The sequence below is a fragment of the Hydra vulgaris genome, chromosome 11, assembly GCF_038396675.1.
Source record: "Hydra vulgaris chromosome 11, alternate assembly HydraT2T_AEP".
In the NCBI taxonomy this organism is placed as follows: domain Eukaryota; kingdom Metazoa; phylum Cnidaria; class Hydrozoa; order Anthoathecata; family Hydridae; genus Hydra; species Hydra vulgaris.
Window position 1 is genome coordinate 45,933,177 of NC_088930.1, and position 144,179 is coordinate 46,077,355.

General features: G+C 28.8%; 5 protein-coding genes across 5 annotated transcripts in view; 1 reads left to right on the top strand and 4 right to left on the bottom strand.

Annotated features, from left to right (window-relative positions):
• The window catches only part of LOC101239179 (mucin-2), a 59,828-nt gene extending 57,634 nt beyond the window's left edge, over nucleotides 1–2,194 (top strand). Inside the window, exons 26-28 of the mRNA XM_065808982.1 lie at nucleotides 707–897; nucleotides 1,178–1,328; nucleotides 1,566–2,194. Coding sequence (XP_065665054.1) covers nucleotides 707–897; nucleotides 1,178–1,328; nucleotides 1,566–1,963 — 740 coding nt within the window. The 3' untranslated portion in view covers nucleotides 1,964–2,194. The remainder of the gene's footprint in view (nucleotides 1–706; nucleotides 898–1,177; nucleotides 1,329–1,565) is intronic.
• Nucleotides 2,195–36,545: 34,351 nt separating this feature from the next.
• Nucleotides 36,546–50,412, bottom strand: LOC100213582 (uncharacterized). The gene is made up of 3 exons (XM_065808983.1): nucleotides 50,218–50,412; nucleotides 50,004–50,076; nucleotides 36,546–37,562 (listed from the first exon to the last, which is right to left on the bottom strand). Exons 2-3 carry the CDS (start codon nucleotides 50,074–50,076, stop codon nucleotides 36,646–36,648), a joined length of 990 nt encoding a protein of 329 aa, XP_065665055.1. The 5' UTR covers nucleotides 50,218–50,412; the 3' UTR covers nucleotides 36,546–36,645.
• Nucleotides 50,413–50,637: 225 nt separating this feature from the next.
• Nucleotides 50,638–82,254, bottom strand: LOC100210064 (charged multivesicular body protein 5). The gene is made up of 8 exons (XM_065808984.1): nucleotides 82,105–82,254; nucleotides 81,727–81,831; nucleotides 67,743–67,789; nucleotides 66,632–66,725; nucleotides 55,147–55,218; nucleotides 54,973–55,081; nucleotides 51,226–51,350; nucleotides 50,638–50,959 (listed from the first exon to the last, which is right to left on the bottom strand). The coding sequence occupies exons 1-8, from the start codon at nucleotides 82,171–82,173 to the stop codon at nucleotides 50,912–50,914; spliced, it is 669 nt and encodes a 222-aa protein (XP_065665056.1). The 5' UTR covers nucleotides 82,174–82,254; the 3' UTR covers nucleotides 50,638–50,911.
• Nucleotides 82,255–107,557: 25,303 nt separating this feature from the next.
• On the bottom strand, nucleotides 107,558–108,596 carry LOC136086701 (uncharacterized). The gene is made up of 3 exons (XM_065808985.1): nucleotides 108,212–108,596; nucleotides 107,937–108,135; nucleotides 107,558–107,787 (listed from the first exon to the last, which is right to left on the bottom strand). Exons 1-3 carry the CDS (start codon nucleotides 108,527–108,529, stop codon nucleotides 107,711–107,713), a joined length of 594 nt encoding a protein of 197 aa, XP_065665057.1. The 5' UTR covers nucleotides 108,530–108,596; the 3' UTR covers nucleotides 107,558–107,710.
• Nucleotides 108,597–134,824: 26,228 nt separating this feature from the next.
• On the bottom strand, nucleotides 134,825–139,589 carry LOC136086702 (heat shock protein HSP 90-alpha-like). The gene is made up of 8 exons (XM_065808987.1): nucleotides 139,060–139,589; nucleotides 138,689–138,985; nucleotides 138,229–138,459; nucleotides 137,926–138,069; nucleotides 137,484–137,799; nucleotides 135,796–136,355; nucleotides 135,290–135,680; nucleotides 134,825–135,173 (listed from the first exon to the last, which is right to left on the bottom strand). The coding sequence occupies exons 1-8, from the start codon at nucleotides 139,189–139,191 to the stop codon at nucleotides 135,082–135,084; spliced, it is 2,163 nt and encodes a 720-aa protein (XP_065665059.1). The 5' UTR covers nucleotides 139,192–139,589; the 3' UTR covers nucleotides 134,825–135,081.
• Nucleotides 139,590–144,179: the final 4,590 nt, after the last annotated feature.

A 144,179-nucleotide genomic window follows, 5' to 3' on the forward strand; every position in this document is an offset into this window, starting at 1 on the left:
ACAGAAATGTTTTTCTATTCATTCTTGCATTTTAAAGAGAAATGTTTCTCAGTTCATTCTAGCAATTTAAAAACAAATGTCATTCTGGCATTTTAAACAAAAATGCAACAAAAAGTATTCTGTTTAGAAAACTCACAGAAAAAACCATTTAAAATAAGGCTATAAGAAATTACACGGAGAAGCATCTAATAAGCAGACAACTGCCAAAAAAAATAATGTCATAAGTCTAAAAAATAAATGTCATAAATCTAATCTCTAAGACAGAATTTAGGCAAGCAAAACAAAAAATGCAAAATATTTTTAAAAAGTTCATAAATCAGATGATGCAAAAAACACTACAAATAATTGTATTGTTTTCTTGTAGCGATGTTAATTTGATGTTATAGACCAAAAACAGTTTTTATGGTTTCTTAAGATAATTTTTTACAAAATTTATAGATCAAAACACAAGTTCAACGACATGGAACTAATTGTATATCACGAATACTAATATATATTGTATATATATTATTATATATATTGCATTTTGTCTATATTGTATGTTGTATATAAGTAAAACTGGTTAGAAATACAAACCTAGAGTTTGTATTTATAGACAATAGGAGCATATTTATCTGTGTATTTAGTAATTTATAGTTAGAACGCATTATTTTGTTTGCGGCAGTTTTTTGTTTAACTTTTACCCATATAAGGTATTTTGGTTTAGTTTGTCGAAGTGATCAAGTTGTTTCTGGGTGTGCATGTCCAACAACATGTGAACAGCAGGTGAATAAAACATGCGATGTGTCTAACTGTCAAAAGGGATGTGTTTGTCCAATAGGACAACATGATAATGGAACGCATTGCATTCCGGCAGAAAAATGTAATTGTCTTGACAACCAGAACAAAGTTTATAAAGTAAAAGTTTTTTATTTTTCTCTAGATGTTTAAAAAATCTTCTTTTGTTATTTAGTCTTGATTCATTTTATTATACATTATTATATATAATTAATATTATATATTTTATGTTGTACACTGTGTGTGTGTGTATATGTATATATATATATATATATATATATATATATATATATATATATATATATATATATATATATATATATATATATATATATATATATATATATATATATATATATATATAACATATTATTTGTTTTGCATTTCTTATAAATCTTAGGCAAACATGACCTGGGAGCATGGAGAATGCGAGATTTGCAAGTGCGCTAACGGAAAAATTTCTTGTGGAAAGATATGCAAGTTCACTGCATGTCCAATTGGGTTTGAGCTATTAACAATGCCTAATAGCTGCTGTGAATGTGTTGCAAAAAGTAACTCTTGACTTTTATTATTATTATTATTATTATTATTATTATTATATATATATATATATATATATATATATATATATATATATATATATATATATATATATATATATATATATATATATATATATATAATGTTTGTGCATGTATGTTATATTTAATTTATTTTGGTTTCGAGATGTCTCTCTTTTAGATTAAAGGTTACTAGTGTTATGCATTTAAAACTCATTATTTTTATAGCTTCTAAATCTCCCACAACGTCACTCCCACCTACTGTTTCAAATACTTTTACTACCGTTTCAAATTCTTTTTCTTCTACTTTGACAACAAAGCATCCAACAAATGTTTGCAATATGATTGACTTTAAGGAGCTTTATACCGACGCAGAAAAATGTTCGTCAGAAATTATCCGAAGTACTTGTCACGGAGCTTGCGAAGTTTCAGTTATAAGTGACTTTATTAATGGTCCCATAATGAAAGATTGCTCGTGTTGTAAACCAACTGCTCTTTATAATACCACGATCACCTTAAATTGCCTCGACGGACGAAAGAAAAGTTTCATGTATATTATGTTTAAAGACTGTTCATGCCTTCCATGTGATTCATCTCCATTTCGAGATGTACCTCTCTCGAACTGATACATTAGCTCTGAGTTTAAAGCTTATTTATTTTATTTGTGTTTTTAATTCTTTATTCTTTTTTTTTAATTTTGTGTTTGTTTTTAATTCTTTATTCTTTTTTTTAAACTTTGTTTTTGAAGACAACATGACTCAAGTTCAGTCGCAAATATTTTTTCTTTATTTTAAATTAATGTATAAAAACGAGTTATATATTCGTTTCTTTTTTTTTTAAAAAAACATTTGTTAAAAGATTATTTATTTTTAGATATAATACATAAATATATATATATATAAATATAAAGATAATTGACTAATATTAAAATAAATTGACCCAGGTTTAGCCACAGACATTTTACATATGCATTTAATATATTGACTTTTGTAAGAAAACTATTTTGTTATCTGGTATACTATATAAAATGCAAGTATTTACATAATGTAACACACAATATCATTTTTAAACACAATATTGTTAATTACATGCTGATTATGTTTTTGTCAAGCATTATTTATTACTCGTATATTTATTTAATACGCGTATATTTATTTATTACGCGTACATCATTGAATACATCACAAAAGTTTCTCTGGTTGAGTGAAACCAGTTTTAACTTTTGTAGAAAGACGAAAAAACAAACAAAGAAGAAGAGCATTAATGAAAATGTTGGCTATGTTTCACCAATGGGTTACATCCAGGAATCGTTTAGATGATATGGTTGTCGTATCACAAATGCTCCTTTTTACGCTTGTTTGGAAAGTGTGTTTGAGTAACGTTTAATTTTGATTCGCATTCCACCTGTATTAGATGCTGGGATTGTGGAAAAACAAATGCAATGGTTAGAAAAAATTGTTACTATGGCGAAAAATACGGTAATGGGAGGTGATTGTGCACCAGGGCATCCCGTACTTTCAAAAACAATTTTTTAATAATAAATACTTGGTCCTTGGTATTTTTTTGCTTGAAGGTGTATAAATTTAGGATCTGTTAAAATAAAGCTGCTATTAATAAGTCTTCATTTGAAAAAATTATTTATTGCTCTATTTTATTGACCTGAAAATTAACTTGAAGCTTAAATTAATTTCATAAATACATTTTAATGCGGAAATAATAAAAAGCTGAACAAACTTCTTGATAAAATTAAACTTTTCGCATTTCACAACAATTTTTCATGGGAAATTTTTAAACAAAATTTTTTTTAAAGTTCGATACTTTTTATATTATATTTTTCGTATTTCACTTTTGTATTTTTATTTATTTCAACCCACCAATATTATGTAGCCAAAGTAAAGAGATAACTTACAATGAGTGGTGTAAAAACGAGAAAAAGACAAGCGCAGCAAGGTCTGATTTATACAATTTTTGAGAATTATAAAATTTTATTAATATAATATTATTTTAATACCATTATGAATATTAAGTCATGAATAATACATTTTCTTGTAAAAAATTTGATCAACAATAATAATGACAGATAATATTTTTTAAATATTATAATCTAATATATCTAAAATTAATATTATTTGTTTGCTATTAATCTTATATCTTAATATAAAATCGATATAATGTTATCGATATAATGTTATCGATATCGATAAATATCGATATAATGTTAATATATAACAATAATAGTAATAATAATAATTCAAGAAAATAAAACCAAGGAAAAGAAAGAGACTTCCATCTGAGCTACCAACTCTTGGTGCTGTTCTTCATAAAGCTATATTAATTTAAGAGTTGTTAGAAAAAAAAGTATACCCATTAGATCATTTAATTAGGGAAACAAGATTGGAAGTTGGAACAATGGAAAAAAGAACACTCAAACTTTTCATCTCTAATTATTTTTACTGATAAGTTTGTTTACAGAAAGATCAAAAAGGTTTTTAATGATGCTCAGAATATTTATTTTTTCAAAAATATTTTTTATTCACAAAGGTTTATAATGATGCACAGAATATTTGCAGAAAAAGATAAACAAAAAAAAAAAGAAATTGACAAGATAATGAAGTCTGTGTCACAACTGTTTGGTATAACTAACTGCAAGTGTGCAATTTTATTCTGCAATAAATCAAGTTGTCTGGGATGTGAAAAAAAAGTTCATAGCAACTGTAAATGTGAAAAGTCACTAAGGATTCCTATAATAGAGTTAGAATTTATTGACTCGCAGAGGGAAAGCAATCTCAAATTATGATGGGATCAAAAGACTACATAAAGATTAAAAGGAAGCAAAAGGCATTTGAGCAATTTAGTAAGAAAAAACAGAATTTGAAAAAGTTCAAAGAAAAGTAGATGATAAATAGTAGCCGTTTGAAAAGAACCTCGTGATGAAGTTTTGGAAAAAAATAATGGTGAAGAAGAGTGCTTTAAAAGTTAGCTCGAATGTTCTAGAAACACTGAATATATTGATTTATTAAAAATGAATAATGACTTCAAAGTAGAAATTATATGAAATGAAAATTATATTTCAAAAAGCGAAATTATATGAAGATTCGAAATACTGCTATAGCTGCAATAAGATATGAAGTTTCAAACACTGCTGCAGCTGCAATTGCTTTGAGATTTTAAAAAGATTTAATAGAGGCTAAAGTTGTCCCAGAATCAGCTCTTTCTTTATTACTGGACAGTGCATAGAGCTAAAGATAAAGTTATGTCAGAGTGTCAGGCTTTTGCTGAGAATAAATTTGAGTCTGAAGATGTTTCTTGTACTCTCTTTGATGGAAGAAGTGATAGTGATTTAATGAAAATACCAAAATATTTTATTCTCTAATTAAAAAGGAAGATCTTTATACTTTAACTGATGAATATGGTAAAAATCTTAATTATTTAACTAAAAGAGAAGTATGTGAAAAATCAAAAATTAAGCCAGCTGAACATATAGCAAATAAATAATTTCAATGGTCTATTTTGCATGGTGTTGAACATAGCTTAAAGTTCATTGGTTGTTATAGCACAGCAAATACACGTCATAATGAAGGTATTATTCATTGTTTAGAGATTGAATTAGAAAGGAAATTATGATGACTAATATGTCCTTTTCACGCAAACGAACTTTGCTTTCGGCTTTTAATAGAAAAGCTTGATGGGAAGACAACCTCAAAAACAGGGTTTTCTGGATCCATTGGTAAGTTACTTTCTAAGATTATTGAAAATTACAATTACAAAGCCAATATCAATAGGTCCTGGTTTAACTGAATTTGGTGAGATAATAATAAAAAAACTGTCTTTAGATCAGAAGTATGCTTACAATATATGCCAGACAGAAATTTCGGGAGCTCTTAAACTCAAAAAGTTATTGAAAGTTATGTGAGATCATCAGCATGGAATTCTCATTCCGAAATCTTATTGTAAACATTACTTTACAGCCAAAATAAAACTGAAAAGGAATTCGCTGTTATCAAAATTTTAGAAATTAGAAAAAAATATGGGAATGGGAAATTTAGCTCGTAAAACATACAAGCTTCCTTATTTAAACCTGTATGAAACCAAATTGACTGAGTTAAAAATATATAAAGAGGCCTACAAACCCATCTTAACCTGTTAAATAAATATTAAAAGCTAAAAATAATCCTAGATTGTAAAATTAACTTTCCCTATTCTCAATAATATATTAATTGTTAAAAATGTGAAAAAAATTTTACTGTCCTAAAAATACTCTTTAAAACAAGTTATTTTTTTTTTATAGAAAACTGCAGCTTTTGAAAAAGTCTTTGATTTTGAAAGACGAGGTTGATTTATCAGTGCAGGAGCAGAAAATAGATAGATAATTTCTCGTTTCAACAGCAAGAAGGACCTTGCTCAATTAACATTCATTTTTAGTACCATTAGTAGAGCTATAAAGATTGAAAAACTAGGATTTAAAATTTTTTTTTTCATTTATTCTGCTGTTCATATAATAATAACAAAAGTTATTCCATAAAAAAAAGAAAATATATATTTATATAAACAGACAGAGGCTCAAAGAAGATATGGATGACTATGTGAACTTTAGCAAGTGCAAAAGAAAATACAATACTGCTCAAAAATTTAGCACACATTAGATTTAAGTTGCGTTTTTTTCTTTAAAAATGAAATAAAAGTAAAAAATAAGAAATTCAGGGTTTTTTAAAAAACGAAACATTTATTTGACTTTTTTAATTACATTAAGAGAAAAAAAACTAAAAAAAAACAAATGTCTGCCACTAAATATCTTTAATCAAAGTTAGTATATAAAAAAAAAGTTAAAAAAAAGCTGCTCATAAGTTTAGCACACCTGAATTTAAGTTTGCTTTGATAGCAAGATCAATAAGGGATATGTCCACCTTTGTTTTTATGCATAGTTCACATCTTCTTTTAATTGAATCAAAAAGTTTTCGGCAATAATCAGTTGATAAGCTGTCGAACGACTCTTTCAAACTTTCCCTATGATGTTCAGCTGATGTTACGGGAGCTTTAGTGAGTTTGCAGTCCAGTAAAGTCCATATATTTTCGATTGGATTAAGGTCAGGTGATCTAGCTGGTCACTGAAGTACCTTAATGTTGTTTTCTTGAAACCAAATAGTCACCGTTTTCGCCTTGTGGCAAGGAGCGTTGTCTTGTTGAAACTGCCACTCCGACTCATTGCTAAAAAAGATGTCTCTAGTCGGGATTAAATGATTTTCAAGCGTTTCTATATATTTATGTTGATCCATACGACCATCGTATAAGTAGCAGAGACCTGGGCCGTCATAAGTGATACAACCCCATATGCCTACAGAACCTCCACCACCTTGTAGTCGCGGCACAATGAAGCGACTACGAAACTTCTCATTATAGTGTCTTCGGATAATCACTCTGTTCTTTCTGTTAATAAATGTAAAGTTTTATTCGTCACTAAATATTATTCTTTTTAGTTCATAATTAGTCATTTTTAAAATAGCTCTACAAAATTTGATACGTTTTAACCGATCAATTGGTTTAAGCAGTGGTTTTTTAGCAGCAACGTAGCAACAAAGTTTTCGATCAATCAATCTTCTATTTACAGTTTGTCTTGAGATATGATTTTTTAGAGCCAAATTTACTTCTTGTGCAATCTCTTTGGCTGAGTATTTAGGGTTTTTTCTTGCAATTCTATAGATACTATTATCGTCGGTGATACTTGTTATTCTTGGTCGTCCAGATCGGTTTTTGTCTGCAGTAGTGCCAGTTTTTTTTAAATTTTTGAATTGTTCTGAGTACACATGAACGAGATACAGACTTAAAAGTTCGAGCAATTTCAGAACTGTTGAAACCACCAAGGTGTAGTCCTACAATACGCTGTTTTATTTCAGAGCTAATTGATTTTTTTCCCATCTTATTGGTCAAATTATGGACAAAATTTAAGCGAAAAATACCAAGTTTATTTCAAATGAGATAATACATGCTATGTATATCTTAAAAGTTTGATGTAAAAATTTGACGTCAAAAAGTAAAGAGCGGCAGTTAAAAGACAATAAAAGTGCAAGTGTGCTAAACTTATGAGCAGCTTTTTTACACCGCTTTAATTAGCGGTCTCTGTTTAAGTTAAAAATAGATGGTTAAATTAACGTAATTTAAGCCACTTGGGAATATATATATATATATATATATATATATATATATTATATATATATATATATATATATATATATATATATATATAAATAAAATTAAATTATATATAATAATATTTTATATACATTAACAAATTAAATGTATATAAAAAAAGTATAATAAATTAAAAATATGAACAATTTATTTTTTATTAAAAAATGTATTTATAAAAATAAATACAATAATTTTAAAATACAAATAATTTATCTACAAAAAAATATGAAATTTATCATATATATATATATATATATATATATATATATATATATATATATATATATATATATATATATATATATATATATATATATATATATATATATATATATATATATATATATAAATAAAATTAAATTATATATAATAATATTTTATATACATTAACAAATTAAATGTATATAAAAAAAGTATAATAAATTAAAAATATGAACAATTTATTTTTTATTAAAAAATGTATTTATAAAAATAAATACAATAATTTTAAAATACAAATAATTTATCTACAAAAAAATATGAAATTTATCATATATATATATATATATATATATATATATATATATATATATATATATATATATATATATATATATATATATATATATATATATATATATATATATATATATTAGGGCCCTGCGAATCACCTTTTTCAGGCGTTGATTCGCAAATCGAATCAAATTAGCATTTTGAGGAACTATGTTTTAGTTAAACTTAGATTTCTTCAAAACGCTTATTGAACTCATGATTCAATTCAATTTGCGAATCAAGACTTGCTTCAAACTGTGATTCGATTCAAAACTAAAAATAGTGATTCGCAGGGCCCTTATATATATATATATATATATATATATATATATATATATATATATATATATATATATATATATATATATATATATATATATATATATATATATATAAATGTATGTTTGTATGAATATATTAGTATATATAAGCAAAGTAAACAGGTTTAGTAAACATAGTACAAACATTCTAAGTTCTAGGTCATAACAGGTTTAAAGACAGTACAAACATTCTAAATTTTTACAATTAATACAGCAACAATTAATTAATGGAATTGTTTTTTTTTATCATCTTTCATTTTACTTGTTATTATTAGTTTGGTTCAGTATTTATTAAAAATTTATGTCATGTAACTTGTTTCAATTTAAGGAAAACCACAGACCAATGTTTGGCATGACCCACCGCAGTCTCTATCTATACTTATTAAAAGTTGCTGATATTGTCTAAAGAAATGATCGCAATTCAAAAGTGATATATTTTGTGTTACAGCAAATTTAACATATCAAATGCAAAAATTATGCTTGCAACACTTACATAATTCAACATTAAGTCAAACTCTTCATTATTTTAGTACTAAATAACTAATTTTGTGACAAAAAGATAGAAACAGAAATACTTTGCAAAATGTATGTAATAGATGGTATAAATAGAATTTTCAGTTTTGGAAAAACAGAACAGGACAGGACAGGAAAATGTGACTGTTAAACTTGTAGATTTACACAGAAATACAAATTAAGAGTGCAAGTTACTTTGCAAGTAATGCTAATGTTTGGCTATCAGAAAACTTTTGATATATATAGAAAACTTTCAATATATATATATATATATATAAATATATATATATATATATATATATATATATATATATATATGCATATATATATATATATATATATATATGCATATATATATATATATATGCATATATATATATATATATATGCATATATATATATATATATATATATATATATATATATATATATATATATATATATATATATATATATATATATATATATATATATATATATATATATATATGTATAATAACTAGTTTTAAGTTCAATAGTTGAATATGTCTATTTTCTTATTAGTGATACAAACTTGTCTTTAGTTTATATTTGTTTGATAGTTATTTTAATAAAGTTTTTTTCTCAATTTTGCGTTTCTTATTTGTGCGAGTTAGACAGTTTTTGATTATACCATTTTTTTATTTTGCTATAAAAATATTATATTAAAATATTTATTTATATTTACATATTTAACCACATGTAAATACAGGTTTTATATCTAAACTTTTCCCCTCAAATCATTAAGGACTAAGGAGCCTTGCCATGTTTAAATGCACAATTATTTTTCTCTTGTAGCAAATAAAGTATTTTTTTAAATTAAATCTATAAATGTAAATATATGATTTTTTTTTCAGTCATATAAACCTTATCTACTTACAAACATAAATATTTTCTGTCAACATACAAACTTAGATATTAAAATAAAGAAATTTTGATGTTATAGAAACGATATATTATATTTATTATTAACGTTATATAAACAACTTGTAAATGAAAAATAATTTTACACTAAGAAAGATAAAATTCTTTTTATTTTAAAATAAATTAATATACAATATAGTATATTAGTAAAAGAAAAACAATTTCCTTGTAGGATGGGTATGACCCCTGGATTTTGAAAATAATCCCAAACGTTTCTAAAAATGGATGCCCAGATGTCCTGATTTTATCAGGATTATCCTGATTTTTAGAAGCTCATCCTGATTTTTAAATTTGTCCTGATTTTGTCCTGAAATCCAAGTTTCCGTCCTAATTTATCCTGAAATTTTTTTAAATTTTAAAACAATCAAGCTTACTATCTCGAGAAAGGTTAGAGGCAGTTTTGAATTGACTATAAATTCATGAGACAACTCAAAAAATAAATGACGCGTTGAACTATTTGCTGTGTGAACCTCAATAGTGTTGTAAATCTTGTCTAATATTTGCCAGAGAATAATTAGTGGCTCCCATTACAATAACGGTTTTACAAACGTGCTCAGAATCACGTAATGACTTATGAACGTATTGATAATCACGTTTTGTAAGCCACTTGGGAATTTCATTGTGAAATGTTATATGTGACGCATCTGACCAAAACCAGTCGGATGTCACGTTATGTTATATTGAGAAAACCATCAAAACATCTTAAAAATTCAATTTTTATCATTATTTTTTTTTTTTGCATAATTGTTTACATAATTATGTAAACAATTATCTGAAGACTTTGATGGTATTAAAAAGAGTAGAAAGGGAGGTTCTTTCGCATTCTGTTCATATTGTTCATTGGATATCGATATTGGAAGTACAGGTGCCCCAGCGATTTCTAGACATTGTAGTACTAAACTTCATGATGAAAATTCAAAATCCAAGCAGTCAACAGCTCAAATCGGGAGCTTTTTTGTTAGTAAAAATACGCTAGTATCTAAAAAAATATCAGCTGCGGAAGCAGTTTTAGTGTACCACATGGTCATTCATTTGCTTTCATTCCGAAGTAATGAATTTACTAACAAACTTTTGACAACAATTTTTCCAGATTCGGAAATAACAAAAAAGTTTTTGTCATCCTACACATAGTCTTAGGCTATAATATGTAATGTTTTAGCGCCAATGTAAAGGAATTGCTCAACGAATTAGGAGATGGCTATTTTTCTATTGCTACCGAGGCTTCCAACCTCAAAGAAATAAAACATTTCCCAATTATAATTAGATATTTTTCAGTGCATGGTTTGGCTGTAAAATTGTTAGATTTTGCAAATTTACTGGGTGAAATGTCAGCCATTATATTCGAATATTTGAAAAATTGTTTACAAAACAATCTTGATCCAACAAAATTAGTAGTCTTCAGCGCAGACAATGCTAATGTGAATTTTAGTGGTGCTAATCAACAAGGGCAGAACAACGTTTTCGCCAAATTAAAAAACTTGAATTCTAAATTAATTGTTGTTGGTTGTCTAGCGCATATATGCCATAATTTGGCGAAAAAAGTATGTGATAAATTATCACTGGACGTTGAAATGATATTATTTAAAATTTTAAGCTATTTTAATGGGTCAACATTGCGTGTCAACATGAAAAGGTCAAGGAATTTTGTGAATTTGTTGAAATTAAATATGCTACTTTTCCAACACATTCGCCTACTAGGTGGCTGAACATGCTACAACTTATTGAACACATTTTGTGGGCCGCATTAAAATCACTTGCCTTAATCTCTTCCAATGTTCCAAAAGTTTTGGAAAACTTTTGGAAAACTTTGAAAACAATGATTCAAGCGAAATTTATTTTCTGTTTCTTCATAGTGTCTTGCAATTATTTTAGCAAACTGTATTGACTCTGGAAAAGGAAGATCACCAGATTAAGATTACCAAAGATTACCAGAAATGATAGACGCTGTTACTACTTTCAAAGAAAAGGTGCAAAAATGACTTCAGCAAAACTTTTTTGGTGCCATTACAGTTTCTAAACTACTAGGTTTAGATGATCCTTATTCGGCCAATCAACTTAACAGTGAATTCATTGACTTTTATACATCGGCGATTAACTATAATGATAAGTAGTTCTGCTTAGATAATTATCCTTGTTCAACCGATTGATTGATGTTAAAAGCTAATATTAAATATGATGAAGTTCAAAAGTCGGCTGAGTATTTATTACCAGATATTGCCATAAAAGATTCGTTGTTTGATGAAACAAATGAGTTAAACTCATCAATGGAAGCTTCTTCTAATAAATTAAAGAGTTTGCCGATTGATAAAAAATGGTCTACTTTGTTTCAAAGCAAAAAATTTGTTGATTTGAAAATTCTAGTAAGCGTAATATTATCGATTACTACATCAAATGCGGCTGTGGAAAAAGTATTTTCTTTGTGCAAAAAGCAGTGGACAGACGATCGAAATCGATTGAATGTTAAAACCGTGAAATGCTTGCTTCAAATTAAAATAAATCATTCTTTATCGCGTGGTGAAATGTATAAAAAGATTTTGGGTGACGAAAGTTCAGATATCGTCTAACAGTAAATACATGTGAATTTGTTGTTTTATTGTAATAGTATAGTAGTAGTTTATGGTGGTAATAAACGTTATTTTGAAAATTGCTACTTTTTTTTAAATGTCCTGATTTTGGACCAAAGGTATCTGGGCACCCTATTCTAAAAACATAATTTTTACACAAAGTGATAAAAGTAGTCAAAGCTGTATAAACAATATAAATAGTATATATAATTAATTTAATGTGCTAATTAACAGTGTCGGATTTAGATGACATTTGGCTTTAGGTATTTTTACACCCATTAAATATTGGTGAGCCATCGAAATTTTTTTTTTATCTAGAATGATTTAAGGGTTGATTCCTTACTAATCAAATTTCAAAAACGCCATTTTAAACTTTTTCTACTTTTTTTTAATTTGTTATTGGGCGAAACAAATCGAGCACTGTAAATATTGCCATAAATATAATTTTTAAATATAATATAACATCAAAAGTGTATTATGCGGGAAGTTATTTAAGTTGTTATTTTGGGGTTATAAGGCAAATCGGCATAGAAGTCCCAAGCAGTTTTCCTCACAAATGTGTTAAGATTCATCAAGTCTTTATATTTTGATTCTCCTATCGGAATTCTGGATTGATAAGTGTCAATAAGTTCAATTGACGTGTTAATGTTAAGATTTTGCGCGAGAGGTTTGTAATCTTCAGTGGAAGAGTAACTTAATTTATGAAATATTTTTGGCTCTGGAGTGTATTTCAAACATCTTATGTTTGTAACTGTTGCATCACCCTTTTTACTATCTGGTCTGATTTCTGTGCAATATTTAAAAATTAAAAAAAGAAAATTCTTTGAGAAACTTTACTTTGTAGTTTGGAAAAGAAATTTTTGCATTTTCAATAAAAGCAATGTAGTCACGAGGCTCGTGTATTGCTCAACCTCTCAAATTTCTTTTAATAGTAGCGTGTACACTGTCTCCTTCCATATGTATATGTCCTTTTTCCAAATATTTCTGTTCAATTATCAAATTATATTGAAAAAAGAATAAAAGAAGTGAAATTGCTATTGCAGTACAAAAATATGGTTCCATGTCAATTCAGTACATGGGCAATTCAGTACAGGACAATTCAGTACGTGGGCATTTCAGTAAATGGACAATTAAGTACACAAGGGCAATTCAGTACACGGGCAATCCAGTGCACGGGCGATTCAGAACATGTTTTTTTGTAACAATTTTTTCAATTGACAAAAAATTCAGGGGAAACTTATCATTTTCATATTGGGATAATTGTTAATACCCTTAAAAGTAGTAGGCCTGATAATGTGCAACCACTACCATTATTATCTGAGACACATCTAGCAAAAACAAAATATTTACAGTTATTAGATATCACCAAATTTCTTTAAATTTTTTATTTACTGACATTTCGAGTCTCCAGTTATCTGGTAACTGAGATATAACCTTATTGTCCTACCCATACATTCTGTTACACAGGCACTGCCACATTTTCTTCCAGGGAGAAATTAGTGTGGGAAATAAAAGCAATTCCTCTCCCACACTCTTTTTTTCCTGAATAAAAGGTTGCCTTCCTTTACTGCTGCTCAGGCAGTATTAAGCGTGGGAAAGAAAAGCAATTCCTCTGTCACACTCTTTACTGCCTGAATAGAAGGATGTCTTCCTTTACTCCTGCTCAGGCAGAGTTAAGCGTGGGAAAAGAAAGCATTTCCTCTCCCACACTCTTTTCTGCCTGAGCAGCAGTAAGGGAAGAGGGTAAACTTTTTTCTCCCACAATACACCTCTCCCATTTTCACAGGCAAGTGATTTTTTTCTCACATACCTTTCTTATATACTTTTCCTGTTAGTACAGTGGGGAGATGAGCTTGGTGAAACAGCCCACATTCGGCTATAAAAAAAGGACTAAAATTTTAGTCTCATTCTTAACCCGTCAAGTCTATCTAATTAAGGTCTAAAGTTTAGAATTTAAATAAAAGTGGCATTTTAATTTTCAAAGTCATAGAAGAATAAGGATGTTTTACAGCTTGATAGTCATGATTACCTGTTCCACAGGTCACATACAACTGGTGACATTAAGGTATGGCGCTGTCGAAAGTACGACACTTGTCCTTCAAGAATGTCCACATTTGGAAATCAGGTTGTAAAGCCTTCAACTGAGCACACTCATCCTGATGACCCAATACAGTCACAGGCTAGAGCTGTCATATCAAACCTGAGACAGTAAACTTTAACAGGTATCTACAAGGAATAATGTGGAGCAACATCTTCACGGACAGTCTAATGATGTTCTTGCCAGACTACCGAAACAAACTGATGTTAAGAGAAATGTTAGGCGGATTAGACAATATGCAAAAACCATTTTGTCTTTTCCAAAATCAATGAACTTTGATATTCCCCCAGAATTTAATGACATTGTTTTATATGATTCTGGAAGGGCAGATCCACAGCAAATTCTTGCTATTGGTGGCAATGACTTGATTCACTATCTTGAAGGTGACACTTGGTTTGGGGATGGCACTTTTAAAGTGGTTCCAGAAATGTTTTTACAGCTCTATTGTCTTCATGCCAAAGTTGGAAACTCATGTCCTCCCTGCATCTACTTCTTGCTGCCAAATAAAACTGGAGGAACCTATCACAGAATGATCGTAGCACTCAAAGGGCTTGTGCCAAATCTTAATTCACGCAAAATTCTTCTGGATTTTGAGCAAGCAGCTATCTCCAGCTTTCAAGATAAGTTTGCGGCAGCAAATATTTCTGTTTTTTTTTTTCACTTTTCTCAATGAATTATACGAAAGGTTGGAGAACTTAGTTTAAAGCGGGAATTTGAGACAAATGAAGACTTCAACATTTTAGTGAAATCACCAGCTTCCCTTTCTCATTTGTGCCACTTGCTGAGCTTAATGAAAGATTTAAAGAATTGGCTTTAATGTTTCTAGACAACCCCCCAACAAATGACTTACTTTCTTATTTTGAGACTATTTATGTCAGAGGTCCAAGGGTAGGTGGGGTGTTTCGGAGTTCCAGATTCCCACCTGCAATTTGGAATCATTATGCTGATGCATTAGCCTGCGCACCAAAAACGACTAACTGTTGCGAAGGATTTCATAATGTACTATTTATGTGTTTACACCCAACCATCTGGACACTTTTCAATGGACTCATCAGGGACATGGCAAATCATCGTTTAACTGCTCAGAATGCAGAAGTACTAAATCTGGAGAACCAAAGAAACAAGTATGCGCAGTCGGCAAAGAGACTGGCAGCCAAAATTGCTAGTTATTAAAATGAAGGTGACAAGCTTCGCTACCTGAGAGCAACAAGCAATATGCAAGTCAAATAGATATGAAAGCAATTAAAAAAAAAATAGCTATTCATGAATTTCATTAGAAAACATTTAAGAAAAGTAACCAATTTATGTAAAAGTATATAAAATAGTTATGTTTAAAGAGAAGATATATTAAATTGTATTGTAGCTTCAGAAGGTTTATATTAAATTATGTGTTTCATTAAACTCAAAGAAAATTAGAAATTAATGAAGGGGATACATTTAAATGGTATCTCTACAGTAGTTCATATAGGTTTGGTTCTCTTTTGCACCAACTCTGCTTGCTGTTATTGAAGTTACTTGTATATATCTTTAGGATAATATTGTAAATATGAATAATGAGATTAGTCTTCAAAAAGTAGTGGTAATTAGTGAAAAGTTTTATACTGAGAATATTCCAAGTTGTATCCTTTATGCCTAATGTATTTTGAAAAACTATAACAAAGTAGAAAAGGGTAATAAGGCTGCAAGAGGTAAAGAGGAAATTTTTTTGTACTTATATATAAATTACAGTACTTAATATCTATGTACTGAATTGCCCTGTACTGAATTTCCTGTGTACTGAACTGACCATGTACTGAATTGCCCTGTACTGAATTGCCCGTGTACTGAATTGCCCTGTCACCCAAAAATATATTATCACTTTATTTAAGCTTGGATTTTTTTCTTTATATTCTAATAAGTGATAAAATAATATCACGCAAGCACATCACTTTCCAGCCCCCCTTCGGTTTTATCTCATAAATAATTGGTTGCCTCTTTTATGTGGAGGTTATAGATAGTTTGATTATGAATTTTGATCTTCTTTTTAAAGTTCAAAGCGCCGACAGTTAAGAATGGGCATAAAATAGTTTGCTGGCAATTCATTGTTAAAACTAGTTCATTAAGGACAACGTTTTTTTTTTTTATCGAAATCTTTACTATTTTGAGCTTGTGTTTTTAAATACCAGTGACCTGTATAACTAGATGGAAGAACATAGTCAGGTGTATCTTTCTTTCTTTCACGAATTTTAACGCAAACGTCACACTGATCTTTTTTAGGTTTGTGTATAAATACGTTTTTTTGTCAAGCAACTCATAAAAAACTGTTGCATTCGAGTCTTAATTTTGTTAGCGGCTAGTTCATAATTGGTATTGATATTACCATTATTATTTAATACGTCTCTGATTACTCATTATGTCATTACTCAATGTACTGTTGTAATAATGATTTTTATTGTTACAACAGTACATTAGTAATTTAAAAAATTTGGTGCAACATTTTGAGTCCCGATCTCAAATTTCAAGTACGAATCTTAAGTACGAATTCTTTCTAAGCAAACGTCAAAATCTTTTGTCAATCGCATTATTAAAATATGTATTGTATTGAATTAAATGTAGGAAGTACTGTATCGAAAGTTAAAAATACACACACACACACAAACACACACACACACAAACATACACACGAACCCCTCCCCCCTCTCACTTTGAACATACGCATTACCAATAATCAAACCCTTTTCCTCAACGCAAAAATTTATCAAAATATTGAAAACAAAAAAAGCATTTAGTAAAAAAAAAAATTTTTAAGAGAGATAAAGAACAAAAGGTAGTCAAATCGCGTACGTACTTTAAAAAAGTTTGAGAACGACTGAATTATATAAAGTAATTAACAACTGGATAAACATTTATTTATTACCAGTTACATTAGTTAATTTCTAAAATATCAGTTAAGGTCTAGAGTGTTCATTACAACTTTTTATATTAGGACCCACAGTTTAGATTACGGAACTTAGAATAAGAAGTTCAAATAAGACGCTAAACTTGATTAAACTTTATATAAAAGAATATATTGACCACACAGCTATAAACGTTTAATCTAGGTATATTGTACCTGAATGTTTCAGCCTTAGATGTCCAGTCATCAACAAGGTAGAGTCTTTTCTCTAGGTAGTGTCTTTTCGACAGTAACGAGACTCCAATTTTTCTAACGAATCAATAAACTCATCAGCATACTGGTTAATTGAAAACTATCAACACTAGTAAATAAATCTGGTTTAGATAATTCATAAGGATTTGCTTTTTTTTTTTATTTTTTTTTTATTTTTATTTTTTTTAATATATATTCGTCATTATTAATATAAGTTTGTACAACATTTTACCGTGAAATGTATGACTGGAGCAGTTGAAGACAATTGTCTTATCATCTTGCCCCATTTTTGTCGTTGACAAAATATAACAAAATATAAACCAAATACAAATATAATAAAATATTTGTAATACATATAATTTTTTTTTTTTTAATTTTTTTTAATTTTTTAATTTTTTTTGGAAATTCTGTTAGACAAAAACGTCTTACTGTGCTATGAGATAATGCCAAAGTGTTTAAAAAAGATTACTTGCATACAGGCTGTATGGTATTTTTAACTTTAAGGTGATATGCAAACTCATTATTTCTAGAGTTTTATCGTATGGGTTAAATACTGTTCTTCTTTTAGTACCGCTTACACAAACTAACAATTTAACCATTTCAATTTTCAGATTTTTAGCAAGTAGACAGAACTCGGTTAAAATATGTTGTCTTGTCTCGTCATTAATCTCACAACACCGTTGATTTTTTTGAAAACACATAGTACTTTCACATCTTGCACTGGGTTCTTTGGCATTTTTTTTCTAACCCCATCAACTAGTTTAGTACCGATATATTCTTTACCTTGCTCGCGCAGTCTTTTGTTTACATTCACAAAAGTGCATTATTTTAATACTTTTTTAAATGCGTTAAGATCATTCCAAATATTTAATGCGTTACTAGATTTGTCAAAAATATTGGGTAGTTCAAAATTATTTTGGAGCTCAACTGTTAAAAATGTCCTTTCTCTGTTCGATAAACCATCATCATTTAGTATTTGAGTCATATTGCAATCAAAATACGTTATTTTAATAAGGTTATATGAGATTAAACTTATGAAAACCGGATGCGTTAAATACCTTGGTTGACTTTTTCTCCTCACTCTCCTTATTTTCCGTCAAATTTAATTAAACACACATTTTTCTCCATAGGTAGTGCCGTATATAGAGCCTACTCTCTCCCCCTAAAAGGCCTAAAAATGTGAAATGTTTAAAAAAACAGTCCTTAACGTTGTAAAACGACCCTTAAATTTGCAAGTGGGTTCCCAAAAATTGTTAGGACCCCCTAATTTGGAAGTGGGGCAGCCTAGTCACAGCTCTATCCATAAGTATTATTATATACCTATATAAAAAACTAGTATTTTGATGTGCCCAATGAAACTTGCTAAGGCACAAAAAATTGTTTCTACAACATTAAAGTTATATGAAAATTTTAAATTTACTCACATAATAAATAGATTAATTATTAAAGTTATATTAAAAATAGATAGCATTCATTTCCTCAAATATATATATATATATTTATATATATATATATATATATATATATATATATATATATATATTTATATATACATATGTGTGTGTGTGGGTGTGTGTGTGTGTGTGTGTGTGTGTGTGTGTGTGTGTGTGTGTGTGTGTGTGTGTGTGTGTGTGTGTGTGTGTGTGTGTGTGTGTATATATATATATATATATATATATATATATATATATATATATATATATATAAAATATATATATTAGGGATAAGGCTGAAAGTATGTTATTATTAATTTTCATTACACGTTACAATAGGAGGAAAAAATATTTAAACAGAAAACACCATAAAAATGTCAACTTCTAAAATAGGTCACAGCTCAAGGCACCTGACAATATAGTGGCTTCCATAAATCAGCAAAAATTACTAATCTCCGAAAGTATATTAACTTGGGTCTCAAAAGAAGTGCAGTTTCATATATATATATATATATATATTTTTTTTTCTTCTGTTTAACATAGTATAATAATTTTTACAATGCTCGTTTAAATATATATAAAATAAATTCAGTTACAAGAGTATACACTAGTGTTACAATAAAATAGGGTTAAAGCAGGAACTCAAAGAAGATAAGGATAACATTACGTTATCGCAATCTTTTCATAGAGTCCCTTTTTAAAAGAATAATAAATCGTAGATTTATATAATAAATAAGAAGAGTAATAAATCGTTTTAATAAATCGTAAATATACAGCATTAATATCGAGTATAATATAAATATAAAACTCATAATAAATATACTAAAGAGATTTTATTAAGAAGTATATAACACGTATAATATAAAGCTCGTATTAAGAAGCAAATAAGTAGCAAAGTTACCGGTAAAATTGTCAAAAAAACAAAAAATTAATTAGTTTAAATAAAAATAATTTTTTAATTATTGAGATCATTACATTTTAAAAATTTCTTTTTTTGCTTGAAACTTAAATGAACTTAAGGACTTCACCGTAAACTTAAAATCCTTTTGACATTCATTCCATAATTCAGGTCCTCGATAAGATATACAATATTCTGAGAGTTTGTTACATTTCCGAGGCAATTTATAGTTAATGTTTCTATTTAATCTTAGATTATACTTATCATTTAGCTTTATTTCGAACTTATCATCAAAATTTACTGGTAAAAGATTGTTGTATCTCTACATAAAAATTAGATATTTATTTATAGAAAATATGTATAGGAAAAATTAAAAAAAAAAAAGTTTGTTAAAAAGCATATTAAAAAATTTTTTAACCAGATGTCACCTCAACTGTAGTGATGATCAAACAATTTTTGTCCCATTACATTTGATAATTTTTACATATCCAAGGCTTTGAGATGTAACGATATATAAAAAAGGGTTGTAATTTTTTTACTGATACTAATTACTATGATACTATTAAAAATAGCTAAAAATGTTTTCTTAATCCAGTAGCATTCTAATTTGAACGCATACAGTTGATTTTGCGATCAGCTACACATTGATCAATTCATGATGTGTATACGCTAACTAATTAAGTTCAGAGCTGAGAATAAAGTAGATGCAGACTGTTCTTATTTTAGCTGCTAAAATGATGTTCTTAAAGTATTGTCAATTTTTTATTTGCATCAACATATATGTCATATAACTATTTAAAATAATTACTTCTAAACAAAATCAAATGTGGCACGTTAAACTTTGTGTTAAAACTTAAACAGATTTATATTTCAGGAATAGATGGAAAATAATGCAATTACTGTTTTCTTATTAACAACTTTTATCATCAGATCTGCCATTTGCAGTGAAATCACATTTAGACAAGGCGCAAAACTTCACGCAATAAAAACTTTAAACGCCCGGAGGCATATTTTGAAATCCTATTCAGGCTCAGAATAGGCAGAGATATGCGCAATCTGATTCGCTGATTTTGAAAGAGATTTTGAAAGAGATTTTAAAAGAGTTTTTGCGCGTAAGTTTGAATCAAAAACAAATGTCAAAAAACGTATCGATTAATAAAAGTGAAATTGACTAATTGCCAAATAACAACAAAAAAATATGATTTTTTTATCCAATTTTGTACAAATACTTATACTTTTACAAAACTTCACCGTTATTTTTATAATATTTTCTTCAAAATAAAGATTTAAAAAAATTAGTTTGTTTTTCTAATGGTTTTTATAACTTTAAGATATAAAAATGACGACCATTGTAACAAACTATAAACCAGATGGTAAAACTTGACTATACTTTGATTCTCCAACGATAGATTTTTTAAAACAGTTTAAAAATTTACCTAGTAATATCAATAGAATATTATTAACTTGATATAAGTTTTTTCAAATTAAATTCACATTAATCCTATCATTTAGCAAGAAAAACATTTTAAAAAAGTTTCTTTTCAGAATTTTACACATACCCCCATACATAAATTGTATACATCATTAAAAGATTTTAAGTTTGAAAATATTGCTTATTCATTAATATAGTTAGCCCAGATAATTTGCAGCACTCTCAAATTAAAAGAAATTGTAAGCAAGATAGAGTTGTTAACCGGAAGATTTCGTACAATTCCGGAAAAATAAAATCCTTTCGGAAGGATATTGAGAATCAGGAATTTTTTTTTTTGTACCGAGTTTTACGAAACAAAAAAGCCCGTCGAAGTTCATTTCGCAAATGCTACTTACGAAATGTAGCCTTTTGCAAGTTGAATTACGAAATAAAACTATTTTGCTACGAACGAAAGTTGCGCTTACGGAAGTCGCACTTGCGAAACGAGCTCTTTCGCTAAACGACGTTTTGAAGTCTATAAAAAAAATTTGTTAGTCAAACGGATATAAATTGTAAAAAATAAAATTTTTATATACCAAAATGTTTACAATAAAATTTTATATTCCGTCGTACAACATATGAACATTTTAAGGTTTTGTTTTTTAAAAAATGATAAAAAACCAAATTTCTTTCGAAACAAAACTCTTTTGCGCCGCAACTTGCGAAACTGTTCTTATCGGAAAAAAACTTACGAAACGCGGCATAATATATTTAATTACGTTTTATGAATCAAATACGTATAATTAACTAATTAATTAAAATACTAATTTTTTATATGATATTGATAAGTTTCAGTTCTAAACTTTTATAAAAAACTCAAGACTTTCATAAAATATTCTTTTTAAAATGCCATTTAATGAATAAGAATTAAATAATGAAGATAACTTGAAGAACATTAACATACGAATGCAATTGCGAAATCGGGAAACAATTCCTTTGCTGAAATCAAAAAAAGACCTGATTTATGTGATGAATGCTAAAACTTAATTGTATAATAAAATGCCTAAAAATAGCTCTTATTTGTTTTCAAATAGATTAATTTTATGTTATGTCAGTTTCAATATTTTTATTTTTGAGGTGCTCTGTTATACGCGCTTTCGCTTTACCTCAATAACAACATGTAAATTTAAAAAAATTTCAAAGACATCCTTTTCAATGATTTTTTCTAAAATGTTTTCCTTAATAAATAAAAAAAAAGTCAGGATGGGAAGTTGGGAAGGGTATTTGTTGCCCCTTGTACCGTTGGCCCTGGAAAATGCTTTAATTTTCAACATCCCAACGTTATTGGAACTATACAACTGCTGAAAGTTTTAAAGCTCTGGCTGTTTTGGAGAGCAGTAAAAAATTAGGTGCAAGATTTTTTAGCAAAAAAATTAGCACGTACAATACAACCCTTCCCCGGGTCTTTGCCCCTGGAAAAAATCTTAAAATACAAGCTCCCTAGGACTATACAAGCGCTGAAAGATTCAGAGCTGTAGCTAGTCTGAATGGTAGTGATAAATTAATTGCAAGATTTAGTAAGAACTGACAACGGCCATACACACTTAAAGTTCAATTAAACTTTGTAATGGAACCAAATATTTTATATTTTTTAAATTTTTATATATGAGAATATAAATAGTAAACATCCATTTTTGCTAGGTCAAAGGCAATAAACAACCGAAAGTTAGAAGTAAACCAAAGTTGGTACTTGATAAATATATATATATAAACACTGGCATAGAGAAATGTTGCGGAGGGAGCGTAGCTCTTTCCCTCAAAACTAAATCAAATTTTCAGTTTTATCTATTTAAATTTTAGCTGCGTCAGGCCCCCTTAATTTCTGTTTCAGCCCCCCCCCTACCCCGCAATCTAACTTTTTTAACCCTTCTAGGTCACTGTATATATATATTTACATATATATATATATAAATATATATATATATATATATATATATATATATATATATATATATATATATATATATATATATATATATATATGTATATAGCAAAAGTATATACATATATATATATATATATATATATATATATATATATATATATATATATATATGTATGTATATAGCAAAAGTATATATATATATATATATATATATATATATATATATATATATATATTATATATATATATATATATATATATATATATATATATATGTATAAAGCAAAACTTGGGTTTTCTCCAGTAACATTTCAATCCTACTTTAATGAAATCTCCCATAAATATCCAACCAAATTTTCAGTGAATAACTTTGTGGTTCTCATAAATCTTCTTAAATTAAGTTCGTACCAAATTCAATATCAGGGACCTTTAGTTTGGAAAAAATTTCTTCCAATCTTTAGTAAAAAACAAAACTCCGTTTTAAACTGCACTTTGCAAAGTTTTAAGGATGATTCAAAACGGTATTTACTGAACATGGAATTCGATATATTAGATTTCAAATACCTTTTTTGAAAACAATTTAAAGGTTTGGACTGAATCGCTTGAAAAAAATTAAATCTTTATCACTTTCTTTAGCTTTTATTAAAATGGTTTCTAACCATTAGTATAAAAGATAACAAAAATAAAATTGTCTTTTTCGTTCATATTTTTGATGATATTAAATAATCAGCCCAAATACTTATGTTTACATATATTGCTTTTTTTTTTAAATTAAACAACGCATTTTTTTTTGTGTTTTTATAACTTTCATGATTTTCTGTCGTTTTTACTTTTTTATTTTTAAAATTATTCTGCTGGAAGATTGTTAGCAACAAATTATTTTATTGCTGAAGTATTTGATTTGTTTTTGTTTTTGTATTTATACTGTCTTTTTGTCTTTTATCATTTATTGTGCATGTAAATTTTTGTGTGACGGGGCTCGGTGATAAGACAACCTGTCTTCTTCTTGCTCCGGCCAGGAATTTTCTTTTATTGTAATTTCTTTTTTGTAATATTTATCAACGGCAAAATAAATAAATAATAAATATATATATATATATATATATATATATATATATATATATATATACACATATGTATATATATATATATATATATATATATATATATATATATATATATATATATATATATATATATATATATATATATATATATATATGTATATACATGTACATATACATATATATATATATATATATATATATATATATATATATATATATATATATATATATATATATATATATATATATATATATATATATATATATGTATATACATGTACATATACATATATATATATATATATATATATATATATATATATATATATATATATATATATATATATATATATATATATATATATATATATATATATATATATATATATATATATATATATATATATTATATATATTCCAGATATATATGTATAAACTATTGAAAAATCATTTAACAACATTATTTTATTTAAATAATAAGTAAAAACACTTTTTTCTATAACAGTTTAATGAATGCTTTCGAGTCTATTCCGTTAGCGCACATTCCGAAACGCTCCTTCCGTAAGGAACTGTTTCGCAAGTATTCTTTCGAAATGATTTGCTTCGCAAGTTTCTTTTCGTAAATGGTTATTACGGAATTATTATTATTTTTTTTTTTCGTATAATGCGTTACAGAAGGTGAATTTGCGCAAGCACAACTTCCGCAAAAGCAACTTGAAATACGGAAGATAAAAATGTGAAGTTTTCGTAAGATTTTGTTTACGGCGAACAACCCTAAAGCAAGAGCTGATATAGATTGCCAAAGGCAACCTAAATCCGCAATATTTAAATTGGATACATCATTAAAACATTTTAAGTTTCAGAATATTGTTTACTGGTTGTTATAGCTACCCCATATAATTTGCAACACTCTCATATTAAAAGCAATTGTAAGCAAGAGCTGATTTAGATTGCCTTTGGTAATGTATAATAAGTAATAATACTTTTGGTAATAAAGTTTTAATATAGTGAGCTGATTACAAAAAAGAATAACTCTTCAATTACCACACCTTTATTAAAAACTAAGTGTAAAAAAGTAGAAACAAGAAAAATTGCAAACATACAAGTTCATGCTGTTGTTTATTTCAATTTCAAAGGTCAATATGGATAAAGCACATGTTTGCCGATATAAAGTTTTAAACATAAACAAAATATTGGTTATTGTAGTTAAATGGTAAAAAATATTTTCCCTTTAATAGCAACTGATGGTAAATAATATCAAATAAAGCAACAAAGTTTGATAAATTTTATATTTATTATGCTATAAATTTATTTTAAATTATATACTCCTGAAGAAAAAAAAATGTCTGCTCTAGAAAAATGAAAAAAAAAACTTTTTTTTAAATTTTTCTAGAGCAGAAATATTTATCTTCATTTTTCCAAATTTTATGAATAGTTTTATTATGTAATCTGTGGTATAACCAATGTGGAATGTGCTTTATTTGAATTTCTGTGAATACCTCTTGTATAATAATAGAGACGTTGCATGTTTTATCTTGAAGTATTAATAATATATCTTTTTTTAAAAACTTCTTCAAATGTTAAAGCTTGTTTTGATGAAGTTTTTTTTATTACAATAATTATTATAACACATAATTTACCTTCATTTGGTTAAATTTTTTAACTGCAATACTCTTTGCTAGCTTGTAATATCAACACTTATATGTAACTGTACAAAAGAACTGTTCAGTAGAAAAACAAATATCACATGTTTTGTTAAATTTTCCAATAGATTATTTACATACAATTTTTATCCTATTTATATATAAGTTAAAATACCCTGGCAAACTTTTTTTAATTTTTCACAAAATATTTGAAGGTTTAAGAATGATGTTTTATTAAAGTTACGTAAAGAAAAATATTGACGTACACTTTATTAGTCTTCTCAAAATTTAGGTAAAACATTAACTTCTTCAGAGTTTGTAGATTTACATGGAATATGTAAGCTAGTTTGGTAAAACATCTGTAAAAAATTTTTTTTTCCAAAAATTTAAATGTTTAAATATTTATAATTAGCAAGTTGGTATAAAGATGCAGTAACGAGTTTAGAACAACCTCTGTCTCAGCTTAAAATTTATACTTTAAGTACTTTACCAGTAGTCTGATGCAACTGCATATAAACTTTGTATCAAGCATGCTTTATAGAACATGAATATTATATTTGACCAGAAACACATTTAGAAATCTTGCTAAATTGCACACATGTAAATTCAAGTTAAATATTTCAAGAGTTTATACATACAAAATACATTTTATAATAACAAAAATATTCATAACAACTGATTTTTTTTTTTTTTTTGATAATTTTATTGTACTTTTTTATTACTCTCTTTCCATTAAAACGTTTGATTTTTACCACTTAGTTTGGTTTTTTTAAATCTTTTTTTTTTCAAGTATTACAATACAAAAAATGTCACAACCATTTGCCATAATCCACTTTTATTTGGTTAACTTATTTCACTTCAACACTTTTTCTTGCTTTTAATGTCAGTGTTTATATGTAACTGTACAAAAAATCACTGTAGACAAACATAAATTTCACTTCTTTTGTTGAATTTTCAAATAATATTTTTTATATAACTTAATGTAGCCTGCCAAAATTTTTCTAAGTTTTTAAAAAGTGTTAAATGGTTTAAGACAAAGTTTTATTAGAGTTATGTAATAAAAAATATATCAGTCTCCTCAAAATTATGGTTGAAACAAAACATGAAAACAAAATCTCCTCAGAGCTCATATATTGTCATGGAACATGTAAGCTAGTTTTGAAATCAGTACAAATTTTCTTTATTTTAAAACTCTAATATTCAACTCTTTATAATTAACATATAAATCAACTCATAAATAAAGTTCTTCACCAGTAGTTTGGTAAAACTGCATATAATCTTTATATGCAAAAGTACTTCACAAGTAGTACAACTGTATATAAACTACAACTGTATATAAACTTATATATATATATATATATATATATATATATATATATATATATATATATATATATATATATATATATATATATATAATATATATATATATAGTACAACTGTATATAACTGTATGTAGTATGTATATAGTACAACTGTATATAAATATTTGTATTTGAGTATGCTTCAAGGCCAAGAACAAGTTTTACAAGAAATACATTTATAGATCTTTTCGAATTTACTTTAACACATACATTTTTTTTTCCATTTCTTTAATTTAAAGAAATGGAATAAAAATGTATGTGTTATCTGTTAATTTAAAGTGTTATCTGTTAATTTAAATGTGTTATCTGTTAATTTAAATGTGTTATCTGTTAAATGTTAAATGTGTTATCTGTTAATTTAAATGTGTTATCTGTTAATTTAAATGTATGTGTTATCTGTTAATTTAAAGTTTAAATTAACAACAGATAAAACAACCATCAACAAGATAAACTTTATTGAAATTTTGAGTAAAAATTCTCTTGTACAAATAGATTTTGATACATTTTAGTTACTCTGAAGAGTACTAAAATAAAATAATTTCCTGTGTTGTAACACAAAACTTGTATTAAGAAACTTAGTTTACCATTACTATGAAATTTATTTCGATTATCTGTTTAGATTTTAAATAAATTTTTCAACAAAGGCGCACTTGCCTCTCTTTCAAAATCGACGAATCAGATTACTCATATTTCTGCCTATTCTTACCCTGTACAGGATTTCAAATTATGCCACCCGGAGAATGCAGGTAGTTAAAAAATAAAGCTGGTGGAAAATGCAGATGCAGTGCACTTTTGTTTAACGGGGAGATTGTAGATAGATCAATTTTGTTATGGGTGGAGCTATCGTCATTGTGTTTAATGCACTTTTCAATAGAATTACCGTCAATCGGTTATTACAGGGTTATTCATTCTTATATGAACGTCTATTAATTTTTATATGCGTGTCTATTCATTTCTATATGCGTATCTATCCGTTTTTATATGCGTATTTATTCGTTTTTATATGCGTACTTATTTATTCTTATATGTGCGTTTATATGCGAATCAACTACCCATAACCTCAAATATAATTTTATATAAACAATAGTTTTTTATGTTTTTATATAGATATATTTAAAATATAAATTAGGTTGTTGCCGCTGATATTTATTTAAAAAATGGTTGCCAAGCCAGCGATGGATTTATGTAACTACGCGTTTAGTTGTAAAATGGAATTAAATTAAACTCTGTAGTATCTATAATATTTCTATAGACTGTTTATAAAAAAATATATAAAAGTTTCCTGATTACCCCATCCGTATTTTGAGGCCATTCCCCCTGTTTGTAAGTATGCTTTAAAGAAGAAAAAAATTCTTCTATTAGATTAAGCTGTGGTGTGTATGCTGGCAGATACTTAACAGCTATGCCACAAGAGGCTAGTGTTTGCCTAACAGAAAGACTCTCGTAGAATTTACAATTGTCCATAACAAGCGCCGGCGCTTCCACACCTCCTAAGTCGTAATTGCACTCCAATTGTTGAAATAGCACAAATCAAACTAATAATGGATGATAAGACCATGTCTTCTGCCAACTCCAGTTGGAATAAATCAAAACTTTATATTGTTATGTTGGAAAAACATTGTAAAGCTTATTTCAAAGGACGAAATAAATATATAATAAACAAAAAACAATATTTCCACGATTTGCAGACGACTGTAAAAATGCTGGCGCACCTCTTAGCAAACAACCATATGTGATGTTGGTGTGCACATTAAATCCAGCTTCATTCAAATAAACTAGTTTTTCATTTGAAATTTTGTTAATTTTGCTTGCAAATGCGCTATGCATTTGCAAGCAATATTAACAAAACTTTGCTTGCAAATGCGTAGCGCGCATCAATAACTCGTGTTGAGTTTTGTTCTTCATTTTGTTCTGGCACATGCGCAACACTCTTTTGAGTTTTCTTAAAATAGTAGGCTGAGACATGTTAAAGCCTGCTGCAGAAATATTTTCTTTTATTGCTTCTTGCGTACAAAGATTGTTTTCTTGTACGCATAATTCAAGAATATTTTTTATTTAAGCGTTTATAGGTTTTTTACCTCGTTTTTTATCAGAAAACGACTTGAATGTAGTCATGTCCTCGAATTCTACTATGTTTAACTTAACAACAAGATTTTGAACAGTGCGCTTGAATAGATTAAGAGAAGTGAAAATGCTTGCTGTAGATTCTTTTCTTTCAACTAAATGCTTAAGTATTTATATGTTCTTTTGTAAAATTTTTCTTTGTTTTTCGATTGGCACTGCTATTTTCTCTTGCATCCATAGGATAAATATTTGTGTGTTAATAATAATCAAAAATAAATTTATATCTAGATGAACAAATTTATAAATAATAATTTGATCAATCAGTAAATTTAATAATAAAATTAAACAAAGACCTATTACTAAATTAAGTAAGAAAAAGAGGGTAGTTTGTACCTTAAATAAACCACCATCGAATGTAAAAAGTCTTCGTCTTTAACGTCTTTAACTTCGTCTTTTTTTTTAACTTTTGACCTCGTTTACGAGGTTTTTTAGATATAGCTAGTAATAATTTTAAGAATCTATCATACGTCACGTCACACGGCTTTTTTTTTTTTTTTTTTTTTTTTTTTTGCCGTTTAAAAATATACATTCCGTAATTTACTAACAAAATATAAATATAGAAATTTGTTTAGAAATAGATTTGTTTTGCTTAGAAATTTGTTGTTATAATAATTCACTTCTTGACAAATTGGACGCTGTTGGAAGGTCAGAATTAAAATTCCTCTTTAATATATCAAACTACCTGCATCCCTTCTGTAAATTGATGACATAACTACCACCTTAATCGAAACTAATTAAATCTGTTTATTAGACTACTGAATAAACCGACTTGTTTTTCCCTAATTTTGACTCAGATATCTGACGTAACTAAAGAGAATCTATTTACCAACGAAGTAATAAAAGTTTACAATCAACTTGAGCTAAACTTCGTTCAGTGTTTGATAGAGGGGAAAAAAATAACAATTAGGCGTCGCTACGATGACGAAAGAGACAATATAGCGGCAATTTTGAACTATTTCAATGAATTCTGGAGTATCAGAGAATAAAGACTTATAATTACAAACTCGATGGAGGAAAATTTTCCAAGATGAATTTAAATTAGACTTTAGACTGAAAGTATAAACTTTAAGTTTTATACGCTTTGTTTTTTTTACCTGTTATTTGGTTGATATAAAGAATAAATAAAATTATATATATATATATATATATATATATATATATATATATATATATATATATATATATATATATATATATATATATATATATATATATATATAAGTTCATTTTACAAATATGTAAATTTTTCCACTTGGTATAAGCAGTAGGATTTCTTTTACCACGGTTTTGACCGTGTAAGTGCAGCAACCACACCATTTAATGAGGAAAATTCCCTACGCTGCCATGTCCCATCACACGATACAACAATATCAAAAATCTCATCTTCATTTTGACAATAAGTCTGCTATAGCATCAGCCATTGTTTTCTGTGCAACTTCCTCTGTAATATTAGCAATTTTTAAAACAAGTTTATCATATTTTTCGGCGTCATTGGTTTTGGCATGTTCATGAGGGTTGTAAATTTTTGAATTCCAAAATATCCTATTCCAAGATTTCTTATTGTGTATATTTTATGTGTGTTTATATCAAAGATTCATTTTTGATTTAATAATTTTGAAGTATAAAAGTTATTTTGATATTTACATTTTGAACAAAAAATTTAAAGTTGACATGCATGTCCTCGCTTTTTGCTTATGTTTTCAGTTATTGCTAAAGTTGTTTGAAAGCAAGTGGGGCAACTTAAAACTGATACAGCATCTGACAAAATAGAACAGTCAATTATTCTATAACCTATCACATCTTTGTTTTGGACATAAGCTTTCTTTTGTGGTGTTAAGTTCAAAATAGGTTGAAGCTTGCGAAAAGAAAAAGTCGACGTTTTGAAGATGTCTGTTTGTTTATCAAAAAAAGATTCAATATTATCATTTAAAAGGTGATTTAAATTATTTAAAATTTCACTGCCACGTAACACCTTTCCATTAAAAATTCTTTTTCTTTTTACTGCTCGTTTTGTTCTTGCTTTAACTTTATCTACTTTACCATGTTTAAAAATTAAAAAAAAAATTATTTCAGTTGCGATAAAAATTGAGCTGAAACTAACTTAAAAACTATTTTTTATTACTAATAGTTTTATAAATATAACAAGAAGCTTTTTAAATCTAACAAGAAACCAAAAAAGATTTTTAGTAGCGAATTTTATCTAAATTTTCATTGCATAAGTAGTTATTTATTGAGGTGTAGGGGAGACCGGGGTTAGTTGGAACACGGGGTTAGTTAAAACATTGAACTTTGCGCCGACTAACGAGCAGTTTATTATTACGAACAAGAAACAAAGGTTTCAAGAACTAAAATGCATACTATTTTTTTGTTGGATAAAATAAATTGCTAAAATTAAGTTGTTGCTCAAGATTTTAGAGAATTTCACACATGAAGTAACTTTTTGTGATTTTTGTGTTATTAATTGTAATCTTGTATTATAAAAGATAATAAAATAGTTCGATAACATCTAAGTTTTATTTTTTGTAGGCTTTCTTTTAATGTGCTTTTTATAGGGTTTTGTGCATGGGATACCTTAATCAAATCGTTTAAGAATGCACTGGTTAAATGGGGGTTTGTTGGAACATTTTTGTATTAAGGCATTAATTATATTCCTTCTGTTATTGCTCATAGATTAGTTTTGTTATTTTATAATTATCCATACTGGCATACTAAATTAGAGTTTAAATCAAGGATCTTATTATTTAGCATGTGTTTTCATTTATGTAAAACTGTAGTAGTGAATGAGTTATCAGCATTAATAAAATATTTTTAGAATGCGTTATTATAAACGAAAGACACCAGTAAAAGAACATCGAGCGATACAATGCTTGCTACTGTCAAAAGAGTAGTTGAAAATGGAGAAAAATGCAGAGGAGTTGCAGCAGACTATGGCATTCCTCATGTGACACTCAAAAGATACTGCATCAAAGTCAAAGCGATGCCAAGCATCCCGACCAGTTTAACTGTGGACTACCACAACAGCAGAGATGTTTTTACTATGGAAATTATAGAATGCGCTTATGAGGTACATATTAGAGGCTTCAGGCGTATACTATGGCCTTACTCCTGCAGAAGTGCAAATGTTTGTTTACAATTATGCAAAAAAACTAAATACAAAATCCATCTTTCATAGGAAAAGAACGAGCGTGCTGGTGCAGAATGGTTTTCTTCATTTCTAAAAAGAAAACCAGAGCATGCAATAAGAACGCTCGAAGCTACATCGCTGAGTCGTGTCACCAGCTTTAACAGATATAATGTGAATTTATTTTTCGACAATCTGAATTCGGTACTAACAAAACACAGCTTTACCGCCACAGATATTTGGAATGTGAATGAGACAGGTTGTACAACTGTACAAAAGCCACAAAAGATTATTGCCGGAAAAGGAGTGAAGCAAATTGGATAAGCATTGGTGGAATAGTATTCCACCTCTGGGAATAATATTCCACCAATGCTTATTTTTCCTAGAGTAAACTTTTGTGACCATTTTGTTTGTGATGGTCCAACAGGATGTATTGGAACTGCGAATCCATCCGGATGGATGAATGGAAAGAGTTTTTTGCTGTTCATGAAGCACTTTGTGACTCACGTACGATGCACCCCACAGCGACCAGCTTTATTGCTACTTGATATTCATAAATCGCACATTAACCTAGAAGTTTTGGATTTTGCGAAGACCAGTGGAGTTGTTATATTGTATTTCTGCCTCACTGCTCACACAAGCTACAGCCATTAGACAGATCTGTCTACTTTCCTTTAAAAAAATTCTTTAACACTGCATGTGACACATGGATAAATGCAAATAAAGGCAAAACAATGGCTATTTATGACCAAGCTGTGTACCCTATACATTTCTTCTGGCAATGACAATGAAAAAAATATGTGCAGGGTTTAAAGTCAGCGGAATCTGTCCATTCGATTGCGAAATTTTTTCGGATGTCGAATATATGCCTTTAAAAGTTACAGACCACCTAGAACCAGCAGTGTTATGCTACAATTTGAAGTTCCTGCTTTAGCTACTATCAGTCAAGAACTTTCTGTCTTGGCTACTGGTAATAAAAATAATAACTATATGTGTGATTTTTTATATAAATTTTAATTGTGATATTTTGCCTTTATTTAGATGTAGAACCAGATAATACTGAGCATATCAGACCATTAACTCCAAGAATTCTCAAAACTCCACCAGCAGATGTAGAAAAAACCCCTGAAGAAATTTTTGAAGAATTTGAAAGTGTTCGGCCAATATTGGATGTTTTGACACCACGAGTTTCAAAAAAAATTGGCCCCAAAAAAGGAAGTACTCGCATTTTAACTGATACACCAGAGAAAGAGGAGATTGCCAAAAATAAAGTAGCAAAAGAAAAGAAGATACAGAAAAAAACTGCAAAGAAAGTGCCAGAAAAGAAAATACTTACAAAAGTTACACCAAAAAAAGTCTATTCTGTAAAAGATAAGGTTATTAAAAGAAAACGCGAGACAAAAAAACCTAAAAACCGTAAAAAGTCTTTATTAACCAATAAAAGCAGCATGCATATACTGCACTAATCTGGGTGAAAATTATCTGCTCTGTGTGTAACCTTTGGCTCATGAGGCATGCTCAAGTACAGATTCATATACTGCCGAATACATCTGTGACTTCTGTGCTGGCGACTGATTTTTATATTTATACATATATATATATATATATATATATATATATATATATATATATATATATATATATATATATATATATATATATATATATATAATATATATATATATATATATGTGTGTACATATATGTATATATATATATATATATATATATATATATATATATATATGTATATATATATATATATATATATATATATATATATATATATATATATATATATATAATATATATACATATATGTATATGTATGTATGTATGTATGTATGTATGTATGTATGTATGTATGTATGTATGTATGTATGTATGTATGTATGTATGTATGTATGTATGTATGTATGTATGTATGTATGTATGTATGTACATATAATATACTTGTGTTGTGTAAAAGTGCATTTTTTATTATCAAACATGCCGTATTTTAAACTTTCATATTATATTTCAACTAATCCCATTCTCTGTTCCAACTTGCCCCAATGGCGGGGTTTGTTGGAACATTTTTTTACAGCTCTCTAATCAAAAATATATTAAAAACTAACCAATTAAATTTAATCATTATTAGTGAATATTCTGTGCTTTAGTAAGTAGTATTAAGGCAATAAAAAAATTTCAAAAAGTATTTGCATTTTAGCCACAAGTTCACAAATATAAAAAAACGTTCCAACTAACCCCGGTCTCCCCTACTACAAGGTGTAAACTTATATTTTTTTGAAAAACGACATTGTTACTACTTGAAAAATGCAAAATTTTGATACTTAGAGGAATTTTTAGACATCTCCACAACGATTTTTGAAATCCCCATATATTAAATCTAAAACAGTTAAAAAAAATTTTTTAATTTTTGAAATTTTTTGGGGGTGCATCTCCCTTAAAAAACTAATATGAAATTGCCTTTTTATAATTAAAAAACAAATTTTAGGAAAATAATTGAAAAGCAAAAACAGAGGTATTTGTATTTAACAAAAAAATTTTTTATGCTTTCATTTCATTTATAACCTAAGTCATAGAATGTCACAAATGAGATTTTTATTAAAAACTTCAATTTAAGTTTTACTAACTCGCCTGAGCAAATAAGTTGAGTGGGATGTGGAGGCTGGGAATGGGGTGATTTAGGAGAAAAGAGTTAAATTAAAATGGCCAAATTTTATCGTTATTTTAGTTTACTAAATTTTTACGATTAATTTTTTGGTAAAAAAGGAAAGTGAAAAGGCAAATAATAATGTTTATGTTAGGACTTTATGGTTTTCAAACTTTATAGTTTATGTGGAAGATGTAAAGCGCTGCAACAAAAAGAGCTACTACATTGCTTGGAGAACCTTACTATAAGCCAGCCTTATAACTATTATAGTGAATTTTAGAGCTTCATTTGGAGATAATAAGAAGAGTTGCATTGCCGGTATCAAAGCGACGCAAACAAAATTCCATATATAGAGTCAAGAAGATCCAGCGTTTATCATCCTAGGCAAGAAACAATGTAACACAGGTTAACACATCCGCCAGCCAAATAGATATAAAAAGAGTGCGAGGCTAATCAATATAATTTTTACGTTTACGTCAAATACTTTTATGTCTTAAATTAAAAACATTAAAACCAAGCTTAAATTCCATGGATTACGAAAGGACTTATTAAATCTTCTAAGAAGAAACAAAAACTCTATGAAAAATACTTTAAAAAAAACTTATCAAAACGAAAAAAAATATAAAGTTTACAAAAACCTGTTTGAAAACTTGAAAAAAAAGTTAAAAAAAATTATTTTTCAAATTTATTACAAAACAATAATAAGGGAAGTAATAGGAAAAGAAAACTAATACTTTACCGAAATATTTATATACTGACAATGAAAGAACGATAACTTATGAGAAAAAAGATATTGCAAACAGTTTTAATAACTTTTTTATAAACGTGGGTAAAAACCTAGCAAACAAAATAACACCTGGAAAAATCATAATTTTTAAAATCATATCTGAAAAAAATGGACTATGTAATGGATGAGCATGAGGTATCGCCTGATGAACTTTAGGCGTTTTAATTGATAAGCAATTTAGTTGGAAAGAGCATATTAATCTAATAGAAAATAAAATTTCATAAAGTATTGGAACTATGTATAAAACTAGATATATGTACTAAGTTATTTATATAAAAACTAGCAGTTAGTTTATTTATATAAAAACTAGCAGTTAACTGCTAAGTTTTTTATATCATTTAAATATATAATTAGTAATTTTATAAAAATAAAATTATTTTGATTTCAAACCCATATTGGTTGCTTTGCATTAAAGTGCAATATTCAACTTTTAGAAAAACGTTAAAAGCGTACACAATAATGTCAATCAATAAATTAATTTCGATGTTATAAGTATTACTTTTTTATAAAATTAACTATTTACATTAATAAAACCAAAAAAACCGGCTAAATTTTCTTAAACATGCAGCGTAGTAAGATCATTTTTTACTACAACAAGCTGCTGTGCAAGCTGGTGCACAAGACATGGAGCATCCACCGTAACAACTTGCTGGTGGAGGTGGGGGAGGTGGTGGACTAGAAATTACGATTGGTGGCAAGTGTATGGTTTTCATTGGAGGTGGAGGAGGTGGCGGAGCCATCATCATAGGTCCACTACAAGAAGGAGCCATACAAGGTGGTGGATGGGCATAATACATCATTGGTGGTGGAGGAGGAGGAGGAGGAGGAGGAGGGGGAAGTCTAGGAGGAACGCATGGGGGAGCAGAACATAACATTGATGCATGATAATACATAGGTGCAGGCATCATACCCATGCAGCAAGCTGGAGCACACTGAGGCAAACATTGCATTTGAGGTGGTGGAGGTGGAGGAGGAGGAGGAGGTGGTGGTGGTGGATAACAACATGCTGGACGACATGCTGGATAGCAAGCTCTTGGACACCCTTGAGGACATGGAGGAGGAGCCCTTGCTGGAGGTGGCATATGGAATTGCGGATAAACTGGACCACAACATTGTGGAGCACAAGATGGCTGACAATATGATTGAGGGATCATCATGGGCATTGGCGGTGGAGGAGGAGGAGGAGGAGGTGGAGGTGGAGCAGGTGCTGTACCACAACAACCAGGTAGTGATGCACATTGAGTCGGGCACGGATATTGCGGGGCAGGAGCTGGAGCAGGAGAAGCTGCAGGAGGACTTATAACTGTAAGCCAATGTGAGCAAATAGTCGGGCAAGCAGCTGCTGGAGGTGGAGGTGGTGGTGGTGGAGGTGGTGGTGGAGGAGGAGGCGGCGGTTGTACTTGATACTGGTAACCACAGCATGTTGGTGAGCATGCTGGAGCACAGCCTGGAGAGCATTGTGGTCCGCATGGATTAGCACTTCTTTTTTCAACAACTAAAATAAATTATTGAAAGGTAGCTTTTACTATGTATATAATTGTGCATATATATATATATATATATATATATATATATATATATATATATATATATATATATATATATATATATATACATATATATATATATATATACAAACATCAAATAAAACGAATTCTCTTAATACTATTAATAATTAATTATTAGAAAATTACGCTGGATTATGGTTGCCAGCATCATCAGCTTTTCTAACGTCACAAAAAAAGTTTTTTGTATAATTTTTACAAGCTGATGATGCTGGTTACCATAATCCAGCGAAAATTTTTAATAATAAATTATTAATTGTATTAAGAGAATTCGTATTATTTGATGTTTTCATACTAATTCAACATATAGTTTTTTTACTAATTCAACATCAGTAGATTCATCAGGAAGCTTTCTGATGAACCTACTGATGGAGAAACATGCTATTGAAGACAACTAAAAATTAGATAAGTGTTTTTACTAATTATTATTGCTCTGTTCTTTAAGAATATTGAGCACTCTATTTGTAGAAAACACTAACATAATTTATATATATAAATATATATATATATATATATATATATATATATATATATATATATATATATATATATATATATATATATATATATATATATATATATATATATATATATATATGTATATATATATATATATATATGTATATATATATATATATATATATATATACATATATATCTCAAACCATTGAACAATAAAAATTTAAATTTTTTGAGTTTAAATTACAGAAACATATTTAGTATTGTTTAAAATATTAACATTTTTTACTATGTTTTGTTTTTATTCAAAAAGCAATTAAAACCACTACTATTTTAGGACTTTTAACTAGGTAATCTCAATGAAAAACACTGGGTAATTTGAGCATGCTCATATTACACAAAAATGGCATTTTTAAATAAAGTCAAAACTAAATGTTTCTATGCATTGTTTTTTAAACAAAAATGGATTGGATTGTTAGCTAACTTATTTTTCTTTATGAAAAAATTAATTTCATTACTTTAGCATCAAATTTCGTGCCACAGATTTATTGATACGTGATGATATTATTTTAAAAACGCAAAAAATTTAACAGCGTTTTAATAAAATGATAGCCGAAAATTACTGCGTATAAATTTACGCTAATTGTACTGTTTCCTGTTATCAGCACATAAAGTCAATTCGAAAAATACAAAGCAACTATATTACAAAGGTGCTTACATTATCCTAATCTAGGTAGTTTCAACAAGATATGACGCCTGCCCTTACAACTTGTACAATCGAAGCATAAATAGAAAAATAGATTTATTGACCAAACCTTGTATTTATATTTATATATATATATATATATATATATATATATATATATATATATATATATATATATATATATATATATATATATATATATATATATATATATATATATATATATATATATATATATATATATATATATATATATATATATATATATATATATATATATATATATTTAAATATAAGGTTTGGTCAATAAATCTATTTTTCTATTTATGCTTCGATTGTACAAGTTGTAAGGGCAGGCGTCATATCTTGTTGAAACTACCACCATTCGTTTCAGTCAAACAGCATATCTACTGATGGAGCCAAGAAGTTCTCTGCCGTCTTTATATTGGCATGTTGATTGATTCGGCCTGTATAAATTAATGCAGTCACAAATACCAACACCGCCACCTTGCAACCTCGGTATAACAAAGCGACTACTATACTTTGTAGAACAAAATCATTTAACAATAACTTTGCTTTTTCTATTTATTACTTCAAAGTGATGTTTTTTGTTGTTTTTTTGTTTCGTCATATTTTGCCGTGCATTTTAATTTATTAAATTTACAAATTTCGTAAATTATAGGTGTAATATTTACAAGTTTTGTGAGTTAAAATATATAATGAAATTTATAATTAAGTAATACGGGCCGGACTTAAAGAAGGTTGTAATGATCTTATCACGAAACCCTTACAATGTGATTAGTATATATTATAATTATGTTAAGTATAAGCATATATTTAGTACAACTATACTTTGATATTCTTTAAATTAATCAGATTTTTAACTTTGTTTTCAAAAAAGTTTTGATTATCTAGATAGCAAATTGATTTATTGTTAGTTAGTAGTTTGTTGTATAAATAAGAACTCCGATATGAAATTGAGAATCGGGAAAGTTTTTTTTGAATGGTGTAGTAAAGTTTGCTGTTTCTCTTGTGCTATAATTATTAACGCTGTTTATAAAAAATTTGTTTATAAAATGATTTGGTACTTGACCTAATTTAAATTTTAACATAAACAATATATTTTGGTAAATTTGATAAATATTAGGCACATTCATTTCTTTAAATAGGGGTTCAGCGTATCTAAATTTGTCTATATGGATGATTAGTCTTATAGCATGTTTCTAACGTCGGTATAAAATGTTCGAATAGTTAAATGCGTACTTGCCCAAGCTATATTCGCATATATGAGGTAGCTATGTATAAAAGAGAAATATATAAGTTTTGAATTACTTTGCGACAACATAGGTCTTGCCTTATAAAGTAGACCTATGTTTTTTGATATTTTTGTGTTTAAAGCATTTATGCGAGCTTTCCAAGATAAACTTTTATCAATTATAACTCCTAAAAATTTAGTTTCATAAGCTCTCTTAATGATTGTATTTTTTTTTATAGAGAGGGTAGAATATTTGGTAGTATGTTTCTTTGCCTATTTGAATGAAACAAAAAGTATTTCTTTTTTCTATATTTAGCAATAACTTATTTATTTTAAACAATATATTTAATATTTGGAGTTCTATGTTTACATTATTATACAGATCCTTGATGTTTATCGAAGAGTAAAATGAATTTGTATCGTCTGCAAACATTATAAATTTAAGTTTGCTAGAAACTTTTGGAAGGTTGTTTATATATATTAGGAATAAAATGATGAGCAAAAATCGAACCTTGGGGGACACCACATGTTAATTTTAACAATTTAGTTGTCATCTGTAATAACACACTGTTGTCTGTTATACAGATAACTTTTGAACCACTACAGTATTTGGTTTTTTAGTCCATATTTTTCAATTTTTTAAAGTAGGATTTCATAATCTATTGTGTTGAACGCTTTTTACAAGTGTACAAAGACTCATAATACAAGTTCCTTATTTTAACAGATTGATTAACTAATCCTGTTGCCGAGGTCTACGATAGCATGCTCTGTCGAGTGTTCAACTCTGCTGAGTTTGAAAACCATATTGATTTTCCTTCAGGATTTTGTTTGTGATTAGGTATTTATATAAACGATTGTAGATTATTTGTTCGAGGAGTTTTGAAAATACGGTAAGGATTGATATTGGTCTATAATTATTTAAGGAGAAAGTTTCTCCGGAATTATAGATAAGAATAATTTTAGCTATTTTTAAATGATCGGGAACAATTCTGTAATTATTGAATCATCTCTAAAAATTAACCATTGCCATCAGGTTTTTTAAACAGCTGCTTAAACATTAATGTTTTTCTGAAGTTAATTATTTCTAACTATAATTGAAAAGAAAGTTTTCACGGTTTATGTTGAATGTGTTGGTAAGCTCACGATACGTTAACCTCATATTAGGCTTTACATGACAATTAACCTTAGAATGGGCATTACATGACAAATTGACAGTTTTCACGTTATCTAATTTTTTTTAAACTTTTAATTTTCATATTTAGATGCCGCCTGTCGTTTTAAATGTTTTCAAAGTAATTCTTACGCAAATTTATCAAAATTTTTAGTCTTCTCGCTATTTCTTTCATCTTTCATAGCTATTATTGTTCACTTTGTTGCATTGCTTACTGCTTTCGGCTATATCCTGTGTATCTTGACTATTAGATAATTTAAAACAGTTTACTGCTTTTGATTATATCCTGTGTATCTTGCCGCCTGGTCACCCTGACCAGACGTTCTGGTTTTAGACAAGCTGTCTTGGCGTCCTAAAAAATGTCATCGGGCATCAATTGTCCTGGTTTTGAAAAAAACTAAGCGTTAACAAACCAGGGTATACAAAATGGACAAACTCAAATTTAGAACAAAAGTTGATCAAAAACTAAAAAAAAAAATAGTAAAACATTTGTATTTATTTTTAAATAGTTCATTATGTTCTTAACAAAATTTAAAACGTTTGAAGCATACTAAGAATCACAAAAAAAATTTATAACACATTTTTCTCAGCAAACTACATTTTTCTTTGGACGAAACAAGGTGGACAAATCAAAACGATGTTTTTTTTATAAGATTTCATTGTCTTTATTCAACCGTATTCTTTTGTTTTCACTTTTTTTTTCATAACAGTACTTTAAAATAATAAAATAGATTTTGGAACGTTTGACCGACTATTTTTTCAATTAAACTAAAAATAGATTTAACTCGTGATATATCGCGTAAAAAATTTAAGATGGCTTACAACAAATTAGGAAGTGTTTTACGTGAAAATAATATTAAAGATTATAAAAGCGGAAAACGTCAAGCTGAATTTGTAGAAAATATAATATTGCTAATTCGACTGTAAGCAAAACTATCAAATCATTTGGATCTCATGACTGCTATAAAACAAACCATCGGGGCGGACATCCAAGAAAAACATCACAAAGACTAGATCGAAGAATTGTTAAAGAGCTTAAAAAAGATCCATTTTTGTCGTCCACAAAATTAACCGAAAAACTTGTACTACAAATCTCCAATCGCACTGTGCGACGAAGAGCTAACGAAACAAAATTTTTTTCTCGAATGCCTGCCAAAAAACCACTAACTTCTTTTAAAAATAAATAGTTACGACTTGCTTTTGCCAAAGCACACCAAAATTGGACTGTAGACTAGTGGAAAAATATACTTTTTAGTAATGAATCAAAATATAATCTTTTTGGAAGCGACGGCAAGAAGCGAGTCTGGAGACTAAAGAATACCAGATTCAATACTAAATATACCAAAAGAGTGTTAAGCATGGAATGTCTACTATGGTTTGGGGATGTTTCTCAGCACTAGGAACTGGTCCTATTCACAAAATTAATGGAATTATGGACTGCTTTGTGTGCAAAGATATAATGGAAGATGTTATGTTACCACATGCTGAATGGGAGATGCCCCTAAGATGGGTTTTTTATCAGGAAAAAGACCCTAAACATAGGCCAAAAATTGTAAAACAATGGTTCAAGGACAAGAATATCATTGTAATAGAGTGGCGTGCACAAAGTCCTGACTTGAATCCCATAAAAAATTTCTGGGAAATAATTGACAATAAGATTGAGCGTGCAAATGTGAAGACCAGTGAGGAATTATTTGAACAAATCGAGAAGGCCTGCCGAGTGATTTGATGTGAGAATTGTTGACTCATTAATTGAGTCTATGCCTCGAAGATTGAAAGCAGTAATTGAAAGTAAAGGAGATCCGACCAAATACGAAGTTAATTTTTAAAGTTTTTTGAAAAATAGTAAGTTAACTTTTACAATTTTTTAAATTTTTTAGTCAATTTTTTTAATGTCCACCTTGTTTCGTTCAACGAAAAATGTAGTTTGTTAAGGAAAATGTGTTATAAAACTTTTTTAGTGATTTTTAGTATGATTCAAAAGTTTTAAATTTTGTTTACAACATAATAAAATACTTAAAAATTAATATTTTCAACTGTTTTCCTTTTTTTTCAGTTTATGATCAACTTTTGTTTTAAATTTGAGTTTGTCCACGATGTTTTGTACATGGTGGACAAACTCAAATTTACATACATATATATAGGGGAAAGGCGCCTATGATGGCATAGCGCCAATGATGGCATACCGGTCATATTTCCATTAAAATTGGTTTTGGTAAAAAAATTATTAGACCTACATGACTATACTGACTTTACATTAGTTTTAGTGAAAAAACGTCCCTTGTGCACAAGTATTGTTTTTATAATCAACAAAAATCGATTTTGGGATGTGCTGTTGTAGTTTTATTTCCTTCATATATTTAAGATTGTGATTTTACTATTAACTGTGCAGAAATAAAATTTTCATGCATTTTATATTCAAGTTTTGTGCATTAAGTGGAATAGTTACTTTAATTTTATCTTTTGAACAAAGCAGACACAGCTTGTTTTAATGAAAATGATGACTTTTACCCATGATGGCATACTGACGAGTTGGGGGTGTTGAAATATTGACGAGTTGGGAAAACCTTTTTTTTTTATAAGAAAAACTTATTTTTAAGTAAAGTTAAAAAAAAGCGATGCTCCAAAAATTTTTTTTGTTCTAAAAAATACGTAAAACGCAATATATCCTATGCGCATGCGCAAAATTTTACAATGCTGGTGTGTAGCATGAAATGGTAAATTAGGATGGTTTTGAGTAATTTCTGGCTTTTCTGAGGGAAGACTCTAAAGTTAAATGAAATCATTAAGTTACCCTTGATTCTAACTAGCCCCATTCTCCCCTATGCCATCATAGGAGCAGTGCTTGCCTATGATGGCACACTTGTGGTTTTTTTTACAATAAGAATAACTTATAAAAAAATATAACTGATGAAAACTCCCAGGGTAGTTATTATTCTAGATGTAACAAGGAATGTATCCATATCAAAACTTTTATTATTGGTCTTCAGGATACTGAATAATGAAGCTTCAAAGTTAAGTATGCCATCATAGGCGCCTTTCCCCTATATATATAAATATCTATATATATATGTATATATATTTTGCTTTAGAAAAACATTTTTAGCTAGGTTTTAGAGATGAAATTAACAGTAAGAAAAAGTAATGTTCTTGTTAAATAATTTTGTTCTGCAAAATATAGTAGTCGCCAATATTAGAGAGAAGACATCGCAGGATATATGAAGAAGTCAGAGTACTTTTTAGAGCTTTTAATAATTGTAACCACTTATTTAGCGTTTATTTACAGGTTAGCATAAATTGAAGGGAGTTCTGAAAAACTATTTTGTGTTTTGAAGATTTTAATTGAGAGTTGACTTTAGCAACAAAAGCCGGAGTGTTTTAAATGACTAACAATGGGTTAATCTGTTTAACTGGCATTGCAGGAAGAGTATGGTCATTAGATTCAGGAGACAAATTGGAGAAAACGTTTTTTGAAATTAACTCCGCCTTATTCTGTGGAGAAGTATGCAATCGTGTCGCAGTGGTTAGAGCTCTGGCTCAGAATCAAGAGGTCCGACGTTCGACGCCGAGTTAATTTATTGCTTAGTTAATTTCAAAACTAATTAGTAGTTAATTAAAAAAAGTTAATTCTTAAAATTTTTAGTTAAATTAAAAGAGATTGGTAAAAGATACTCCACGGTGCTCTGTGATAAGACCGTTAGGACTTCTAGGACCTTAATAACCACAAAAAAAAATGTAATAAGATCAGACCAATGAATTAAAGATTCATGATTGAAATTTTAACTTAGTTTAGTTAATGAGACTATTAATAATTTTTTTAAAAATCTCTAGAACCTAACATCTGAGGTAAGAACTTATCTCAGATGGTTAATCTTATGAAAAACATAAACATTTCTTAAACATGGTTAGTCTTATCTCAGATGGTTTATTAAACCTTGCATATAAGTTTAATAAACCGAAAATAACGGAGCTTAGCATCAGACAGGATCTTTTTACATTGAATTCTTGCAATAATAAAAAGACATTGACATCTCTCTTGAGAACAAATGTTCTCAAGAGAGATGTTCTTGAGGATCATATTCCTCTTTGCAATGGCATCGCAAATGGTGGACACTTTTTTCAAACGGTTGAAAATAACTTTTTGAAAGGAAAAAAGTAAAAGTGAAAAGAAAAGATTTATAAATTAAATGAAAAATAAAATCAACAAAAATGAAGAATATATAAACGTTTTAAAAGAAAAAAAAAAAAGAAATATCTGAAAGAAAATAAGTAAAAAAGTAATGAAAATAGAGGTTAAAAAAAACGTTAACGAATGAAATATATAAGAAGAATGGCAAAGAAAGAAAAAAAAACTATTTAAACATCGGAACCACGATCGGCAAATCAAGATTTTTATTATTTTTCCATATATGTCTTTAGTTTTCTTTCATATATTTCTTTAGTTTTGCGATTTTTGTTGTCCGGAAATATGGTATACATTTGCGGAAAAATAAAATAAATCAAAAATATAAATGACTAGTATATTATATTAACTTTATTTGAAACATTTAATTAAATAAGAATGATTTTTTTCACTCGAAATTTGATTTGGCAATAAAGTTGCTACGCAGTAGCAACTTCATTGATTGCACCGTGTTTTAGCTTGTTCTCCTTCATCTGCTGTAATAATTTTTCTAATATACCTTGACGTTGTTCTTTGGTTAATTGTTTATATTTGGAATCCCTTCTTTCTAAAATTTCCTTCAGAATTTTCCATACTCGTCTTGCAGCGGTATTAATTTTATTTGTCTCAAGTCTGTCATTTGTCTGATGTTTGAGCGTTAAGTTTTTGATTAAGAATGATATTGCTCACGTCAAATATTTCAGATTATATTGTCATGAGTATTTACAATAACAATGTAATGACAGTTGCCAATTTACTTTTATAATCACAATAATCTACGATTTTTGTTGAAATGTATACCATATTTCCGGATGGAGGGAATAGTTACTAAATCTTGATAATTTTTTAGCAATAGTCGTTTTTATGACATCGTTAGTTGTTACGTTTTATCAGTTTATTACTGTTATGTAACTGTAACTTTGTAAGTAAAAACGATTGCTGTATGAAAAGTAATACCGGTTTATTTAAATTATTATAATTACTTTATTATTATTATTATTATTGTTATTATTATTTTCAATATTATTATTACTAAGATTAATTGTATATAAATAAACTATTTTTTAAGGTAATTACTTGAGACTGGTATTTTAATACTATTTGTAAACAGTCGTGAAAATTTATTTTCAGAATATATATGATTGATTGATGAAAAAACGATTTCAGTTTAACATAAAAAAGAGGCTTGATTTAAAACTAAAGAGAAGGAATTTAAGCTTCCATACTTGCTTGATCCAGAAGATTAGATGAGAGGCGCATTTATCTATACATAATATGGATATATATAAATATAAATGTATATATTTCCTATTTATTTAGATGCTGGTATAAAACCTCTTTACATATTTTTTTAACTTTAGTATTTATTAGAGAGCCTACATACTCAGAGAGCGGACATACGTGTGATCGTTTTTGATTGGATGTTCGATTTTGATGGCTTTTGACGCCATGTTTTTGCCAAAAAACACTAACTGCGAGTGAACTTGCTACTAAATTTTTGTTAAATATTTGTAAAAGTTTATGAAAACTGATGTGAATGTAATAAAAATTCATGAAAAAGAATGTGCTTTAACTACTGATGTCATGTCAATAACTGAAAGTGGTAACTATGATACATATCAAGCTCATACTATGGAATTGTTAGATTACCTTAACATTATACTATAATGTTAAGGCCATAATTTATGACCAAGCTAACCATACTTTAGTTTTTATGCTTAGAGGAATATCTACGAGATGAAAATAAACTGTAAAATATTATTATAGTGAAAGTTCTGTTTATAAAGGTGCAAATAACCAGTCAATGTGAAGATTTTTTAGCACAAGCTGCATTTAAAGTTATACTTTGTCCAGTTTAAATAAACATCCATGTGACTCAAGTTATTGATTTTTTAGCAAATGTACTTCATTTATTGAAGAATATAAAAACATCTCTCTCGTGTAACAAATCTTTCATAATTACAGCTGGAATTCAAAAAATATATATACTTCTATCACCAGTTATAGATTAACATTCCTGCACATGTTGACATTCTAAATATGTTTACTTATAAGTTTAGCATCTTGGTGAAAAACATTTTAACAAAAAAAAGTATTAAGAGTATTATATTGTAATGAATTATAATGAATGTTGTGGATTGAAATTTATTGCAAATAAAAAAAGATGATTCCATACTCACAACTGCTTGATTTAACTGAGTTATTGATAAATGGTTTACACTTATGCAATCACGAAACCTTCCTATGGCTTTTAGTATAGAAAATCACTAAATTTACAATGAAGCAAAAGCTTTTTTCAATGAAATTATAGAGGTACTATTCGATTACATGTATTGAGCCTGAGTAGAAAACTAAGGTGGAAACTTATTCCATCTGGTGTTATTTTGTCAACAACCAAATGTTCTTCTTAAAAAAAAAACTTAATATGAAATTACGATTTACCCAAAACTTCTAAAAAAATATTTATAACTGGTACGTTCACAAAACAAGTAATTCCTCAGCTTTTCAGCTTTTGCTTAACTCTTAAAAACATTACATTATCAAAGTGCAGTTATGATACCGAATAATGATCATCGATTTTTATTGTGTTTTCTTGAGTTAGTTAATAGTAAGGTCCACAAATCCACACAAAAAAGAGCACATTGTTTTACTCAAAGATTTGGATAAAACGTCAAGTTTAATCTTGAGTAATACTGAGCAAACTACTATTTTATAATGTATTTTAATGTAATTTTTTTAATATATACGAGTTCTAGAGTTGAAGAAAATTAAAGAATTTTCCTAATTTGCTTTAAATCACAATATTTTAAAAAACTAGAGTAAATGCTGATTATACAATGTTTGCTACATACAAACAGCATAATGTGGGAAGTTTATTTTCTGCTAACAAACTTTGCTTTTTTTTTTTAAATAGAATTATTATTCAGATCATTTTTTGGCATAACTTTTTACCTAAAAGAATGGTAAATCTATACTCTAAGAGAAAGCCAATTGATGAACAAATTAAAACTGATACAAAAATTAAAAGTTCAGCTTTTATCCTAATTCTCATTAACTTTTATTTGAACTTGAAAACAGGTTTAAAAAATTCAGACCTGTAATATTAAGCCTTAAGGAATAAAAATGAAGTAAAAATATTATTTTGAACTTGGCAGCAAGATATGATTATACAAGCATTGGCTTTGAAAGAATAGATTCAACTAAAACTAATTAATAGAAAAAATTGTATAACTTTTGTCAGGTCTAAACTTTTGTTAAGTAACTTATAAATTACAAATAGTTTTTTGATGTTTTTTTTTAAAAGAATTTATTTATTTGCCAAATAAATTTTTGTTTAATAAATAATTTTATTAAAAAACTGCTAAGAAAAACATAAAATAATCAAATTTTCAAAACAAATATTCCTATAAAATATTGGGTTATACAATTGTTTTTATTTAAATTCATTTGTCGCACGCTAATTTGGCAAAAACATGGCTGCCGTTTTCCGTATGTCCGCTCTCTGAGTATATAGGCTCTCTAGTATTTATATGGTGTAGTATTTGCCGAAAGTGACGATGATGATCAGATGGATGTGTGGTATGACGCTAACAAGACTGTACTATCTCGGACTTTTAGAAGTACCTGCATGGAAAAATGCCGAAACTACTCGTAATTATCTCAATGATGGAGGAATTGATTTTTTTTGTGGTTATTAAAGTCCCAGAAGTCCTTACGGGTGGTTACAAAACACCGCGAAAGAGCATTTAACTATTTTAATTCTAAGGCAAAACTCTAACCACAGCGCCTTGGCTGCTGTTAAAATAATTTGCTTCTTTTAAATCAAATATCAAATAAGTAAAAAAATTAACGATTAAAAAGTTGACGGAATGGAAAAAGTTGAAAATGCTTTCGTATGAGAAACGGATTGGCACTTTTAAAACTTGAATAAACTTTGTTGGTATATACTTTTTATCCTGCCTCATAATGATAACGTAGATCCTTAGAACCTTATCTCGGTTATCGAATAAAGCAATTTTCAACTTCTACCTGATTTTCGAAAGAAAATTATATCATTTCCGGATGTAAATTTTTTAATAAATATATTATAAGCCCTCTTTAATCCTGTTTTGGGGCCTTTGGAGATCAACTAATTTTGACAGTTTTTTTCCGAATTTTCCCCCTACTTCATCATTTATATTTTTGTGTCCCGTTTTTGCCTTTTTAAAAAAAATTGTCACACTACTGTTAGATCTTATATATTTTTTTAAAATTATATTATGGGCCCTTTTTAATCATGTTTTGGGCCCTTTGGAGATCACCGAACAACTATTTTTCACAGTTTTTTGCCGGATTTCCCCCCTTCTTCAGCATTACTATTTTTTTGTCCTGTTTTTAAATTGCCAGCCTACTGTTAGATCTTATAGAAATATTTAAAAAGGCTTTAAATATGACTAAACTGTCATTACTAATTGTCGTAAACTAACTAAACTCAAAAATTGAACAAATAATTTCAAAGTTTCAGATTAATTTAAATTTTGTTTATACTTATTAATATTTGAAGAAAAAATTAACTTAATTTATTGAATTAATTTAATTAAACAAAATTTTAGGTAAAAACAAACTCTTTGACACTTACTCTTTAACTTGACAGCTTCTGAGCTACATAGCAAGACAACACCCAACAGGAAAAACGCACCGCCCAATACCATCTAAGTAGAATTAGGTAATCTCTTTAACAATATATATCAAAAAATAGAAAATTAAAAACCTTATAATTGATCTCAAGTTTATAATCAGTATATATTCAATCAATGAACCATTAGGAAACTCATTATTATTAAATTTCTTACTGTTGCGTATTTGCAGTAATTAACGTTTCACCCGTTTATTAGTCGAAGACAGTTCAATTATTATAATTAATTAATTCCTAGTGAAAACTCATTAAACAGATACGTTTTGCTCTCTACAGCATTTAATATTTCACTCGCTAAATAGTCAAAACACAGTTCAAAACAATTTTTTTAAATTGTTTGTTTTGGTTCATTAGCCACAAAATTTGCAAAGCGTCAAAAACGATAAACTCTCAACATTCATTCAAGTGCATTCATACGGAACCAATTTGTATCAGTATCTATTAAGAATTTAAACCTAACGTAAAATTCGCAGAAGGTGAAAAAAGTGTCGTGGACAATCAACGCCAGACGCTCAGGTGTACTGCAAACTTGTAATTGTATTTAAATAATTCTTTAAAAATATGAAGAAAAGAAAAATTTCTTTAAAAATTCAATATTTTATATCTATTAATTTACATGGAAGCACATGGTTAACAAAAAACAAAAAACAAATATTAATAATATTTATATAAGGGATTTCAATATCTAATTAACAAATTATCCCAATAAAAAATGTTTAAATAAAACAAAACCAAGTAAAGTAAAAAGAAAAAATGCTTATAATATAAAACAAAACGCTAACTCGCTGCAAAAATGAAAGTAATTTTATGAAATTGTATTTAAAATTTTACATTACGTTCCTGTTAGAACTTTAAGAAGGAAGCTCTGGTAAACCAAATTCGTCAACTTTTATGCCATCCTAATAATGATAAATTGCTATATATTTATATAAAAAATGCCATGTAAAATAACATTTATTATAATTTATCATAAATTATCAAACAATTTCATGAGCCTTTGACAAATGATGTTACATTAAGTTTATGTTTATATACATTACAAAATGTTACATTAATAATTGTTGAACTAGACCGATTAGTTTAACCTTTGTCATGACAACCAACTTACGCAAATTTCAATAATTATGCTATTAAGTTATTTAAAAAAAGTTTTTTTTGTATTTACCTTTGTACGAGATTTATTGGAAGAAGGTTCACCAGGTAATGAACCTGGTACAGATGGAGCTTTGGAAGCATCGTCTAAGTATGCTGCATCGTCCATAAACATTTCGTCACCAAGAGCATCTAATTCTGGAAATTATTTAACTAATTCAAAATCATCATTGCAAAAAAACACTTTCAACAAAAAAAATTTAAAAAATCACAAAAGCGCTTAAAACGATTGCATTTTTTTGTCACAAACCGTTTAAAAAATTACAAAAAAACCTAAAACAGTAAAAACTTAGAAAATCGTAAAAATATTTAAAACAAGAACAATAAAAACCCAATATACTTTAATAAAGCTTGAAGAAAATACAAAAAGATCTTAAAAATAACAGTAGTAGTTCCCTAATGTAAAAGTATTTTTAAGACTTTTTAACACCCTATATAATTTCACTGTAGAAGCTAAAAAAACTTTCCCCTAAAACCTTCTCTGTTGTACCTTAAATGGGTTTTAAATATATATTTTTGGATTAACTCCCAACAAGGAGCAAGTACTATTTAAGTAGGGCGTTAACAGAAAGTAAAGAAGATAATAAAGTAGCATAAAACAGTTGACAGAAAACCTAAAAATACTGTTAAGTATTTAAGTCGGAAACTGCATAGGGGAAACAGAAGAGAACTGCAAAACATTAATCGGTAAATAAAAGAACTAGATAAAATGAAATTAAAAAAAAAATGAAGAAACAGTTAAAGTAAAAAAGATGCAACTTTGCTGAAAGATGACACAAGATTGAGTTCTGCTTGATGAACCAAAAAATAAAAACTGGTTTTAGCAGCAATCATGATAGTGTTTGAACAACAAAGTATGGTAGTAGAAGAAAAAAATATGGAGATAATATGGAGGGTTAATATAGAGACCATTTCTAAATAAAAGCATCGTTAAAAGAACCAGCCTAAATATAACAACAGTATTTTATAAAAAAACAGATTTATAGAGGTACAGAATAGAATTATAAACACTCAATAAAAATGTTGTCATTAATCAATATAAAATTCACCAGCCACTGTTCTGACCAACCAAAAAGTGATGACTTTTTGCCAAGACTATAGTATAAAGTTGTGTCATCAGCAAGTAGTAACACTTTAGAAATTACTATAGATCTAGATTAACACAGAGCCTTATGGTACCCAAAAGTTTACAAGAAATAAAGATGTATGTTGTTCAACTTTAATACTGTGGCTAGAAATAAATCAATATTTTGGAGTAGGCCCACGGACCCTTAAGATAATAAAATCTGACTCAAGAGATGAATTAGAGGAAAAGTTTTTTACAAACATGTAAAAGTAAGTCTGTCCTTTGAAATAATAAGACCAGATGAAGGATGGAATGTTAGACTTGCATTTGTTAATAACACTGTTAAAGATTTTCCGAAAGTCAAAAAATGATATGGTAGGTCTGGTAAAGAAGTGCAAAAAATGATATGGTAGGTCTGGTAAAGAAGTGCAATAATAAGGTGAGCCTGGTAAAAAAGCAGGTTAAGTTTTAATGAGATCATAGCACAGTCTAAACCATCCAAAGGAAAATAAAGAAAATCTGAGCACAAGCGAGACAGCTGGAACTGCAAGACAGGTAGAACAAAAGGGAGAAGAGTACAAGGGAGACAAAACACAAACCGAGGATCAAAGGTTAATGATTAGAGTTGTATGGAAAACAACTCACAAAGCTAACTTAGTTAGAATTAACTAACAAAGTTAGAATCCCAGCCTTAAGGTAATTGTAAGAAATGCGATGATAGAGGGAATTTAATACAGAAAAAGTACAAAATTTATTTTTAGTGAAATTATAGCAAGGTCTGAACTACCAAAAGCAAAAACAAAGAGAAACTGAGCACATGCTAGGATGCAAACTAAAGAGTAAAGTAAATTGATTAGGGTTGTCTGGAAAAACAAGTCACAAAGTTATTTGAGTAAATAAATGAGAAAGAAAAAAACTTTCAACATTAGTACCAGGACCGTCGGTGGTACTCAAACCAATAATGAGCATTAAAGTCACCAGTCACAACAATACTTGCTAATGGATAAAGAAAAAAAGACATGGTCAATTTGATCAAAATAACATCCAAAAGAAAGCTGCCACGGAAAAATAAAATCCAAAAGAAAGCTGCCACAGAAAAAAAGAATGAAAAAAAACAACACATAAAAAAGTATTAAGAAGTTTCAAATCTGATTGGTGAATTGATAGATAGGTCAAGCGCCTAGACCAAGCAGGTGACCACCAAAGTCTTCGAGAATGAAAACAAAAAAATAATAGTCATAAACACTGAGATCTAAAAGTTATAAACACTGAGATCTAAAAGTCATAAACACTGGGATATAAAAGAGAAAAAATCGAAATTTAGTTATTCTCAGAATGAACAAAGAGGTCAGTTGAATTTTAAAAAAGATAATAATTAACAAAATGAAAAAGTTACTTTGTAAACCACTAATAAACAACTTGATATTTTTGATGATTTTTTATCTTCAATACTTTTAGATGACATGTTTAAATGATGTCATCACCTGTTTAAAGCAAGCGATGACAAAAAAAAAATACTATTTTTAAATTGAACACATTTATGCACATAAAAATTACAAAATAAATTATTACATTTTTTGATTACAAACCAGTAACTCAATTGATTCCATGTGAAAATTGTGTAAGTAATTAGCTTCAGTCAAGGGCAAATAGGCAATTACCAAAACTAACAAAAATTGCTTGCTTAGTTATGTTGTTTTTCTCAAAAATGTCAAAGCCATTTTTGTCCATGAAGTCTGGCTATTAATTAAGACATATAAAAACGATTGCTTAGCTGAGACATCGGTTACTTTTATTGCAACATTTCCAATATAGCTTCAAGCCATAACACAATATGCGTTAACATTTTTAAATTATAAAAATATCAATTTATATTATTTATTATTATCAATTTATTATTTTCCAAAATGCAGATTAACTGAAGCTTTCAGACTACTTTGTAAGATGAAATTTATATATATAAAAAAAAAATCAAGATAAAACTCTTAAACAACTTAAGTCTAGAATAAAGCAATGCCGTTAAAAAATCAATCTTGAAGCCACACAGAGACTTAGTAGATCAAGTCTCAACTAAATCACATTCATGGATTCATGGAATCCATGAATATGGTTAACAAATTATGATAAACATTATTTACTCCTTATTACTCCTTATGCTAATTTTTTAACTCAACATTTAAGCAGTTATAACCATTAGAAAATTGTTGTAAGAGAACTTGGCTCAATTATATAATGTTCATTTTTCAATCAGTAATAAAATTTAACAACCACAAAATTTAATATTGCATAAATATATTTTTTGCACTGTTATTGTAATTTTAACAGAAAGTGGACTTAGGAGTGCTATAATGTGAAAAATGTTGTACTGTTAAAGTGTTAATATTACTATTGGATTTCAAGTTAACATTAAGTAGAATTTAGAAAATATTTTAACATTAAGATTTTTAAAACAGGAGCACCTAATCTAGTCATTCATTTTATTTATCAGGGAACTGAATATTTTTTTTGTGCAATCATTAAAAATTATTTCATCAGAACTTTTTCAGTTATCCACAGTAAATATAGAACTTTTATTTGTTATGTTGACTCAAAAATGTCTAAAAAAATTTTATTTTACCTTTTAAATATTAAACTTTTAAATATTAAACTACTGCTATTATTACAATTGCAAACTTAAAAAAGTAAAAAATTAACCTGCATCAAGATCTGCATCATCGATTTCTGGCATGCCATATTGACGACCAAGAGCTTCTTGAACTTCATTTGCTTGTTCTAACATGTCTTCCATATCGTCTTGGAGATCCTAAAAATCACAACATTTAAATGATCAACTAAAGTTGTCAGATAAAATGAAATTTTATTTGATACCTCAATTTGATCAATGTTAATTTTTTTATATTCTTTTTTCATCTGTTGAACACCAAGTTTCATTGCATCAACCTAATAAAAAAATATATTTATAAGAAAGTTTATTTGTAGAACAAAATATAATTTAAATAAGGAAATTTTATTTTCAAGTTAACATTAAAAATTAAAAATAAAAAAATCATTCATCATACAACATATTTGTACATTAACTCATCATACTTCATATTAGTATATTTATACATATATACTAGGATGTCTCAAAAATTTTTACTTTAAAAATCAAAGTGTGAAAAAGTAAAATCATTATCATCATATTTTAGTAGCATTTAACCAAAAATTTAAGCTCTTTAAGTCAACTGGTAAAGGTGTTTTTATGAAATTGCTTTATACAAATTCAAAAATTTTTTAATATATTTTTAAATTGAAAACGTTTTGGCTAACATTTTATAAAAACCAGATTTATCTGCTCGACTTTGCATTGCCAAGTATTGATACTTTAAATAGGTTTTAAGCACTGGAGAATGGCTCAGATGGTCACTGATGGTTACTTGGTTACTGGGTCAACATAAACAAACAAAGCAGGTAATTTAGATAAAGCTAAAATTTGTTGAAAATAATTTCTGATGATTCGATACATTTCTTCTTTCAGGGAAAAAATATCTGAAATGTAGCAAATTTGTAGCATGAAGGTAAAAAGAGAACTGCGACAGACAATTATAGGTTTTTGCATTTTTAAGAAACTGGTAGATTTATGAGACAACGCTGGATTTGATAACACTTATCAGATAAATATTCAATAACACCAGCTTTATGAAGCTGAATATTTAAAGATCAACTATATGCAAGAAAAAACACACTGTAGTAGAGTCAGAAGTCGAGATAATTCCAAAGCAGAACAAAATAAATAGTTTAAAGCTAATGATTCACTTTGACAAAGTAAATGAATAAATAAAATACACAAAGTAAAATTGCCTTAAATCAAACTAATATCGAATTTCGGCTGATATAATCAGCCAAAATTTGACTTAACAGGAATTCACTTTAGTTTAATATTCCTTATATAATAAGTCAAACTATTTTCCTTAGTCCCTTGTAGATTCAAGTTATTGGGATTTAACTGTATTTACCTATAGTATATTAATGGTGAGAATGTACATATCAGAGCTACTGCATGAATCGTTTATTGTCCATCCATCCTAATGGAAAGTTTGATACCTTTTTTTTTAATAAAAAAAAAACAAAATACATTATAATGGGGAAAAAAATTATCAGGGGTATTTAATATTATAAGTTAATTAATAAATTGTTACATTGTTACACCAGTAAGGAAGGAATTTCCACAACTCATAAAAGATTTGCTATAAGTGTTTCTTTATCTGAAGCTGACCTTTTAAAATATTTGCTTAGTAATAAGTACCAAGAAAAGTAACCAAGTAATTACCATTCAAAGTATCCTCAAATACTATGAGCTGTATGATCAAATAATTGGGGTTTGTACTGACACCACAGCCAGCAACACAAACAAGAATAAAGGAGCCATAAAGAACATTGTTGATCATAGTTTGGGAAAGCCTGTGTTCTGGCTGATATGCAGACATTGAATATAAGAGAGACTAGTGTCTAATGCCATCAAAATGTTCTTGGCGCAACAAAAGTCTAAGCAAGCCTCAATATCAAACTTATCTATATATCAAAAACAACATCTTCAACAAACTGCTGTCTTTTGCGGTTCCATACAAGAACAATGCAGCGAATAAAAAGCTCGGAACCCATACAGCTACTGTTTCAATCTTTTATTATTTTGTTATTAAGCAGAGTTATCTTTTTTTTTCCTCCCCTAAATCACTAAGGAGGAGCATTTGTTGTGAAATGAGAAAGACATAGCTGCTTGGGAGAGTAAGAGAACCTAAGTCATTTGTTAAGCTCTCTAATGGTGCAAAACAACTTGTTTTCATAAACGATTCCGCTGTATACAATATCAAATTGATCCAAGACTTTATTGGAAGAACACATACAAGGAAAGTTTCAGGTCACTTTTTGGTGCATAAAATAAAACAATAACAAAACAGTAAAACTGAGTACTTTTAATATCATAAGCATTTAAAAACTAAACTTTAAAAGTTACTAAGATTTGGTTTTTAGAGTTTAGATTCTTGAACTCTCCCTATTTTGTCTCTTTTAACTTTTCTTTTGTTTATATATATATATATATATATATATATATATATATATATATATATATATATATATATATATATATATATATATATATATATATATGTATATATATATATATATATATATATATATATATATATATATATATATATACACACACACACACATATATATATACACACATATATATATACACACACATATAAATATATATATATATATATATATATATATATATATATATATATATATATATATATATATATATATATATATATATATATATATATATATACACACTGGTGAGCAAAAAAAAGTAAAAAGTACAATTTTTCAGTAAATTATGTATTATTAATCAATTAAAAATATAATACATAAAATATAACATATCGCTTAAATACATATGCATACACATGTTAAATACATATACATACACATATATACAACTCATTTTGAAAAAAAAAAAAAATTTTGTGTGGCCACCACCATTTTTCATCACTTCATTTAATCGACGCGGCATCGACTCAATTAAATTTGCTATCAAACGGTCAGGTATCGTAACCCAAACTTGTTTTATGGCTGCCCAAAGATCATCCAAAGATGAAATATTATTTTTATGGACCTCTTTATCCATATAGTCCCACAAATTTTTAATGTGGACAGCAAAGATTTTTGTAGAATACTAATGTATTCTTTGGAATTTATTCGTAATCCATCTTCGACTCTATGCAATCTGCCCACACCTTTGGCAGAAAAACAACCCCAAACCATAATTCCAAGATTACCCTTTACCGTTTGGTGAATACAATCTGGATTTAATTGTTCGTTCTTACGTCTAATGCACATCTGTGGACGATCTGAATGCAAACAAAATCGTGATTCATCTGACCATAATATTTTTGTCCAGTCTGTGTTTTTATTATATTTTACCCAAGCTAACCTTGCCTTTTTATGAGGTAGGTACTTTTTTACATGGGTGTATTTTGAACCCCTGGTCTTTAAGACGCCTCGAAATTGTCCATCGGCTAACCTTTTTATCATCAGAACACGTAAAAGTTTCTGCGATATGCGTCATAGTAGTTTTTCGATTTTTTAAAACATTCAATTTTAACTTGTGACAATCTCTTTCCGTCATTTTTCTTGGTCTGCCAGAACCTTTTTTTCTAGCTGTTGTTTTATTGTTTTTCTGACGTGAAAGTATCTTGTGAACTCCACCAACACTAATGTTTACACCTTGAGCTTTCATAATTTGAATAATTTGGCGTATCGATTTACCGGACGCACTCATTCCAACAATGATTCCTTTTTGTTCCATTGTTAAATAAGGTCCTCTGTGAAAAAAAAATGATAATATTATATATAATATATGAAGAAAATATTTATTTAATGATAAACTATGTATTCTAAATGAATATTTTTTTTTTCATAAGAATCCAATAACATCAAAATTAAAAAGGATTTTTCATTTTAAATAAGTTAGAGGCATAAATAATAACCAAAATAAAAAAATAAAAAAATTACCTTTTATTTGGAGACATTTTTTTCCTTTTATTTTTTATAATAATAATATAGCGTTAATACGTCCTATTTCACCCACGCTCTAATATCAACTACAGATTTTGCTGACAACGTTCACTGTATTCATATCTAATGTTTAGAAGTTTATTCATGTTTTCTTTGAAAGATAAACGTAAATTCTTTGATAGTACGAACAAAAATAAACAAGCTTGTATATGTTTCTGTCCAGAGCTCTTTCATTTTATGCGTAAGCAGTCGCTGTTCACTTTTTTTTTGCTCGCCAGTGTATATATATATATATATATATATATATTAGGGTGGTTCTAAAAAGGTCTGATGGGACCCCCTAATGTGTTCTATGTAATAAATTATTACTACATTAAAAAAATTTTTAGGGGTCGCTCAAAACCCTTAAACATCAGACGGATCCCTAAAATTAAAAAAAAAAAGTTCTTTAAAAGTATATCATGTTGGGTCTCAAAAGAAGTGAAATTTTATAAAAATTTCAAAATAATAAAAAAATTATGAAAACACAAATTGAAAAAATTTATTTAAAAAAACTTATTAAAAATGTTTACATTTTTATTTTTGGTTAAAAAAAGATAGTTTTTAAGCCATAAATTTTAAATTAGTAGTCTTTATAAATATTTAAAATGATTATTGTTTTTAGATGTTTTATAAAATTTCACTTTATTTGGGAACCAACATGATATGCTTTTTGAGACCCAACATCATATGTTAAAGAACTTTTTTTTCAAAATATTAGGGACCCATCTGATGTTTAAGGGTCTTGAGCTAACTCTAAAAACTGTTTTTCTTCAAAAAAATTTAGTAGTAGAATTAATTTATTACATAGAACACATTTAGGGGGTCCCATCAGACATTTTCAAAAAATATTGTTTTATGAACCACCCTAATATATATATGTGTATATATATATATATATATATATATATATATATATATATATATATATATATATATATATATATATACTATATATATATATATATATATATTATATTTTATCATATTATATCATATTATATATATATATATATATATATATACATATATATATATATATATACATATATATATATATGTGCGATAGTGGTGTAGTGGTAGAGCGCTCGCTTCATAAGCGAGAGGTTCTGAGTTCGATCCCTACCATGTCCCTGGTAGTACCCCGCTCAACTTGTTTCTCTGCGCAGCGACCTTGTTTGTCAAGGTTCGTAGTTCGGAGTTATAGAGTTGAGAGAGGGTTATAACCACAATTAAGTAGCCTCCTCGTCTGTAGTGGCCTTCTGGGGAGGTGAATCAACATAAAATAAAAAAAAATAAAAATATATATATATATGTATATAAATATATATATATATATACATACATACATACATACATATATATATATATATATATATATATATATATATACATATATATATATATATATATATATATATATATATATATATATATATATATATATATAGTTCTATAAATTGTTGCATTTGGGAGTATGTTAAGGTAAAAAATGATTCTTTTGACACAAATACGTCACTTTTAATTACTTTTGACTTTTGTCCAACATTTCCATGTTGTCAAAAAGTTAAAACCATTACTTTAATTACAAATTAATCGTTTTTAAAAAAACCGCAAAAACGCAAATTTAATTGACCAGAATGTTTTTTTAAAATTCTGAATGTTTTAAAAACATTCAGAATGTTTTTAAAACATTCAGAATTTTAAAATGTTTTTAAAACATTCAGAATGTTTTTAAAAACATTCTGAATGTTTTTAATAATAAAAACAATGTTTTTATTTTTATTTTTTTTAATAAAATGTTTTTATTTTTATTTTTTTTACTTTAAATCATGCGCAGAGTGTTGCTACATCGATTATCTTATAGCCTGACTCGCAACGGAGTGCTGCTACATCAACTGACAAGTAGCCTGACTCGCAATGGAGTGCTGCTACATTGACTATCTTATAGCCTGACTCACAAGGGAATGCTGCTACATCGACTGAGGGTTTGTTTGGGGCAGGCAGTCTATTAAGTAATAATAAAAATTCCGGTCTTGCATTTTAATTTTTTTTTGTCAACAAAATATGGAAAAACTTTCTATATATATATATATATATATATATATATATATATATATATATATATATATATATATATATATATATATATATATATATATATATATTAGGGTGATGCAAAATTTGTAGGTTCAAAACTTTAGTTGTCCTCAAGCTTGCCCTTGTTCTATATGACAATAGTAGTTATTGGGCAAAATTTGAATCAAATCGGATGATATTTAGGGGTTGCCATGTTATGTCACATTTTGGTATAAGGTTACAAAAAGTAAAAAAAATATTTTTTATTTTTACATTTTTTATATTATATTACTGAATTATTTATTATCAATTTCTTATTGATAATAAATACTAAATACTATTACTAGGCAATAATAAATCAATCATCTTCATCATTCAACAGTCATCTTCATCAGGGTAGACTTTGATGCAACTGGAAATTCCTTCCGGTGAAGATCAACCAATCTAAGAAGAAACTGCTTTTGGTTTTCATCTTTCGTAACGCTTGAGTTAAAGGATGTTATAAGTGCTATGCCTCGTTCCGCGCAATCGTTGACGACTTTCATTTGACGAACCTTGTGCTTCATTTCAAGATATGTTGAATCCATATCCCACTCTGAAGATTCTTTCATTAAAAATGATTCAGCTTTTTCTTTTCCATTTTTCAAAATTAGATCGAAAAGTTCTGCAGTGCGTTGTGTGACGAAGGAAGACAATGGGCTGTGACAATCGAATGTGGCAACATCAAGTCTTTTGAGAGATTTCTGCCTTGGCTGTTGTTTCAGGTTGTTTGCCATGTCTCTCTTGGTGTTGTTGTCGACACGGGAATCGAAGAAAGCCAATCCTATTAGATGTTCAGAAAAATACCAGAGGTGGCGATGCAAAACTTTTGCTGCATTAATTGCAATTGTACGATTTGGATATTCTTGAATCCGTTGAAGAAGCTTGGCATCATTGAATGGTGCTCGTTCAGCTAACGGAGCTTCATTCCAAAACTGTCCGTATACAAATGCCACAAAAAGACTTATATCTGTTATTCCTTTCTTTTCCTTTGCAGTAATAACAAATTGATCCTGAAACAAATATATCTTTATACAATATATAGCTTTTGCCATCCAACGTGCATTGTGTGTTGCACCTGGAGCCTGAAACTTCACTTTGAACTCCGATGTTGTAGTTGATCCTCCAAGGAAAATAAGGCACAAATTCAAGAGTTCTAAGTAATCATCCCTGGGTTGTTGACCTTTAATTGCTTCACTATAATATACTACCATTTCTTCACGGAGTTTGAGAAAAAAATCGCAGTTGTAAAATTCTTTATTCCCTATAGTGAACACCTCCTTGTTGATTGCTGGCCATTGTTTCTAAAAACGGTTAAAAATTCCAACTTCAGGTCCTCCACTGGTTCCAAATGCAGTCGTGAAAATGGTGGAAAGCATGACTTCAAACATATGGTGCCTGCATGCTATCCATATAAGATTACGGTCAAGATTCTGCTCCATTATTGTGCAGGCACCATTGTTCAACCCAGTGTCAGATGAGTAGTGTCAAAAACCAGTCCCCGAACAAATTCTTTCAATTTCCAGTCTTTAAGAGCCTTCATGCAAGCATCAGCCTGTTGCTCACCTGTACCTCGATCAATCTTTGGAACGCCCAGCAATTTTTCCACCCCACCACCAGTCACAAGGATGGCAATTCTATCCACTTTTTTTTGACCACCAGTGATATCAGGTAAGAGCTTTCCATCCCAATGCAGAAGAAGTGGATCATCAGGAGAGAAATCAACCTTGTCAGCTGTAGTCACCGCTTCACGAACAGATCGCCTTTTTCTGCGGATTGTGCTGTACGACAATGATAAATCTTTTACCGAGTGACCAAGAGCCTGAGACACTGTTCCAACCACGAAGAGTGCACGGCGATCAGAAATATTAACACGATCAAGAGATGATACAACATTATTTGTTAGAACTTTCATCTTCTTTTTCGTTGAACCACTTGTGCTCAGTGTGCTGGAAGCGGAAGGAGTCTGATATTCATCATCATCCGAGGAACTAGAGCTACTTTCACTCACAATGTCAACTGCTGATGAAGAAGAAATGAGTTCTGTTTTTTCCATCAGTTCCGCTTGACTTCTTTGACGCCTCAATTCCATTTTAGTTTCTCGGACTCGTTTCCGTGCCTCCCTAGCTGTTAAATTCCGATCAATTCCTGCCATACTACAACTTAATGGATCTTCTTGCTGCTGACGTAAAAATGCTTTATCTTCATCGTTTTTCATAACTTCTGATGCATTCTTGGTTGAAATATCAAAAAGTTCTTCAAGGTCAGCGTGGAAAATTCCTTCTTTCATTTGACAGCTGTCCAATTTTGATCCTCGGTGTTTTTTCAGCAGCAGATATTCGTCATAAAGTTTTTTTAACTTTCTTTCCGCATTGTCAATTCTTTGAGTTGGAATTTTTCCTCTCTCCCATATAACAAGAACTGCTTCAATTGTTGCCCAAATACTTTTTTTCACTTCTTGTTTCTCTTCTATATGATGGAAGAGCAACCTCCAAAGAACATCCCCTCTTGAAGGAAGTCTGGCAGTCGACAGAGTTTGTGTAGGTTTACCAACAAGCCACACCTCAGCAGAAGATCTAGTGGTTGCCATATTATCAATTTCTAAATTATAAATAAATAAACAATGAAAAAACAAATTTGCGAAATTTGAGAAAATCACAAAATTTTACCAATGGTTAATTCATCTTATAAAACATGGCAACCCCTAAAATTGCTTCTTTTAGTCTAATTTTTGGTACACATGATCCTAGGTGATAAAGGAACACAGGCAACCTTGAGGAGAATGTTTTTTGTGACATTTTTTTTTTCTATTACAATCTGAATCACCCTAATATATATATATATATATATATATATATATATATATATATATATATATATATATATATATATATATATATATATATATATATATATATATATATATATATATATATATATATATATATATATATATATATATATATATATATATATATTTGTTAGAACTTTCATCTTCTTTTTCGTTGAACCACTTGTGCTCAGTGTGCTGGAAGCGGAAGGAGTCTGATATTCATCATCATCCGAGGAACTAGAGCTACTTTCACTCACAATGTCAACTGCTGATGAAGAAGAAATGAGTTCTGTTTTTTCCATCAGTTCCGCTTGACTTCTTTGACGCCTCAATTCCATTTTAGTTTCTCGGACTCGTTTCCGTGCCTCCCTAGCTGTTAAATTCCGATCAATTCCTGCCATACTACAACTTAATGGATCTTCTTGCTGCTGACGTAAAAATGCTTTATCTTCATCGTTTTTCATAACTTCTGATGCATTCTTGGTTGAAATATCAAAAAGTTCTTCAAGGTCAGCGTGGAAAATTCCTTCTTTCATTTGACAGCTGTCCAATTTTGATCCTCGGTGTTTTTTCAGCAGCAGATATTCGTCATAAAGTTTTTTTAACTTTCTTTCCGCATTGTCAATTCTTTGAGTTGGAATTTTTCCTCTCTCCCATATAACAAGAACTGCTTCAATTGTTGCCCAAATACTTTTTTTCACTTCTTGTTTCTCTTCTATATGATGGAAGAGCAACCTCCAAAGAACATCCCCTCTTGAAGGAAGTCTGGCAGTCGACAGAGTTTGTGTAGGTTTACCAACAAGCCACACCTCAGCAGAAGATCTAGTGGTTGCCATATTATCAATTTCTAAATTATAAATAAATAAACAATGAAAAAACAAATTTGCGAAATTTGAGAAAATCACAAAATTTTACCAATGGTTAATTCATCTTATAAAACATGGCAACCCCTAAAATTGCTTCTTTTAGTCTAATTTTTGGTACACATGATCCTAGGTGATAAAGGAACACAGGCAACCTTGAGGAGAATGTTTTTTGTGACATTTTTTTTTTCTATTACAATCTGAATCACCCTAATATATATATATATATATATATATATATATATATATATATATATATATATATATATATATATATATATATATATATATATATATATATATATATATATATATATATATATAAATTATATATATATATAAAATATTAAAGTTTTTAAAAATATTGGCTTCCTAATTGACATAAATATAAATTTAAAAATAGTGAATTTTCTTGATGTCACATTTAACCTCTCAGAAAGTTCCTATAAGCCCTACAAAAAACCTAATGACGAATTATTGTATATTAATGTAAATTCGAACCATCCCCCTCAAATTCTAAAACAAATTCCAATTTCAATTAACAATAGGCTAAACCAAAACTCTTCTAATGAAAATATTTTTAACTCCTCTAACGCATTTATGAAGATGCCCTTAAAAAAAGTGGCTTTCAAAATTTCGAGCTAAAATTTGAAAAGAAAATTGCAAAAAAGCGTAATAGAAATAGAAACATAATTTGGTTCAACCCCCCGTACAGCAAAAATGTTTCAACAAATATAGGTAAAATTTTTCTAAAATTAGTAGACAAACATTTTCCTCCCTCTAATAAATTACATAAGATTTTTAACAGAAATACCATTAAAGTAAGTTATAGTTGTACAAAAAATTTAGAAAGAATTATAAAAGGCCACAACTACGCGTTAATTAATAAAAATGAACATATAAAAGAAAAAAACACTGATTATTGTAATTGTAAACAAAAAATAGATTGCCCTCTAAATGGAAAATGCCTTTCGAAAAATGTAATTTACAAGTGCATTGTTTCCTCACAAAACAACCCTGATAAACAATATATTGGCTTAACCGAGGGGAATGGAAAAAACGTTATGCCAACCACAAACAATCGTTTAAACACAAAAAATATTCAAAAGAGACTATGCTGTCAAAATATATTTGGGATTTAAAAGAAAAAAATAAAAATTTTAATTTACAATGGTCTATTCTAAAATCTGCCCCTGCCTATAATAATATTTCCAAAAAATGTATGCTATGTTTGCAAGAAAAATTTGAAATAATTACTCATTTAAATCAAGAAAATTTATTAAATAAAAAATCTGAATTAATTTCTAAATGTAGGCACGAAAATAAATACCTCTTAAAAAATTATAAAAACAAATGACCAAATTAAACTATCCCCATTCCAAAGAAAATTATTTCATAATTACTTTCTGTAACTTCCCGTTAACAAAAAAATATAGTAATTAAAAATTTTTTATAATAATTTATAACTTCCTGTAAAATATTTTTTTCTATAAATTGAATTTTTTTTGAGATTTAGTAACTCTTCCTGATGATCCAGCAATGGTGAAACTTCAAGTCGAAGATAAAAGTTAGATAAGTGTTTTTTACTAATTAATTATTGCTCTGTTCTTTAAGAACATTGAGCACTCTATTTGTAAAATACATTAACATAATTTACACACACACACACACATATATATATATATATATATATATATATATATATATATATATATATATATATAAATATATATATATATATATATATATATATATATATATATATATATATATATATATATATATATATATATATATATATATATATATATATATATATATATATATATATATATATATATATATATATATATATATATATATATATATATATATATATATATATATATAGTTTCTGTAATATATAAGCAAAATAACTATAAATATTTACAGTTGTTTTAGTATCCTTTAGAGTTTGTGTAGCAAAGTTAGCTTGCTCCATATTAAATGATTGGTTGCGAAGATTTTCAAGTTGATTTTCATACCTAAAAAGACATTAAAAAACTTACTTAAAATTTATAGCATAATAAAAATAATAAAAATAAGCAATAGTTTTCAAAACAATTTTTAAAACAAATCAAAAATGCAGTATACCAAAAAAACTCATTTCTTTCTTCTAGTTTGAGTTAATTCCTTAACTGATTTATTAAAAAGCTTCAAGTGTTTTTTTTTTTTAATCTTTAAGAAACCTTCTTTTTTTCTAACTATTGAAGGGAGAGGGTATGAGGGTAGAGGTAGAGAGGGTAGAGGTATGAAGGTAAGGTAGAGAGGTAAGAGGGAGAGGGTATTAAAGTGATGGAAAAAAGTAAAAGGATGTATCAAAATGTGGCAGTTTTGTTAAAAAAAAAACAATTTAGCCAGCCTTCATTTTTGAATGAACTGGTTGTTCAATCAATCAAATGTTCCAAAAATGTGAAAATGCTCTTATACTTAAGTATTGTTAGTTTTCTGTCAGATTTAATATATGTGATGCCATGTGGAAGTTTTTTACTTCCAAAACCGTATTCCCTCAATGCAGATGAAGTTTATATAGTAAATGTTTCTAATTGAAATAATGCTCAACCTCCATCAACACAATCCTCCATCATCAGCTGCTTTTTTTTCTTTAAATATATGAGCCAGAAAAGCTCATGTAATTCTTCCTCCAGAAGCTGATACATTTAACAATCTTTCAATGGCCATTAAAATTCCAAAATCAAAAAATTTTAGATATTTTTCTTGTTTAAGAAACTTATTTTCAGAAGTATCTTTATGCTTTTAAATATATATTTAAAAGCACAAAGATAACATTTATATTATACATTTACATTAAAGATATAGTTGAATTTGTAAACACAACCTTATTTTACTTGTCTTTTTAAAATTTATTGCTAATTTAGTTTAAACCAACATTTTTTTAAATGGTTAAAACCGTGGTTTAAACCATTTGAATTAATCCTATCAACCCTGTGTATATATAACATAATACCCATTTTTACAATTTACAATTTTAAAAATCTTACATTTTCTTCTGCTTTAAGACTCTCATAGCTTTTTGCTTTACCATATTCTAAAAATTAATGTGTATGAAATTATACAATAAATACTATATAATAAATAGTAAATAGAAGTATATATAAATATAGTAAATAAATAAATATATAAAATTAATAAATATATATATTTATTAATCTAATAGTATTTAGCTATCTAATAGTAAGGGGTTCTTTAATTGCAACGTATTTGCTCAGCAAAACTTTATTTTTTATTTCATCCGTCATTATTTCACAAAACAAAAATTACCAATTTGTTTTACGTAAAATAATATTTTTATTTCATTGAAACAATTTTTAGTTTTTAGTTTTCTAACTATAGTGAAATGAGTACATACTTTGTTTAGATGCATCCATCCTTAAATCACAAATTAAATTAACTAAAAATGCAAAGAGCTTTGTTCTGAGTATCTGTATTATAAACTTTTCCTAATTTATATGTATCATATTTTTAATTATATCTTACAATTTCTTATTTACAACTTTCATGTTCTCAATCAAGCAAGACAAGTACAAGTCGAGAACTTTAAAATTATTAGTTATATTATAAAAATTAGTGCTTAGTGATAAGTCCTATTTATTAAACATTAAAAAAGTCTTAAATAAAGCTAAACTATAAATAAATAAGACATAAAAAATAAATACTGGTATTTTATTTGTTGTCCTTTAAATTATTATTTTTAGCATATATTGTATCCTACATTTACTTTTCTCAATTAATTGTTAACGAAATGTTCAATTAACTTAAATCAACTATGAACTTTGCCTAAAGTAAAAATTATATAAATATTAAAGTGCACCTATATGGTTATTGCATCACATTGTTGTGACTAAAGTGCACCTATTTCTTATTTCATTACATTGTTGAAATAAAAATAAAATTCTGTTAACATTACATTAATCTGTAAATATATTGTAATATTATGGTAAATATATGGTATTAGTAAATATATGGTATTAGTAAATATATGATACTATTATGGTAAAATTTTAATCCTAGATAAAGCAGTTTGTGCAAGGAAAAATCCAACATAAAATAAAAACTAACATTTTTTTTTATTTACTAGTAGTTATTTTTATTTTACCTAGTACATAAAGTAGTACATAGACTAGTGTCTAATGCCATCAAAATGTTCTTGGCGCAACAAAAGTCTAAGCAAACCTCAATATCAAACTTATCTATATATCAAAAACAACATCTTCAACAAACTGCTGTCTTTTGCGGTTCCATACAAGAATAACACAGGGAATAAAAAGCTAGGAACCCATACAGTAGTATAAAAGATATATAAGTATACGTAGTAGAAAAGATGAATATTAAACTTACTCCATTTAATTCATTGTTACTTAAGTCGTTAAAATTATTAAAGTTTTCAAGAGATGCATCAATTATTCAAATTCAAATTAAAATTCAATTACAGATTGCATTACTGTTCTTATTTAAAACTATGTGAGTATCTTAAAAACAATGCAATATTTTATTCTTGTGCTTGGAATTTCAGCTTTTTAGTTATACTGCAAGAACAAACATGTTTGCATTCCTATTTAGTAAAATCTATGTTTAAATGTTTAAAATTTTTCATCATTATTATTTTAAAACATTTACCTTGCACAATATTACTAAGTTTAAATAAACTAGATTTATATATTAAAATTTATATCTGTCAAATTTTTATAAATTTGGGTTGATTATTTAATTTACTCAATGCAAAATAAGAGAATGAAGTTTATTTATCATTCAAAATGCAGAGATAAAAAAGAAGAAAAAAAAAGACACTACTCTAAATATAAGAAGCAAAAAATAAAATAAATAAACAAACAATTTAACAAGGCCTTCAAACAAATTTAAACCAAACATAATGTGATAGTTGCAACCAAAACAAGTTTCTATTAAACTTGTTGAAGAATTAAGTTTAGAATCTGAGCTTTCTCCAAGAACTACTAAATATTTTAGAAAGCCTACAGACAACTACAATTATTTACAAAGAAGATGAAAAATAAGACTTGTGAAAATATTTAATTATGTTCATCATAAAAAAAGGAGGTAAAATTTTTTTGCATAATCGCAGGTTCCGGAACTATATGGAATAGATTATTTAGTGCTGAAGTGTTTTCACAAATTATAACTTTGAGTTTGCTTCGCAAACAGGAAAATTAGTGGTTGAGCCAGTTTGTTTTGACAACAATTTCTGTGGATACAACAATTAAATTTATGTTTAAAAGACTAAGTGATATCCAATGTATCTCCATAAGTAATTGTTTTTAATTCACTGTTGGCTATTGTAAACCAAAAAGGACTTCAAAGGTGCAGCTCTTGAGAACTGAATTTTTGATTTTAATGTTAGTGAAATTGAGATTGGAACATTCTAAAATTTTAATGTAAAAAGAACTTTATTTGTAAATATTTGTAAACAAAGGAACTATATATGCTATATTTCAAGATTTGTAAACAACTCGACTATAAGTTTGTTTAGAAACAACCAGAATATGATATAATTAAGTGTTTAGAATGAGACTATTTGATGAGAAAAAGAAGAAAGTGCAAATAAAAACCTCCAACAGACTTGAGATTTGCTTTAAACAATTTGGTTAACTAGTGTTGCATTCAAAAGAACTTTTAATGTTATGTCAACTAAACAAGTGTTGATTTGATGATGAAAACTATAAATGTTTTTTATTTTTTAAGAAAGAACCTTATTAGAATAAGAGAAAAAATTTCTTGAACAGACCAAAATATAGAACTAGAGAAAAACCATTTCAAATAGACCAACAAACATGAGTGATTTTCAACTTCAATTTGATTTGTAAATTTTTACCATTCTAAAATTTTTTTTACATTTTACAAAGTAAAGGTTAATTATACATTTTCTTTAATTACAATGGTAACATCAGAATTTTAGTATTATATTTCTGCAATACCAAAATATTACTGGTATTAATTTTATGTACAGATGTTAGATACCCAAGTGAATAAACACAGTTAAGTATAATAACTGTGAGTACATTAAATGATTAAAAAACTAGTCATTTTTAAAAAAAGAGTTTATAATTAGGGTAATTCTATGTCAAATTAGCAGGCTCATGTCACCCCATGTTTTGGATTTTGCTAATTTTTTTATTTGTTATAAGGTTTATGAAAACTAGGAAAATCTGAAATTTGGAACCTCCAACTCCTTACGGTTCTTGAGATATTCAGGACTCAATTTTCTTATTTATGAATCAACATTTTTTGCTAAATACTTTTTTGTTGTTAAACAGCAATATTTTATAAACCAAATGAGGTATCATCCTGAAATTTTGTACATAGACAATCTTCAACGTGGCGGATACAAATTTCAATTTGAAAATTTTTCCACCTTAATTACATGTAAATTGGATAAAAAAGGCATATATTTTAGGATATTTCAGCAGTCAAAATGGTAATGTCACCTTGATAATTTTTTTTGAGGCATTGTTATAACTTACAACATAGGTATCAAACACCACTGTTAAGTAAAGCTTGTATATATGCTGAGTAAGACATGTACCAGAAAAAATCTGCGCGGACATTTTAAAGGATATTTATTTAACTATTGTATTTCGATATTGAATGTTATATATATTTTGAAAGTACATATATTAATATTCTTAAATTTAACTTAAGAAAGTTTGTGAATTTTTGTTCGTGAAAATGCATGCACTTTGCATTTTACACTCGACATCAGCTTTTGCACAGTCTTTGGCTGGACTTTCTTGGTAGCTCTAATCCATTTATTTTTGAAGTCTTTAATGTTTGGGACAATTTTGTGGATAGAAGTGTTTTTCAACAAAATCTACTTTATGTTTTGTAAGCTAGTTTAAAGTTGTCCCAGAGTAGTGACATGATGCTAAATTGGGCCAAATTAAAGCGTTACCCATGTGTGTTCTTAAAAACGGCAAAAGACGTTTCTTAAAGCATTCTTTTATGTATATTTTGGTGTTAATTGTTCCCGTAGTCACAAAACAAGAGCTTCTTTCACCACAATCACAAATTGCTTGCCAAACTAAGAATTTTTTAGCGAATTTTCGCATTCCAATGCATTTATAATTGGAATTCAGTTTCTTGGGATTAATTGCTGAATAATAGTCTTTGAAAAGATTTGAAATATGCAGCACAATAAGTTTCATTGTCAATAATAAACAAGACTTTTTGGCACATAATTTTTTATAGAGCAGCTTTGAACAACGAACTGCGACATTTTCTTGCTTTTCTTCACAACGAGGAACTTTTTTTTCTTTTTTGAAGATTTATGGCCAAAATTTCTCTTCAATCTTTGTATAGTGGAAGCACTTGTCTTAAATTTATTTGCTAAAGTTCAAACAGAAATCTCCGGTTTTCTGTCTATAGCATCTTTCACTTTTTTACCAAGATCTCATCTAACAAAACATTTTTTTCTTCTACTTCTAATGGAAATTTTTTTCTCGCTTCCTATTTTGATTTGACGGTATTTCAATTAAAACTAATTGTTTTGATAACAGAGTTGTTTAAATTTTGAATAACACTAATACAATGACATTTTAAAACAATTAGCCATTTAGAATGATGAACAGTTTCCGTAAACACCACATCAGAACATGCGCAAATGTTTTCTGGTACATGTCTTAAGCTTAAAATTTATTGCTAACTTATTTATGACAAAATTAGCTTTATCTTAATTTTATAAATTTATACTTTATTTATATATTTTTTTGTACCTACATAATCCATATGATTATAAATAACCTGCTGTACAGCAAGCTCATTTGGTATCTGCACAAGGTTAAATGTCTAAACATCAGTTAGTTGACTCATCCTTTTTAAAGAAATTGTATATTTATTAAATTGGTATTAAGTGGCAGAAGAATCTTGTTCCTGGCAAGGTTCTTCCCATAGTTAACCTTGGTTGTAATGATGATCGAACTTCATTTATTTCTGTTTTATAAACCAAAATGAATTGAATGCATTTTATATTGGTTACACAAAATTCAAACATCATATCTACATATAAGATCTGTCCAGTCACTGTTTATTTTAAACTGGCTATTGCAGTTGTTTTTTTTTACTGTGTCTGATCCTAGTCAGTGCTCAGTTTCTCCACATTTACCCTTAGGTGCTTCTGATCACAGTTTGATCTCTCTAAAACTATTACCTCATTTTTCTTCATCATCATAATCGCCCTATCATTGCATCTCTTACAACTACCTTAAAGCTGACTGGGACTCTTTCTGTGAATTTCTTTGTGATGGCCCTTGGATAGAAATCTTTCATCTTCCTTCTGATAAATGTGCTTCTTACATAACTTCTTGGATTCAAGCTGGCATAGAATCTTTTATTCCCTCTCAACAATTCCATGTCAAGCCTCATTCTTCTTCTTGGTTTATCTCACATTGTGCTGCTGCAATTTCCAAACAAAACCATTACTTTCATATTTATCAGCAAAAGAATTCTCTAGAAAGCAAACGCCTGTTTAAAACCAAAGCCCGCTATTCTCAGGTCATGAAACTTTGCATTTCATGTAAAAAATTAGGCTCTCATGACTTCTGGAGAATCTTTAACAGTATCAATAATAAGGGCAAATCTGTTATTCCAACTTTGTTGTACAGTCCAGATTTTGTCACCTCATCTAAAGACAAAGCCGAATTATTTGCTAAGAACTTTTCATCAATATCATCTCTTAATTCCACTAGTTGCATTCTACCTAATATAGCCAACAAAAAAGTTGATCCATTGCTTGACATTCGTATCACTCCAGCTTCTGTATCTAAAGTGATTTCCTGCTTAGACTCTTCTACAGCTTATGGTCAGGACAACGTACCTTTTGTAGTCTTGCAGAAGTCTCTGGAGCTGTTGTCTATACTTTCAAAACCATTTAACAAGTGCTTATCGAAGTCTTGTTTTCTAGCCTGCTGGAAAGCCGCACCTGTTATCCCTATTTTCAAAAATTCTGGAGAGCAATCTGACTCATCTAACTTCTGTCCTATTAGTCTACTTCCTATCATAAGCAAGGTTTTTGAATCTTTAATTAACAAACACTTAATCTCTCATCTAACATCTCTCTTGAATCTAATAACTTACTTTCTGTCCATGAGTATGGATTTCGATCTTCTTGTTCTACAGCTGAATTGCTAACAGTAATAACCGATAGGTTTTATTGTGCATTAGATAGAGGTGGAGAGGTTAAGGCTATTGCTCTTGATATTTCTAAAGCTTTTGATAATGTTTGGCATGGTGATTTTCTCCATAAGCATTCTTCTTACAGTGTATCAGGTAACAACTTTAAGATTATCGAATCCTTTTTTTCCAATCTTATCATAAAAGTTGCCCTCGATGGACAGCACTTTTCTTCATATCCTGTAACTTCAGAGGTTCCTCAAGGTTCTATCCTAGGCCCTATACTCTTTCTAACTTACATTAATGATCTTCCAGATATTCTCACATCTAAGGTGGCATTGTTCGCTGATGATACTACCATTTATTATTGTCTTGATAAGAAGCCAACAATCTCTGATTGCTTGGGTATTTGGGCTTGAAAAGGATCTCACTTCTGCTACAGCATGGGGCTCACAGTGGCTGGTGAACTTTAATTCAGATATAATCAAATTTTTTCAACCAATCGTTACCGCAATAATTTAAATCTTCCTTTTTTTATGAACGGTGATTAACTCAACGAGTCATCTACCCTTCGTCTTCTTAGTTGGAACTGCTCTTGCAGACTACCTCTAACCATTATCACATCGTCGTAATCTTGCTTCTCTTTCTCTTTTCTACAAATACTATAACAGGCACTGCTCCAAAGAGCTAGCATTTCTTGTGCCATGTACTAAAATTCATTCTTGTGTTACTTGTCATTCGATTCAATTCAAAGTCTCATCTTTTTTCTGTGACTATTCTTAAGTGCTTCAAAAACTCCTATTCATCTAGCTTTTTTCCTCAAACATCAGTTTTTTGGAACTCGCTTCCTTTATTTTGTTTTCCTGATTCATTTAATTTGCAATCTTTTAAGTCATCTGTCAATCACTGTCTTGCTTTATAAACTTCATCTTTTCTCTTCCAGTAACTCTAACTCTAACAGAGGTTGCTTGCAGCCTTGTTGGAAACGAAGATGTTAGAAAAAAAAATTGCTTTATATAAAACTGCATTTGGTTCATAAAATATTGCTATTTAACAACAAAAAAGTATTTTGCAAAAAATGCTGACTCAGCATAAAAAAATTGAGTCCTGAATATCTCAAGAACCATAAGGAGATGGAGGATCCGAATTTCAGGTTTTCCTAATTTTTATAAACCCTATAAAATATAAAAAAATTAGCAAAATCCAAACTATGGGGTGATATTCTTTGTTTTTTTCTGCTGATTTGACATGAAATTACCCAGTAGTATTGGGCCAGTACACATTTTGATGCAAAAACACTTTTTATTTTTTTGACATATTAAATATTCTCTATATACATTAAAGAAAAGCTTTTTTTTAAAAGACCTAATACAATTCTTGTTTTTCTTAAAGTATGTAATAATACATTTCTTGTTACTCCTAGTATAATCCCTATATGATCAATTAACACATTTTAAATTTATTACATTTTATGTATTGGTTTTCATAACACTTTCAAGACAACAACTAATTTTTTACTCCAAGTAAACTAGCATTTCTTGCTGAACTTTATTTTATATCTTTAACACAACATTATATTGAAATTGTATATTTGCAATTTAATTGCAAATATACATTTCAATATAATGCCATCTTGCAAGTTTAATCAATGAAGAAAAACAAACAAGAATAGTTTGTGGTCCACTACCACAAACTATTCTAGTTTTCCCGTTGAGTAAATGTAACTTTTCAATAGCCAATACCATAGCATAATTTTACTTTTAGTGATGTCATATTTCAACTTGCCATATTAAGTAATTTCTAAGTTATGTCAATGATCTGCTTATGTAGTAGAGTGGTTTCATATCAACACTTTTTTTAAATTTATTCCTCTTTTAACATGATTACATAAATCAGAAAACAGCTTTGTATAGTTTATAAAAAGTTAGAACCAATTGTTAAAGCTATTACCTTGAATTAAAAAAAAAAAATTGTAAGTTGTGTTTAACTATGTTAAAGGCACCATACTTTTAACAAGCTTAAATCTTTAAAAATTATTTATACATACAATTAAGTTTTCAACAAACAATAAAACATAAGTACATAAATTTAAAAAAAATTACAAAGTCTTTATTTGTTTGGATTAGAATTAGTACTGTTTTTATATATTTTTTAATCATCGGGTTCATATTATTATATGAACCCGATGATTAAAGAATATATAAAAACAGTACTATTTTATAGCTTTGTAGTTGGTCAATATAAAATAGATAAAGATATATTTCAGGAAGAGCAATACGACCTTTCTTGAAATATATCTTTATCTATTTTATATCTTTCCAAGGTGATAATGATGTAAATGTTGCGCTACTAGTTGCTGACATGAAGTTTTTACCAAAAGTTTTTTAGTTTACTATATCCTTTAAATATAATTAAATATTAGCAATCAATTTTAATAAGTTTTTTTTTCTTAGATTGAATCTTAAAGTGATTTTGGAACTAGTATCAAAATACTAGAAGTTATGATTTTTAAATTTATATTATTTACGAAAAAATAAAAATAGCTTGAAATAGTTATGATTTTTAAACTAAATACAAATATTACATTCTTCTGATTACTGCTTGTTATCATAATTGTGCCAATCATTTTAAAAGCTGATCTGACCCGTAAAAATATGGATCTTTGTAAGTCTATTCCACACTGACCTTTTCTATACTTTTTTCTTTATATATATCCTAGCTTTCCGGACTCATAAAATACAGGTCTTTACCAAATCTATCATTTCTATACTTATTTATTCCACACCGATCATTTCTACAACTATTATTTGTTTACTATAATATTTTAACGTAAAATAACTCATTTTAAAAAATTGCTTTAAGAGCAAAAAAATTAACATGCCCACCCTTTCAGCATTTGTTTTTCTCTTAACCGCATATCATCGATAGCTCATCGGTTTAATGCGCTGTCATCAGTGTAGCTTTGGAGGATTAAAAACAAATACAGCAAGATTGAAAATTTTCAATAATGCTGTATTTATAGCAATATTTCTAGAAAAATTTTATAATAGTATATATCTATAATAAATGTAGCAATATTTATAGCAAAAAAATATTAATATACCAAAAAAGATTTCTAATTGTTAAAATAAAATTCAAAAGTTTTCTCAGTTTTATAAATTTATTATAGCCGATTGTTCCATATACTGCCTGCAAACTCAACATATGCTAAAGACATTTACACTTACAGCTATACAAACGTCTTTTTTAATGGCCTAAGATCTTCTTTGTTCTGCTATCCAAATAGCAGAACAAAGAAGATTATAGGCCATTAAAAAATATAGACTATAAAATACTAAGGGATCATCCATAAATTACGCAATACTAAATTTATTTTTAAAAAAGAAGGAGATCTTCAGTTCTTTTAGGTGGCGATTTTCATTAAACTTAATGAGCTATTTTGATTTTTTATTTAACATACAACTCTGCAAGAAAAAATTTTGATCTTTTTGTTTTGTTCATTAGTGAAACTTAGTGTTGCATAATTTATGGACAATCTCTTATTTAAAAGTTAAGATTAGGGATCAGCAAAAAGTATATAAAGCCAAAAAATAATGGAGTATGATACTATTTTGATGGTTATCTAAATTCTGTCGTTGTTGTGCACTCGATTTAGAATGTTTAACAGGGGTGTGGTAAAATAGCTGTAAAACTCTAAATTTCCTTATTGTATCACTATTAAACAACTTTAAATTTTAACTATTTTTAAAAGTAATTAATTCAATAAAATAGTTTAATTTAAGTAAAAAATTAGAATTTTCAATTATGTTCTTATATGAAACATACTTTTAAAACCCCCTTACTGTTTTAAAAAGTTAAGGTCGCCATGTGGCAAGTTCAAATCATTAGCTTGCTTTATTGCAAAACAAAACAACTTTACAGTTCTATAGATTTTAAATTCTATATATAAACATTGAAAACTCACTTTTCCTGCACAAACTCAACTTAGTTGGAAAAAAACTTGAAATGTAAAACTAAAATAACTTAAGTATCTCAACCATGACATATACGCAAAAAATATCCCCTGTTTTTTAATGTTTTTAGAATTTTTAGCTTTTTTAAAAGTTTGTTTATAATCTTTATAAAACTTCACAAGTATTTTGTATTTAAAAAAAATCTAAAAAAATTTAAAAAAAAAGTCACCGATGGCAGGACTCGAACCACAGCTTTTATGTTCAGAAGCTCAGCGCGCTAACCACTCAGCCATGCTGGCACGTCGGTCATCGAAATTTTAAAACTATATAAAAATTGTTTTTAACGGAAATAAATGCTGCAGATTAAAAATTGTGAAGTGGTTGACAAAATGCAGTTTTTAAGTGAAAGTCAAACTGTAAAACTTAATATATATTAAAGTATGTTTTAACATTACATAATATGAAGTTTAGGTACGTGCAATATAAGTTTCACATTCGCTCACATTTTCTTAGAAAGTAAAGCTGCGACTCTTTCTTTCCAATACTTCGGATGCAATGGCTGCCAAGAGTTTCCTGTTAAACACGCTCCAAGGGACAATACTACTACTACTACTACTACTACTACTACTACTACTACTATTACTACTACTACTACTACTACTACTACTACTACTACTACTGCAATTAAAACTATTATGTTCGGCAATAATATATAGAGCAGGCATGTCAAACTCAATTTGGTATGGGGGCCTCTTTAGCTTAAGGAAATATTGTAAGGGCCACTCAAGCTAATACTTATTTTTCTGATGAATGAAGTTTAACTCTTCAACCCAAACTGTCGTTTTGCTAAGGTTTGATGTGAAATAAACAAGATTATAATTATATTTAAAATCTACCAAATCACTGCAATATTATTTAAAAAAGTACAGAAGTTTAATTTTGCATTTTTATTCCACACAATAAGAACACAATAAAAATGAACAAGGAGTATTTTGTAATAATAATAACAAACATTATAAAATTTTGGATTTTCCAGAATTTTGACATCTTTTATTCACTGAAAGCTAATAATAAGGTCTGGTTTTGATGTTTTGGCTAGCTACCACTTTCATTATGAAAGACAAATGTTTATCAGTAAGCCTGGACCTCTCAGAGATTTTATTTCGTTTCATGTGCGAAAAAAGTTCCTCACAAAGATAAGTACTGCCAAACATTGCACATATTTGACAAGCAAATTGAATCATCTTCGAAAATTGATGTGGTGGTAAAAATGAATAAAACTTGGGTACACCAACATCAGTAAACTGTTGTTTGAGAACAGAATCACACTGAAGTTCAATTAATTCCATTTGCAGATCTTCTTCCACTTTTTCAATATCAAAGTTGAATAGTGAGGTGAACAAAGCAAACTTTGGTTCACATTTTTTGAAATCTTGAAACCTTACTTCAAAATCTTGTTTTATATTGTTTATATTTTTTGCGTAGCTGCTGAACATAAAATTTGGGTCTTGCAGCTTCATAGACTTGCACATCTCAAAATGTACCAAATTTTCTTGTTCAATTTAGCGCTCCCAGAGTAAAAGCTTGATTTGAAAAGCTCTGACATTATCAAACATTGTGGTGACCAATTTGTTCTTTCCTTGCAAAATAATGTTCAGATCATTCAGGTGTTTTGTGATATCAACTAGAAAAGCTAAATCTTGAAGAAACTTGGTATTTTTTATATCTGATATATCTTGCCCTTTTGTTTCGAATAATTGAAATATTTCAGTTTTCAGATGATTGAATGCTTTGAGTACTTTGTGACATGATAACCATTGAACTTCAGTGTAATATATTAAATCCTCATATTCACTGTCATTTTCATTCAACAATGAAGCAAACGGACGATGGTTTAGTCCTCTTGCTCTTATAAAGTTGACAACAGATGCTACTCTTTTAATCACATAATCCAGATCAATTGTTTTTCCGCATAATACTTCTTGGTGAATGATACAATGAAAATTGTTTATCTTTTTGCCAATTTTCTCATTTAATTTACCAACAAGACCCTTCTTTGAACCAATCATAGCAGGTGCTCCATCAGTAACTATAGACACAAGTTTAGTAATTGGAAGTTTATGCTTGTCCAGCATTTTTTCAATCTCCAAAAAAATGTCTGCACCTGTTGTTGTACCATGCATTGAAATCAACTCTGGAAGTTCCTCTGTAATTTCATATTTGAAATTGCAATCTCTGATAAAAACAGACAACTGAGCAACACCTTTGACATCTGTACTTTCATCAACAGCAATTGAAAAGGCCTGAACATCCTTGCAGATTTTTGTTAACTGACTTCTCAAATCTGTTGCTATATCATTAACACGCTCAGCAACTGTATTTCTTAAAAGGCTTATGTTGTTAAAATCTTTTATTTTTTCAGGGCAAAGAATCTTTGCAGTTTTAATTAGGCAGTTTTTGATAAATTCACCATCAGTGAAAGGCCTGGAATGAAATGCAATTAAATGTGCTAGATTATAACTTGCTTTGACTATGAGTTCATTTGATTTGTTCATAAAATGAAAAATATTTTGTTGCTTTTTTAGTTTGACTTTTAGTTCATTTAATTTGTGTGTCCTTTTATTATTTTGATAAATTTCAAATTTTTCCTGATGAGTTTTATAGTGCCTCTTGATATTGAATTTTTCGGCACACTAATTTTTTGTTGACAAATCAGACAAATAATACTTTTATTAATGCTTGTAAAAAAGTATAGCACTTCCCATTTTGATTGAAAATTTTTTTTTTATCTGTAATTTTACCTTTTCTGTTTGCACTTGGTTTTGAATGAGACATTTTGATTTTAGTGACAATAACCAAAAAACAAAAATAGCTCAATGGTAAACAACAACAACAACAAGATAACAACTAATCTATTAGGCTAAGTGAATAAAAAAAAGCAATTGCTCTTCCTCAGCTTTTTTCAAGTAATTGTTCAGCTTTACGATAACAAAAATTTGAGGAATTTTCATCAAATTTTTGTTCACATAAAGCTAAGCAATTACTCAGCGTTTTTGAAGTGAATTGCTCAGCTTTATGTAAATAAAAATTTGAAAGATTTTTGTTAAATCTTTATTCACGTAAAGCTGAACAATTACTCCAAAAACGCTGAGTAAAAGCAATTGCTTTTTTATATTCACCCGCCTTATTTTCTCATATCGATTGTTAAAATTAAAATATATCGTCATAGTTTTTTAATAATTTTTTATGGTTTTAATACCATAAAAGGTCTTGTGGGCCGCATGTGGCCCGCCACTTTGACATGCCTGATATAGAGATTCCTTGAATAAAGTCAAATTATAATATTTTGAACAAATTCAACTTACAATATTTTTATGAACAATCAATAATACCAATAAAAAATAAACAACTGTTATCCAATTTTAAATTATTATTCATTATACACAAGACAGGTTATTTGACTGCTAGTAAACTATACTAAAATATGTGATGACAGTGTAGTGTAAGACCATTTGCTTTGTAAGAAAGAAGTTTCAAGTTCAATCCCACCATGTCACTCGTAATACTGCACTTTAATTGTTTCCTCTGCAGTGGCCATGTTTGTATATATATTTGTTTATATAAGCAGTATATATAGTAATATTATATTATTAAAAACAACTAATTAAATGACTCAATAATAAAAAAATACAAATAAAAATAAAATATATAAAAACAAAAAACTTTTAAAAAAAGTTTATTTTATATTTATATTACAATAAACTTTTATATTAAAGGTTTTGAAAGTGTATATATGGTTGCATAGAAAAATTATACAACAAAATTGAAAAAATTAACTATAATAATTACAAAACAATATTGTCAAAATTTTAATTTTTTAAGATGAGCAAACCTTTGAAGGACCTTCCCTCATTTTCTTCATCTGTTCTTTGTATTTTAAAAGATCTCTATCTAGCATTTGTATTTTTTTCTCTACTGATTCTCCACGACTATCAACCTTGGTATAATTTTTATAACTTTAGTAATAATATAATAAATCAAATAATTTAACAATAACAAAAAAAAAGTAAAACAAAATATTTACTTTTTAAAAAAACAATTTAAAATGATTAATAATTCCTCTAAAAAAATGCTGCAACGGAGGCTTAACTAATATTACTTTTTAATAATAGTTTATTACTTTTGTAATAAACTATTATTAAAAACAACTATTTTATTTATTAAGTAACATAATAGTGTTTATTGTGCATATATATTATGAACCACATACATTACTTATGCAATCGGTCAGGTTTGGGGGTGGAGCTTTAGGTTTGCTACTTCCAAAGATCCGATTCATGGTTTTGTTTTCTGTATTCTAGTTGTATTCTAAATAGTATAATGTAGAATATAGGAACAAAAAGTAAACTAAAAGTTTAATAAAACAGACAAACTTTATTTGAAAAACAAAATTAACTTTAAAAACCTGACCTCAAACTGTATGAAGCCATTAACATAAGTTAAGCAACAACAACAAAACAAATAAAAACAACAACACCAACAACAACAAAAATACTTTTCTTATAAAAATATATGTGGTAAATCTGCAGTTACGCGACCTAAAATAAATCTATTTTTTCATTTTAAAAAAATCGAGAAGAGTGTAAAAACGCATATCAATAAACTAATAATGATAAATGATAATAATAACAATTTATAACGATGATTTATATATTTATAATAATGATTATTATTATTGTTAAAAAAAAAAGTTTTTATAATAATAATTATAATATATTTATAATAAATACTTTAGGATACTTTAATATTTGAGATACATCTCTATGAACAAGTAGAAAAAATAAATTTATTTTAGGACGCTTAATTGCAGATTTACCATATATGTTTTTAGCACTTAAAATATCTGAATAAAAGTACTAAAATTAGGTGGGAAAAATGGAGCATATAAATCTAAAAAGTAAAACATTATATTTTTGTTTAGAACAACTCAAATAAATAAAAACAATAAAAAATAATAACAGAAAACAAAAAAGTAAACTTAAATATGCCTAAATAAATAATGCCTTTTTTTTGCTTCCAAGAGAAGACAATATATTGACTTCTCTTTGAAAATCACTATGCATTCTACCAGGTAAAGGACTGAGAAGAACTAACAAAAAACAAAATAATAAAAAATTTGGCTTAAAATCTAAGTGAAAAAAAAATAAAGAAGAGCTTTTCCCTGTTATTTATAAAAAACAAAATTAATTTAACACTTATATTTTTGAAGTGAACCTGCACAGAATTTAAAAAATGTTCATTTTCAATCTTAACTATAATAACTTAAATAAAAAAAGTACAAATTTTAAAATAAAATAAAAATTTTCTACTCTAATTAATTTGTATTTTAAGTTGAATTAATTCACAGATTTAGTTATAGCTTATAATATATTTTTCGTTGATTTAATTTACGTATTTGATATTTTGCAATATAATAAACAAATTATTATAATTATTATCTTTTATTAACAAATTGATTGATCTTAATATATTAAATACGTTTAGTTAACTATTAAAACTAACGACTTATAATGCATTAATATTATAATGAAAAATAATAAAGCATTATAATGCATAATTTTACTATTATATAATGTTACTAATAATAATATAAAGTAATAATATTATCAATAATAATATAACGTTGCATACGTACACCACATAATATGAATTAAAAATGCATTGTAAATTTTAAGATTTATTATTTAACTAAGTGCACAGCAATGTTGCAGCGTTGCAAACATTCAGACTGATTATTGGAGCTAAAAATAAATAATATCTCTAATTAGAACCCTACTTGTCGAGTATTTCACTATTTAAATAAAATTCTGCATTTATAAACGAAAGCATCATTTATTTACAAGACCTAATTCAAAACATTGCAACGGCGTTTAAAATACGCGAAATGCGATAAAATATAGGCAAAATTTACAAAAGAATCCCATCCCCGCTAAAAAATAAGTTTCTTAAAGTTTGTAAAACTACATACACAGTTAAAGACTACATTCAAAACACACTGTTGTAAAAAATGACCAAAAACTACTTTGAGCTGACCCGAGAAAACCGCTTTGACAGGGTGAAACTACAATGTTTCCTGACTCCAAAAATGTAAAATTTGAAATCTAACTATTTCGTCCGAGAAAATAATTTTGATTTTTAGTTTTTAGTACTTTGCACAATAGGGCGAAATGACAGCTTTTCAAATTTTGCATTTTTACAGCATTCAAAAACTCTTCAAAATAAGCATTTATTACTCCAAAACATAACTGTCTAAAATTCACTTGAATAATAGTTTATTCTGACACAACTGATATAGTTTTTTTATTAACAAGATGGAAATAATAAACACTTTCTTAAATAATTCTTTTAGTTATTCTAAGCCAAAACACAAAAACAACCTGATGAATGAATGCATTGATTCTGTTGCCTGCTCACTAAAGATTCCCAAGGGAGCCCTTTTGATCTCAATGAATTGCTTCACATGGAAGAAAACAGCATGAACTTTTGGAGTCACACTGATGTTCATGATTGCCAAATATGAGTCTCTGAAGCGATCAATTTTTTCAGAAAAGTCATCCTCCAGAACCATACCAAAACATGCTGTCACCACAGACTTAAACTTTCGAAAGGCATCAATGATTCCAAAGACTTGAAAAGCAGACTCAGTCTCTGCAATTCTTTGAAGGAGGTCAAGATTGCTGAGAAGCTTGTGACAGGCATTCCCTGCAAACTGCCCACCATGGTATGGTTCTTGTTGAATGTGGAGAGCTGAGGGCCACTTGACAACATTGGGCCAAACTTCTGTCATGGCTTTGTACATGTGATTGACCACACCAAGGAGAAGATGGAGTTCCATTGGTGGTATGAGCTCCAAGATGAGTTTGTTTTCAGAACCAGATAGCAAAGGCTCATGCACTACATTGCCAAAAGATCTTGCCTTTTTGATATCACCACCAGACTTAGCAAACTCTTGATAACAGGCAACAAGTGAGCCTAGTGTCCTCAAAGATCCTGATTGAGAAAGATGCTTTGATTCTGTGTTGCACCAAGAGCAAGTGTGAGTACTTGCATGGCTCTGAAGGCCACAAAGGATGTTGGCAAGTTTCATGTCGCATGAGACAACAAAGTTGACTTTGTCTAACTTGATTAAAGACAAGATCTGCCTCACATTTTCAAAGTTTTCTGGTAGTCCTTCTGATAAAGCCACAAGCAATTAACGCTTTACACTACTGTCTTTGGCAGTCCTCTGAGTTAAAAGTTTTTTCCGTGGTGGTGACCTTGAATCACAGTGAGAATCCAACTCCATGATGCCAAGAGAAACTTTCAGAAATCCTCCACCTCCATCAATTCCCAACTTGACAATATGATTCTGGAAAACTCTTCGAGAAAGCAGGACTTCATTCAAAAGCTCGGCAAGATCCTTGCAATGCACAACCACAAAGTCAGTGGAGTTACTCTCTGATAAAACTTGGATGCTGGTTTGAGTAAAAAACTCAGACAACTGTTTGCCCATGGCTTCAAACTTAGCAAGAAAACTAGTCTCCACAATCTTGGTGTCACTGACTCTGTTGATGGTTGATGCCAATTTCTTCATGCCAAGGTTGGACAGTCCTGTGTTTAGCTGAACTTGTACAAGATCTTCAGTTTTGATGCTGGGTTCAGGAAAAAGAGCTCTTGCACTTGAGCTTCCTAAAAATGAAATTATATTAACACTTTTTGTAATTTTAAGTTTTAAAATTAAAGGTTGGTGGTCTAACTTTTATAGATGAGAAAGGAAACAAAGGTGGCAGGTTAACATCTTTTCCTTCATCTTTTCTCCGAAGAATTGTTCGACATGAGTCACAAATGCCTCTTGGCACTCTGGTATCAGTCAAATCAAGACTTGTATGGTAATGCTTGAGGATCTTTTCAACAAGGAACTGTGTCAACTCTCGAGAGCACTTCTTCAGACACTAGACACAGACAGATTTCCGACAATCTTCATGATTTTTGAAAAATTTGGCATTTTGAAATTTTTCTCACACAACTGATAAGTGAAACACTTTAAATAAACATGTTCACTGCCAATTCCCGGAACTTTTAGCTTGTTTACAATTTTGATGCAAAACTTAAAACAAACATGTTCACTGCCTATTCCCGGAATTTTCGGCTTGTTTACAATTTTGATGCAAAACTTAAAATAAACATGTTCACTGCCTATTCCCGGAATTTTTAGCTTATTTACAATTTTGATGCAACAAAATGTTTATAATATAGTTCAACCATGAAATTGTAGGTAAAATTTTATCTTCTGAGTTAAAATAAATACAAATTATACTTGCTATATAGACTGTTATGTTTTAGAGTAATAAATGCTAATTTTGGAGAGTTTGTGAATGCTGTAAAAATGCAAAATTTGAAAAGCTGTCATTTTGCCCTATTGTGTAAAGTACTAAAAACTAAAAATCAAAATTATTTTCTTGGAAGAAATAGTTAGATTTCAAATTTTACATTTTTGGAGTCAGGAAACATTGTAGTTTCACCCTGTCAAAGCGGTTTTCTCGGGTCAGCTCAAAGTAGTTTTTGGTCATTTTTTACAACAGTGAACAATCTTTTTTTTTCTTATTTTTAAACTTTTATATTTTTATCGCGTAAACATATTTACATTCATTGTAAATATGTTTACGCGATAAAAATAACGGTAAAATTAAGAAAAGCAGAGGAAAAACCACCGATTATGGGTGGTTAGCAATAATAATTAAGCATTAATAATAATTAGGCAACAATAATAATTTAGCCAGAGGCGCCAATTAGAGAGACTGGGGTGGCATAGTCCCCCCTAAGCAAAAAAATTCTACAAAACTTTTTAAATATATTTTTAACTATATTATATATATATATATATATATATATATATATATATATATATATATATATATATATATATATATACACATATATATACATATATATATACATATATATATATATATATATATATATATATATATACATATATATATACATATATATATATATATATATATATATATATATATATATATATATATATATATATATATATATATATATATATATATATATATATATATATATATATATATATATATATATATATGCAAATCTGCGTTATAAATATACTTACGTAATACATTTGCCGCTCGGTGTAGTTAAGGCGATTTACGAATTCTTTTATTTGGAATTAGCATGGTTTTCTCAGCGTATTATGTCCAAACAAGAGCTTTAAATGGTATAAGTTTTTTTGCTTCAGGTTATTTTAATATTTAAAGAAAACTTTTTTACTACCCGTTATAGTGAATCTAAAGAACACCATTTTGGACTCTTTAGATCAATTCCGCTCATCTTTAGATCAATTCCGCTAAATTTTTAGTTAAAATCTTTTGAAAAGGTGCCTTAATTTACTATTGATCCTAGTTCTGATCAGTTCTGACGTATATTAACTATAAAAGTTGTCAAAACACGACACTTCTAACAATTTTCACAAAAAATACCAGAATTCCGACCAAGAAAGAGCTTATAATTAAGAAAAATTGCCAATAAACGATCAGAACAGATCATATTTTTAAGCTATAATATTCATTTCACCCAAAAAACGTATTTATTTAAAATAATTTTATATAAAAAATTTTTATATAAAAATTTTATATAAAATATTTTTATATAAATTTTATAATATTTTTATATAATTTTATATATCGAAGATTCTTTTTTTTATATATAAAATTAAAATAATTTTATTAAAATTATTTTAATTTTATATATATATAAAAAAGAATCTTCGATCTGGGTTTTTTGCTACAAGTGTTTATATTTTGATACCGCAAAATTTATTGTTTTAATTTTTTTCGTATTATCATAATTCGGAGAGATATCATTTAATGGAAATATGTCGTAGTCAACAAAATATCATACAGACGCTATAATATTTTAAAATTGCCTTATCTATACTGAGCGATTGAAAACTTTAAAGTGTAGCTTTTCAAAATCTATTGTTGTTTTCCTTTAGTTAATCATTAATTTTAATGTGGTTAAAATAACGTTTCGCATAATAAAACCTTCGCGTTTTTATTAGCTAAATTCTTTATTACAAATATAATAACAAAGTAAAATATAGTTTTTAATTATTGCAAATTTTCCTAACAAGGTACAAGTAACAAGGTACAAGTAACAAGGTACAAGTAACAAGGTACAAGTAACAAGGTACAAGTAACAAGGTACAAGTAACAAGGTACAAGTAACAAGGTACAAGTAACAAGGTACAAGTAACAAGGTACAAGTAACAAGGTACAAGTAACAAGGTACAAGTAACAAGGTACAAGTAACAAGGTACAAGTAACAAGGTACAAGTAACAAGGTACAAGAAACAAGGTACAAGTAACAAGGTACAAGTAACAAGGTATAAGTAACAAGGTACAAGTAACAAGGTACAAGTAACAAGTAACAATGTAAGATCCTAATTTTATATTTAACCTACTTTTTTATATTTTAAAAGTATGAAACCATACTTAAACTACTTTTATAAGTAGCTTCAATATGATTGATAATTCATGCAAGAAACAATTGAAACTAGTTTGCATTTGCTAAAAAAGCTTGCATTAAGCTTGCAACATTATAAACCGCAGAAGATGGATTAATTCGTAAAAAATCTAATTCAGTTCAGACCGTAGCTACGGATAATGCGGATGATTTACGCATAGATGAGAAAGAAGACGCTGGTTGCAACAGTATTCACAATTTCAAATTTTCACTAAATACGGATATTGATATAAGTCGATCGAAATACGATCCTATGCAGCCTAGTTTAGAAGTATATCCTTTTGATGCTAAAATGATACGTTTTACTTCGGTTTATTTCAAGAAACACGACTGGATTGAATACAGCGTTAAAAAGAATGCTGTTTTTTGTTTCGCATGCCAACATTTTGCTGGAAATTCAACATTCAAAGGTGAGACAGATGGAAAAAAGGCGTTCATTGATATAGGTTTTTCAAAATGGAAAGTTATGAAAGCATTGTTTGAGCAACATAATGAAAGTTTACGTCATCAACACTCAATGGTGTCCTGAACCCAATGGATATCAATATCAAACAAACTTTAACCATTTATTTCTACATTGGTTACAATCAACAGGTCAAAGGAAGTAGAAGAAAACCGAAGTCATGTCAAGGCACTTTTTCGTGTGACTAGATTCCTCGCTTGTCATGGTATTGCATTTCGTGGCCACAATGACACAGAATAGTCAGAAAACAAAGAAAATTTTTGCGAATTAATGAATGAGTTTTCGGAAACAGATGAAAATCTAAAGATAAAGTTAGAACGTTGCTATGAACATTATATATAGTTGTTATATAATAGTTAAAGAAATTAAAGCGTCTCAGTTCTTTTCAGTTTTTGTTGACGAAACGAAAGGTATTTAAAAAAAGAAACAACTAGCATTAATAATTCGTTACTTTTATGGTGGCAAATACGAGAGAGAGTAATTGGAACGTATGATATAAGTGCTCTCGATGCCGAATCACTTGCGAACTTTATTTATGACAAAGTAGTTTACGTAGGACGAGACTGAAACTGTTATGTTTCCCAATGTTATGATGGTTCTAGTTTAATGAGTGTGTGTGCTAATGGTGTTCAAGCCAGGATTAAAGAACGAGCACCACAGGTGACATATATCCATTGTCACGCTCACAGATTAAATCTTATTTTGATTGCAATAAATTCCAGCATAAAAGAATTGTCGGAATTTTGTCGGACACCATCCAAAGTTTATACAATTTCATAGCCAACAGTAACACTAGGCACGAGATGTTTGTGGCTGCTTAAAAGCACATGGGATATGCGAAGGTGCTATCACTAGAAAAGACAGCAGCAACTTGTTGGTTATATTGGTACAGATCAATTAACAAAATCATATTTCGTTACCAGGCAATACTTGCTGTTCTGGGAGCAATAATGGAATCCGAAAACCATGACGCATTGTCAGAGGCAATTAACTACAAAAAATAATTCGAATTGCTATCATTCATCTTGTATTTACACATTTTGGAAAAAGTGTTATCAAAAACCAACACATTATCTGAATTGCTTCAATTAGAAGGTCTGATACTTTTACGTGCCCAATAGTCTATTGCTGCTACTCTGAAAGACCTTGAAGGTTTGAGATCTGAAAGTGAGTTGAATACGTTATTTAGAAAGTTAAAAGAGTTTGCAATATATGTCGGTATTGACGTTACTTTTGATTCAATATCCAATGAACCATCATCTAGAGCTGTTAGATCACAGAAAATTTCATTTTTTTAAAAGAATATTTTTCAATTAGTACAACTGGAAAAAGATATGTAACAAGTGAGTCCATTAGTTTTTTTGAGAAATTAAAAAGATCATTCTAAGGCATTTTGGATGGATTTGTTGCAGAATTTGATTGGCGTTTTATGCAAAATGAGTTACTTTTTAATGCAATTCAAGCATTTGACCATTACAATCAGAAATACTATTTAAATGTTAACAAATGTGAAACTCTTGCAAAATTATATTTAAGTCATTTCGATGAAGTTGTTTTCGGATCGCAAGTACTAGCTGCTAAATCATTCCAAGAGATATGTTGTCAGACAGAAGGAAAAGTTGTTGATATTTTTTATTTACATCAGAAAATCAGAAATTGCAACAATTGCCAAATGCTTATTCAGTAGTGTTCAAATAATTAAAAATTGTGCTGACATTACCTGTTACCACAGCATCAAATGAACGTCATTTCTCAGTTTTCAAAAGTGTAAAAAATTTTCTCAGAACAACTTGTGGTAACGAGAGATTAAATTTTTTACTGCTGACGGCTGTCGAGCCTAAATTAGTTAAATCGTTAGACCTTGAAGATTTAGTAAATGACTTTGTCGAAATGCGCCATCGTCGTTACCTATTGTTGTAATGAAACTTTATAAGATGTAATTGTAAAATTGTTACATGTTTATACATACCATAAGTTGCCGTTGCAAAATACACAGTTTGAGTGAACTGCTCTTTATTTTAAGACGATAACAGCTTACATACTCAAACACTATACCGAATACCAAATTCTTTTCACAAATACCAAATGTTGAAAAAACTTAATTTAGGAAAAAAATTAACTTTCAAAAAAACTTTTTTCCTGTTCAACAGCAAACAAATGGGGTAGGTTGTGGGATTTATGCAACTACATGGGTACGGCAGGTACTAGAAACAAATGGTATTCTGTCAAGTACTCATATATTTGAGCAAAGTGAAATGAGGAACTATCTCTTAAACTGTATATTAAACAACCAGTTAGATGTTTTTCCAAAAGCAATTACCTTAACTATGTTTAGAAGATGCGCAGCCAAGAGAACAGAAAGCTGAAATTTTTCTGTTCCCAGCTAAGTATTTGTAAAAAAAATAATATTTTTTGCCTGTATTGTCAAGTCTTTTGGATAAATAATTCTGAAAAATAAAATAAAACTAAAATGCAGAGTTGTTAACAAAGCCAAAAGTAGCAAAGCTAAGGCCAAGACCAAGGCCAAAAGTTACAAGGCCAAGAGTTTTAAGGTTGAGGCCAAGAATAAAAATTTCAAGGCCAAGGCTACTCAAACATTTTCAAGACCAAAGACTTAAATTTTTGCCTTACGATAAGGCCAATTATTAACGAAACTGTAGGTAGCAAGTGCTGCGACAACGAAACCACATGTTGTAAAAATAAACCAAGGTTATGCGCAGAATTCAACGAAAACAAAAAGAATATATTCTTGTTGATATATATGAAAGTCGAAAACAAAAATACATAAAAACAAAGAACGAAAACTTTTAATTCTTTAATTTTATGTTTTTTTTTTTTTTTTTTGAAAGCCGAGACCAAAATAATTAAAGCCAAAGCCAAAATTTTTAAGGCCAAGACCAAGGCCAACAGTTTCAAGGTTAAGACCAAGGCCTTGGCCATGGTCTTTTTTTTAACTTAAGGCAAGTCCGAGGCAAAGACCAAGGACTAACAACTCTTCTAAAATTTCATGTTTTTCTTGAAAACTAGTGTTAATAATATATATCAAAATACGTACGAACTATTATGACACCACAAGTCAAAAACTTAAAAATATTTTACAAGTTCTTCATCTGGGCTATTACATTAAAAGTTGGGTTATTAAAAGTTGCAAAGGTAACCTGTGATATTTAACTGTTGAAAGGTAATAACTTTTAAAAATATGATCAATATGCCTGTGTGTTGGTATGTTTATTTCCAACCTTGCAGGTAATATTAATAATGTAAATGATTATTTGATAAAAGTTGATAACAACAATCAATGATCCTGGAAATACAGATATTTGGTAAATATAACAACGATCAAATGTTACTGGAAATGCAAATAGTTTGGTAATCATACTAACAATCCAACTTTACTGGAAATGCATATATTTTTGTAATGGTACCAGAAATCCAGTTGTTGATATTGGAAATGCATATATTTTGGTAATGGTACCAGCAATCCAGTTGTTGTTATTGGAAATGCATTCAGTTTGGTTATGATACCAGCAATCCAGTTGTTGTTATTGGAAATGCATTCAGTTTGGTTATGATACCAGCAATCCAGTTGTTGTTAATGGAAATGCTTAGTGCTCGGTAACCGCAAATCATTGATATAAGCAACTCATATTGTTAGGTAATACCGGATAGATGGTTATCAATTCTGTACAGGCATTACACGATTTGCGGAACTGGATTGTTTACATGCGCAAAGTTTTGGGAGGTGAGCAAACATTTAACCGAAGTAAACAAGCAATAATGTTCTTCTAATTTTTCGTATTAATTAGTAAAGTATTGACTACTGATAACACTTTTTTCCATGTTTTGTTGTTTATTCGTGAAAAAGGATATTTAACAATGTCGGAAACAGTATTAAATGATCCTGAGGATGCTACACTTTTAATCAAAATGACATTGGAAGACGTTAAAATTATGTCTATTGAAGCACTTCAAGTATTTCTGTCGTTAAGAAAGAAAACATCTGAAGGTGATAACGAAACTTTAGTATATAGGTAATTATTTTTTCATCTATACAATTGGTATTCAAATAAATGATAAATTGATTATCATATATATGTGATTAAGATGTTTCATATTATCATATATATGTGATTAGTATGTTTATCATAGTATGATTATCATATATATGTGATTAGTATGTTGACCATCCTAGTATAAGAAACATTAAAAATAAATTCAAAATGAATACACATAATTTCAAGTTTCATTGTATTACTCCTGATGATATTACAAAAATTATAGGGTCTATGAATGAAAAAAAAAAACAAGTGGTGAAATACCAACTTTTATGTTAAAATCTTACTTAATATACTTTAGGGATAGTCTTACAGATTGTATCAATAATAGCATCTTAGATGGAACATTCCCGTCATTTCTAAAAATAGCGGATGTTTTACCGTGTCTTAAAAAAAATGACCCAACAGACAAGGCTAACTATCGCCCTATAAGTATCCTACCCGCTCTCTCCAAAGTTTTTGAAATGATCATTTATGAACAGATTTTGTTATTTATGGAGCCAAAATTTGACAAACTTTTGTGTGGTTTTCGTAGAGGTTATAGTACTCAGCATACACTTATTTTTTTACTTAATAAGTGGCATTATTGCATTAACAATGGAGGTATTGTTGGGACATTATTAATGGATCTATCTAAAGCGTATGATTTCATTCCGCATGACCTTCTTATTGCTAAATTAGAGGCGTATGGTTTCTCTAAAGAAAGTCTTAAATTTCTTATATCGTATATAAGTGGTCGTAAACAAAGGGTAAGGATAGGACCTTCTGTTTCTAATTGGGTTGATATTTTGTCGGGAGTGCCTCAAGGTTTCATTCTTGGCCCCATCCTCTTTAATATCTTTATAAATGATATTTTCTTTTTTATTAAAGATACTGAATTGTGCAACTTTGCAGATGATAATACGCTGTATGCCTGTGATTACAGTTTAGAAAAGTTATTTTTCGATTTCAAAAAGAAGCTACTAATACCATTGCCTGGTTTAAGTTTAACTCAATGGTTGCCAACCCTGATAAATTCCAATTACTTTTAGTTGGTTTAAAAAACACAAAAAATCAATACCTAAAAATAGGTAATATAACTGTTTTTGCCTCTGATAGGTTCAAACTACTTGGTGTTACAACTGATAAGAATCTAAATTTTGGAGAACACATTAAATACTTATGCAGTAAAGCTAATGGTAAATGTTTTGCTCTTTCACGCATAAGAAGTTTTTTATCCCGTAATAAAGCTACATTATTGTTTAACGCCTTCATAATGTCAAATTTTTCTTATTGTCCCCTAATATGGATGTTTTGTTCTAAATACTATGACAACCTTATAAATAAAGTTCATAAAAAAGCTCTTTGTATTGTCCATAAAAGGTTTGACTTATCTCTTGATGAATTGTTAAGTTTTGATTATAGTCCGAGGATCCACTTAAGAAATTTGCGCTTTCTTATGATAGAAGTTTTTAAATCAATTAATTGTCTAAATCCACAATTTATGAAGGATTTATTCAATACAAAAAACCTTCCTTTTAAACTTCGTTGTAGCAAAAAAATGACTCTACCTTCAAATGGCTCCAAATATAATGATACATGTTGTACTATATTTAGAGCCATCTCGTTATGGAATACTCTAGATAACAAGACCATGTCCTCTAAAAGTCCTGAGGTGTTCAAAAAACATATTAAAAATTAGTATGCAAAAAATTGTTATTGTAAAATCTGTCGTTTTTAATTACTATTTTTATTTATCCTGACATTATAATACAATATTTACTCATTTTTCTGTAATGAAACGGTTGTAATTTGAATTTGAATTTAAATATTTTTAATGTTATTTGTAACTTATATTATAATTTTGTAAATTGTAGTTTGTTTTTTGTTTTTAAATACTTTTTATAAGATTAATCGAAAATTGACTATATATATGTGGACATATATATAGTCAATTTATTTATTTATTTACTTTTTGATTTATTTATTATTAATTGTTTTTAACGATTTTCATGTGAGTGTGTATTGTCTATAAATGTTAAATGTGTTGATTTTAATTAGTTTATTATTGTTAAAACTATTGTAACCATCAACAAAAAATAAATTTTTTAAATTAAATTAAATTAAATTAAAAGATATTTTCATATTCATATCATATATTAACATATTTTCACTGATTATAATTATTGAAAAAATTTTAATATAAAAAAAATATATGTTATGTTATGAAATATATTTTAGAGAAATTGTTTAGTATATAATCAATAAATACTGATAATATGATTTGCAATATTAGTTTATATACTTTTTAGAGCTATGGTATCGTGGGAAGAAAAAGTTCGTGTAAACATTGAAGCAAAAGAGCGTTATGGAATGTCATTACAAGAAGAAACTTATTGTTGATGGCACGTCATACCAGACCTTTTATCATTAAAAAAAAAATGGATAAGCGAATCTCAAAATGATGTGTTAAAATGGCCTCCTGTTTATTACAACGGTATTTTTTTTTTTTTAAACATCTTTACTTCCAATAAGGCTGCAAGCAACCACTAATTAGAGCAGTGCCCATTATAGTATTTGTAGAAAAAAGAAAGAGAAGCAACATTACGACGATGGGATAATGGTTGGATGTTGACTGCTTGAGCAGGTCCAACTATGTTTACAATGCGTTTTTGCACCTTGTCTAAAAGAGAAAGCGCATCATAAGAAGATCCGCCCCAGATTTATAGACATAGAGAATAAAATCTTGATTAAGAAAGTTTCAAGCTCGATAAATAGATGCAACCTTAGAAGATGCTAGTTTTGCAACGAATTTGATATATGGTTTCCAAGAAAGATCAGAAGTAAGAGTTAATCCAAGAAGATAAAGGGTAGATGACTCATCGAGTACATTACCGTTCATAAATATAGAAAGATTTAAATTATTGCGATAACGATTGGCTGAAAAAAAGTATAAGGCCGAGGATTGAACCTTGAGGAACCCATTCCAACCCAGTGCTGTCCATCGAGGAAAATTTTTATACTACGATAATAATCTTATAGATGTTTCCAGATACACTGTAAGAAGAAAGCTTATTGAGAAGACCAGCATGACAAACTTTATCAAATGCTTTAGATATATCTAGAGCAATTGCTTTAACCTCTCCACCTTTATCTAATGCACGATAAAACCTATCGGTTGTTACTGTTACCAAGTCAGTTGTAGAACGAGAAATGCCGCTTCCCAGCAGGCTGGAAAGCAAGACTCTGATAAGCACTTGTTGAATAGTTTTGAAAGTATAGACGATAGCCACGGAGAACACTTCTGCAAGACTATAACAGGTATGTTGTCCGGACCACAAGCTGTAGAAGAGTCTAAGCAGGAAATCACTTTAGATACAGAAGCTGGAGTGATATGAATGTCAAGCAATGGATCAACCTTTTTGTTGGTTATATCAGGTAGAATACAACTAGTGGAATCAAGAGATGATGTTGATGAAAAGTTCTTAGCAAACAATTCAGCTTTGTCTTTAGGTGAGGTGACAAAGTCTAAACCATACAAGAGAGGCGGAATAACAGATTTGCCCTTATTATTGATACTATTAAAGATTCTCCAGAAGTCACGCGAGCCTAATTTTTGTGATGAAATACGAAATTTTATGACCTGAGAATAGCGGGCTTTGGCGTTAGAAAAACCTTTTTACAATACTTTCTAGCAGTAACAAACAGACGTCTGTTTTCTGGAGAATTGTTTTGCTGATAGATATGGAAGTAATGATTTCGAATGGTCATGCAGCAGCACAATGTGAGGAAAACCATGGAGGAGAGTGAGGCTTGACCTGGAATCCTCGAGAGGAAATAAAAGATTCCATGCCAGCGTAAATCCACGAAGTTATGTAAGAAGCACATTTGTCAACGGTAAGATGAATGATTTCAACCCAAGGGCCATCACGAAGAATATTTAACTTCTAGCTCGATGAGAGTCCCAGTCAGCTTTAAAGTAGATGTAAGAGGTACAATTATAGAGGGATTCAGATGATGAAGAAGAATAAGATAATAGTTTTAGAGAGATCAAACTGTGGTCAGAAGCCCCGAAGGGTGAATGTGGAGAAACTGAGCATATTTAAAATAAAAAAAACCTTTGTCTTCTCTCTATTCACAGTCCAATCTGTGTAAAAAGATCGCTTGAAGTGTTTATTTTTTAGAGGTAGTTTGAAGTAACCCAGTACAATCTTTTAAAGCCATATTACGCATATTATACACAAATTCAAAGCTAAATGGCAGTAAAAAACTTTCAAATAGGTTGGTTTTTTGTTTACACTCACCATGGACATTATTTAGAAAAATTAACTTTGACTTCATTTACTGGAATAAAGTTATTTAGAACTTAATTTTCTTTTGGGAAAACCATTTGGCAATTCGAATTTTGAAAGGCATCAATCAAAATTCTGCCATCGAATCAGATTGCGCAGAAAAAATTGCTGCGAAATCAATTAATACCACTATTACTGGTTTAAAAGCTATTTTAATAAAATAAATAACAAGAAAAAAACATTTAAAAATCTAAAACTAAAGTATTGTTATATCTGTGTGATGTATGCCATGAAGTTTGTTTTTTCAAAAGTTGTTTAATTAAGAAGTCTATGAATTTAATATCCAATCAAAGGTTATCAAGTTTCATGTTAAAAAAACAGTTCACCGATGTGCAGTTACATATTTTGTGACATCTTGTTAACATCTAAGCTTTCTCCAGCTGATTTGCAAGATATTTTATCCTAACAGATGCTATCAGACAACGTGGTTCAAACAGTTCAAAAAATGATAACAAATGTTTGTGGGATACAAGATCCAGTTCAAGGACAAAATTACTCATTTAAAGTTGTTAATGAATCATTTATACAAGTTTTGCATGATGGCGCTTTACACTGGGTGACAATCAGCACTTTTGAATGTACTAAAGATGAGGTATGTGTCTTAGATGTATGTATGTTTCATGGAAACATGAAAAAGCATGTTATCAGACAAAATTGTTCAATTGTGAACTGTTCCAAAGATATTTTAATGGTGCTGGTTTTGCCAGTGCAGCAGCAAATAAATGGTGCCGATTGTGGTTTATTTGCATTAGCTTTTACGCAGTACATTGCTTGCACTAGCAAAAATCCTTCTTTTGTTGCATTTGATTCATATATGATGAGAAATCATTTACTTCAAAGCATTACAGAAAATCATTTTAATGATTTTCCTAAGACTACAAAATCAGTAAAGTTGTCTGTGCCTTTAGACAAATTTGACAAAAAAAGGTCAGTTGGTAATTAATCTAAAGTCTATTTAATCAGTCATTAAGTCTCGTATGGCTTAATATTTTTTTTTTAAATTAACAACTAACTATTTATAATAGAATAGTTATTGAGTTAAAATTTATTATGATTGATTTTAAATATGAAATAATGATTTTATTAGAAAACTGATATTAATAGATTAGGGATATAGTACTGTGTAACAACTATGAAGATTGGTTTCATGGTATTTGTCAAGATCTGCATGTTAATGAGTTTCTTGAATTCATTTCCAGAATGTTTAGTAATTTACACACTAAAAAAACTAACGCCAAAATAACAATAAAAATATAACGCTAGAGTTGAGCAAATATAACACCAGTTATCCGTTATTTTGGCGTTAATTTTATCCGTTATATTTGCTCAACTCTGGCGTTACATTGAAAAGAAGATAACCTAACGGCAAAAGCGTTATATTTGGCGTTATATTTATTATACTGATACTATTTTTATGAACACAATATTAAAAAACAAAAACGTTTTAAGATAATAATCACTATATAAATATGTTAAGTTAAATTATTATACTTACAGTGAAAAGATACTTGTACCACTGGTACCAAATGTTGATGTCATCGGTGATAAATGTTGCAGCCACTAAATAACACAAATTAAAAATGTGTATAATATATATTAATTTGAATAGTTGTTTATAATAATTTTTCAAAAATATAACATCACCTTGGCTATTAAGTGTTGATGCCACTAAAGAATATAAAATAAAAAGTCTAATAAGTAAATGACACCATAATAGTTTACGGACTCGTATGGAAAAGATACATGTAGCTTTACCACTGGTACTAAATGCTGTTGGCACTAAAGATTAAAAACTAAAATGAGCAATAACTAAAAAAGATATCTTCACATACTAAGTCATTTATATCATTTTTTTAATGGTTTTCGTATATCATAACAAGTCATAACAATCATTTTAAAAAGATATAACAAAATTATCTTCAAAATGTATGTCATTTATAATAATTTTAAAAAGATATAATCAGTGAGATTATCATTGGATAAAAAAAGTTATCACCACCTAAGAACACATCAAAACAGGGCAAAATATAAAATCATTTTATTGGTTTTTTACAACTATTTTGAAAAGATATAACTTTACCATTGCTACAAGATGTTGATGCTACTAATAAATAAATGGAACTTTAATAGCTTCCACTGCGAAACAATAGCAGATCATGCTTTACCAACTGGGTTTGTGATACCAAGATCATCACAGTAAAAAACAAAAAAAAAAACAAATAGCTATACCAATTTTTATGATCAATAAATTTAGCAATCTCAGGAGATTGAAGGAATAAAGACAATGTGTCTGAAAATGGTACAATACAACCATGTTTCTTCAGTCTAACAGAACTAAACATAACTAAAGGCATTTTGAGTACTTTCACAAAATACTTCTCAACAATTTTGAGATGATAAGATTTCACAGCATGATTTTGTTTTAGAAACAAAAATATCGCACTAACAATGTTTCCTTTTGATGCAGAAAAATTGAATCTAAAATGTTTGGAGCATAGGGGAGAGTGGGGTATTGGCAAACAGCTAAGCGAGAATACCAATTAAAGACACCAGTTACTCAAAATTGATCATATTTATTAATTATCATTTAGTCTAACTATTCAGTTACAAATCCTCAAAAGCAATTTTTATAAACCTTATTATAAAATAATAATTTAGTGCAAAAACAAAACCAATAGTGTTCGGAATTACTCTCTGTACATGGGTACAAATTATTTGCTAAAATTAAATGTGAAAAAAGTTAGAAACAATAATGTTTTGGCCGCCTGACGTTCATGTGTTTACATTTTATGTGTTCGAAATTACCCCACAATAATCGTTCGTTATTACCCCACGGACACAAATAATTCAAATATACTTAATCTGTTGAAGATATATTAACATACCTAAAATATAATACGTGTTAAAAACTCCTTCATTATGACACTATGCAACAATCACAACAAAAGGAGTGTTTTTATATTTATAGTAGCAACAACAGGAATGTTTCTCGAGAAAAAAGTTACATGAAATTATCAGAAAAAGTTAGAATCAATATATTGTGAACAACAATTGCAGCTTTATTAAACTGTTGCAAGTCTGGAAGTGAACGTAGGATTTCCTCTCAGCAGGTAAAAAGAAATTATCAAATATTTTTTTCTATTATACCGTTTCGACCATGTTCGGAGTTACCCCGCGTTCGCCATTACTCTACTCTCCCCTACTTGTGCTTACCTTGAAGATGCAAAGCTAATGCTCTTAAGTAATCGTCAATTACTTAATATTGTTCTGCTTCTTCAATTATTTCAACATCAAGACATCAATAACAAGCTTTGTTTCCATGAATTCGTAAGTAATTCTTTATCAAACAATTCCTAAAAGTTGTAAAAGTGCAGCAATTACATTTGTATGAAAATACCTTTTGTTTTGAGTTTAAGTTGTCTGTTAACTGATTGGTATTAGAAGAAAAATTTGTTGTTGAACATGGTTGAGTTTGATTATTGGTAACATTAATTGGAGTTTCAAAATTGATTTGATGTGATGGAGTTGATGAAAAAGAAACTGGAAAAGAATCATTGAGGCGTCTTTGCTTGCGACTAATAATATCTTCAGAAAAAATAGCCTTGTTTTGTAATTCATTAAGAAAACTGAATGACGTGAAGCATGATGATTGAGGATCAGAATGAGAACCTGAAGATTGAGATGGAAATTGGTTGTTAAAGATATCTGTTGGATGTCGACCACAAACTCCAGTTCATTTAATAATGCATTAAAATTTGTTTTTTTAATTGGGCATCTAAGCCATTTCAAACTGATAATATCAATGACTTTGAATGTTAGACAAACTAAAAAATATAATTTTATATATATATATTTATACAATCCATAGGGGAAAGCGGGGCAAGAGGGCGAATGGAAGATGGCTTTTCATATAGCAACTCAAAAAAAAAAAACTTAAAAATGGGTGAAAGTGAAATTATAATTACTCTTTGTATTTTAAAACGTCAAATGGTTTTTTTAAATACTAATAATGCAATTTTATACGCATAAGTTTACTTTTTTTGCTTAAAAAAAATACTTTGCTTTCGGTTATTCATAATGAATGGTGTTCTTTGAGTGTAACTTTTTTAAGAATATTTTTTTTCGACGCGTGTTTATTTTATGTTTCTTTAGTTAAATTAGTTGGTAGTTTTTAAATTTTTATAAAGTTGGAGTCAGAAATTGCATAATAAGTCATCTTGCCCCGGTCACGTGACCAGATGATATATTTATGAACTTTTTATTTTAATTTTTATTTCAAGTTTTTCTACTTTTAAACTAAAAATTCCTGCAGGAAAGGAATCATGATGAAATGAACATACTAACAAAGCATTACTGCTTCATGACTGATAGTTTTGCAATAACTTAGGGCTTTCAAAACGTTCGCCATCTTGCCCCGCTTTCCCCTATGTACATACATTTATATAACCCATATGTCTATTACAATTTAAAGTAATACATGTAACATTTGTATCTATAATTTATAATATATATACATATGGGTCATTGATATAACAACACAAATACTTACTTTGTTGAACAAATGTAAACAAATTGTAATTTGCCACGACTATTTCGCTATGATTTTTATAAGTAACTTATATAGCCTTCATATTTTTCTTATTTTAAATATATAATTCTTAAATTTATTAAATTTTATCATAATATTTATTTGTTAACTTCAGAGATTCTTTTTAAGTGTTTGGAACAAGAAGAGCCTAAGAACGAAAAAGTATAATGCTTTATATAACGGATAGACTAGGAATAGATCAAGCATACACAAATTATGACGCACACAAAAAATTATAACGCCAATATATCGGATAGTGTTTACTTTTTTCGAAATCATCCGTTATATTAGCGTTAGTTTTTTTAGAGTGTACAGTTTCTAGTTTCTATTAATAATTTTGTAGTATTTGACATGATTATCTAATAACTCTTCTTGTTTTGATATTTTGTTTTCTTGAAGTTTTTTAAAGTATTGATTACAATTATAAAAAAAATAAATGTACCAGTTTTAAAAATAGTTATAACCATATAACTAATTTGAATAAGAGTATTAGTTTAGAATTCATCAGAATATGAGTTTAGAATTCATTAGAATTGCAGTAGCATTAGATTTTTATATTTGCTTACATTTTTAAATTTTTTTTTATGTTTTGAAAGTTCTGCTCTTAGGGCTGTTAGCACGTAATGTTTAATGATCTAAATTTTATGATATGAAAGAGGTATTTTTAACAATTTTCAAGTATTTTTAACAGTTTTCAAGAAAATTGATATAAAAAAATTTAATTTTATTATAAAAACATATATGACATCTTTTGGATCTTTAATTACCCTCTACAACATGACAAAAGTCCTTGTAACATAGTTGCATGGTGAACGGAATTTGTGTAAATTCCGTATGATCCATTAATTAGGCAATGCACAGTGGTCCAGTACCATGTCATAAACACAAAAACATAGTTTGTTTTTTAATAAAAACAATTTAAAAATTGAATTATATATAGTATGTGAAAACCAGATTTAAATTTTTAAGGTCCGTTATTTAGAAAAAAAAAATAGTCTAAGGAGGGTTTGAAGTTCAAAAATTGACACAAAATTACATTTTTTCGGGCAAAAATCAGTCCGCAAACTTTTATACATTCTAACTCCTACCAATGTCACAGATATACCAATTTTTTTAAATATTCTTATAAAATATAAAGGATCAACATAAAATAATTTAAAATATAAAATTTCATAAAAAAGACACAATTTACACCATGTTTAACACTTTTTCTATTAAATTGTTTGAAAATAAAACTTTAAACAATCAGGAAAATTTTCGCCCAGGTTTGCCCAGCTTGAAATTTTTTGCGTTTAAAAAAATAATGTATACAGAAAATTTCTGAAAAAGTTTTGGCTGCTTTTGTTTCCTATTGTGTCTATAGGGTCAGTTCAAACATGACATACTAAAACTAAAATACGGCTCCCCCTCACAATCCCGATGTTTTTTAACAAGTTTCAACCGCGAATTTAAATAGCGGAATATTCAAGAATAAAAGCGGAAAAGACGATTAAACAAAACAATCAAAATAAAAAATATTCACAAATATTTACAGTAATTGTTTAGTGCACTAAATACCTTACACCACTTTAGTGGTGAAATCAAATTTAAATATGAAGAACAACGACATTTTCGATTACTTAATTAAAGGAAAATCTGATAATAAATATGAAAGTTTAATTAGTAAGGAAGCGAAAATTGAAATTTGTATATTGATGTCTCAATGTTATCCGAACTACAATAAAATGAGTCTAACCGAATAATTTATGAAAAACTTTAAAAAGAAATGGAATAAGACAAAAAGGGAGATTTATAAATCGTTACGAGAAATGGTTAAATATAGAATTCATTGTAAATGAACTTCAACAGCAAATTAAAATAAACCATTTACAACGAGGTGCACCATCAAAATCATTTGAAGATCTTTCAACAAGGTTTAAGAAAAGAAGATCTTCAGAGATTACTGAAAAATTAGGAGTTACTACTGAAAGCCTGTTTCATGCCCTTATTCTTAATCTAAATAAAGAAGAACGAAATAAAGATGCCAAAGTATTAAAATATATGATGGAAAGTAAAGTTGATGGATCCTGCAATGTATCATCCTCTAAAGTCTACTCAGCTGAAGAAGCTTTAGCTCTAATGTTAGACTGTAGAATGAGTAGGGCAGACTATCAAACTATCCGTCAAGGGGCCTTAGATAAAGGTTGCATGTTATACCCTGCCTACAACTTTATTGTGAAATCTAAAAGTGATTGTACTCCAGATTCTGGAATTGTTACCACAAACTACAGTGCTTCTGTAAATCTTCAAGGAATAATGGATCACACTACAAACAGGATTTAGAAAGTTATTGATAAATCAAAACTACCTGAACCTTGCAATACTCTTATTCTTATAAGCAAAGTTGGATTCGATGGTTCAACTGGACAGTCTGTTTATAAACAGAGAACTGAAGATGAAGAGGACAGATTGTCAGTCTCAGTTGAAGAATCTTTGTTTCTTTCATGTACAGTACCTGTGCAACTTAAAGTACAGGAAACTAATGTTATTCTTTGGACTAACCCCAAAACATCCTCAACTCAATATTGTCGCCCTGTTCGAATGCAATACGTTAAAGAAAATCAGAAAATTGTTAAAGCAGAATATGATTTATTTATGTCAACTGAACTCAAAACAACAACCATAGACTTATTTCAAGTCAAGCACAAGTTAGAATGTACTATGATTGATGGAAAAGTTTCCACTCTTCTTTCTCCATTACCTGATTCTTATCAAGTTTGCAAAATATATGGATTAAATCATAAAAAAATGAATGACTTTGTAATTGCTTATAATAAACAACCTAATCAGATGTCTTTGAACCTGGGAATCCACACTCTCCATCTCTGGATTTGTTGCTCTGAATGTCTGTTACATATTGGACAGAGAAGAAGACCAGGGTACAATGATTGTGGATTTTTTCATGCAAACACTCCTGAAAAGAAAAATATAATTGCAAGTAGAAAAAAGGAAATTCAGGAAAAAATTAAAGATACACTTGGACTTGTTGTTGATGTACCAAAATGTGGTGACTCTGGTACATCCAATGATGGAAACACAGCAAGAAGGGCATTTAGAAGCCATGAAACTTTTGCTGAAATACTTGGAATTGATAAGGGTCTTGTTAAAAGATTTTTCGTTATCCTTTGTGTGTTGTCCTGCAAACATCTAATTGATCCAGATAAACTAGAATTATATTGCAAAGAAACATTTAAGACATATGTAGCACATTTTAAATGGTACCCTATGCCTGTTGGAGTTCACAAGATGATTGTACATTCACACCAGGTTGTAAGAGACAAGCCAGTTCCAATATGCCTCTTATCTGAAGAAGCACAGGAAAGTAGAAATAAAGATGTCAAAAATTTTCGAGAACATTTTACAAGAGAATTTTCTAGAAAACTTACAAATGAAGATGTAATGAGAAGATTGCTCTGCTCATCAGACCCCTTTATCACCTCTATGAGGCGAAGTTCTGAATCAAAAAAGGAACTTGAACTTCCAGCAGAATGTTTAGACCTTCTTTTGTAACTTTCTAAATAATATTAAATTCTTTATATCAAACTAATTGAATTATTGATCGTTTGTGTCCTAAATATATTTACTTTATTTTAAGAAATCTATAAAGCTGCATTTTTAAAATAGCACCTTTTTTCTAGTAGTATGTACACATGTTTCATTGATGTTTTTTAAAAACTCAAACCCTTTATAATTATATATTTTTAAATTGCTCAGTTAATTAAAAAAAATTTAATATAGAAATATTTAAGAAAAACTATTTTTATTTATAATCTTGGTGTAAAACCAATATTATGCATTCTTTTTAAGTTGTTATATGTTCTTTCTGTACTACCATATGCACAGATTATTCATGTCTAGGTATTTACAAAATATGTGTACTTGATGATTTTGTTCATTAATTGACCAGGAAGTCAAACTATTATAATACTACATTTTGTTAGTGTTATAGAAATAAATTTTAACATCTAGATATAAGTACAAATGCAAAAAGCATGTTGCATGTTATGTCATGTGTCCTTGATGTGTATGTATTTTAGAGTTTATTTATTCTATACACTAATTTTCGTAAATGTACCATAAATCTTGGAAATTATTTTAATTCTTTATATATTGTTGTTGTGCTTACTTTTTGTCCTTGGCACCTGTCCTTGGTGTGCTACTCTGCATGTTTTTGTAGTCCACTAAGATGTCATAAATGTGAAGTTAGTCCTCTAGAAAATATTTAGTTAAAATGTATTCATAATTCTGTTAAAATAAGTTAAATGCAAGTTTTATTATGCTATGTGTTCTTGGTGTTCTGCACATGTATGATACTTATTCAATCGAAAAAACATGTATCAAACATTTTGGTGACTGTTTATAGTCAATAGAAAGTTGAAAATTAATATGAAATACGTGTCACATGTTTATTATTTGTTTTGCGATTTGTCCTTGGTTTTGTGTTATTGGCGTGTCCTTCAGAGGTATATAAAACAGTATTACAATAAAAGGTATTGTTGGCCAGAGTATAATGAACATTCACTCAAAAATTTAGCTTATTATCTTCAAAATTGGTGAAGATATGATTTTTGCCTCAAAAGTGGCATTTCTGGACCACTGTGCAAGGTGAGCTCACACATCCAGGGTTGCTTTTGTTATGGTTTTTATGTGTGTAATTGTGTTGATGTAAACTGTGCTCATTACAGCTAATGCTAAAGTCTGCAGTTGCTGATTTATTTTACTTTTTGATGAATGAAATCCTTTTTTTCAACAAGTTAAGATTACAAATTTCCAATAAGGTACAATAAAACAATCGTTAAAGAATTCAATTTTAGTATTTTTTGAGCTGCAGTAATTGCGTTAAACGTTTTTAACTGTCCTAAACCCAATAGTGAACATTCTGCGAGTGTATATATATATATATCAGCTGTTGAATGTACTTTATTTTTACGTTTGCTCTTTTGCCAGTGTTTGCAAATTCTTTCGATGCGCTTGTTTATACTTGTTGTCAATTGCATTTCCAAATAATGTCGCGAGATATTAATAAACAATATTTTTAAAATACAAATCTCATCAAGCAATAAAAAGATTTCCTTACCCTTGTTTTTCGATATAAATAGCTTAGCAATAATAGCCTTCTGTAAGATCTTTGAAAGAAATTTGAGAACTTTCAAATTTGAATTTCCGACTATCATTTATCATTAAAAAAATACAAAATACTGAAAATTGCAAAATACTGAAAATTTAAGTAACTGTACCAAATTAAATCTTTATCGGCTATCATTTTCATTTATACCCAGCAAACATGCCTTTATCGGACCGCCGTGTTGCCGCCGTCGGCACTATATGCTGGCACGACGCTGGCGTCGGTGCTGGTGCCGCTGCATTTTGCTCATCGATTCTATGGCGGCACACCATCCACAAGCCACTGATGGCCCATCATCGAACCGGCAGAATCCCCGAAAACAAACCTTCCTTTGACCACCGCGTTCCCGTCGTCGACTAAATATGCTGACCCAGCTTTGGCGCGCCGTGCCTGTACCACTGCTTACTTTTCTTATAGCTCCTATGGCGGTCCTTCGGCGGCAAAGTAGCATTGTATGTTGCACTAATTTTATAGCATTGTTGCACCTCGCGGGAGCGAATTAGAATAAATAGTAAAAAATTAGTCATAAAACTAAAATAATGCTATTATTAAGATATAAAATTTATTCTTGCAGTTCGTCATCATTGTCGATATTAGCTCTCCTCTTTTCGATAAGAGTTCTTCTTTTAACACTTACGATTGCTCGCGCTTGTCTCCCACCATTTCGGTCTGGTGCTCCTCATAAAAATCGTACAATTTCTTTTTGAAAATCACACTCACTAACTGTACTTGTAGGCGGATTCCTTTGCACGGCTCCTTAAAATAAATATACGCGTAAGAGATTTTAAAATAAAAATAGCACGTTTACAATTATTTTATAACCTATAAAATTATCTCCAACAAAACAAATGACATTTTCTCAGAAATGCATGCTAATATACCTGCATAAACAAAAATCAACTCACTTTCAAGTACACGCCTACACTGCAATTCTTTTAATCCAACTTTATTTTTTATATCCAATTTAAGGTCAGCTTCATTTCCTTTACGTTGACCACCGGTCCAATTGAGCTGACAACAAAGTTGATTTGTAAAAAGAGAAGCAGACATTCTTCTTACAGCATCTTTCAGGTTGTATCCGTCTTTGCTAGCTACAGCAATAACCTATATATAAAGATTGGAAATACTTTGTAGCAAAATATTTTATTATGTTTATTAATATTTAAAACAATTTACTTACTAAGTTTGAAAATACTGTCCTATCGTTCTTTATGAGCTCTTTAAGTGTACTCAGCTTTTTTAAGTCGTTAAGAGGTAAGTGTAGCTTATCAAAAATTTCTTCATCATTTTCACCTGCAGTTAAACTTTGCAGCAATTTTGTATTAATTTCAGTTTGACGTTGAAGATCTTTCAAGCTAACTTTGATCTCCATAACAACATGTACTAATGAAGTTATATCAGTTGGTAAAATGTTCAGATGCAGAAGGAACAACAGGAACATTAAATGTATTTTTTTTAAATACGGGTTGTGTTTTTTTCTCGAAATTGAATTGACCATTTGTTACTAATGACAATTGATCTGTATTATTATTTGGTGAAGATGTTAATAAAGCTGGAGTTAATAAAAGTAAAAGAAAAATAATAAAAGTAAAAGAATAATAAAAGTATAATATAATAATATAAATAATAAAATAATAATAATAAATAATAATAAAATAATAATAATAATAGTATAATAAAATAATAATAATAAAAGTAAAAGAAACCTGAAGTTAATGCAGAAAATAAGTTAATGTTTTCGAAATGAGAGTTTTTTATTAAATACAAGAAATTCTTATCTACTAAATTCTAGTTTTATAAACTGTGCAGAAATTCTATTGAAACTATATAAAACAAACAAAAAACTAGACAAAAAGGCATTAAAAAAATAAGTAAAAAATAATAAAAATAAACAATTCTCAAGTAAAAAAATCAATAATAAGAGAAAAAAATCATTAAAACTATTTCCATAAAATTCAAAAAACTGTTAAAACATAAACCTTTTTTGGCAGCTTTGTGTCTTATGCTCTTACTCTTCTGTTTGTAAATCTGAAGTATCTTGCGCAACCACCAATTTTTTACAAGCTTTTTCATATGTTTCTGAATAATAAATAATTTTATTTAACTTCATAAATATTCAAGAGGCGATTTTGATATCATCTGAAGATGGTTTAACTTAGTTTGCCCACTAATTATACAAATCTCTTACTTTCTGAAAAAAAAAGTTATAATAGAAATGGTGTGCTTTGACCAGGTTATAACTGTTATAACAGGTTATAAAAGTTATAACTGAAATGGTGTGCTTTGATCAGGTGTCATCTGGGATCTCCCCGGCTTTGCTTGATTTTAAATTCTTGCATCACTAACATATTGTGGCCAATAGCATGAACTATCATCCACTAACCAATTGTCTGGTATAACATACATTTAACTTTGTTCGTTGAGAAATGATACAAGGAATTTCATTTTTCTTTCTTTCTAAAAATCAAAAACACAACTGGGTAAGGGTTAGGGGTTAAGGTATTATGGTAACCCTAACCCTAATCCTGATGAGTAAATATTAAAAAAGATTCAAAGTTGTCGAATGAATATATTGCTAAACAAATATTTATTTATGATTTATATGTTATTAGTAAAAAAACTAAACAATCTACAAACAAATCAAATAGTAATTGTATACAATAACACTAGCGTCTGCTTATTTTTTTCTTGACATTAGACTTAATTAACTTATAATATATTGCATAATTTAGTGAAATTAAATGTTTTATAAATTATTAATTAAAAAAACACAATTTGAAACAAAATACAAATTAATTTTACATATATTTTGAATTTATAAATAATCCATTACATAGACAAAAAAAGCTTTTAAAAATGCAAAAGTGGGAGTGCAGCATATTTTTGGTTGTAAGGCAAAAGTACATACTTCTTATCAATGTTACCAATAGAGCAAGACTTTGTATTGTCTGATAAATTACAAACTAAGTATATGCCAACGGATGATGAGTTCCAAAGATATGTGAAAAGTGTTTCTACGCTTTCAAATGTGTTGTATAAAACTAAAATATCACCATCTTCTGCATATTTTTTAACTATATTTTGCACAAAAATAATTTCACCAGTTTTCAATTGACAACAACTGTCACCCACAGTAAACTTAATACAAAAATCTCGTAAAATCACTTGCTTATGTTGAGATTCAATATCTGTAATATCGTTTGGAAGCCTAATATTCTGCTGCTGTTTTAATATAGGATACTTCAATTCAACCGCTTTTAGTTCGAATAAATTTTTTTCATGCAATCTTCGTTGTACCTGTTGTAATGGAAATTTGGCTTTCATATTAACTTTTTCAGCTGACCAGGATAGTTTTCAAATGGAAACACAAATATGTTGTCTAAAGGTCCATACTTGATTGCATCTCGGCACAAATGTGAAAATCCATGCATATTATAAGTTATCATCTCTGGACCATACATATCTGAGGTATGTTTTATGAACAGATTAAGTAAAGTATTAGCACTGACAGCATGATGTACACATAATTTTGGACACAATAAAATTCTCATAGCAACAGATAATAACAAGAAGTTTTTATACATGGCTTCATTTAGTATATCTGCTAAGTATACAACACCACTATATAACAAGAACTGTCTGAGTTCGGTTGCTTTCCACCTTTCAAATTCAGACACAGCCCTAGGCTTATAAGCAAATTCTTTTGGTATATACTTGGAAGCACCAACCAATCAAACAGAAAGTTGTGTTGAATCTCTTGCACCTAATCTAACATGCAAAGGACCTTTCAACCATATGTAAAGCAACTTTTTCACCACTCCCAAGCAGACAAGATGCATATAGTCATGAGGAAACTGTGTTACCACTCCAATACCAAGTTCCAAAAGAACAGACTCCCCATTGTGATGTTTTTTTTGAGTCATGTTAAAAAATGACTGATCTGTTCGAAGTTTAGCACCTAAAATAGGTTACCCTTCCTATATAAAAACCTTTTTGGCAGCACTTATCATATCCAAAATATCCTCCATGCCCTTGACATGCTTTTACAAACGCTCGTGTTGGACTATCACAAATAACAGCTGATATACTAAATTTGTATAATTTTCCACAGATAACAATTCCAGATAGTAAAGTGCTTTACTTTCTTCAACAAACTTTATAGAAATTTGTTGCAGTTTGATAGTTTACCTTTACCATAAAATAAACCAATTATAAATGGAGATTTTTTTTTCTGAATATTGTTTTGATGATACTCAATTAAACCCAATATTGGCCAAAACTGATCATTAGAACTTCGAAACAAAGGAAGACCATCAATATTTACTTCTATAGATATGCAATTTAAATCATTAAAAAAAAATTAAATTTGAAATAGAACTCTTAATTCCGCTTTCAACACCAAAGTGATAATACTGTCCTCCAGAAATTGTATCTATAGACATGACCAATTTTCTTTGACATAAAGTACGCGAATCATTAGGCAACTCTGGAAACCAATTTAGCAAAACTTTTAACAATGAAGACAAAGCTTTCTCTGTAATGCCAAACTCAATTGACCATTGTGCCAAATACATCTTAAATTATAATCAATATGTAAAATACTATCACCAGAAGATTCAGTGTCGGATGATTCTGGATAGCAATCAGAATTGTTCAAAATAGAATCTAAGTTTGTATCAATTTCATAAGTAGAAACATTGCTTTGACATTGGACTACATGATTTCGTGCTATATCAGGACTACCAACCAATTGAAGATTTGCATTATCTGCAGTTTTTGGTAAAATGTTTTTCTGATTATTTGTGTAGTCATCCAAGAACCTCTTTATATGTTTTACTACCATTCGTCTTTTTGTCCAATAACTGATTACTAAAGATAAATAAGTAGTTTTGTTAACATCATGTAGTTATTGTATAGTTTAAAGATTCTACTCAAACAAGTTTAAAAAAAAAATATATATATATATATATATATATATATTATATATATTATATATATTATATATATATATATATATATATATATATATATATATATATATATATATATATATATATATATATATATATATTTATAAATATTTAGTATATATAATATAAAGGTAGTTTTAACAATAAAGCATGTACAACTTAAGTTGTACATGTTTTATTGTTAAACACAAGGAGAAATTTCTCAACATAAGTAAATTTGTCAACATAAGGAGAAATTTCTCCTTATGTTGAGTTTAAGCTATACAAACTTTTTTGTGAACTTTATGCACATCTGGAATATTATGAAAAAATTATTATGAAGGAAAAAATAGTGAAATGTTACTTATGTATTTCTAAGATCTTTAGTTACTAAAGATCTTAGAAATACATAAGTAACATTATTTAAATATTTTTTTTACTAAAAATTTACAAAGCTAGAGTTTAGTAAACTTTTTTAATTAGAAATGGTAATGGGGTATATTTTCTGATATTTATCTGGCTAGAAAAATTAAGAAGCCTTTTAACATTCCCAGCTAAATATACGACTCTAACATACCTCGTTAGTATTTCCTAGTTGCATATTTATTTATTTTTGTATTATTTGATTTAATAAATAGTAAAAGTTTATTCAATTGAAGCGTTAAAATTTTAATATTAATATTAAAAATCAACATTTTTTTATTAGAAGGTTTTAAATAATAACATAATAAATTTCAGTTGTCATAAAATATGAACTATATTTATTTACTTAAATTTACTATATTTATTTACTTAAACCTTATAGAAATGTGTCCAATCAATTTAAATAATGAACAATTTGAACTTTACAATAAAACTTTACTTAGAACTTTACAAATTTCAAATTAAAACATAAACAGCGTGAACTTCACTCTTCCCGCCAATTTATTTTCTAGTTAAGGCACAACAGAAATCGGACCGCCATGCTGTGCTGCCGCATGGGGCATTCTGCATAGAAACGACAAAGGGCCAACATGCACTAGCCTCTGTCGGCATTTTGTAGGCAAATCGAACTAAGGACCGCATTATAAATGCCGGCGGCGGTATTTTGTAGGTTAATCCAACTATGGACCGCTTTCAAAATGCCAGCAGCGACATTTCAGATAATGGTCCGCAACCGGCATGTTTGCTGGGGTATTTATTTTTAAAATTTCGCCTGAGGCTGTAAAGGTAAGGCCAACACTAATGTTTGATCACAGTCCAAGAACTTTAGTTATATACAATTTTTTAGGCAAGACTTACATATTGTATGAGACATTATTCCAGAGTTATTTAAAGCAAATTCAGTTTACAAAAGAACATATCGCTATTAAATTTGTAGACAGCGTCTATTTAAATGTATGATTAATACATTTTAATAGCTTAAAAAATTTTGTAACCAAGACAAAATTTCCCTCAAATTATTCAATTAAACTTATGTTATGTTGTGTACTGAGTCTATACGCAATCAATAAATAAGAAAAAAAGCAAATCAATTTTAGGTTTGAGGTTTTTTTCTTTTTAATAATGCTTTTCCATTCACTCTTTATATTCTGCGCTTTATATTCAGAAGATTTTATTTAGGATAATATCAGTATCTGCCCGACAGTGTTAAATCCGCCAGAAGAATAGCTGTCAAGTTTGGACAGCTATTCTTGGTTATGGAAGTATATTCCTATCACTATTTGTTTGGTTAGTCGCGTGGAACGCTCTCCGGACAATTATATCCGTCGCTATAAGTCGGTTTAGTCATGTGATGCATCGCCGGGAAAATAGTGCAAAAGAGATTCGTCCGGTCTTCAGACGCGTAGACAGCCAAATATATATATTATTCATATGTTTAATTTTATTTCTTTTATAGATGTATTGGTTGAGTTCATTTAAGATTCAAAGTTTGAGGTGTTTTTTGGAATTTTATCAACTAACGATGGGCAAATATCAAGAAAAAACTTTTTGAGCTTTTTAATTATAGCTTTTTATTCTCTGTCAACTAAGAGTTTTTGTGGCAAATTGTTTTTTGGACATTTATTTTTACCGATTATCTGTTTAATCACATTCCACACTTTTTGTGTGTTTCCGCGTGTTATTTCCTTTACCTTGCATAATAATTTTTTTTTTGCGTGTTTCTTTGTTTTTTCAAACATGTTTTTATAATTTTTGTATTTTAATTCATTTTTATATATTTTATGTTTTAAATACTTTTCATAAAGTTTTGTTTTCTCTTTGATGGTTTATACAAACCCCTCCGTCATCCCTGGGTTTGAAAATGAAATAGAATTTATAATTTTTTTTTACTGGAAATGCCAAATCATAGTGTTTACAAAACTGTACCAAAAATAATTCACACGCATTATTCACATCTTGAGATTGTAATATAAGATTCTTAACAGTTTTTTCAGATAAAAGGTTTCGAAAGTATAATATAGAGTTTTTATTGATTTGTTGTATTAAGATTGTTGGTTTAGAGACAGAAGATTAAGGGTTATATTATCTGTAATTAAGAATATTGGGTAATGATCAGTCGGATTGATCATTACCCAATATTCAATCAGATCATGTCGGTTTCGATTATACCCGATTTTAAGAAGCAATCATACAAATTATTAGTGAATATATTATCTAGTAACGTTGACGAGGTCTTAGTTATTCTCGTTCACTTATTGTGGGAATATCTTGCAGAATAAGCGTATCTAAAAAACATTGAACATTTACATTTGAAGCATGATTTAACAAGTTTATACTATAAATCACGAGTTAAGTCATAGTCTATAGAATATAACTATGGTCTGGAAGTCCATTGTTATTTCTTATTGTTACGCTGCGTATGTTGAAATAACTAGTTTTTTAATCACGTGGTCAAAGAGTTTGCAAAATATTTATATCATGGCGTCAAGTAACGAGTTTTTAACACAGGAGTCTGCTGATTTATTAATAGATTAGGGTTGCCAGATGTCCCGATTTTACGAAGGAGAACTAAGTAAAAAAAACATTTTTACATATTTGGCGCAGAATTCTCCTTCGTAAAATCGGGACATCTGGCAACCCTAGATAGATATTCAGGATGAAGGTCTTTTAAATGAAGAACTTGTTATTGAAAATATTGTAGATGTCGGTGAGGTAAGAAAATTTACGCAAGAAATATATTTAATTAAAAAAAAAGCTATGTAACTAATGCATGACTAAAGATTTCTTTTCTTATAGGAGTCAACACCAGGCAGTTTTAAGTGCGACGACTGTGGGAAAATTTGTAAATCAAAAGGGGGACTTACCCGTCACCGAAGCTGTAAACATTTACTACTAAAAGAGATCTTTGACTCAAGTAATACAATGAGTAGCACAATACTAAGTGATTTAGTTCTGGAGTCACAAAAAAGTTTATCTGAGGATAACTGTTACAACTTAACTCGACGAGAATGTATAAAGTGTTATCACTTTATATTAACGGAAGCACTTTATGCAGACGTAAAAAAGATTTATGACGTTTTGAGTGAATCAAACAATGCAGAGAATTATTATTCCAGCTTTTACAATAAAATAGTTATCAATGCAGATGTTTACTTTCCTGAATTAGGAAAACCCAATAGTACCCTTTTAGCAACTCAACTGGCTGACAAGGTTCTTGTATACTTCAAAAGAATGCCCAACAATGAAGCAAAAAAAAATAAAAAATATAACAAATGATTTAATTGGTGCCTTGCAATACCTGGCTGGGTATGTTGTCAAAAAGTTCATAAAAAAATCGAAAAATAGCCCGAATTATAAATCCAATAAAAATCAAAATATAATAAAAATATTAAATAACACTATTACCAAAAATACTTCAGATCTGGAATTGATCGAGGCACAAAGTCGTGGTGGACTTACAGCTGTTAATAATGAATGCCAGCAAATATTTATGAAAGCTGAAATTCAATTTCAAAATGATACAGACATTAATCATTTGCAAGAAATCGACATTAACAGAATGACAGTGGAACTACTGAAAGATATAGAAGTAGTAAGCTTTTATAACTCTATCTTGACAGGATGTGGAGTTGATATTGATAATTATGTTAGTAAAAACCTTTTAGAAAATATGATAAAAATTTACTTTCGAGTGCGAGCATTTTCTTTGGCTAAAGACATTACCACCAAACATAAACTATTGAAACATAAAAAATTGAAACAAAAAAATAGTAAGAGTGGACTTCGTAAAAAGCTTAAAAAGCAATCCAAAGAGTAACAAGCACAATTGTATATGTCACTTTCTATGTGTTTAGTTACATTAATAAAATTATATGTTTTAAAATATGACTAATTATTTTCATGTGTTCCCAGATTCTCTTGCTTTTTTTTCTTACTCCTATACTTTTTTCCTAATGGTTCCTCAGAAGCAATTCTCCACGATACTTTACGCTTTTGTTTATGAGCTCCTATGCTATTTCCAGTAACAGGGGCTACAGATCGTTGCATTCTGATCGCATTTGATTGGTATCCGAACTGAGTGAGGGTTGGGTTGTCATTTCTGCGACCAAGGCTGCTATGCCTCCCAAAGTATTCCTCCAGGACATCATAGGTAAAACGTTCAGTCAATACAAAAGGCATTCCACTAGTTAATAAAAACTTGGTAACTTCAATAATGGTAATGAAGAAGTCATTTTTAACAATATGTTGAGGACTGCACGCAACCCTATAGAATGTGCTTTTGGTCGCCTTAAAGCATGTTAGAAAATTTTGACCAAAAAAATGGATTTAAAACTTGAAAAAATTCCAACAGTAATTTATGCATGTTTTATTTTACATAACTTTTGTGAACGACACAATATCTGTATTGATGAAGAGTTAGTAAAAATACAAGTTGAGGTAACAAATAAAAATGAAAGAAATTTTAGAAATTTACCAGATCCAATTTTTTTTTGTATTGACGGTGAAGGTGATGTTATTCGAAAAGCATTAAATGAGTACATTAATGAAAATTATGTTCAAAAGCAAACTGTTTACACAGAATAAAATCAAATATAACAAAAAACAATACTCATCTTTTAATAAAATAAAAAGTTTTTCATATTTTTGTTCCAGTTTTATTATGATTTTTTGTTGGACAAGTTGAACATGTTTAAAAAAATAAAATTTATTATAGTAATAAACAGAAAATTTTAATTATAAGCTTTTTTTTTTTTTTTTTGTTTTAATTCATTTCATTATCCCTACAGTTCGAAATATCCTCGTGATAACTGATTACATTTTCAATATTATTTAAAGTTATTTTTTTACTACTTGAAATACCAAATGGTAATGGCTTACTATTAGCTGAACCACCTCATATCAAGACAAGATTACCATAGTGTTCAAAAACAATTTTCCCACGGCCACTTTTTGACACAGACACTACAGCTTTAGAAAATGCTTGTCTAATTTCTTTTGTTTTTTCCTGGATTCTTTTTTTTCCTCTAGAAATTAACTTTTTTTTTCGACAAAACTCTGTCTTAAGGAGGGCTTGGTCTTTACTAGATAGTTGTTTAAAATTTAAATTTAAATTTGGAATGTCTGATCCTGAACCAAACAAGTTTTCATCAACATATTTATTTGCCATATCCTTTCTGATATAAGAATACTGTGCTTGTTTATCAGCGTCAAAGTCTAAATTTTTAAACATCATAAAGGATTTATATGTCTGTATAAACTCTATTAAATCTTCTACCATTTTTGCACTCAATTTAAAATGCTTGTTTAAACTTTTTTAATTTTATTTTCATATTCGTCAGAATGTTTGCTTAAAATTGCAAAGACATCATTCGCTTTTTTATTTTCTTGAGAATTTAATTCATGTATTACAACTTTGTCAGAATGATTGCTTTAAACTTTCACAAGTTTAAGCAATCATTCTGACAAAGTTGTAATAAGTCTTTATAATTAAACTAGCTGGAGTTACCCGGCGTTGCCCGGGCCAATATTTAAACTGGCTTACCTGATATCTGTACGCAAAAATGGGCCCAAAAATGGGCCCAAAAAATGGTCCCCCCTGACCCCGGGGGTCGGGGTACGGGATCAAAACCCAGCTAAGAACCTTCTCCCCCTCGAGGACTACCCCCATGCCAAATTTCATCGAGATCGGTTCGGCGGTTTGGATTTCTATAGAGAACAAACAAACAAACACACACACAAACACACATTGCTTTGAAGCTTCATTATTCAGAAAACACACTGAACTTTGAAGCTTCATTATTCAGTATCCTGAAGACCAATAATAAAAGTTTTGATATGGATACATTCCTTGTTACATCTAGAACAATAAATACCCTGAGAGTTTTCATCAGTTTTATTTTTTTTATAAGTCATTCTTATTGTAAAAAAAAGCACAAGTATGCCATCATAGGCAACCACTGCTCCTATATATATGCTCCATCATAGGCAACCACTGCTCCTATGATGGCATAGGGGAGGATGGGGCTAGTTAGGATCGAGGGTAACTTAATAATTTCATTTAACCTTAGAGTCTTCCCTCAGAAAAGCCAGAAATTACTCGAAACCATCCTAATTTACCATTTCATGCTACACACCAGCATTGTAAAATTTTGCGCATGCGCATAGGATATATTGCATTTTACGTATTTTTTGGACCAAAAAAAAATTTTGGAGCATCGCTTTCTTTTAACTTTACTTAAAAATAAGTTTTCCTTACAAAAAAAAAAGGTTTTCCCAACTCGTCAATATTTCAACACCCCCAACTCGTCAGTATGCCATCATGGGTAAAAGTCATCATTTTCATTAAAACAAGCTGTGTCTGCTTTGTTCAAAATATAAAATTAAATTAACTATTCCACTAAATGCACAAAACTTGAATATAAAATGCATGAAAATTTCATTTCTGCACAGTTAATAGTAAAATCACAATCTTAAATATATGAAGGAAATAAAACTACAACAGCACATCCCAAAATCGATTTTTGTTGATTATAAAAACAATACTTGTGCACAAGGGACGTTTTTTTACTAAAACTAATGTAAAGTCAGTATAGTCATGTAGGTCTAATCATTTTTTTACCAAAACCAGTTTTAATGGAAATATGACGGTATGCCATCATAGGCGCTATGCCATCATAGGCGCCTTTCCCCTATTACCCATAACAACCGTGGCCTTAGGTCTGCCATGAACAGTATAAGTTATTTAGTTTCTTTAAACATGCATCTTCCAATATCTGAAAAAAAATCCATGTTTTCGAGTGATAAAAAGTAGAGATGGGAATCGAACCCTTTGTTTAAAGTTCGGGTCCGATTTGGTTCGGTTATATCCAATGTTCGAGTTCGGTTCAGTTCGGTGTTAAGCACAGTTCGGGTTCGGTTCGGTATCAGCACAAATGTTTTTTTATTAGTTACAAAGCTTTACACCCACAATGATAAAACACAAATAAATTAAAGTAATATTAATTAGTTAAAGCATTGCAAATAACTTGAAATAATTTGCAATGCTTTTATACTGCAACTTCAAAAGTTCAAAAAACGATGCAGTTGTTAATAGCTGCAGTTAAAGTGCACAAAACATTAAAGCATTAACTTTCTGAACACAGATAGCGGTAGCTTAAGTAGCCTACTGTCAGTCTAGTAATCTGGGCTGCATGTTGTATTTGAGAAATATCAGCATTTCCAATGTTTCATGGTTTAGGCGAGCCCTGCACTCACTTATCGTTACCCCACACACTGAAAACACTCTTTCACAAGCAGTACTTGTAGCATGAATAGCCAACAACTTTTTACCAATCAATGTCATCGTCGGAAGCTTATGTTCATGGTCATTGTCTTTCCACAATTGCAATGCATCACATGTCTTGTGTCATTACTGTCAGCGTTAGACAATAGAGTGGCAATAGAGTGACAATAAAGTCTGCCAGCAAATCATACAATTCAGGGTCAGCTTTATTCTTCTTTGAAGGAGGCTGCTGATCTTAATGACTGCATTCACTAAAATTGTTTACATCTGTATTGCCTGAGTCCTTTCGTATTACCTGATTTGGTGAAGAAGAAATAATTTTGTCCACCATACTTCGCATCTCTGTATAAACAAAATTGCGATCTTCTGTGTTGTCAAAAGACAAGTATTTCTAAGAAGGAACAATAAATGTTGATAGCTTTTGCAAACGATGAATAATGTACTTTTCATTCAAGCTGGACAGAAAAGCTGCCTTCAAGTCACGTATACTGTCGCTGTCTGAACCATTGATCTTACAGACTGACCAAACACAAAATAGCATTGACCATACATCAGGGGACGTTGGCACATTCCAGGTTCTGAATTGATCTTATTGATGTGTGATGTATTATTTCTTTGTAAAGTTGTAGTATGACAACCATAATCCACACTGCTTACAAACGGTAAAATCCTTGACAACCTGTTGATCATAACACGATTACTCAAAGTTGTACAAAAATAAAATAAAATGTATGGTAATTAAGGTCAATGGACAATGCATTTAATTTAGCATTTGATATTCAATTATCAAACCTGAATGCTGCTTAGTTTGGCATTGTGTGCAATATGCAATTCCTGAGAGATGCAGGTGGTTATTGATTTATTGAAATATTTATAAAACTAAATAATTATATATGCAGTAAGTCAAGCGACAAACCTCATACCCAACTTCAACGCAACGGAAGCGTGTCCAACATTCACTCTTTGTTCATGATGCAGGTACTAAGCGAGCCGCTCCGTCTGTTATCAATTTCTCCAACCTTTTTTTAGTCCATTAACGAGTTAATTTGCTGTTACTCATTCTTACTAAAATATTGTGTAACTATTGCAATCATTAATAACTAAGATATGAATAAAAAGTCAGAACATTAACAACGCCTCAATATTTCAAATGTATAGAAACAATATTTCCGTTTTAGTTAGTAATGTTATGAATTATAGACTTATTGCAAGGTTAGAATTATTTTGTTCTATTTCCCATTTTAAACGTTGGGAGAAAATTTTTCATTTTTTTCTAAAAGTAAAAATTACTTAAAATTTTAGTTTAGTTTTTAAAGAAATAATAGCTTATGCTTTAAATAATTTTGATTTAAACAAATTGTTTAGAAAAAAATTTTAAAATAAAATCTTTTAAAATCATATTCTTGTTATACGATATTTTGATATTTGTTGAATTTAATTAAGACGGCAGCGTATAAACTTTTTTGTTTTAAATATTTTTTGATTTTTTTATTATTAAAAATAAAATATATTTTAAAAGTAATTATTACTTACTAAAAATGCTAACTCATTTTCTTCCAACACTTAAAATTAGAGATAGAACAAAATAATTCTAAACTCGCGGTATGTTATGCATTAGGTTATGTATTATGTTATGTATCATGTTATGTATTGTAGTAATGTGCGAATTACAAAATTTTTACTTTTTCAAGCCTCTTTTTGGCTTGGTTAGGGTAAGGACAGTTGGTTTGATTCGGTTCGTTCCGAACAGTTTTAAAGCTCGGGTTCGGTTCAGTTCTGTCGTAGATAAGGTTCTAGTTCGGTTCGTTCGGTTCGGGTTAGGTTTGTTTCCCATCTCTAATAAAAAGTCTACAGAACTCCTAGAAGTAGCCTTATTTTGTCAAATTTTTAACTAAAAAACACCCTAGCAACGGTATAGATATGCTTAGCATACCGTTATGAGAAATGCATATATTTTAATAAAGAGAGGACTTCTTGTGATCCTTTTAAGCGATGGAACAAATATGGAATCTTTCAAGTTAATGAATTAACTGCTGACATAACTAATCATTTACAAGCTTTAAAGGTATGAATAGTATAATAATATTATTTGCTTTTTTATTAAAAAAAAGTCATTAACACAAATATCACACCAAATCTACAAATGAAATAAATTAAATAAACACAAACATATATATATATATATATATATATATATATATATATATATATATATATATATATATATATATATATATATATATATATATATATATATATATATATATATATATATATACATACAATGTTCTACCTAATATAATATATTATATTATACTACATAGAACATTGTATTTATTTATATGATTTTTATTTGTATTTATTTTAAGTGCTATATGTATTTTTTTCAAGTGCTCTTGTACAGTTTCTTTATAAAAAAGTATTATATTAAAATTTTTAATTGCAGTTCTAATTATTAAGGCTGTAAAGTAGCCGTTGCTACTTGGTACATACCATGCTTTACTTGAGCTACATAACATAAATTTCCTTCAGCAGTTTTCAGTAGTAGAATTAAATCTTGTTGTTTAATTTTAGTCAATAAATAATTATCAATAAACAAAATATGTCAGAGAGCAAGAATAAAGTCAGTCCTTATGAGAAATGCATATATTTTAATAAAGAGAGGACTTGTGGTCCTTTTAAGCGTTGGAACAAATATGGAATCTTTCAAGTTAGTGAACTAACTGCTGACATTATTTACAAGCTTTAAAGGTATGAATAGTATAATAATATTATTTGCTTTTTTATTAAAAGAAACAGGATTTCTTACTTCATAGGTGAAAAATCTAACATTACTGTTTTATAGCATTTAGAGCAAGTCCACTGTCTTTTCAGATAAAGCAAAAGCGAATTGAAGACTCAAGCTTGAGAAGATATTTGTTGGAGCAATTACACCTGGTCAATCAGAAGCACTGATTTCTCAAGTGTTACACAATGAGGATGAAAATGGTTTATTACAACTGGTTCCAGAAGACCTTGTTGTACCAGTTAAGATGTTTCAAGAAAGCGATTCTTCAGGACAAATTCTTTTGCTTTCAGTTATTAACCATAACAAGTATACTAAAGAAACGTAAATGAAAATCTTTGATTGCAAAAAATAATTGTAAATTGAAAAAGTACGCAAGTTGTAAAAACAAAGCAGAGGACTTTCCATACCAAAAAAGGAAAAGGTAAATATAAGCCGAATGCCACAGGAAAAAATAGAAAATTTTTTATAATTTATGTTTTGTCGAGGTTTGCTACAAGATATAGCATATGGTGTAATAAAAATAAAGTTTGACAATGGTGAGGAACAAAAAGTGGCTAATGCCATTTTAATGATAAAGTTTAGCCATACAATCAAATTTTATAAAAAAATTTACCAAGAAACTAGTTATCTCCCTATGTCAGATACTTCTTTATGAAGAATTCTTCGTGGAATAAAATCTTGCCAAAGGAAAGCTTTGGCTGGTCTTGATGATGTCACGGCAGTTGGCATGGATGGATTTCAAATTTTGATTGCTATTTCTGAAAGAGGAAGTATAAAAATATTACTAAGTTCCTTAAAAAGACTAAAAGGTATCTGAAGAGTAATTATCCTTCCAAATGTAGTGAAAGTTCCACTTTCACTAAATTTGGAAGGAGTAAAAGTCATTCTACTTTTACTCTTTCAGATATTGATCCAGACTTAAATTTTATTTATTTATTTTTTTCGTCATTAATAAGAGAGCACAATGCCGTGTTCAATAAATAAAATTTACATGACCAGGGCTAAAAGAAGACAATATTTGCTTTATCACTACGTTCCAAATCAACCCTTTATAGCTGCTGACAATGAACAGTGTATTGACTGTGCTAACCTCACTTCAGCAATCAACCAGGTTCGTGAGTTAGTTATAGAAAGTAATGATGAAGATCTTCTATATGATTGAAATGTGGCTACAGAAGATGTTGAAGCCTATATGAAGCATCAAATACGTGATGCACAACAAAAATGATGGCTTTTGAGCAACTTGATGAGGAAACTGGTTTTTGGCTGAAAGATTTTTGTCAGAAAATTTTGCCAGCTAAGTTTCGTGAAAGCCAAAAGGACTATTTTTGAAAGAAAGGAATGGCTCTACATGTTGATGTCTTCTTCCATGAAAATGGTCAAATGAAAAAAAAGTCTATTTAACTGCTGTCTAATGATGTCAGCAAAACCTTGTTGATGTACTCTATCTAGCTGATGTTGTTTTGGCCAAAGTTAGAAATGATGTTCGTTGTTTAAAAATCTTTATGCTAAGTCAGATAATGCATCATCTTATCATGGCAACTTCTACTTAGAATCCCTTTACAAAGTTTGCAAAGCAAAACAATACTTTCTTAAAAGATATGATTACAATGAGCCGTCAGGTGAAAAAGAGACAGAGAGTCAGCAGGAGAAAAATGTGCCATAAGGAGTTTTATTGATGCTGGAAACGATATGTTGACTGCAGAAGATATTTATGAGGCTCTTCATAATGGCAACGGAATTCAAAATGGTGATATCGCTGTAATTACAATAGATTCCAAAACTTCTACTTTATCAGGAACAAATCTGTTTCCCAACACAAACAGTTAGCATTCTTTTCAGTTTTTCTCTGATCATATGATAATGCGGATACTTCCGAATTGGCAAAGGTAAAAAATAAAACTATACTAATGTGACATTTCATTCTTCAGTTCAAATTGTTAAGCCCTATAGTTCAACTAGCAAAAGTTCTACTCCACCACCAGTTTCCAAGAAAAAACGTGTTGATAGAAGTGTTAACACTCTTAAATTTTGTACAAAAATTGATTGTGCTGAATCATTTTATGATACTGAATTATTAGCAGAGCACATGCTTTTAGAAAACCACATTTCTCAATCTGTGGCTAAAGATGATTTAAACAACGATATTCAGTTGATTGCAAAGGAGTTAGCAGCATTAGAGTTAGCATTGTTTTTCTATACTTTATACAATCGTATCCTGCAATAATTCAAAATGAAAGATGTTATAACACTATAATATTGTATTTTTGTGTATTGAGATCTATTTCAAAATTATTAGTTTATTAACCATATTAACTGATTTCAAGGAATATTTACGAAGCAGCAATGATTAGACGTAACTTTACCTCAACCATTAGGTCAATGATGATAATATATATGGAATATTCTGTTGCACCTCGAAAGAACTGCTTTAAGTGGCCAACCAAAGAAAATACTCTCCAATATTCATCTCTTGACATTGTTTGTAAGATTGATGCACCAACACCAACTAATCAAAGAGGAGATTGTTCACTCGCAAAAGATTCAGATTGGCCATTAATAAACTTCTTATATCTTTTTGGTAATTCTTAGAAAACTGTAATTCCCATCAATTTTAAACAGAATAAAAGTTGATCTCGAAGATTATTGGTTTTTTCTTTCATTTGTAAAGTTAAAAAACTAGTTTTTATCAAATACTCTTCCTTTATAACAGTTCCTTTATAAAAAAGTATTTTATTAAAATTTTTAATTGCAGTACTAATTATTTAGGCTGAAATATAGCCGTTGCTAAGCATAGTTTTACCGTTGCTAGTGTATTTTTTAGTTAAAAAATTGGCAAAATAAGGCTACTTCTAGGACTTCTGTAGGCTTTTTACCATCCGAACACATGGATTTTTTTTTAGATATTGGAAGACTTTAGTGTCTTTCAAAAACACCTAAGAAAACTACGTGCAAGTAATGGCTTTAAGAGGTATTAGAGCTCAAAGTTAGGGTAAAATTTCAAATTTTGTGGTTTCGGACCATGATTTTTAGACAACTAAAAATGTAGCCATGTTTAATTTTTACTTTTACTGTAGAAATCTACCCAAAATAGCAAAAAAATTAAAAATAAATGTTTCTGTCTCATTCATGTTGCTAAAACTGCTTCTCAAAGTAGCAATTGCATGCGCAAAATTTTCTTAAAACGGACAAATTTTGGGACCGAAAACAAAAGCGAAACAAATAGAAATTTTCGAAAAAAAATTACCAGTGGCCTACTTTCATTGTCTTTCACAAAATATCTGAAAATGAGTACAATTTGAAGACATCACTTCCAGACTTTGCCTAGATTTCTCAGACAATAGCTCTTAAAGCTTGCGAGATCTCGTTTAAACGAGCCAGCTCGGCTAAATGGGCTAGCACGGTTCATATAAACAGTCCCTTAATCTAGATTTGAGACGTAACTAAAATACGCCTTAAACATAGATTTTTTTAGCGTTACGTTACATCTTAATTTGTTACACTTTGGAAAAAAAAAAAGATGTAATATAACGTAAAAAAATTTATATTTGTGACGTATTTTAACTACGTTTTAGTTCTTAAATGTTTTACATTACATTACGTCTCGATTGGTTATACTTTTAAAGGTAATAAGTACCTTAGATTGCTTAAGTACCGTAAGTTATTTTAAATTTTAAAGGTACTTTTTTTTATGTTTTTCATTACGTTACTTTTAAATCTTTATTTTTAAATCTTTATTTTAAGTTTTATTTCCCTTTAGAAAGTATTTTTAAAAATTTCCCCACAAGCGTAGGTTATTTTTTTAAAAAATGTTTAATTACAATAATTTTGGAAAGCGTGTTATTGCGTTCTCAAAAATCAAATACATAAATAATCAAATACTTAAATTATATTGTTAATAAAACAATTTTGTTAAATACTGTAACTCATGAGTTACGGTATTTAATAATACGTTTGTTAAAAAAATTTGTAGCTAAATATTTTTTTGAAAAAATTTGTAGCTAAATATTTTTTTGAAAAAATTTGTAGCTAAATATTTTTTTGAAAAAATTTGTAGCTAAATATTTTTTTGAAAAAATTTGTAGCTAAATATTTTTTTGAAAAAATTTGTAGCTAAATATTTTTTTGAAAAAATTGCTTATTATTATCGTTTATTTTACTAATTTGTCACGAAAAAAAAAAAGGTTCAAATCGTAAAGTTAGGTCTCAATTATTTTATTTTAACTACGTCTCCTATTTAGATTTTGTAACGCTTTTTTTGATGAATAATACAAGCATATTACTTTACAAGTTTTTATGAACCCACAAGCAAAAATGTATACAAAACATCAAGGTATCTCATGACGGCTACAACATAAAAGCTATAAATAAATTTAAATAAATAGTTGTACAGTTGGCACTCTGTTAGTAACAGGCCGTGACGCGCATAATTCAGAAAAAAATGTGGGGACCGATTTTAACTTCTTGAATATATTATGAAAAGGACTCGGATGATATAATAAAAAAACTTGCTTGCTTCGTTTATTTCTTTACTTTGTCAGTTATAAAATTGGTGAAAAAATGCTTTGTCTATGGATGCTCGACAAATTACTTATCACAGAAAAAAAATTCAAACAATTTAAAAACGTCAGTTTATAGATTTCCAAGAGACGAAGAAGAGAGAACACGTTGGATAAGATGTATTCCTAATGCAAACTTAAAAGTGTCAAGCAATACTGTAGTCTGTGAACTGCATTGGCCATAAACTTTGAAAAAATTAAAGTAAAAGGAAGAGAACGACCAAAGAACCCACATTCAATTTGGCCTAATATCCCTCTCAGTCAAATACCAACATCCATACCCTCTATAAGATCAACTAAACGTGCATCATCCTCAAGCCGAAATATTTTTGACGAAATTGATTTATTTTTTAGCAAAAGATAATTTTGATTTTGACGTTTTTTGTGATACATTGCTTAATAAAAAACATAATTTTTCTGTAGAAATTATAGCCTTTATTTCAGATAGCAAACTTTATGTACAATCTACACACTTTAATTATGCAACACCAAAATTTCTCATTATATTTGATAGTTTTTTAAACTTTGAAGCCTATTTCAATGGTGTGAAAAAAAAGTCCATACTGTATCTAATGTTGTTAATACGTGGTCTAAATTTGAAGAAGTATTACGATATCTAAACCTTTTAACTCCAAATAATAAAGAAATAGTTATGAACGAGCAAGTTAATTCAATGAACACAAGTAAGTACAGTCTTAGTGTAATCATCAGAGCATTTGAGTATTTTGCCACTTCTCGTACACTTTATAAAAAACTATGTGATGATTTTGAACTACCTTCTATTCAAACATTAACACGCATTACCTCAAGAGTATCAAAGTCTGATGATAATTTATTTTTAAAACAAGTTTTTGATAATTTAAGTGATAGTCAAAGAACTTGTATTATTCTTCACGATGAGGTTTATGTTTAAAAAAATGCTATTATACCACGGAGGTGCTGTTTTTGGAAAAGCATTAGATGACCCAGATTCTCTTGCAAAAACTGTTTTAGGTGTCATGATAACTTGTATGTTTGGTGGACTTAAATTTTTAGTAAAAATGTTACCTGTAAACAAATTAAAATCTCAATTTCTATATGATCAAATTCAGTCGACTGTAGAAGCAGTAAAAGATTCAAATGGCAAAGCAAAAGCTATTATATATGACGGAAATCGAACTAATCAAGCGTTTTTTAAAAGGTTTGACACATTTCCTGAATGACCTTGGTTAACCACCAATGGAACTTTTTTGTTGTTTGATTTTATCCACTTGATCAAAAACATCCGAAACAACTGGCTCACAGAAAAAACTGGAAAATTTGTTTTTTATGAAAATGGTGTTGAGAAAAAAGCTTGTTGGAAGCATTTAATAAAACTTTATGAAGCTGAATCAAATTGTCTAATGAAACTTTCTGATTTGAATGAAGTTCCTATTCGACCAAGTCATATTGAAAAACAATCTGTTTCTACTTGTCTAAAGGTGTTCTCTGACAAAACATACAATGCTCTACTTAATCACCCCGAAACCACCAACATCTCAAACATAAGCCAAACAGCTAATTTTATTAAACTTGTAGTCACTTGGTGGAAAATTTTAAATGTAAAAAGTGTTGATGTGGATTGTAGATTTAATGATAATCGACAAGCTGTCATCAGAGATTCAAATGATGATAGATTAAAGTTTATTTTTGATTTTGGAGAAATGGCATTACGCATGACAAGTAATTTGACATTCAATTTTGTGGATTTTTTCTTGATGAGTCTTCAGCTGAGGTATTTGACAATTTACCAACACTTGAAAAAAGTATAACTGTTCAATCAAAGATGTCTCTTGTTTACATTGCTGGATATGTATCTCGAAATGATGATTTGCATAACGAAGAGGAACTTTTGACTAAAACAATGTTTTATTTTGAAAAGTTTGGTCAATATCTTAAATCAATCGATAGAGGTGGGTTGAAAATTTCTTTTGATAATACTGTCTAATGGGTTTTCTTCTTATTTGTACTCTTTATCTCTATTAAGGACAAAGTTTGTCGGACATCCTTGTACAATATTTTCATGCTAATATCAGAGCATTACTCTTTTGATATGGAGCGACATCATGGTAATATACTGTCAAATATTTTTATTAAAAACTATTGCAAACTTTCAACACCAAAATTAAACAAAGAACCATCTCTTAAAATTTTAATGTTGTCATGTTAGGTTAACAGTCATTGACATTTTTATTGTTATTTATTTGTTGTTATTTAATTGATTCTTTAAAGTTTCTGTTTTATAATTTCAAAAGTATTCCTTATTCACATAAAGCATTATAATATATTCTTATTTAAAGATGTAGTTTTCCAGTATTTTTACTGTAGTATTTTACAAAATAAAAACCACAGTATTCTATTTAGTTCTCTTTTTTACCTGATTTTAAACTTGTTTTTATTTCATTGTTTGGACAATTTTATGAATTAAAGTAATATAATTTTTTATGAAAATTTTGAAAAAGATCTATAAATTGTTTTTATAAATTTATATAAATCTTTACTCTATCTATTGTATTACATAATGGGAGACATTAAATAAAAGTTTTTTTAAAAACAAATTATATTCGTCATATTTATTTTTTGAAATATCGGCCCCCACATTATTTTCTGAACTTTGCGTGTCACGGCCTGTTACTTATAGAACGCCATGGTTGGCACAATTTGACACGCGGTGCCATTTCTGTCAACAATCTCTTATCTATCTTACCAACTAGACTTCTCTCTCTCATTTCCTCAAACCTTTATCTCCTCTTACACATCCTTAAATCCATGTACGTGAATGAAACAAAAAAGAAAATATTTAAATAGAAAGATAATCATAAATACAATGTTACGTCTCATTAAGTCAAAATGTTACGCGTTGTTACGTAATATATACGTCTCGATTACGTAAAAATAACGGACATTTTGCACGTAACATAACGAATCTCTTTTTCGTCACAATACGTAAAGTAACTTTAAAATGTTATAGGGGTTTGATTTTGTGTTTGAACGAAACAGGCGATTGGAGACACAAACCAGCACATCTACAAATCCAAGCTCTCACAAGAGCCAGTCCCCTACTAGTGGAATTAGTTACCATTCTTCTTCTTCTGATAGTTCAACAACAAAAATGATATCTCCTTTGCCTGTGGTAGCTTTCAAACAAAAGAGGTCCAGTCATGTTAGTCCTGTCATGATCAACCTTAGGTGATTTCCTTCGCTTAAAAAACCTCTAGGTTAGTTATAGGTATTTTTGAATTTTATTTTAATATTGATCTTATTTTATTTTGAACTTAGTGAAATGTATAGTCGTAAGAATATATTTTCTTTATCGTGCAATTATAAACTGTTCTTAGCTAAAGTTCGCACTGTTGCGCAAGAGCTTCATTCAGCATCTGTTGTGACATCAGATCAAGTTGTAGCTATTCTGGCGGAAGTGAAAGAGATAAAGAAAGACCAAGAGCGATCAAAAGTTAAAAGAATGAACAAACGCTTGGCAACGCTTTGAGTTGGCGAAGAAGCCAATAACCCCAGTAAAATAGAAAGGTGTGTATACTAAGCCAATGCAAACAAAGGAAGAAAGTCTAAAACAACGTTTTATTCAGGTAAGAACAATATCAAAGTGATTTAATAAAACAACAGCCGGACTCTATGGTACAGCTGTTGTTTTATTAAATTAACAGAAAATAGATAAAGACATCTGCACATTTTATTTATTGTGGATTACTCCCTTTTTTTTAGATTCCACGCAATGATTTCTAGTTTAACTTAGAACTAAAGTGAAAAATGAGATATATAAAAATCAGGTTTATTAACAATAATTTAGACTTGATAATAAATATCAAAAAGAAAGACTTCAAAAAAATTGTAGCGAGCACTAGCAAATATTCCTACGTGACGAACATGTTTCTTGGTAGTGGTCGCCGTTTCGTCGCATGAGAATTATAGGTTTCTATCTGCCTTTTTGATGTTAAAAGAATCTAACAACTTTAGTTTTAATTAATAATAAAAACAAACTACTTTAATAATTTGAATAATAATATATTTTTAATAATGAAACCATACTAACATAATGGACTTGAAATTTACAACTGTAAAGAATAATAGCTTTAAAACATTTAAAATTAAATATCGAAAGTTAAGTTCTCACAACATAAAAAAATGCTGATAGAACCCTATAAATCTCATGCGACGATTTGGCTCTTTCCTCCGTATTTATTATCGGAGGTCAATTAGCCATCGAGGATCGCAAAGAGTAATAAGTGATCTATAGGCTGATTTTTTTTTTTATTTATATATTTATTAAACACCCACTATACAAGTATACAAGGTAAATTAGAGTTTTATACATGATAATTATAAAAATCCTTGAATTATTATTATTTTATTATTATCATCTAGGAATATTTTTTTCAAGAATATCCTTGAAGATTGTTCTTTGTTCTTTTGAGTTCCAGCATTCAACTGCACATTTTAGAGTTTGAAGATCCGTTTCAGGAACTAAATTTTTTAAGCCAATAATTTTTATTTTTTTTTTACTTTGAATTATTTTCTCCAGATTTAGTTCATGTTTATTACACAAACCCTTGATACTATCTAAAAAAGGTTGTGGAGCTGTTTTGTTTTCCGGCTGCGACTTAATAATATCAAATGTAATTTTATTGTTCATCAGGCGAATAAATAAGTTGAGCTTGTTTTGTTGTATAGTTATTGATATATCTTCAATAAAGAATAAGGGATGAATATAATTTTTGCTATGTTTTGAAACGTTGAGGAGTGACTTGAGTGCGTTTCTTCCAACTATATTAAGCTTTTGCATTAAAACCTTTTTATGTTCACAAAGCTCAAGACCATATGTCAGTGTTGGGACAGCCAAAGTTTTATATAGCTGGACAATGGAGTTTGGGTGAGCAAAACGAATTCCTGATTGAATTAAAGTTTGGATTACTGCCCGGAAATTAGATATTCGGTGATCAATGTTTAAACTATTAAGTGAGGCAAAAGGTGAACTTTTTGTATCCCATGTAAAACCTAGGTGATTAAGTTTATCATGAAGTTTTATTTTTTTGTTGTTGAGAGTTATTGTGCAGTTTTTAATTTGCTTTTTTCCGGTGAGCAAGAACTCGGTTTTGTCAGCATTCAATTTTATACAGTTTTTGTGTGTGTACATATTACAGGTATTAAGAAGCTTTTGTAGGCCAGAAAGGGTGGAGCTAAGGAGTATAATGTCATCAGCATATGCTACAACACCCGTATAGTTTCCATTGATTGATGTACCTACGGTGCTTTCATTTTGTAAGGTATCTAGTAGGTTTTCGGTGTAAATGTTATACAAATAAGGCGAGAGAATAGATCCCTGTCTCACTCCTTGCGTTAGATAGAATGGATATGATTTGCAACCTAGATAAGAAACAGAAGCACTACTTTCATAGTATAATGATGATACGGTATTAACAATATATAGAGGGAGTTTTTTATCATTGTAGAGTCGCTCAAACAGAATGTCCCAGTTACAGCTGTCAAACGCTTTTTCAGCATCGAGGGAACAGAGATAGACGGGTGAGTTGTTGTTGTTGTAGTGTTTAATCGTTTCACTAATAACAAATTCGGCGTGTAGGGTTGAGCTATTTTTAGTGAAACCGAATTGAAGAGGATGAGTTTCTTTTATTTCTGGACAGATTAGTAGGATAAGATATTCCATTAGTTTCGTAAAGATTGGAATGATGCTAATGCCGCGGTAATTATTTGGATCAGTTAGCGATTTTTTATATGATTTAGCGAGTGGTATTATTAGTGATGTAGACATCGATTTTGGGGTCTGCCCATGATTAATAGAAAAATTAAAGAATTTTCTGAGCCATTCTGTTAGTGCTTCACAGCTCGCATTCTTTAAATGTTCAGCTGAGATTCCAAAAGCGTCTTTGGATTTGTTTAATTTAAGGCGAGAAATAACCGTTTTTATATTTTCATCTGATATTATTACCTCGTCGAATTTTGTACAAGGTGGAATTTCAAAATTTGAAGAGGTATATGTGATTGCTTTAGTGTTTAATCGATTTTCAAAACTGTTGGCAAATTCTTTCGTGATTGAGTCTTTATCTTTTTTATTATTTATGGTGTACAATTTCGAGTTTGCTTCGTTTTTTATATTTTTGAAAGTATTCCAGAAATTTTTTGGATTTGTATTTTTTAACTTTTCGATTTTTATGTATTTTTTGTACAGGTTTTTGTTTTGAGCATTTTTGATAGCATTGCGGAAATTTTTTCGAGCCATCCGGTATCGAATAAAAATTTGAGAGTTTGAATCTTTTAGGAACCCATTTTCCCGCCATTTTTTAAAATAAAATGAAAGAATATCTTTACTGCGGCTTAACTCGGGTGTCCACCAAGATTTTGAATGCAAAGACAGTTTTTTCCCGAATAAATATTGACTAAGTGCTTCAGATGCAGATTTTGTAATAACAGTATATACCTTGATAAGTTCTTCGTCGTAATTTTCATTCGTAAAATTGTGACGATTAAAATTAATATTTAAGCAATTGTTATATAGTTGTAAAAAATCATTGTTATTCCAGGCATAATTTGGAATGCTATAATTTTCTGATTTTTTGTGATTGTTTTCTTGAGAAGATTGTCCGATAATTCCAATTTCAATCGATACTGGTAAATGATCACTCATATTTTGAGATAAAAAAGGAATTACGAAACAATTTGTGTACAGAAGAGACGTATACCTTGAGAGAGCTATGTGATCTATGTAAGATGCGTTTGGTAATGTATTATGGCGATACGTTATCTTAGGTCCAGAGCCTTTTGTTACGTCCACTAATTCAAGTTCATTCGACTTAATAAAATCTGATAAAACCACGGAGTAGTTATTTTTCGTATAGCTAGCTCTCTTTAAAAAATCATATATTTCGTGAGGAAAAGATTGAAAGTCCCCAAGAACAATAAATTCAGCAACACCCTCGTAGTTGTTGATAACACCGGAAATTATATCCAACTGACTCTTGTATTCCTCCAGCGATGTTTGATTATTGCGCGACGATGAGAGATAAATGCCAATAATTATAATATTAGTCTGATTTTTTTTAAGATTTATTGCGAAGATGTGATCATCTTCATAAAGAATAATAATGTTTTGAAACAAAGTTTCCGAATAAAAAACGCGTTTCCGCCAAACGGCCGACCCTGCTCATGTTTGTTAGCCTGGTGGAAAAATGAAGAATGGGTATTTTTATAGATATTTTTTGTTATAAAATGTTCTAGTTTCGATAACCAGTGTTCACATATTAAAGTTATGTCATGAGAGAGAATCAACGATTTAGTATACTCAATGTTGGACTTTAGACCGTGGCAGTTAAAAGTACATAAATTATGATGCTGAAAGAATTTAAATTTATAAGAAATAGGTGCGAGAAATGGATTATTTTTTACGGACTAAGTTCAATAAAGTGGCTAACACTGGGTGTTTTATCCTGTTAATATCCTCTACTTTTTTTATAGATTTAAGACAACTTCTCGACCGAGCACAAAGTGTTTTAATATAAAGACCGCGCAGTATTATTTTATTAGCTACGGTATTTTAAACTCGTTTATTTAAAACAAAGGTATAATAAGTGGTGTAACGAAAGACGCATCACTAGCTTTAAACTGGTTTTAATTTCGGTGTGAACGAGGTTTAAGACTTAATGACGTTTCGAAACCGCCCGATATACACGTGTAAAAAAACGTATAGCCCAACAGCGACAACGGTTTACTTAGTGATGGAATTTATAACAAAAACAAAAAGTTTGCAAGACTATCTTTTTAAGTACAAAAAATACTATCTAGACGTGTTAATGAATCCGCCATTTTTGTACAGTTTCTCTTACCATTGGCGAGATTTTTACCAGTAGCAAGAAATAAGTTATTGATTATACAGCATAACGACAGAGATTTCTGGAGATTTTATTTCTATAGGAAATTAACTTGTTAAAACTGTACAGAAATCGCGGGTTTATTTACACATTGCACTAAATTGAATTTAACTATTGCACAAAAATTGAATTAATCGACTTCCTCCATTCTGGCTTTGTCTTCGTCTTTTCCTGAATCACCTTCAAGGGGTGGCATATCATCAGTGGCGATTTCCTCAACGGCTAAATAATTAAAAGAAAAGTAATAATTAGAGTAATATATCCAACTAATAGCCAAGGCAGACAAATGTTTTAGGCACTACACTATTTAAGAGAAATTTAGGCCTTAAAAAACTTACCACTTTCGTCGTCATCAACACCCAAACCAAGTTTTACCATGCGATGAATACGAGCAGCGTGGTTTTGAGGATCCTCAAGAGAAAACCCTGACGACAGAAGCGAGGTTTCGTATAACAAAACAATCAAGTCTTTAATTGATTTATCATTTTTATCTGCATCAACTTTCTTTTTAAGGGAAACCATTATACAATGCTCTGGATTTATTTCAAGATGTTTTTTGGCTGCCATGTAACCCATTGTACTTGTGTCACGAAGTGCTTGTGCTTTCATGATTCTTTCCATATTTGCTGACCATCCATAAGTACTAGTAACAATGCAACATGGCGAATCAACCAAGCGATTAGAGACAGTGACTTTTTCAACTCGTTTATCTAATATATCTTTTATAACCTAAAATGCAAGTCAATGTCATCAACAAAAAATTGAAATCAATAAAACATCACTTAACATTATTATTAGTCATTATTTCCTTGACAATTTTGTAAGACAAAATTTTAATAAATACCTTGCATAGTTCCTCAAAACTAGCTTTTAATTCTTCTTGTCTCTTTTTCTCGTCATCACTAACTGGTAATTCTAATCCCTCTTTAGTAACACAAACTAATTTTTTACCATCGTACTCTTTAAGTTGTTGAACAGCATACTCATCTATTGGATCAATAAGGTATAGAACTTCAAAGCCATTTTTTTTAACTTTCTCAACAAAAGCAGAAGTCGAAACAATTTCCTTGCTTTCTCCAGTTATATAATAAATGTCTTTTTGACTCTCTTTCATACGAGAAACATAATCTTTTAGAGATGTCAGATCATCACCAGATGCTGAAGAATGATATCTCAATAAATCAGCAACCTTAGTACGATTTTGAGTGTCCTCATGTATACCTAGCTTAATATTTTTACTAAATTGTTCATAAAACTTTTTATAATTATCTTTGTCTTCTGCAATCTCAGCAAAAAGTTCTAAGCATTTTTTTACAAGGTTTTTACGAATAACTTTTAATATTTTACTCTGTTGTAACATTTCTCTGGAAATATTAAGCGGCAAATCCTCAGAATCAACCACACCTATAACATAATATTATTCCACAATAACTAATAAAACATGGCATATCAAAAGACAAAAACACAAAAGTATTTGATGTAGTTAAAACAATATACAAATTATCCTAATTCTTTTAAATGTAATTGACATGATTTTATTTATGTCTAAAGAAAGGCTTTAGATATTATAATTTCTTTTGCTTCAGGCTTTTTAAATATTTAAAGAAACTTCTCTTTTTTACATAATATTTAAAACTGGTTTACTACCCCCCCCCCACTAACGGATCTAAAAAACAACAACACTATTTCGAAGTCTTTAGATCAGACTTGTTAGTCCTTGGCTGGGCCAATTGAGGTCTTGACCTTGTTTTGGCCTTTAAAAAAAACAATTTCTTATTGGTTTTGTAGAATTCTGCGCATAACCTTGGCCTAGTTATATAAAATGTGGTTTTATAGTCACAGAAACTCTTGGACTTTTAACAACTCTGTTTTAGATTACTTTTGCTCATTGGCTTTAACATAAATTTGGTTAAAATTTTAGAAAAAGTCCCTTGACCTGCTATTGATACTACTTCTGATTGGTTCTGTATTAACTATTATAACTTTATAACTTGTATTAACTATATATAGTTGTCAAAATACAATATCCCTATTAATTACCATAAAAAATACTAGACTTTCAACCAAAAAAGATCTTTTAGCTAAGAAAAATTGCAAATAAACATCAGAACAGATCATAACATTAAACGATGCTGATTTTACCTAATAATTTATGATTTCAAGATTTTTTTTAAGAAAGAACATTTAGTCTGGGTTTTTTTTGTAGCTAAAAACACTTAACATTTTATGAATCAATTTATTTTTTAAATTTGTTATCTATTTATAATTCAGATACCTGATCATTAAACAGAAATATGTTGTAGTCAACAAAATATCGTACAGACAATATAAAATTTTAACATTGCCTTAACTACGCGGAGTGATAAGGAACAACCAAAATGATTACTTAAAAAACAATTTTAAAGCATATTTACTTAAATTCTGTTAGATCAGATATATCAAAGATCATTAATGCTACACTCTTTATATATTAAGCCTTAGTTGTCATCAATGTTGACAGAAAACTCGACAACAACAAAAGTTTTTAAATACCTTTAACAAAGTTGAGCCATTCAGGCATTACTTCCTCACAATTTTCCATAATAAAAACTCTTCTGACAAATAATTTAATTGAATTTTTTTGTTTTTTATTTTCAAACAAGTCAAATGGAGCCCTTTTAGGAACAAATAAGATTGCTCTAAACTCAAGTTGGCCTTCAACAGAGAAGTGCTTTACTGCAAGATGCTCTTCCCAATCATTTGTCAAACTTTTGTAAAAATCAGCATACTCTTCAGAGCTAATATCATCTGGATTTCTGGTCCATAACGGTTTTGTTTTGTTGAGTTGTTCCATTTCAGTGTAATTTTCCTACACAAATGTAACATTTTTTCAATAAATTAAATCAAACCAAGTTTTTTGATTAAAACTTTAACTTTTTAAAATTACCTAAAAGTTCTTTTAGTTATATATACTATAACCAAATAGTTACTATACCTTAATTTTCTTTGTCTTTTTTTTATCCTTCTTTTCAGCTTCTGCATCATCACCAACATCTTCTATTTTAGGTTCATCTTCATCATCCATTTTTTCTTCAGATTTGTCTTTAGTTTCTTCATCTTCAGCTTCATCATCAGAAACCTTAAGAGTTAAACACTATATAATAAAATTTTAAACTAACATAATGGACAAATATTACAATTTTACTGATTTTTTCTTTTTAACAACAATTGACTATAAAACTTACTTTAAAAAGATATTTCTCAACTTACTTAAAACAATATTTAAATTCGTAATTACCTCTTTATCTCTAGTTTTCTGCACTCTTAAATTGATTGGATAACCGATAAATTGACTGTGCTTCTTAATAATATCTTTTACTTTCTTTTCTTCAGAAAAATCTAGTTGATCCTCTTTCATGTAAAGTATAATTTTTGTTCCTCTGCCAATAGGTTCATTGACTGTGTCTCTTTGTACAGTAAATGAGCCACCGGCTGAAGAGACCCATATATACTGTTCGTCATCGTTGTTCTAGAGATTTGTTTAAGAGATTAAGTTGTTGTGGAAATAATTATTGTTTTTATAGATATATAGAACTCTTTTCATGCTACACAATAACATGTGTAACATTGAGTGAACGTGTTTCACTTTGTTAAAGTGAAACTAACTAAAAATGACATGATAAAACTATAGCAGAAAAGTTTTGGAAGACGATATTATATAACATGATTAAGACATCTAATATTAAATTAAAAATTACTTTTGTTATCACTTCTACTTTATCAGCAACTAAATATGCTGAATAGAACCCAACACCAAACTGCCCAATCATAGATATGTCTGCTCCGGCTTGAAGAGCTTCCATAAATGCTTTTGTTCCTGATTTAGCAATTGTACCAAGATTGTTAACAAGATCTGCTTTAGTCATACCAATACCGGTGTCAAAAATAGTTATGGTTTTCTCATCTTTGTTCGGGATAATGTCAATCTTTAATTCACTTCCAGAATCCAAAACAGTAGGATCAGTTAATGATAAATAACGGATTTTGTCTAACGCCTACATCATATAATTATAATAAATCTCACTTGTATAAATTAACAAAAAATTAAGGAAATATAAAATATACTCACATCTGAAGCATTAGAAATCAACTCTCGCAAATAAATTTCTTTATTAGAGTAAAACGTGTTAATAATCAAGCTCATTAGCTGAGCAATCTCTGCTTGAAAAGCGAAAGTTTCAACTTCACCACCTTCAACCATTTTTAATGTAGAGCAATTTCAAGAGCTTAGAAAAGACACTTTAACTACCTATTGCCACAGAAGGATTGAATTTACAAGATCTGAATTAATAGCGCTTGCGGCAATGTGCTCCTTGCTTGGAGGCAAGTCGTTTTCGATTGGTTAATAAAAGTTCTAATATTTCTGATTGGATTGTTTTTTTGAACTTTAGTTATTCCGGAATGTTCTGGAGCAACTGTATTTTCAGCATTTTATATTTTATCAAAATTTTATATTTTATCAAATAGCTCGGGGATGTTGAGGCGATTTACAAATTGAATCCGTCATTTCGAAAAGGACACAAGTCCATTTATTCAAACATTTCAGGATCAACAAAAATAAATTTTTAAAAAAAAAATGTCTATGGTGCTAAAGAAACTAAATAAAAAAGTAGATAAAAAAAATCATACATAAATTTTTAAAATTTTATTTATTATAATTAAACAACATATAATACATATATTTTTAATTTAAATTTATGGACTTATATTTCTTTTTCGAAATGAACACTTTATTGCATATAAAAATCCAAAGATTATCAGAATAATAATGATTTATTATTACATTAAAACAACTGTTGCTAGCTAATCATCACATATTTCTTGGATTGTTTGCCGAAGTTATTGGCCATGGAAAAACTTCTGTATAAAAGTTTTGGTACTTTTCTATTGAATATGGAATATATTTTTCTATTTTTTTCAAATATGATTTTTATTTTTCATTGATAGGCAATTTTCCAACATATGCAGGAGTACTACTGAATGGTATAGTTGGCCTTGTACCCACCCGTTGTAATAGCTGGAAATCATAATTAACTAAGTAGTTTATGGATGCACGTGTTGTCACAAAACCTGGCGTTGTCTTAGAGAACGTAAAATTTGACACTTTAGAAATACCAAAAGTTAATTTTTTGTCCTTGGATACTCCTCTTCCATAGGAATTCATAGAAAGCATAAGTCTCTTATAATGGTTTGGCCACCATTATTTTACAACAATAATATCTTTAGTTTTAGCCGTTTTAATTTTAACTTTTTCGTTTATATATCTATAAGATTTTCATACCCTGTTGGTGTGTAAATTTGATCATTTTTTTGAAAATGTCTGTTTGCTGATTCAAACATTCTATCGTTTGGCAAGAATGAGTGAACTCTTTTTGGTATGTAATATTGTATCTCATTTTTATTGCTACCTAGTTCAGCTACCACTGATAAAAGTATTTGGACTATAGTATGATTTATATTTTGGCCTGCACAACCATCAGAAATTAAGTGCAGTTCGTTGCCAATTTTTTTTTAAATATAATCTAGCACAAAGGTACATACTTTGGTGGAACCTTTGTTGGCAACTCCTTCACAATATGAATAAAACACTTATTTACCAGTTTTAAAATCATATATGCAAAAGTCATACAGCCATAGTTGCAGGGGCTTCCCGACGGTGGGAGTTAGGAAAATCTAAAAAAAGAATTTTTAGATATTATAAACTACACGTTCAACGTCATAGCTGTGTCAGAGACTTGGCATGAAACAGAATGCCCGATTGAATCAAACTCTAATTATAACTTGCCAAATTACAAAGTAATTAGAGGGAGAACTAAGATTTTACATACATGAAAAATATATATTTAAGATAAAAAAATATTTATGATTAGTAAATGAAAACTATGAACGTCTTTTTATAGAAATAATTAATAACAAAAATAAAAATACTATAATTGGATGTGCTTACCGTCTACCATGTGGAGAAATCAGATTGTTTAAAAATTTAATTGAAAAATGAATTTTGAAAATAAATAAAGAAAAAAACAGTTATGTATAACCGTTGATATAAATTTAAACGCGCTGAATTACCACAACTTTCCAACAACTGAATCGTTTTTTGATATGTTGCTTAGATACAATGTCTTGCCAGAAATTAATACACCTTCTCGGGTGAATAAAACCTCAAAAACAGCAATTGATAATATATTTAAACACTTACTTAGAAACGTCATTTCAGTCAGGTATTTTTAAATCAGATATAAGCGATCATTTCCCGATCTACATTACTACTACATAATTAGTGTTTTCTTAAAAATCTTCGAACGTGTTCTTTATAATAAAATCTTTGGTTTTTTACGAAAAATATTTTTGATTTCAAAAAAAAAATATTTAATTGAATATGACATTATTGAATTAGTCGACCAAATAACTGATGGTTTTGAAAAAGTTTACTCTCGGAATATTTATAGATTTATCCAAGACATTCGACACCGTTAATCACTTTATTCTGTTAAAAAAACTAAAATGGTACGGGGTATGCAATAATTTATATCATTTGATAAAAAAGTCATCTATTTAATAGAAAACAATACGTTCAAAACAAGAAATTTGAAATACTGAATATTCTATGTGGAATGCCTCAAGGCTCGATCCTTGGACCGCTCTTATTTTTAACTTATTTATAATTTATTTATTTAATAATTTTGGTTAATGATTTTAATAATGCATCAGTAAAACTAAATGCTATCATGTTTGCTGACGATACAAATCTATTTTTATCTAACTGCAATATTAATCATTTTTATGCTGACATGAACATTGAATTAGAAAAAGTAAATGTATGGCTTAGGTCAAATAAACTTTCTCTTAACGTTGAAAAAACACATTATACCTTGTTTCATAAAAAAACACAAGAAGAAAACCTCCCTCTAAAACTGTCAAAGCTTATTAAAAATTATAAACAAATGAAAAAATAAGATACTATAAAAGTTTTTAGGAGTTATTGTGGATGATCATTTTTCTTGGCTCCAACATATAAAATATATACAATCAAAAATTAGTAAAACCATTAGTATTATGAATCGAATTCGCCCATACATAAATTCACAAAGTCTAAAGCTAGTGTACTTCTGCTTAATTCATTGCTACATTACTTATGCAAATATTACGTGGGGAAGTTGTCAACCAACAAAGTTAAAAAAATTCTTTGCTTACAAAAACATGCTTGCAGAATTATATACAACAAAAAAAGGGGGACTACACTAAACCTTTTATGATGGATATGAAAACGATGAACAAATATCAGATAAATATTTATCAACACCTAATCTTATAGTATACTATGATATAAAAAATGCTGAACAAACTATTTAAGTTTGGTGAGTCAAAACTACAAAACAGCCTTAAAATGTAAAATTTTGTTAATAAAAATAATTTAATAAAAAAATTTGATATCAAAAGTTCAGAATTTTGTCTATTCTATTTTTAAAAGTGTTTTTGTTTGCAGAATCGATTGCATCTTGTTATAACAAATTCCAATCGTCTACCACTCTATTTGTTAAATAGTAAAACCTGCATATTTTTTAAGTAAATTCTCGATGAAGCCTTTTATTGTGACGATTCCTGAACATGTGGCTGTAAAATCTCAAAGGCTCCTTAAGGTGGTAGGCCTATGAAAAATTTTATCAAGCATCAAAGTTATATTTACAACAAAACTAGTTGTTAACAATACTTTTATTAAGCATCAAAGTTATATTTACAACAAAAGCAGTTGTTAACAATAATTATGAAAATTAACATAAAATCAAAAAAATATAGAAAAAGTGCCTCGCTTGCCTCAAAATTTTATTAAAGTGTGAAAAAAACTAAAACTTCAAAACACAATTTCTCAAAAATGACAATAAATCAAAACTCCAAACTTGGTGTGGTAGTTCTACAGATGTATAAAATTCATTTGTCATAGGGTTTTTAAATTTGCCTCCCTAGTTCAGATTATATTGACTTTTAAACTTATTAATATTTTTATGAAAAAACTGTGGCAGATAAAACCACATTGTAGCGCCCTAAAATAAGAAATTTTAAAAATCTTATGACAAATGAATTCTTCATGTATGAAGAACATATCCTGAAAATTTCAGCTTAATTGCTGAATTTAAACTGGAGATATCATGTTTTAAAATTAAAAAAAACAACTAAAAATCTCAAAATGAGAAAAATGAAGTCAAAATTTAAAAACCAAAATTTATGTCTATAAACACTCCTTAAAAGCTACCAGAGCTATATGAAACTGTTTCTTCAGTATCTAAGTATCCCTTATGAAGAGATCAAATTTTTTTCCTTTGCTTTATGCATATTGAAGTTGATTTACGACTCTTGTTTACAATTCTCTTTAGGTCCTTGATCCTAACAATCCGAAGTAACTTAAAACAGATTTTAACCCATCTCCACCATCATTATAATGAACTATTGCAGAGTTTATACAAAGTTCAAATGTTCTTCTACTTACAAAAATGTTTTTAGGACAACGAGTCCATAAAATTGAATGAAATGCTTCATTTGAATTTTGGGTTTGACCATGTAAACATTTTCTAAGCAAATCATCATCAGATAAATCTTTAAAAATAGGTTTTATTATATTATGAATAAAGATAGGTAAGTTAATTTTGTTAGTGTGAGTATTTGTACCTTTAAGCTTGTCTAAATGCCACTTGCACCAGGAATATTCATCCCTAGGACACATAAAAAGACGAATGCTATTATCACTGAAATTTGTGCTGTGCCACAAAACTGTTCCTACTGCTTTTTTCATTGCATAAATGTTGTTAGTGAAATTTCTAATTGCAATACCATAATAACTCTGCATTGAGTTAATTGCACTATTAGTCAAATTTCTTTTTCCGTGTAGGGGTTTCTCTGTTTCTTTATACTTCTGTATGATTTTTGCAAGCATGTACCAAGTCGCTTCTGCACATGCCCAATGCATTCTAATTTTATTGGTTGAATATTATAATTTTTATATAAATTAGATTCTTTAACTTTAAGAGGAAGTATCACCATCCCCTAGGTATTCATGATAAATCAAATTGTATTTTTCAACTGATCGAGAAAAGATTTCCAATGCACCAGCTGCTTCCATTGCACCAGATGACTTTGTATGGTTAATGTGACATGTGTGATCTGCTTTCCATCTGTTGTAGGCTGGTGATCCTC

Coding starts and splice junctions, on each gene's coding strand:
- LOC100213582 (XM_065808983.1), bottom strand. CDS start 50,076: ATGGTATTGGGCGGTGCGTTTTTCCTGTTGGGTGTTGTCTTGCTATGT. Junction 37,563..50,003: donor AGAAGCTGTCAAGTTAAAGA/GTAAGTGTCAAA, acceptor AATTTATTTTAG/TTGTTGAAAAAAGAAGTGCT.
- LOC100210064 (XM_065808984.1), bottom strand. CDS start 82,173: ATGAATCGGATCTTTGGAAGTAGCAAACCTAAAGCTCCACCCCCAAAC. Junction 81,832..82,104: donor TGACCGATTGCATAAGTAAT/GTATGTGGTTCA, acceptor AATTATACCAAG/GTTGATAGTCGTGGAGAATC. Junction 50,960..51,225: donor CCAATAAATCTCGTACAAAG/GTAAATACAAAA, acceptor TATCATTATTAG/GATGGCATAAAAGTTGACGA.
- LOC136086701 (XM_065808985.1), bottom strand. CDS start 108,529: ATGGTCAATTCAATTTCGAGAAAAAAACACAACCCGTATTTAAAAAAA. Junction 108,136..108,211: donor GGACAGTATTTTCAAACTTA/GTAAGTAAATTG, acceptor CTTTATATATAG/GTTATTGCTGTAGCTAGCAA. Junction 107,788..107,936: donor GTGTAGGCGTGTACTTGAAA/GTGAGTTGATTT, acceptor ATTTATTTTAAG/GAGCCGTGCAAAGGAATCCG.
- LOC136086702 (XM_065808987.1), bottom strand. CDS start 139,191: ATGGTTGAAGGTGGTGAAGTTGAAACTTTCGCTTTTCAAGCAGAGATT. Junction 137,800..137,925: donor AAAAGACAAAGAAAATTAAG/GTATAGTAACTA, acceptor ACATTTGTGTAG/GAAAATTACACTGAAATGGA. Junction 135,174..135,289: donor TGTTGATGACGACGAAAGTG/GTAAGTTTTTTA, acceptor TTAATTATTTAG/CCGTTGAGGAAATCGCCACT.